Source organism: Trachurus japonicus, chromosome 3, assembly GCF_045865225.1.
Source record: "Trachurus japonicus isolate A0001 chromosome 3, Traja_1.0".
NCBI classification, from domain to species: Eukaryota; Metazoa; Chordata; class Actinopteri; order Carangiformes; family Carangidae; genus Trachurus; species Trachurus japonicus.
The window spans coordinates 11,813,384-11,957,562 of record NC_140909.1 but is presented as its reverse complement, the minus strand read 5'-3'; the positions used below and the strand labels follow the sequence as shown (position 1 = coordinate 11,957,562).

General features: G+C 41.0%; 7 protein-coding genes across 13 annotated transcripts in view; 5 read left to right on the top strand and 2 right to left on the bottom strand.

Moving 5' to 3' along the window:
• The first annotated feature begins 821 nt into the window (after positions 1 to 821).
• myzap (myocardial zonula adherens protein) lies at positions 822 to 11,752 on the top strand. 4 transcript variants are annotated; one of them, XM_085761852.1, is made up of 14 exons: positions 822 to 911; positions 1,729 to 1,809; positions 6,163 to 6,255; positions 7,287 to 7,451; positions 7,566 to 7,658; positions 7,768 to 7,881; positions 7,987 to 8,139; positions 8,690 to 8,815; positions 9,075 to 9,203; positions 9,293 to 9,387; positions 9,568 to 9,673; positions 9,987 to 10,070; positions 10,366 to 10,427; positions 10,525 to 11,752. In XM_085761852.1, exons 1-14 carry the CDS (start codon positions 834 to 836, stop codon positions 11,129 to 11,131), a joined length of 1,986 nt encoding a protein of 661 aa, XP_085617978.1. In that variant the 5' UTR covers positions 822 to 833; the 3' UTR covers positions 11,132 to 11,752. The 4 variants fall into 4 exon arrangements, with proteins under 4 accessions (XP_085617978.1, XP_085617962.1, XP_085617971.1 ...); XM_085761836.1 differs by having other exon boundaries at positions 10,321 to 10,427; XM_085761845.1 differs by having other exon boundaries at positions 7,975 to 8,139.
• Positions 11,753 to 13,560: 1,808 nt separating this feature from the next.
• polr2m (RNA polymerase II subunit M) lies at positions 13,561 to 17,917 on the top strand. The gene is made up of 4 exons (XM_085761817.1): positions 13,561 to 13,905; positions 14,992 to 15,588; positions 15,703 to 15,925; positions 17,197 to 17,917. Exons 1-4 carry the CDS (start codon positions 13,796 to 13,798, stop codon positions 17,338 to 17,340), a joined length of 1,074 nt encoding a protein of 357 aa, XP_085617943.1. The 5' UTR covers positions 13,561 to 13,795; the 3' UTR covers positions 17,341 to 17,917.
• Positions 17,918 to 48,918: 31,001 nt separating this feature from the next.
• On the bottom strand, positions 48,919 to 71,153 carry aldh1a2 (aldehyde dehydrogenase 1 family, member A2). Its single transcript, XM_085761771.1, has 13 exons — positions 70,950 to 71,153; positions 62,606 to 62,710; positions 61,899 to 62,039; positions 61,346 to 61,475; positions 59,541 to 59,602; positions 58,689 to 58,817; positions 57,164 to 57,277; positions 53,484 to 53,586; positions 52,658 to 52,842; positions 52,338 to 52,502; positions 51,569 to 51,726; positions 50,153 to 50,227; positions 48,919 to 49,893 (listed from the first exon to the last, which is right to left on the bottom strand). Exons 1-13 carry the CDS (start codon positions 71,064 to 71,066, stop codon positions 49,821 to 49,823), a joined length of 1,557 nt encoding a protein of 518 aa, XP_085617897.1. The 5' UTR covers positions 71,067 to 71,153; the 3' UTR covers positions 48,919 to 49,820.
• A 2,757-nt stretch (positions 71,154 to 73,910) lies between these two features.
• aqp9b (aquaporin 9b) lies at positions 73,911 to 84,005 on the top strand. Its single transcript, XM_085761805.1, has 6 exons — positions 73,911 to 74,177; positions 74,999 to 75,125; positions 78,329 to 78,466; positions 78,681 to 78,799; positions 79,757 to 79,974; positions 82,948 to 84,005. The coding sequence occupies exons 1-6, from the start codon at positions 74,076 to 74,078 to the stop codon at positions 83,108 to 83,110; spliced, it is 867 nt and encodes a 288-aa protein (XP_085617931.1). The 5' UTR covers positions 73,911 to 74,075; the 3' UTR covers positions 83,111 to 84,005.
• Positions 84,006 to 87,078: 3,073 nt separating this feature from the next.
• On the top strand, positions 87,079 to 94,321 carry lipca (lipase, hepatic a). 2 transcript variants are annotated; one of them, XM_085761793.1, is made up of 9 exons: positions 87,079 to 87,348; positions 89,075 to 89,253; positions 89,555 to 89,734; positions 89,857 to 89,974; positions 90,159 to 90,392; positions 91,460 to 91,702; positions 92,360 to 92,474; positions 92,918 to 93,136; positions 93,662 to 94,321. In XM_085761793.1, the coding sequence occupies exons 1-9, from the start codon at positions 87,267 to 87,269 to the stop codon at positions 93,774 to 93,776; spliced, it is 1,485 nt and encodes a 494-aa protein (XP_085617919.1). In that variant the 5' UTR covers positions 87,079 to 87,266; the 3' UTR covers positions 93,777 to 94,321. The 2 variants fall into 2 exon arrangements, with proteins under 2 accessions (XP_085617919.1, XP_085617910.1); XM_085761784.1 differs by having other exon boundaries at positions 89,069 to 89,253.
• Positions 94,322 to 94,453: 132 nt separating this feature from the next.
• Positions 94,454 to 120,045, bottom strand: adam10a (ADAM metallopeptidase domain 10a). The gene is made up of 16 exons (XM_085761758.1): positions 119,869 to 120,045; positions 114,644 to 114,794; positions 108,117 to 108,235; positions 107,088 to 107,246; positions 104,307 to 104,407; positions 103,353 to 103,511; positions 102,966 to 103,058; positions 102,623 to 102,806; positions 99,431 to 99,594; positions 99,145 to 99,328; positions 98,903 to 99,053; positions 98,217 to 98,397; positions 98,001 to 98,112; positions 97,638 to 97,858; positions 97,373 to 97,499; positions 94,454 to 97,254 (listed from the first exon to the last, which is right to left on the bottom strand). Exons 1-16 carry the CDS (start codon positions 119,918 to 119,920, stop codon positions 97,151 to 97,153), a joined length of 2,262 nt encoding a protein of 753 aa, XP_085617884.1. The 5' UTR covers positions 119,921 to 120,045; the 3' UTR covers positions 94,454 to 97,150.
• A 2,071-nt stretch (positions 120,046 to 122,116) lies between these two features.
• mindy2 (MINDY lysine 48 deubiquitinase 2) overlaps positions 122,117 to 144,179 on the top strand; it is a 22,320-nt gene continuing 257 nt past the window's right edge. The window contains exons 1-9 of one of the 3 annotated variants that reach the window (XM_085761724.1): positions 122,117 to 123,148; positions 123,584 to 123,641; positions 125,909 to 125,973; positions 132,455 to 132,613; positions 134,166 to 134,268; positions 135,715 to 135,857; positions 136,835 to 137,008; positions 138,111 to 138,299; positions 139,963 to 144,179. The exon at positions 139,963 to 144,179 is cut by the window's right edge and continues 257 nt beyond it. In XM_085761724.1, the coding sequence (XP_085617850.1) occupies positions 122,225 to 123,148; positions 123,584 to 123,641; positions 125,909 to 125,973; positions 132,455 to 132,613; positions 134,166 to 134,268; positions 135,715 to 135,857; positions 136,835 to 137,008; positions 138,111 to 138,299; positions 139,963 to 140,148 (2,001 nt within the window). In that variant the 5' untranslated portion in view covers positions 122,117 to 122,224 and the 3' untranslated portion in view covers positions 140,149 to 144,179. Of the gene's footprint in view, positions 123,149 to 123,583; positions 123,642 to 125,908; positions 125,974 to 132,454; positions 132,614 to 134,165; positions 134,269 to 135,714; positions 135,858 to 136,834; positions 137,027 to 138,110; positions 138,300 to 139,959 lie in introns of those variants that run through there. The other 2 variants (XM_085761715.1, XM_085761733.1) reach the window with 2 other exon arrangements.

Below are 144,179 nucleotides of genomic sequence, written 5' to 3'. Positions count from 1 at the left end.
CACAGTAAAAATGCTGCAATCAAAATTTTAGTTTCTATAAAAATCATCAAAGATCTCAGTTTTATAATGTTATATTATTGGATTGTTATTGTTAATCTCTTACATAGGTACATACTGTAAACATTGCATTTAATCAAAGTAAAGCTCATTTTAATACGTCTTTGATAAGGGTTATAGTTTACTTTAAGTAATAATATCACGTACAGCCATAACAGGAACTATCAAACTCCTTCACTAGGAGTGAATGGCGGCGGCGGCTCCACCTATCAGCCCCTCCCGTTGATAACAATTGCTCCACCTGTCCTGGCCCCAGTCGGAGGACCCGCCCTGTGAGAGGCAGGTGAAATGTGGCCCGACAGGTCTGATGGGAATACAGAGAAACAGAGTCACTGTCAGACGGACAAGGAGGCTGGGAGGCTGGGAGGGAGAGAGGGAGGCTGCTGAGTGACTGACAGCTCTGTCAGGCCCATGGATTAAATGAAGAGTCTGACTGGAAGAAGGACAATGACATAGTTGTGTTTGTGAGTGTGGAGCTGCTGGATTGCACCTGGTCATTTACCTGACAGACAGAGAGACAGACAGACAGACAGGGCAGCTTGGGGGCCCCTTCGTGGACTCGCAGCATTCACCACCACCACTGGGCTCGACACAGAGAGAGAGAGTGGAATTTCCCTCCTCTTCCCAGGCTGGGGCCGGGGGCAGATGGTCGCTCTGAGACTCTGAGCAGAACTCAGGAAGGAGAGTGAGAGGAAAGGGAGGGAGGGAGGGAGGGAGGGAGAAGGGCTGGAGAGAGGGAGAGGAAGAGAAGCGAGAAGTGGACAAGAAGAGGAGACATGCTTCGCTACGGTGCAGGACGAGCTGTTTCCACCACCACCACCACAACAGAGGACTCTCCAGAGTCTTTAAGTGAGGTAAGAAGTCCCAGAGAAGTCAGGACAGTAAATGCTCCCTCCGGCTCTCCCCCCTGTCTCTCCTCCTTCTCCTCCTCAGTGTTTTGCAAACAGCCCAGTGTTTTTTCCTCCCTTCTGTTTGTCCCTGCTGCTTTGATTCTTGTCTGTACAGTCAGAAAAAAACCCTTTTCTTAATCCAACCTAACATTTTTTTTAATTCCCCAATCCTCTTAAAAGTTCATGTTTGTTGTGGGATGTGTTCACTTACATGAGCACGTAATGGGAGCTGGGTGTGCAGCAGACTGGACATGTCATGTTTATTTGAACAGCCCTCTGATAAAACAGGCCTTTGTACTACACCAGCTTTTAAAGTTTTTCCCATTGTTTGTAAATGAGGAGACACTACAGTAAACGATACTGTGGGAACACATTACTGCTGTATGTTATGTTTTTTTAAAATGAGAAATGAATTTAGATAAAATCTTTAAAGATCTTAAACTGAAAAAAAAAAAAAAAACCTTCATGTTTGTTACACAACCAAATGAAGGAGGTCGTGTATAGTGTAAATATTACAGTGGATGTGTCAGATGTGTTCAGAGCATTTACATGAAATTTGTTTGCAGTTCTGTTGCCATTGTCTATAAATAAACCCATGGTGGTGAACTGTTAGAGGTCCGTGACATTTGTAACCACTCAGTGTCTTAGTTGCGATGATGTAATGCGGTTAACACTCATTCCATATTACAGTATCACTATCTCACTGTGGCAAGAAACACAGAAGTGAACGTGCTTGTATAACATTGCCCTTATTTGCCCATTTGTTTGTTGTTGTTGTCAGAGGAGGATCAGACGCCTCAGGTTAACTCTACACGCTGGAGACAATGGAAACAACAAGGCCAAGACAGACAACTCAGACACGGTAAGTCATGCATCTCGCTCTCATTGAAATTTTACAGTTAATCAAACTGCATCCTGCCTATAAATCTTTCTTGACAACCATATTTAGATAGGTAAACAAGGAATGAATAGAGCTAAACCCTGCGCAGCCTCTTGGTAAACTGGACTGTGGCTCCCCCACTAACAGATAATTGTGACGTGGAATAATGAAACTGTAGCATCAATTCATCATAATACATAAGAAGAAAGATGAAGGAGCCTCTGAGATTTATGGTTTTTTTTATCATCTGGTCCAGTTACACAATCATGACAGGAGGGTGTGTGCATGTGATAATGCGCACACAGCTGCTTCACATTTTCTTCAAAGCTGCAGCTCCGACTCTATATTGTAAATCTATTCCATATAGAACATATTTAAGATGCTTTTGCAGAACAGCATGCATGCTCTCGGTCTCAGAGGCAGCTGACACAGTGTTAGCTGGAACAATATTAACGCAAACAGTATTAACTAGACAAACACAGCTCATTAAATTGGCTTTCGCTCATTAGAGTGCAGAATTACACTCAGGCGATACAGTACGTGTGTGTTGATGAACGAACGTTGTGACAATATGAATCGTTATTGTGAGTCTACGCTGCAGGCTGGATGGGTGTTTGCTGTAGGTGGCTCATCCCTGGCTTTTGTTTGTGGTAAGGATCAGGGCGTCTGATGCCAGAGTTTGGCAGCGAGAGTGTGAGAACGGAGCGTGATGATGCTTTACCGACTCTTGGCCCCTCTAACTGTGCAGGAACCTGACAGAAGTGTGGTGGCATGTTTTCTATGAACCTTGGCCTGTTGTAGGGAGTGTGGTGTTCGTCAAGTTGCCACACCTCCACACACTCCACTGATACCACAATCTCTGAATGTGCTTCACTTTGGGAGGAGGGCGTGACTACTACTATAGAAACTGATGACAAAGGACAGTCTAGTCAAGAGTGAATACATAGTGTGGAGTAGTAACACACATATGCTTGGTGGTGAGGTTTGTGTTTGGAGAAGATGTAAGTTTGCACCTTACTGTACAACTGTGTCGCCAGTTTGTCTGAGGGCCGACACCAGCAGCTCCAACAGCAGAGGAAAAGTTTCTACTTGAAAGAAAACAATAAGAGGAAATAAAAACAGTAAATAAAAATAGTGGGCCTACATTAACCTTGGAGGAATAAGAACACTTATTACACAAATAAGCATCATTGCTCTCTTGCCAAGAGTTACATGATAGGATTAAAGACTCTGTCACGCTACTGTCAGCTACTTAGCGTAGTTTAGCACAAACACACAGCCACAGGCCAATTTTGCCCTGACCAGAAGCAACGAAACTGACCTCTCTGTGAACTTCACTTTTTAACACACATTGCTCGTCATGGCTATAACAAAATAAATTGATAAATTATTTTAAAAACACATTGGTGAGCCGCGATGGTGGTTTCCCGGTTTCAAGTCTTTGTGTGGCTACAAATTACTGCAAAGATTGGTCATAATCTCACAAAAAAGGTTTTCTGTTACAGTAGATTATTTCTATAAGATCTATATCATGTGAAAATATACATTAAATAATGCAAGCACAACGTATTCACTATAGTAGGCCTGACAAGCTGGTGTATACAGTATAATTTGCATGTGGAGCTGTGGCACGCAGTGGAAAAAGCCTGTTCAGGAGAATTTGAAGAGGAAGATTAGGGTTCAGGAGGTTAAGAGCTCACTTCTGTGTCCTCCTCATCTAGACTCATTATGTATTCAGCTCTGAGTGCTGTCCAGGTGCTGCTGTAATTGCAAAGAGGTTCAGTTCAAATACTTGTACAGTGTTTTAAACAGGTTCGTTTTGATAGTCCAGTTTTTTGTTGTTGAATTTCTCTGCCCTATGAGCATCCATGTCCTTGCATGTTTTTACAGCCCTGCTCAACCTTTGGTCTCAGATTAAATTTTTATTGAAGATCAGATGTAGGTCACTTAGATTTTGTTTGATTTTATATTGAAAAAGGAATAAAACGTGTAAAATGGAAGACATGTAGTTAATCATGATGGATGAAAATAAACTCTTTAAAGTTGCTCCTCACCATAAAAATCAGAAAGGAGGTGGTGGAGGGAGTGCAACCTGACACATCATTGACACAATCCAGCCGGTGACTATGACCTAGATGAGATGAAATACATCCGCACAATGAATCACAGAGGACTAAAGGACACATGACAGCTACATATAAATGTTTCTACACCTACAGCATTGAATTTCATCTTTACAATAGCACAAAGTGAAGATAATTCAACCCAGTGAGCTACATGAGAGGCTCTTTGTGCTGGGACTTCAAATACAACTACCATGTCCGTGTTGGGAATAAGGAGCTAATCCATTCAATCGAACCCATCACAAAACAGTCATATGGCAGAGCAGTCACTTCATGTGATGCAAACAAATGACAGAGAGGTGTTTGACATGGCGCATGATTCAGGTCAGTTTCCCTCAAGGCAACAAAACAAAAGAACCCATGTAAGCAGCAGTTTGAGCAAGGAAAATGTAAACACTGGCCTCTATATATTACTATTGTGCTGCTGCTGTGTCAATACATTACAGTAACATGGCTGCTCTTCCCTCCCATCTGCTGGAATTCACATTTCACAACGGTCTGTTCTCTGTAGATGAAGTTGTTGAGAAATGTGAAGCTCAGACACAAGGAAACACTGGTGTCTTTGTTCTGGTTTCTCCTCAGTCTTATAGTATCTCTGAGATGTGGGGGCTGACTTTCTGTTTGTCTGTCTGTCAGTCAGTCTTACACACCAACTATTAAAGTAACAAAACATTAGACATAAGACTTTTTATTGATCCCACTGGGAAATTCACTTGCAACAGTAGAATAGAAGTACAGGGCAAGTAAAGAAAGTAAGGAATTCAAATATAAAGACATCACTATGTAAAACAAAAATAAAGACAATTTGAATAGAGATAAAACTACAATTTGCTTTATTAGAAATATTGCAGTGTGGGTGGGCATGAATACAAGTGAATGTACAGCAGGTATGAAACTAAGCAAGGTAAAAATATACAAGAATAAATTGTGCAGAAGAAAAACGGGTCTTTCATCGTTTGAGAAACACATTATCACTGCATGTCATATTTATAGTATAGCCTACATGTATGTTTGACAGATGAAATCGTGTTCGAGAAAACCGTAAAGATTATTTCTGCATTTCTACCAGTCATGTAGGACCCTATTTCAAAATCTAGTTTTAGTTTCAACCTGGTAGCTTATTTATTTTGCTGTTATGCTTAAAGGTATCCCTTTAAGTTCAATATTTTTGGCAAATTCGCCTGTTGCCATAATCCCTATAGTCATAGGGGTAGCTAAGCAGCTTTGATTATCGGTGCGTGTTGTTTTGAGATCTGCGGGGCAGAGACGTGAGCTGCTCAGGTGAATGGTACTGGTCCTTTGTCCCTCAAAACTCATCAAATACACAATCCAACAACTCCAGAATGCTCTTGTGGAGAAGTTGTGACCTGCACATTCACCACGCTATGAAATAATAATGTATTATGTAACATTACAACACATGAAGCAAATACTCAGAACTATTTTATTGAGTAGATGGAGTAGCTGCACTAAAAGTGTGCTTTTGAAATGACTCGACCCAACAGCCATGTCTGGAATGTCGTTCCGGCGGCTATGCATTTGCATCGAAAACAACTGTCTGGTAATGTTACATTGTTAGTTCATATATAGGGTTTTTTTTGTTGGATTTATACATGCAGGAGAGGCTTGGACTGGTTGTAACAGTTTAAACATTTCTGTCTGTATCTTGAGCTCTTTTATGTGTGAATGAATCATCCACCTATCATCAAAACAGGCAGGTATCATCTCTGAATACAGACCATTATAATGCAATTTGCTTCAGTGAATGAGACATTTTGATCTGTAGTAATGGCAAACTTATTGCCCAGAGATTTGTCCTTAATGTTTTTAAAAAATGCTTTTCTCATTTGAGAATTGAGCCAAAGTGAATGAGAAAAAGTTTGACTCTCTATGCAGTACAAATACATGATATTTGTTAGACAGACATTTCATAATGTAGAATGACTGGAGAAAAACAACTGTGTTTGCTTATGTTGAGGGTCTTTGTTGTGTGGGGCCACAAACAGTCAAGTTTCTTGTGCTGCAACCGAAACTTTGCTAATTAGTATAGGTATCACTGAAGGGGTGTTTGCACTAAATAACAATACTTACATAATCTGAACCCTTTGAACTTTGAAGTGTCAACACAGTCAAATGCGGTGAATGATTCATGACAGCAATCTTACGTAAATATTTGTTGTTCTTGTGTTTTTTTTCACGTTTTTTTTTGCAGGCGGAGAAAGAAAAAGATGTCAACGGGGTGTGGAAGAAGAAAAATGGGCTTGTCCAAAGAGAGAGGCCAGCTGGCAGGGAGTCACCTCAGCAGGTAGACAGACACATCCACCACATGAATAATTGGCATGACACTGAGGCGCATGTGTGTCACTGGCATCCCTCTGTAAAACACGTCTCTGTGCGTGCACTCGCCGGCTGTCATTAATAATGTCTTCATGGATATTCAGCAGGAACAGATGCTTTCGAAGGTGACTGTAACAATTCCTGTGTATTTGTTCAAATGGGAAGGAGACAGACACATTTGAGACAAAGGAGACATACAGTATGTTCTGAGTTTAGGAGATTTCTGTAAATATCTAGAATTACTGTGATTAAAACTGAAAAGATTAGACAATTACAGTAAGATTGAGATTACGACAATGATTGGTTAGAAATAACTGATTAATATATGGTTCCTTGGTGTTCTTTGTTTAGATATAGATCGAGCGATCTGAATGAATCGATTTGAAATTGTGATGGGCGTTCATTATTATATTTTGACATTTTATAGTGTGTAAAAACTGTATAATCATGTCATGTGTCTAATGTAGTGAGCATTACTTGTGGCCTTACAACTCTTTGCTTTTTGCAGTGTCTCTGAAATATTTATAGAGACTGAATCCCTAAGCTGCAGTTGAGAAATTAATCTGTGTCCATGACAACAACTGTCATTTGTTATTTAGTTATTGTATTGTTTACCGTGCTGCACTGCTCCCGTGCTGGCGTGCATCCGTTTTCAGTGATGGCCTGGCTGTTAGAGATACAATAGACAGAAACGGCAGCAGCTCATGTACTGGGTTGCAGAAACACGACACCTTGAATACACCCTGGCCTGCACTTTTTTTCTAGCCCCTGTCTCCCAACCTCCTGTTTCCAGTGCTCAGCAGCAGTAGTGCTGGAAATACCTGATCAAATATACATATGCAAGCATGTGCATCCACACACAAACATGTGATCCACCTGCAAGTGTGCATGTCTGCACACAAGCATGCACATAACTACACAAATACAATGACGGTCTTAGTTAGCCTCAGTTGGAGGGTGGCTACAGAAACCTGACCGGTGTGATCCTGTCTCCCTCAGCACCTCGGAGACATGACCAATGGGGTGCCAGAGTCCTCGCTGCAGCATCATGGGCCCAAAGTGTACGCTGTAGTGCAGAGGACGGGCTCGGACAGACGGCAGGAGGTGATGGCACGAGAGTGGACGGTCAATCACCTTCACGATGAGATGAGGTACATCAGGGAGGTGAGTGGAGATATAACACAACAAGCAGCCAAGTGTTTAGGTGAACACATCTCCATACGGCTGTTTTTGTTGCTGTGTTGACCATATCTGTATGTTGTACGTGTGTGTATCCAGGTGAGAGATTCTCTGGAGAAGGTGAGGGAGCGAATGTACGGGCAGTTTGGAGGAATGCAGCAATCAATGCAGAAGCTTTCACAGGATCTCAGGGTAATGAATTATGTAACACAGTGAGACAAACTCACAACTCCTTCATCAACCTCCAGTCTATGAAGCTGTGAATAAAACTGAAAAAGTAGTGGACCGTTTGTTTCTACAGACTTCCAACTCACACCGGAGGAGTCTGGAATCAGAGGTGAGGATCCGCACGGCGGCCATGGACAAGTTTGATGAGATGAACAGCTCCCTTATAACTGCCAACATCGGCCTGCAGGTAACAAATCAATGTAACTGAACCTGTGAAGACGCTGTGTACACCGGGCACATGTCTACATCACAGAAAATGTTGGCTTGATAAGAAAAAAAGCTTCCTTTGCAGAAATCCCTTCTGGAGAACTGTCAGAACAGAATGAACACGAGAGACGGGACGAAGAGTTGGCAGAGGACCTGTGAGAAAACCCAAGAAAAACTCAAAGACAAAGAGAAGGAGCTGGCCGCTGCACAGGCTGAAAACCAGAGTTTGAGACTCCAGGTCAGACCGAGTTCACCCTCATTATTTCACGTGAACCCACATGTGCATCTGCACGCCTCAAAACATTACTGTGGGAAAACCTGCTCATTGAGATACTCAGACATTCTGGTCATCCAGGCGGTGTGACGAGCGCTCAAATGACCTGTTGCAAAACGGTCTGATGAGTCTCTCACAACAGAACAAGATAACGTGTTTAGTGTATAGTGTTTATGACTCCCTCCCTTATATCTCACCACTTTTCAGTTTCTGTTGCAGGTTATAGTAAAATCACAGAGTCATAAAAGCTCTGAGAAGTCACCTTGTGCTCTAGTCTGTGATGACTGAACAATACAGCGACTTTTCAATAGAGAGCGAATAACTACAGTTTCAAAGAATAAAAACATGAGAACATAAAACAGCATGCCTTGATCCCCCGGATCTAAAAGCAGATGATCCCATTGCAGCATAGTAGCACATCAGCTGCCTCCTCATCTCCTATTCTTGTGTCAGTACAGAATAATCAGATGAGCATAGTCTTAATTTGTGCTGTGCTGCGCTGTGAATTATCCAGGTGGAGTCTTCGCAGGAGGCCAACGCTCAGGCGCTGCAGGAGCTCTCAGCAAAGCTACAGAGGGAATATGAAGAAAAGCTGCAGGAGGAACAACGGAAACACAGGGAGGAGATTGAAAACCTACAGGTCTGCATTCTTTACTGCTTATGTATTTACTCTCGTAACAGCACATCACACCGTTTTAGTGCCAATAGAAACCACAACTTGCTGAATGTAACATAAGAGCAAGATGGATGAGCTATGATTACTCAAGATAGTTCAGATACTTTTGATTTATTTTGGCACATCTAACAAAGATAAAGGATGTGAAAAGAAAAAAAAAGATAAATAATAAACCTCTTGACAACTAATTCATCTGAACTGAAATGTATTTCTGTTCACCCAGGCCCAAATTGATGACTACATCAGACGACTGGAGGAAGCAGAAAATAACATCCGGATAGCAGAGGCCAAGATTGCTGAGAGGGACCAGAGGATCATTGAGGTAGAGCGACTACTGGACTGTATGGGAAAGGTAAGACACGACGATAAATGACTATTCAAGTCAAACTATTCAATGTGTTTAACTTTTAAAATTCTTAATGATTGAACGGATCTTCACAGGAAAAAGGTGAATTCCAAAAGAAGCTGCAGGAGTGTGAACAGCGTCTCCGCTTGATGGAGCTGATGGATAAAACTGATACAACTGTGGCCAAAAGGTACAAATCATATTAAAGTCCAGAGAAACAAAATCAGAGGAGGAAGTTTGCTCATGATATTCAGAGGATGCATCAAAACGAGTGTCAAGTGTCTAGGGAGCTTCACTCAATAGATACCATGTTGTACTGTAACTGCTATGTTTGCAAATCAATCAGTGTGTGTGTGCTGGTCGTGTTTAGGTCCAAAGAGCTGGAACGTGAAGCGCTGGATCTCCGAGAGAGAATCAAACACTTGAACGACATGGTGTTCTGCCAGCAGAGAAAAGTCAAAGGGATGATCGAGGAGGTGAGCATGGTTTACTTATGTCATCTGTGTGTGCGAAACTGCTCGGCCACAGGCATTCAGGTCTGAGGCTCTACTTTGTGTTTTGATAATGGGTGTGGATGCATAGGCTACGTCATGCCGAAGAGGTTTATTTACCAGAGCTCCAGAGCATGCACGAATTCAGTGCACACAAAGGGTATTTAACTTAATCCTGATCCAGGAGCCATAAGGGGAGGTGCATTTTCTTTTTGCCAAGTGCAGTGTTTCTGTTCTAGAATCTGGAATAACGCAATCTCTCATTTCCATTGATTGTTGTCTTCTTGAATCTGTGAAGGTTGAAACACTGCGAGCTCAAGTCGCTCAGAAGGACATGTTCATCTCTGAGCTTCTGGACAGGATTGCAATAGTGGAGTGTGAGGTAAGACAAACGTTTCACTGAATGTACAGTATACCGTCCTTTTTAAATTTTGGTGTGGTGTGGTAATCTCCTGCATGACCACAGATGATTGCCTTGGCTGCTGAGCACTGGATCTCCTGAGCTTTCAGCAGTGCCTGTGTGGTTTTTCTTGTGTCACTGCATCTATCAAGTCACTTTCACGCGTAAAGTGACTGCAGTCCTTTGCATGTTTCTGACCTGACAGTGTTGTTTCCTCTTTTCCTTTTCCCAGAATAATGAATTAGAAGACAAGCTGAAGTATTTTGTGTCTACACAGAATAGGGAGCGAGATTCTCTGGAAACCAGAGAGGTAGGAGTAGGCTGTGATCTGCTCCCCAGGTAAGAAACAGGGCCGGAGAAACATATTTAGTAGCATCAGGTTATATTTGGTGCTTTATTTAGAGGTGGTTTCTCATTCTGATGTGTGCATCTGCAGACATGAGGCACAGAGGCTTGATGTTCAGAGCGAACCCAGTCATCTTCATCGCATTCAACTCCCGCCATCCATTCAGCCCCCATCACCATCACCATCACCATCCCCTACTGAGCGGCTATCACCCATTGAATCTCTGTCACCAACAGAACCTTCATCTCCCACTCAACCCTCATCTCCCTCACATGTCTTATCTTACTTACAACCTTCAAGCCCCTCATCACCCATTCAGCATCCATGCTTCTACCTGACAACGCCCACCCAACCAAGGACATACAGGTCTCAAGACCCTCCACCCAGCAGGCTGGAATCTAGTTTACTGAGGTACACTCCTGTTGAATACAGCCGTTTCCTGGACTCCCAACCTTTGGTGCAGAGTGGTGGGACATCCTCCTACACCTACCAGACTGAACGGGAACCTTCTTTGAGCCCGGTCAGGTCCAGGAGAGATGTGGTGGACACAGAAACGAACGCAAACACACTCTCAAGTCCGGGGGAATCGCCTTTGGCCCCATCCTCTTCTCAACCGAGACGAAGAGCACCTCAAGTTTATTCGCCGTTCCTGAAACTTATGGAAATGACTGCAAAGATAAACATTGACGAATCTTAAAGTAACATATCTACCAATGGACATCTGAGGAAATACTTATTTGTGACAAGGGTTACAGTACATGATCATCTCAATACCAAGAGAGAACAGTCAGGTAGCTTAGCTTGGTTTAGCCTCTTAGCATCAATTCTGCAAACAGGAAGAAACAGCTTCCCTGCAGGCTTTGTCCATTTTGTGGCAACAAAATCTAAGCAATGAAGTCTAAAACCCACAACTGTACAGGGTTAAAGCAGCAGTTGCCAAGCAACTATTAAAAACTCTGTTTACAGCCAAGAAGTAATCCAGGACAAAACCAGCATTATCAGTTTTTATACATAATCTTTTGTATTGAAGACACAATAAGAATAACTATTAGTAAGTGTATTTCAATACTTTTGGACAGAGCAGAACAGGACAGTCTTTTCCTGCTTGTCTTTATGCTAAGATAAACCTTGTAGCCTATAGCTGAGCTTTGTAGCACCAGTATGTCCTGACTCCATAGTTAATGTTTTCCTGCAGGTAAAACTACCTGCAACCTTACAGTACTGAACAGATACGAGAGTGCTATTGATTCTCTCTTTTAACCCTTGGAAATATAGCTTATGAGTGCAGGCTAATCCTTATATATTCCTTTAAAACACAGTCATCTGTGGTATTATTTTCACTGCTGACTGTGTTTTTAAATTAAACGTGTGACACAGATCTCATATTTTAGACAGTCAGAAGTCAGACAGTCTTTCTTGTGTAGAATATAAATCTGGACTCGTCGATGTCAAAAAGTCATACTGTATGTAGGTTTTTCTATCCTATTCTGATTCTATGTTTGCACATTACTGTTAGTTACTGTATAATGAAATATTGTAGGGTGTAAGTAATATGAAGGTCTGTAAAATATTTTGTAAATAATATACTGAAGAATTTATTTGTTTTGTTTACAGTCAATGAAGCCTATGTATGTTGCTCATGGAGCTATGAGCATTCAGTCTGATGTGAAGGTTGATAAAGCATTTGTGTTAAACATTTTATATTGGGCTCTGTACAAATTATATGAATATTATTTTGTTATTGTCACATTATGTACAAAATATTTATATCATGCTTTGTGCCTTTGTGAGCCTACCATCTGATACTGGTGGTGGGAATGAATCTCTTTGAATTGGCAACAGGGTAGTATGATAATACAGTATAAAGTCAATTTCTGTGTTAATGATAAATTTGTTAATTTACTTTGAAGATATTAACCTTAATGAGGTGACTGCCATTCCTGAGCCACAGGCACAAGTATTATCCAGCTGTTGTCTGCACTGCCACAACTGTGATTTGAAAATGCTTCATGATGTGCCTTTTCCTTAAAGTTACATATCAAACTGAAACTAATGGAAAGAAACCAGCAGAGTGTTTGGCTAATAAAGACTTTACTGTGCAAGTATGCTTACTGCATCATTGGACACAACACACCTACATACAGCTTGATGCATTTACTTGATACCTTTGCTCAATGATGGGGATTATTCTAAATTAAATTGTCATAGAAAAAAATAGATTTTTTAGAACTGGTTTGTACAGCTTCCGTGTTATATGTGTAATTTCCACACATTTCCATGTTCCAATGTTATAGCCTACATAAGCACGGAACTAGCCTACATGTTCAGAAAATATGCAAAAGATGTCACTACACTACTTTATTTTGCGGACACATCCTATGATTAATATTCAGATCATGCTTATTCAGAACTGCGGTTCATTGCATTTTACAGGAAATGATGCACACAGGTTTCACTATGCAAATCCGTAGTTTGCCGATTAAACTTTGTTTCCCTCAACAAAACTAGATTGTAAACAAACCCCAAAGCCATGTAGTAAATTTAGTCAGTCCTAGCCTATTGTATATTCTGTTTTGAGTGTATTATTAGGTTCTATAGCCTACCTATTTCTTCTGGTTCTTGAATTGTGGTGGACACTATGCACATGTGAAACAATTGCAGGTCATAGTGTTTTTCCGGTGTAGGTCAAAATGCACATGACATTCCCATTCTACTAAAATCTTGTTCCAGCTGTGCAGCCGCAGCCAATCAGTTAAACCCACTTTGAACTCTGAGAGGGGACATTAAGGACACAGCTGTAACCTCCTGGTTGAAGTTTGGGTCATTGTCTGTCTGTTGCACTGGCTGATAAATGAGTTGGCATGGTCGCTGGGAAACATCCGGACTGGACATGCAGCTGTGGAAAATCTGAGACGTTGAAGCCTGTTCACACTGGCTGCATTGATTAGAGAGAGAGAGAGAGAGGACAGAAATATGTCACTGTCAACAGGGAAGTGTCATAATCAGCTGCTGGTAACTACGTTTGCCCCGAAGAGGGCAGCAAAACACCTTGACTGGCTGTTTGACAGGAGGAAGCGGTGCAGTACCCCGGTCGGTGCAGTAGGTGGCAGCAGAGCGCCACCTCTCCATGTCACTTCCGGTTACGAAGAAGAGCCACACTTTGAAATGTTGAAGAAGTAAACCTGCCGCTCTAAAGAGGTTTAAAGCTCTTTAACCACCAAAGAGACGGAGATTTGGCCATGTTTTGACTCGGGTAAAGTTCACCCAGAGTTTTTATGTTGTGTATCAAAGTGAAACGTCAGCTGCTGCCGTTAGAGAGCGGCTGTAGCTAGGTTACCGTAGCTGTGAGCAGCTAACAGCGATGTCCGCGTCGTGGACAGAGAGCCAGGGACAGGTGGGAGACCTGAGACACCAGAGCAAAGATCAGCTCCAAGAGCTGCTGCTGCGACAGGAGAAGATCCTCTCCAACACGTAAGTCCACTTCGTATATAAATGCCTCAGTTTGAGCCATAGACTGTGTGGTTTGGACCTGTCGTGTTTCCCTGTCGCACATGAGAGTCAGACTCTGTGACAGTGACGGATGGTTCATGACAGTGACAGAGGAGAAACACTGTCACTTCTGGTTTGTTGTGATAAGACTTTTAGTCTTCAATAATATGGAGTTCATCATCTCATACTGTAGTAGGTTTGTTATCTTCATGGTGCAGAGTGACAGCAGCAGACTGCAGCAGAACAACATTGTGCCATGACTTGTTAAAATATCAGGCTACATGCTAAAATGTGGTTCTAGATATTTGTGTAAGTTAAACATCCTTTAATTTATGATTATATAGTTCACATATACAGTATGTGTACTGTACTGTGCACAGCCTTTGCCATCTATACAGACCAAATAGATAAAAGTATAAATAAAGACGAGTGTTGACTTTACTTTCATTTAAAACGTTATGGTTTTATTGCCATTGATCCTGTTTTAAAACTTGTTTTTTGATTTGTGAATGTCCAAACATTACATAGATCTTACTTGAATTAAATGATAATCCAGTCTTGGAAACTACACTAATATTGAACCTGTTGAATTTGCACTAGTGCCTCTTGATTTTATAGACTTTCAACTAGAGGGGTGTATAATTGTGAAAGCACCTTCCACATCCACATTATTCAGATTTCATACATTTACTGAACTGAACATCAGAGCATCTTATTTACACTGTAGATAGATAGTTATAGATTGCCGTTGTCTGTTGTCAGTCATTGACTACGACTTATAAGTATAACATTTTCACAACATCTTCTTCAGTACTGTAGATGTCAGCACCCAAACATGACTAACATGTCACTCATGATTCATTTTGCAATTGAAAGAACAGACTCTTCTGTGGTCAAAATAATTCTCTCTCTAATCTATTATGGTTATATAGTGTTATTCAAATGGTAATAGAATATACACAAGTGTGTGTATGTGCAAAAGAAAAAGCTTGTTCACTGTCTGTAGTCTTGTATGCTTTAATTGTAGTTTGAATCTACCATAAAATGATGGGTTTGTACTGTTTGCAGGAGGTTATTGCGGTCTCTTCCTGACAAGGGGAAAAGGATATCAGAGTTTGCAGAGAAAGTGCGACTTGCCATTGAGCAACACAATGAAGAGGAGAGGAGACAGAGCTTGTTGTCTGCTGCCAGGACCGAGTTACAGTCCAAATACCAGCAGGCGTTCACTATGCAAAGCCGTGCTCTCCCCAACACACAACAAGCCTCACACCACAACACGCAAAGTGCTGCTGCAGGCGACATGGTCCATGAGAGAGGGACTTCACCTATCTCAGCTCATGTGCAGGAAAACACCACTTTGGACGAGCAACAGGACCAGTTTGTCTCCATAGCGGCTGCCGGTGAAACCATGGAGACAGCTGCTGCTGGGGCCTCTCTGAACTCTGATGAGACAAAAGAGGGTGACCTTGTGGAGGCCTTGGAAAGGGTCAGACTGTCTGAAACCAGTGCTGGTTTCAGTAGCGAGTCCAAAGACCCATTAAACAGCACGGCAAGAGACAATTACTTTCTCAGAGAGCACACACCAAAAAAGCCTCACTTTCTAACTGTCCTGGAAAAAACTGAGAACCCCTCGGCTCCCAGGAAGCAGAAATTCAAACCAAACCAGTGAGTCATGATGACATTTGTAAACATTTATTGCAAAAATTACTTGGATGATAATGTGCATTTCATTCAGTCACATTGTAAGTCACATATTCCTCCCTCCACTGTCTTTTCCAGGCTGCCCCACAGGAGCAACGTTTCTCCCTCAGGATCCTCGTCACCCAGCCAGCCGTCTGAAGGCTCATCGCCGCTCTCCGCGCAGGCCAGGAGGGAGCGGGACAGAAAACACCTGGATGACATCACCTCAGCCAAACTCCCTCTCCTCCACCACAGCCCGGCCCAGCTCCTGTCTCTGGAAGAGTCAGCCGTGCTCATGACGGAACAAACCAAGAAGCAGCAGGTTAGTGCAGCCAACACACTCTTATACTGTACATGCAGTGTATACTCTGAACTGTAGGCAGACTGATGAGGTTAGAAATTTCCACTTGACAAAAGTAAATGTCGTTGACCCGGACTTTGCCATCCAATCCAATCCATTTAATTGATAAAGCACAATTTTAAATAAACACAAAGGTTTCCAAAGTGCTGTACAGTGAAATAAAAACCATAAAACATAATAAAAAGACAAAATACTAAAGATAAAAGATACAATAAAACATAATAAATACATAAATAGACTCTCTCCACCCCAGATAAATAATCTGTACACATAAAATCAACAACCTATGTAGTGTCAAAAGCCAAAGAATGAGCAGAAACATGTGAGGTAATAAATGTATATTATTGCACATGTTTGATTGGTCACCGCAGCACCTTGCTGTATGATCCTGCATTGCAGTCCAACAACAGGCAAAGAGATTCAACTATTTTGGCAGATGACTGCATTTTTTTTTTTAGCTCGAACACCTTGTGTCGGCAAACACGAATTGACCTGATTCAGCTGAATGAGAGCTCTGTCTTTTTACGCACTGCTGCAGGAGCTCTGAACACAGTCTTATATAATAATAAATGCCATTTATATATTTGTAATGAATAAATAAACAAACTGAACAATAAACAATGATAATTAATAAGTCTTTACTTGTAAGTCTTCTTTATTTATCTTGGTCCCTCCCTACTTTAAAAGAAAATACATACGTATTATGTCCAGATTCGTGTCATTCCAATCACAATGTGCCATGTAGCAGATATAAATAGAAAACTCTTTGCATTACAATTGCATCAGTGTAATCACTGTATTGTAAAGAGCACATTAATGTATTTGGCAGTAGAGAGTTTGGTGTTCATATTGCACCTGGATTCAAACAAGCTGAATCCATCCAATGTCAACATGACATTTTCTCATCTAGTGAATGTTGTGATGATATAATAATGAATCTGTGTGAATAATGAAGTGTGATTATACGCCAGGTCCACTCCATAAGCTCTAGAGGGCAGCAGCGAGGTGGTGTGGGCACCGTGTATCACTTCACATCCAAAGTACTGACGACAGAGCCAAATGTCAAACAGTGTGCTGTTGTCAATTTACAGAGGCCTGTTAAGCTTAGTATCAGTCCTACTTTTGTCGAGGGTTTAATAGCTATGGCTGTGCTGCTTTATAATAATGTGCTTGTTTACTGTTTACCAGCCTATTCATGTCAACTTTTTTCTCTGTGTTGTGTTTAATTTCAGGAGTTGCAGGCCAAGCTGGCAGCCCAGAAACTGTCTGAGGGATTGAAGACCTCTATGGGGAGCTACACTCCTGACGGTGGCCCCATGGCTGCCTACAGAGAGGTTCACGACGAAGGAGCCCAGCTCTCCTCAGAGGAGGACTGATGCTTGAAGGCCAGAGCTGGGGAAACCAGTGAGACCTTGGCCCTGAGGGAAACGGGCTTTGGACCTCGCAATCAGGACCCATCACACAGGATTTTCACTCCGAGGACAGGGATTCTTAGCAGAGGAAAAAGGTCTTTGCATGGTGTGAAGGCATAGTTGGTATCCCAGACTCAGGACGTTGAATGGCAGGTTGAGACACTAGCTTGCTTAATTGTCATTCAGTTCATATTGGGATCAGCTGTCTCAGTGTCCCGCAGTAATAATAATAATATCTGTGGTCCTGAATGCTAAATTTGAAACGCACTAGAGGTAAATAGTTCTCCTCTAGTACGCTGAAACTCATGGTGTTGTTACTCTCTGAGCCCTGAGAGTATTATACATTGAAATTTCTATTTCAGTGTGTTGACAAGAACATGCACTTAAAGCTCATCGACAGGTGGAGCAGACTGTTTTGACACAAAAGTGGCTGTTTGAAGCTTTGTCTAGATACCAGACACGAGCCTGCAGGTAGTTGTGTCAGATTTTAATTTTTGCTGAATGTGTAACAGGATTGAATAAACACCTCTGATTGCCCAAATGGTAACGTTTGTGTGAAGTCAGTGACAAATCGAATTTCCGACACAGACATAGTGAACTACCGCATCTGAAAGAAATTGCAGCATCAGGAACATTATTTCATCCTGCATTCATTCATTTGATTAAATCTTGACACCAATTAATCTGCCATCTGAAGGTTAGCTTTAATACGAGATCCCGTGTTACAAAGTGATAATGTGCATGAAACACACTGTATATTGTTCTCTGCTGAGATGGAGCATGAGTGTCCAAGAAATAAAAAACCTCAGTGCACCATACAATAGTATTTCACTGTGTAGCTTTCCACATGCGGAAACTGTCCCTCAAACATGATCCGCTTTCTATAAACCTTTTTTTTTTTTTTTTTTTTACAGACCTAAGTTTATAAACCTATAAATCGCTACTTTCTATAACCTCATATTTATAAGGTAAAATGTGGTTTGTTAACATTTTGACGTCTTTTTCTGTAGATCCTCATAAAACAAGACCCGGTTTCCCCTGTGCAAATTGAGTTCCACTATTTTCCGATTAATAAATAGCTGCAACATATACACTATCAACTTATTTTAGTTCTTTTATGTGCAAAAATAACTCTGTAAAGTGATATCAATTTCAGTTTGAAGCTATGGTCAACTGCAGGCTTCGAGTTTCTAAAATCCAGTTAGATGTTATCAAGCAGGGATCTGTGACACACTTGATAAGATTAATGCAGAGGTAGTGAAATATTGAAGCTTGATGGTTGAGACATCTGGAATGCATTTGGATCGTGTTGTTGCTGGGAATGGCAGGCGATGATGGGGCGGCAGCGGGCTAATGCAACATGGCAAATGCCATTTCTCAGCTTCGCTAATATGTGGTAGATAAGAAGTGCCAGCTACATTCAGCATCTTTCCAAACTGCCTTTCCCATCATCGCTCTCACAGCTGTCACAGAGGACCCGCGGCAGGCCATCGCAATCTAAATAACCTGATTCAGGGAGTTTAACGGAGGAAAGAAATAAGCCACTGAGGCACGTTTCTGGGGAAATGAGGGTGAGTTCATGTGGGTCAGATTCTGGTGGTAGATGCCCCTTGATAACCTTAAGTAATTGTTACTGAGGCATTGGTGGGAGACATTTTTGAAAGAAAAAACCCGTCTGATTGCTGTGTATTTAGACACTATATCTGATGGGCTCCAGAGTGGCCCTGTGGTGACGTCCAACAACAAATACATGAGCGGGCTCCGCAGAGGATCCTCATTGTGCTGGGATTAATTACAGCCTACCTTGCTTACATACATTCAGAGACTGTTACCAATTATGGGGCACATTTTTGCTGCAGCTTTTGGTATCTGGCGTCAAACCTGACTCTGAGCGTATGTCGATGTTGTTGAGGTGGAACCGAGCACACGGTCTCTACAGTCAAAGCTTTTTTTTTTTTTCTAAATGTTGTCCATTGATGATGAAGTCGTTTATACTTCAACTTGAATCCCGGACCCCTTGTCTCAGATTAATAAGCTCCTCATGAAGTAGTCTGCAAGTGATTTGCTCCAACTCTTGAGTCCGAAATCACACGTCTCCTGGGAGTAAAAATAATTTGCTGTTTGGGAGGGGAAACTGGAATGTGATTTCAAAACTGCCTCTTCAAAGACCAGTCAGCTCAGCCTTAAATTAGATATACAGTATGATGTATAGACTGGCGTTAAACACGAGTTAGGCCCTCGGCAGAATGATTGGATTATATCTGCCAGGTTACAAAGTCTGAGGTCATGCTTTTTCCATTCTCTGATGTTTTTGTCATATTTTTTAGGGCACACGAGGAGATGAAATAATGCAGCACACAGCAGTTTTCTGCAGATAAGGTTACAGCCTATCTCCTCATCCCAATTAGAACCAGCTCTCCCTCCTCTCGCTGCACTGGGAGTGAATTTAAGGAAAACTGTTTTTTTATGCCAGGAGCACGGCTCTAGGAATGGCACTGTTGGTCTGTTGGTCAGTCAACCCAACGCTATTTGATAGATAGCCAATGAAATGTTGTACAGAGATTCGTAGGACTCCTAATGACTGCAGGTGTCCTCTTCTTATCTCTGTGGTAGTTAACTCGTAGTTTTGTTAAATCTTTGCTCACTTTATGTCTTCACACTGGAAACACCTTGAGGGAATTTCTACAAATTCTACAAATTTCTACAAATTCTACAAATTTCTACAAATTTAGTTAAAATGGAGGCTCAGACCCAAAGATTAACTGTATGTATTTTGGTGGCCATATGACTTCACAAAACACATTTCTGTTCTCTTAAAGGGATAGTTCAACATTTTGGCAAATTGACATAATTGCCATAATCCCTATAGTTTTAGGAGTAGGTTTGTTACCTTTAATTGTCGGTGCAAGCTATTTTTAGAACGGCGGAGCAGAACCGTGAGTTGCTCAGAGCTACGCTATGGAGGCTAATGGGATTTCTTGGTTTCCCTCATCAAATACACAATCCAACAACTCCAAAACGCTCTGGTGGACAAGTTGTGACCTGCACATTCACCACACTATGAGATAATAATCGAGTGTTATGAGACAGAGTTGTTTTTGAGGTAAATTCATGCGAAAACGCTGATGCACGTTGCCGTCAGGGGCAGTTTTTTTATATTTGGGACAAATATTTAATTGGAGTCAATGATGAATTATAGAGTTTGGTTATCATTGGTCAAAGGTCAAATGATGAAGTCATTGTGACTTCATAATGTTCTACAAAAATCCCTCTGGCCATTTTTCAAAGCTGTAACTCAGGAGGAGATTGTGACCATATTTCCTGCAACTTGGCTGGTTGGTGGAGGGAAACTGCTGCGAGGTCATAGTTCCCGTTTAGAAATGTATTTTGCTGATGAATGGCATCAAATACATGGCATTTTATGAATGACACCAAATATATGTTTAATCTTAACATGTGGAGGTCACAGGGAGTTGGAGAGAGACAGTGCTGCTCATTGGTGTTTGTCTTGAGTGCGACTGTTGAACAAATGTTGGATATGAAAACAGAATGAGCTATTAATGACAAACAATTGTGGACATGTGTGACTGATTTCTGTGTGTGTGTGTGTGTGTGTGTGTGTGTGTGTGTGTGTGTGTGTGTGTGTGTGTGTGTGTGTGTGTGTGTGCAATGGGGAAAGTGAATGCTTTCCTGACATGACTGAGGTGCTGAGGTCTCCAGTTATCTCACTATGAAATGTGTGTGTGAGAGGAAGCCTGCACATAGTTCATGTCACGACTGTTGACTGCCTGAGGAAGTTTGATATGTGGCTGTTGCATTCAAGAGAGTCCTGAAAAAATACTGGTGTGTGAATCCGACGTCCGTTGAAAGAAAAAAGAAAGAAAGAAAGAAAAAGACAGAGGTGTTTGGAACTGAGTACTGGTTGTAAAATATAGCTATGGAAAATTTATTACATTTTTACATTCTTAAGATTGTTTTCTTTTTTCTTTAAACATTCACCAGACATGGCTAGTTTATTGCATATGAACCTGGTCCGAGCGCAGGATTTCCAGTGACTGCTTGTCTTTCACCGACATCTCACTTATAAAAATCAGATCACGAGCTCTTCACACAGACCTCGATGCACGTGCACATCGGTGTGGATTCTTACTATAATTTTGTCAGATTTGTTTGCAACACATCTTTCTACAGAAATGTGCTGAATGTAAATGCATCTCCAGCAGAAAAGATGTACTCTCTCTCTCTCTATATATATATATATACTCCCCCACACAAGACGGTGAACCAGCTGCACAGGGATACCCATTATCTCCATGCTCTGTTTGTTTCATGATTTTTACCAGCTAATACTCCATAATGGTAATTACTGACAATTACTACAGTTATAGTATAGGCAGTATGTCCCCTTATAGAGAGTGAATCTTCAAAAATGGCTGTCATCAGTGTAGCACGAAGTTCAGCACATTAGTAAATACTCAAACTTCCCACGCATATGTGATTTCTTAAAAAAATTAATTAAATGACTACTATAAACTAGAATAAGGTGATAGCTTTCCCGTCGTCCTGGTCCCTTCTAGTTCTTCTGTTTCCTACGTAGACCAGGGTCCATTAGAGAAAGTGTGTGTGAGAGTAGAGTGTCTGTCAGCCTTATCCAGTGTGTTTTTGTTTGTACACATGGTAAACTGTTCTAGTGTGGACATCTCTGTAGCTCTGCCTAATTTCACACTTTCAAATGTCGTTTGGAGTAAAGGTCCATTTCTCTGTCCCTGATAAGATCAGCCCATGTCTTCATCCTTCTCAAAAGTCTTCATTATTTCCATCCACTTTTAATGAATTGGATTTAATGGGTGTAATCAATAAGGAAATGTAGCTTTAGCTTTATTTTGTTGTGTTGCAGAAAAAGAACATGTGCTTTTAATAGTCAGTACTGCTCCATAAAATGCACATGCACTGTTATTATATTTTAAACACTGCAGTTTTCATTATGAAACAGACTTAAGTGCTTATTTTTCCACCAACACATTATTAGTGCTTTATGCCAGAGGTTAATTGACTACCAGGTTTAATGTAAGCGCAGTAAACCAGCCCACAAAGTTTCTGAGAGATAAGAATGTCACAACACAAGCGTTATGTGTTTCCTTTTGCTTGGAACAATGTTTACAGTTCAAAAGCCATAAAACTGACCACAAATGGAAAAGGCATGGTATAGCTGTAATGAGTTATCCTTGTGTAGTCACATCTTGTGTTTATTTTAAGGCTCTGCAGGTAGTACCCGTAGTCCCACACTGGATGGCAGTAGTGCATGTTTGTTCCTTGTCCCAGGAGCTCAAACTTTTATTCTCATGCTGTAGTTTACACGATGGATCTTTAAAACACCGGCATAAGACGCATCATCAATTCCCTTCCTTTTCTGCTGTGGCTGTTTTTGATCTGTCAATGGGCATTTTCATTCATAGTCCATTCAAATCTTATAAACGTATAGTAACTAGAGGATTGTTATGGATGGTTCACCATCTTCAAGGGGAATCAGCAGGATCAACAGCTGTCAGCAGTTATTTGAGACAAAGAGCTAAAGTTACTGTTTGAGTCCAGATAGCGACGCTCTATGTTTCAAAGGTGTGGTGCATGCATGTCCCAGGTGAGTCAGTCCGCAGCCTCGCACCTGGCTCCTCAGCCCCAGATAACAGGAGCTTTGAGTCCAGACCTACATCTCTCACTACGGCGGGAGATTGTACAAATATGATCTGGATACATCTGTGCCTGAAAGAACTCCCACAATCTCTGCTTGGAAAAGCTTTGCATAACAATCCTGAGGCACTAGAAAGAAAGGGCGGAGAGACAGAGACAGAGAGAAAGAGAGAGAGAGGAAAAGGAAGGGGTGGGTGGGGGGGTAAAATGGGTTGAGGCCCGTGATGCATGGTGTGGGCCAAGAAGCTGCCAGCATCCCAGCCGCTCCATGTCTGGCCTGGCACAGCATTAAGCAGGCTGTTTTGGGGCCTGTCAAAAGCTCATCACGGCAAGGAAGCCGTCTCTGTGGGGATGCTGCAGGGGTGCCAGGGCACGGCAGGGGGGAGAAACCAGAGACCCTGCCCGGCAGCTTGGGTATAATGAGGAGGAAAATTCTTATTCTTGTATTCCCATTAATATAACAACAACAATGCACTTTTGTACAACCCCCCTCACCCCACCCCAACCCACTGCACCACACCGCACCCCCCTCACTTTTTTCTTTACACTTCACTTTTTTGTTTTCTCATCTTGTTTTGAGGCTTCAGTCATTTTTCCCACTTTGTGACAGAAGAAGCTCTTGCACCGAACCAGGTCATACGACTGACACATCCGCTGATTGTGAGTGAGGTTCTTTTAATGTTAATGTTAGAGCCGTCTGTCACCATTATCTGACACTGATTTCCAGCGTACATGGAAAACACTGCTGGTTTTCTCAATGGATTTTATTCTATAACCACCTGGTTGAGGGATCATAACATCGCTGGTGACAGTCGCTGCGTTGAGTTATAATTTCTTGGCCAAAGTTGTTTGTGACGTTAATCTGAAGCGTCATATTGTTTTGTTTTTTAATTACTGCTTGAGAGAAATTGAGGACACCCCAACAATCACCAGAGTTATAAATCCAGCTCCCTGGAGTCCTGCCAACTCACTAAAACTCTCATGAAGCATAACCTTTATAGTGTCAAAGACGCGTTGATGCCAAATGCCCTTTTTGTGTTGCAGGTGTGAAACAGTGTGTAGGTGTTGGAAATCACGTCCATCGAGTTGAAAGGACAGTTTAATCTCATCTTATCTCCGTGGCCAAGCAGAGCCCCGCATGCAGCTCCGGTGAGTTGTTGATGTCATACAGTTTTTCTGGTTAATTCCTCTTTGTTTGTAAAATGATGTTCATAAAATCTGTATTGGTTGGTTTAGTTTGGCCCCAGATCTTGTGTCTTACAACAATAGTAAAACTGTGCAGTGAAAAAAAAAGAGAAAAAAGAAAGAAAAAAAGCAGAAATCCTCTACAGTCCAACAATTATGGGGCCTCTATATGGAGTAGTTGGCTCGTTTATATGCTGTAATGTTGTGACCATTCCAGGCCCCGAGGCCAGGTGTTTTTGATTGCAGTACAGCATGTTGGTGTGCAGACTGTGCTGCTCGGCCCTGGCCCCACAGGATGGTGGTTGGATACGAGTATGATAAACCAGAGGAGACCAAGTGGGAGTGGGAGGCCCAGACTGTTTTTTCTTATTTATTTTTTTATTTATTAATGTTTTGTTTTCTCTAAGAGAAGCTGTCAGACACACAGACAGACACACAGATGGACAGACGGATGGACACACACACAGACAAACACACAGACAGACAGCTACACCCTCTTATTAGACGACTTCCTTCGCATCGTAAATACATTCCAGCTGAGATGTAACTTCTCAGCGTGCAAAGTGTTTTTGATAAACAACCACAGACGAGGACAGTGGTGGATTTTATAGCACAGACAGGATTCTGATACAAAAACACAACAAGACTGTGACGTCACTTACAAAACAAAAATCTGCTAAGCTTTTTCCTGGATATTCTAGACATTTAGATGTTGAGGGGGGAGAGATTCATACCTACACCATGGACATTCCCGTCACAGTACATGTCCAACATTCTTGTCTCCCTGTTGTTGTTTCCTGTAGACATCTCAGATGTCACTGCAGTAGTTGTGACTCCAGAGTGGTGGTAGACAACATGTGATATTTATACAAAAGTAAAAAGTTCCAGTGTATGGTAAAGAGTTAGTTTTAGCTGTGTGCTGACAGCGTGATAACAGCCCCCTCTGGTGGCAGCATTTCTACCACTGGTGGTTGCAACCCTCTATTTAATTCTAGTACGTAGTATTTTAATAGTGTAGAGTAAAAACATTGGTCTTATCTCTGTACTTTCTCTCTTTTCACATTCCCAGATTCCAAGATATTATATTAACAGTTAACTTGCCAAGTTTTGCACGTTACACAAACAGTAAGGCAAACACACAGGCTCCTAGTTTTTTATCTCGTCTAAACATCTGGTTTCAGACATGAAGCCAAACGTGAGCATCTGAAATATTTGGCTCAACCTGCCACTGCATTGACTAACTATGAATGCGGTTTCACAGTAAATATGTGGCCAGAAAACCGAAACAATATAAAACAATGAGCTAAAAGAGAAAATGCTCAGTTGAGCTTTAGAGTGGGTTGGGTGGTCTTCAACAAGTAGCTCCTCCTATTATAAAATCCTACAATATAACTTTTTGTTCTTGTTCGGTAGGACAGAGGGAATTTAAGTTTGTTGTTGTTGTTGTTTTTAAAGATATATAATATTTTACTATTCGTTATGGTGTAATACCTACATGTATACTATATAGACAAAATTACATTCTTCCAAATTTCATTTGAATGCAGTAGGATGTACTTGAAGTTTGTGTTTCTTTGTCCTACAGAACAACTTAAATTCAAAGTGAGACAAACTTTTATAGTGACACATCCAAAGTAATGATCTCTAAAATGAAATAATAATTTCATAACACATGTCCAACTAAAACTCAAAACAACCAGACCCCATTTAATAACAACAATAACATGTATGTGTGAGTAGGTAATTCATTTCTACTGAGGGTAGAGTATCGTTTAGCCAAATTCATAAAGGCTGTTTGTCTTCCTGTGGCTCTTTCTTCTCTGTCAGCACAAAACATAACAACATTACAAAGAGAGCCATGACCAATGAAGAATGCATCACACTTTGGCAAACATTTACAGGCAGCAGATGGTCCTGGTTGATTTGTGTATACATCCCTGTCTCAGTCCCTACAGGTGCCACGGCACCAGCTAATAAAAAGCAGAGTGTGGAGGAGTGGTGGATGCAGGAAGAGGCGGAGGAGAGAACATGTTTTACACACTGCATGATGAGCCTCTCCAGACAGGTGCTGCTGGTCAGACTGTAACATCCATGCTCTCACTCGAGCTATTTTTACAGTTTGCTAATGCTTTGGACAGACTTGATTTGGAAAACATGTTCCACTACACACAATATTTATAGATAATCTTTATACTCAGCTTTCACAATGCTCAGATATGATGATGTGTTTTACAAACATCACCCTAATGTGTCACAGACTTCATGTTTCTGATCAAAAGGGACTTTTTTCCAACACAAAGATTCCCTCCACACCCATAACACCACAGTCGACCAGCGCTCTGCCTCAGTCCTTTTAGTGCATTCACACAAGTAGAGTGAGGAAATCGTCCGATGATTAGGGATGAGTCATGATGTAATCTGGTGACTGGGAATTATGCAAACAATTTGGTATAGAGATTTAAACATGCATTATATTTTGTGTGATTTATTACAGCTGGTACATTTGTACAGTCTAGTTCAGTTTAATACCACAGCTCTGCTGCTGCACTGTCTGAAGTAAAGCAACTCTACTTATACCTTTTTTGAAGGCATAGTCTGTTGTAGTGTACAGGTGAACCTAATGGTGAAGTCATAGTTTGTATTTGTACAAATCTAGCGCAAATTTAGTGCTTTGGTGACTCTTTAATGGCTTATTCAAATGGCAGCTGTAAATACCAGGTCATGATGAACTGCCTTAAAAAAAAAACTCTGTTAAAGAGGCTTTGAAATGACAGCATAGTAATTTTAAAGGCCTTTTTTTCTCCTTTTTTTTTTTTTTTTAACTAGTTGCATCTTACAACAGGTGCTCCGCTGTACCAGTGGAAACTGAACATGCAGGTCCAGAGGGTGATGACTGTCAGACTGTCTGACACACGCTGGGAAAGGGCAGTGCCTGTAACATGACTCATCTGTGTAGTCATCTTTGTAATTTTGATGTCACTGCTTCAAAGTTAAATCCCCCTTTTCATGTGGTTTTTCCATTATTCTTTTCATCCCTTCTACGTTGCTCACTGAGCTGCACGGTTTTAACTGTCCTGGGAGTCGTTTATCCAAACTGGAGGATTTAAGTCTTTTAACATAATGTGAAATATGTTTACCATAAAACAGTTTGAAGACTCTATATACTTATAAATCTTATCTCAATTCTAATAACAGGACTATATCAATAAGATATAAATATTGTATATATGTGTTTTTGTTTGTGTTTTTCATGTGTTACTGCTCACAGTGCTGTGGCTGAAGGTGGGTGGAGCTATAATGAGAGTTAATGATGTCACTGGACTCTATGAACTAATCGGGAAGATGAAGGTGTAATTTATCATTCCCTAACACAAACAATAATCTAACTGGACAGGTAGGGGCTGTACTGGAAAATCACCCCCTATAAATTCTGTTCTCTTGAGAAACGACAACATCATTTGTTTGAGAAAGTGCACGAAATTCACATCCATTTACTTTTAAAATGACAGTGAAGCTCTCTGACTGGAGGGATTACGGGAGCTGGAGGAAGACAGTTGTGGTGGATGGATCGACAAAACAGTCTTTTTTCTTGTTTTAGTTTTTTTTTTTTTTTAACATAACCACGATTGTCCCCGAACCTTAAACACATGTTTATTATTGTAACCATGGCAAAGTGGGTTCCCTAACCTCAGCAACTTAGTCATTTTAAAACAAACCACATTGTTTCTCTAAGTCAAACCGAATCCTAACCAGCGTTTTGTCACAATATCAACAGGGTGTTGTCTCTGAATAGAAGATCCTTCTGTGTTATTATTCTACAGGGTAAGGACCAACAATGCGTTCTGGCTTTGTTGTCCTTATATTCAATATCATAATTCATTCCTGCCACTTTACAGAGCCAAACTTGATAAATAGTCCAGTGTCCAACAGGGCTCTCTGTAGATTGGCCAATGACAAACAACTTTTCCACAACTCATAGTTGCTTCAATCTGAGCCATAGGGTCAGTGCGGGTTTAACAGTTTTGAACTTGATCATAATTACTTAAATAGGTCAAATTGATTGTCTTAACTAAAAAGACAGACAATATACACTTACTTAACATATTTAAAGAACACTTTGTACAGTTGGTGCGTTTTGAAAGGAATATGTATTCAAGGCAAAGTCAGACCAACCCTATCTAATCCCAGTCCGTATCCAGTTCCCGTTTGGCCTTGCACGAGCCATGCTCATCATGGGCGCATATAAAACCTTACGGTGGTTTTGGACTCAAGGTGCAAGGTAATTGCAATTATGATTTTGTTGCCCAAGTGTGATAACACCTAGGGCGGGCACTCGGTTTAAAGTAAACACTAATTTTTACGTCAAGCATGCATGTGAAGTGTGGCTGGTACTGTACGTGCTTGGAACAGCTCTGCACTAAACACAAGTGGTCCAACAAACTGCACTCAGCTGCCTGATCTGCACAGTCTCACTTTGTTGGCACACCTGTACACTATAACCTAGACTCCCTCCATAAATGATTGTGTTTCCTCCCACTGTGGTGTAGGATATGAGGATTTGAAGAAAATGTTCCGTCAAGTGTGATTGATTGGGAGTGATTTTGTTTTCACTAGATTTTCTTTGGAGATCTCACAACATAATCAAATTTAACAGTGTGTTTTGACACTTAAATGGCATTACAGTGTATGACATTAATTGTTTCTCACAATATGTTGAGTTACCAAACACAGGTGTTGTTCATAACATTAATGATGGCTCGGCTCCATTTAGCCGCTCCGGTGCCAGGGTCCTGCTATTGTGCATGCTGGCTCACTGTCATGGCTTACTGGGGCACCTCAATGGAACAGGGCCCTTATTAATGTTATTAGTTACACCTGACAAGTCAGACTGTCTGCTGTGAGAAAGATCTATATTAATGGCTGTGATCGTTTCCAGTTTGAGCCGCATGTTCACCAGAACCTGGACGAACCTGATGTTTCCATGGAGACAACTTCCTCCTGATCGAGACCGTCCTCCTGTAAAAATGGAGCTTAATACTGTGCAAACAGCTTTTTTTATTTTCTATTTTTGGGGGCTCATGGATAGTTTGATGAAACCCAGGACTTTACTGACTCAGTAAACCTGTGTTTATTTCCTGTTTGAAAACAATAGTCACAGATAAACAACCATAATAGTGGTTTATGTTATTGTGACCATGATGACAAACCTCCTCTAACCGTAACAAAGCACAATTTTTAAACTCAATCACTGATTTTTCCCAAACCTAACCATGTTTTTTTCGTACCTAAATCTGCTATGGCGATGAATATTCAGTATGTCTGGCTCTATGGGACTGTTTTGTTCTTCTTTACTGTTTTGAATCACTCTCACCACTCCCATGGCGTGTTTTTTCCCTCAACTTTTTCAGTTTCAGCTCGAAACAAACAAACACCCATTAAAAGAGTATGGACAAAGTTTGCAGACACTATAAAGACCTAAAGTTGATCTCTAAAAAGCATAAAATTTTACAGGCCAACTTTAGTGTTTATATTTTACATCTCTTTCCCTTCCAGATTAATCAGACAAACCTGCAGATCTGTTTACAGTCATGTGACTGTTTGCCTGTCTCATCTATTTTTAAGAACTTTGTCACATTGAGACCTAAACCATTGCTTTTTGAGTACAATGTTTTCATAATTGACAGAACTGATGGCTAGAGCCATGGAAGTAAAACCCGAACTATAAATTATAAAACAATAGTTTTAATTTTGATGGATTCTCGATGATGACTTGGACAACCCCTCCTGCAACACTTTCCATTGTGGAGAAATGACTTGTATTTATTGGTTCCAGAAACACTGGCACAGAAAATGACTGGTTGACACGCTCAAAGAAAAAATAGTTACATGCTAGTTACTGACAAGGAGACGTATGAGCTAGACACCCATGGGTGTCTGGGTGCTGTTTTTCTTTTTTGTTGTTGTTCATTAGCCTAAAGGATTGCATACGTCAAAGCAGTTATGGTAAAGCTCTGGTCTCTGGAGGTTGGCCTTTCATCCAACTCAGCGCTGGTCCTACAAGACCATCCCACTAAACAGAAAATAAATAGTAATAAAGGACCTCGCAAAAGGAGAGAAGCAGCTGTGGCTGTGTCTGTGGCCCAAAGTCCTTTGAGAGTATTCTTTAATCCTGACACCTGCAAGCCATTTCATCATGATTTACAGTGGGGAAAATACAGGCTGGGGGCAGGGAGGCCACCAGAGGAACTGTTTTCACAACAAATGATGAGGAACACACTGTTGTTTCTTGCAGGCAAGGCATTTGTAGTGTGTTGTTCACTAGCGTAGGGATGGCTTAATCTGACAATGAAAGCATTGACAGGAAGTAGGCTTCTCAAGAGACTGTTTCAATGTTTTATTGTATTTATGTACTATGTAGTTACTGTCTCGTGTTTGAGAGGCAGAAGAGAAGACTGAATTAATGAGTGTGTGGTGTGTGTGTTCATGTGTGTGTGTGAGCGAGAGAGAGAGAGGGAGAGGGGGAGAGAGAGAGAGAGAGAGAGAGACCAACCTAAGATAAATGATAAATAGGCTGGAGGTTTTGGGACAGGATATGGGGCTCACATGAACGATCATTAGCTGGATCTCTGCAGACCAGAGCAGCAGTGTTTGGTGGCTGAGAGTCGCCCAGCTGCTCACCCATAATGTCCTCATATTATGTTGTTGTTTGGATCCATTCACTTTCCAAAGTCATGACCTTTGTATGTGTGTCACATGCTGAAATACCAACACGCTGATGCGTTCTAATGTGCAATGTATCAGCAGGAATTATCTGTAACGCTGTTCACATGTGGTGTAAGGATTTAGCTGACTTGTCCCAACTAAGCACATTTTGAGGTTGTCGTAAATATGATGACAAAATCACTGTTCAGTTTATCCCTTCAATGGATTATTTCATGCAAATATTTTCTCCAAAGTTTCATTGTCCCGGCCCATTAAATATGAATAAGGCAAACAAAAACACACAAAGAGACTGAATTAAGAGCTTTCCTCTCGCAGCAGAGTGCCCTTTAACAGTATTCACCCAACTGTAACATCCACTCCTCTCAGTCCGCCCAGAAAAACACACAATGTGCCGAATCTTTTCTTTTCCACTCGGCCCACTCACACCAGAGAGGTGTGGAGGAAAGAATGAGCTGAAAGTGAGATCCTCAGGTCCTGCGGCATCACCTGTCGACTGCACAGCTCTACATGCTAGCCCCTTCAAACACATCTGCTCCAAAACCACTTCTTCTGAGGTTCTTAAAAACATACCACTCAACGTTTTTAACAAATTGCACTTTGCCCATGATTTGACATTTTAAGCCTCACTTCATTCATCAAGACGTCTCAGAGGTGTAAGTTTCCTATAAAGTGAGTGACTCGGCTGAGGTTCGGTTTACCTCCAGGAAGCTAACAGATCAAACCTGATCAAAACCAAAACTGCCTGTGTAGTTGAATACCAGAAGGTGAGGAAAACTTTGCATTTTTTGTTCTTCTATTGTTTCAACTTTAAAGAACGGCACAACATTACACTACAATTCTTGAAAAAAAGAATACTTAATATGATTTTACCGCAAATTGACTTGCTTTCAGGTAACATGGTAGTAATTTTCAGTGATAACTAAGGATGCAGTTCCCTCTCTGTGTTATCTAAATTAAGCCTGAAGAAGCTTGTAGCACATTACAGAACATATATGCATCTATGGTATGAATGTCAGTCAGAAAGAGGAAATTATATTGCTGTATGCAGATGATGTGCTTCTGTGCATATCACTCTGTGAAACACACATCAGATTGAATACTGAAACCTGTACCTACATGTCAACTAAAGCCCTTTATTGGTTAAACACTAGGCCACACAAGGGACCTCAATATTGGCTACAGCTGATTGAAACACTTTTGTGCAACTTAAGTCACCACAGCTTCGATACCACAAAGGATAAAGGCTATTTCCCTGCTGTAGATAATAAATACACATGATCCATAGTTGTAGGTATTTGGCTGCCAACTAAACCCCTAAGAAAGGATGTAAACCTTACCATGTGGTGTATATCTTTGATGTCATTATTATATTTCACAAACCATGAAATAAGGGAGATGTGTTTTTATTGATGTGAAATTTGTGTAGACTATGCAAAGCTTTAGTGATATCAATATGTTTGATTTCTATGACTTTATAATCCTTATTTTATTCCTTCTTGTGTTTTTTTGACAGACATGATTAATTACATCCAGTTTTTGAACCAACTCACGACACATTCAAGCAACAAGGTGAGTGGGGAACTGTAGAAACACTTGCAAAACGTGACTACACAGCTTCCCCACAGTTATATTGTTTAGGTGATCACTATTTGTTAAAGCATTCATGATGGGAGCAAAGGAAGAAGTCAGGTCATGTGGTAGAATGAGCGGAGAAGACTGTGGGGAGAGATGGGTCAATAAAACCTTAAAGGGAATAGTTCAACAGAGCTACGCTACGGAGGCTCATGGGATTTCTTGGTTTCCCTCATCAAACTCATCAAATACGCAATCCAACAACTCCAAAACGCTCTGGTGTTGCAAGTTGTGACTTGCACATTCACCACGCTATGAGATAATAACAGAACGTTACGAGACAGAGTTGTTTTAGAGGTTTTTGTGTTGTTAGCACAAAAAAGTAGAAAAAAAGAGAAGACAATAAGTGGTTTTGTATTGTCAGCAGTGAGAGGAGATTTGGTTTATCGAGAGACATTAAGTCCAGGATGTTCTTGAAATTAACCATTTGTTTGAGCACGTCTAAAGTTCCCTGATATCTCTGTTCAGTATGGCTGAAAGGAAGCTGGGTAAAAAAAAAAAAACCTCGGAGGCTTTGAAACCCACCCAGCTCTGACATCAGTAAGGTGTGGGGGAAGGAGGTCTCAGCCGCCATTGGATCATCCAACTAGTACTTCATCTGAAGCACACTGTTGCCTTGACACACTGTAGGTATGAAATGACACTGATAGTCTCCACAGGGTGAACTTCTGAACCGTCTTGTGTCAGTGAAACTGTATAGGCACAATGGCTATTACCCAACATGGGGTTTCTTTAAGGCATTCCAACACAATATCCTATCCTATCTCCGTTTCCCACTTTGACCTCTGGATTACAGGTGAGGAGCCAACCTGTCATATACTACATCCTTGAAAAACCCTGTATCAGATGTTGTCTTTTGTCTTTGGCAAGAAAAACCTTCTCCCTTTCTCAGAGAGAGATGAAGTCTGCCAAAAAACTTCATGCACCTCCCTCCTCCTCCTCCCGCGTTGGCCCTTGTTTCTCCTTTATAACCATTAAAATCTCCAAATTTTGTGTTTTATAAATCTTTAGATTTAGTGTGTAGAAGTGTTCAACAACAATTAAAAAAACATTGATATATGTATATTTGTAAGGATTTACATTAACCAAAAAACAAAACAAAGACAAAAACATAAACCAAGAAAAAAGTGTATAAGATTTTAAATAATTATGCTGTGTCAACCTCTTCATTATTATTACAGTAATAGTATGGCGGCAAACAAATGCTCATCTGATATCAGAAAGCCAAATGAGGCACAGGGGACTGGCAACAGTTATGAGTGTTATGTGTATACTTTCCCTCGGCTGCAATAATGGGAGAAAAGCTTTTCAACACAACACTGGAGCTCAGACGGAGAGTTGGACAATCAACATGCCCTGCAGATCGTTTGTTTCCACCATGCTTATCTTTCCATGATATAATGTGCTGTTGCATAAATCACAAAGTGGGCTGGTATCAATAAGCCCCCCAAAACGGCTCTCTATAACACAAAACATGTTCAGGACATTGGATATTTATCTTCTGACCTGCAGATCTTTATCTTGCAAATTACAAATGAGCCTGATGGCGGTGAAGGTTATTTAATATCCATCAGCTGACACATAAATCAACCAGAAACAACCACAAAGGACCACAACATGCACTGGAATCACCACAAAAAATACTCAATTGCAAAAGTGTGCAACAGAGCACCACACATTTTATGTAGCACATGACAGATTTAGCTTACATCACTGTGGTCATGTCTTGTTTTCTGAGACAATTTGTCATTATAAATCTGTTGTAATATACTTAATTTATTCCTCGGACATAAATTTTACTATTGTGTTGTAAAATTTCAAAGTATTCTTTGTTGTTGCTTGGCTAAGAGTCATAATGAATTTATGATTAACAAAAACCGCAAAAGCAAAATTTGTTGCAAAACAGTTTTTGGCATTTACAATCCAGTCTTGTTTTATGTCTTTTTCTGGTGCTCTCAGCAAAATGTCTTATCTCATAAGCACACATTCGTCAAAATATTTTTTTTTGTGCGTGTTTGTGTTAATCATCATATTTTTGGACACTTTTTGAAATATTATATTGTCAAAAAAGATTGGATTAAATGTTGAATCTCTACTTTCTTCTTAATTTTGTGCTTAGTATATATTTTTTTTAATCAGTTAAAAGGCTAAAATTCAAAATTCACCTTCCAGCACCACTGAACTCACCTCGGGCTCTTTTCTTCTCACACTTTTTTCCCCCCACTCTTGTTTCCCCTTTCTCTTTGCTGCTCTCCCTTCACAGAGATGACACTGTCATATTTCGAAACATCTCTCTCTCGGTTGGCGCTGCTGTGCTTCCCTCTGTCTCTCTGTTTCTCTTTTGTTAAGGACCACACAGAGGGATGACATGTTGGAGGCACATCCAGGCTGGGTGGCCCGGCTGCAGGAAAGATGTGGGTGACAGGATCAGCCTTCAACAGACTATGGGAGTAATGCGTGTAGACAGTGTAAAACCAGTCTTTTGGAGACCTGTAGAAAGAGCAACACTGGCAATTCTGAATAAATGCACTTTGAAAAAAAAGGAGGAGAATGAAAAGTTCTTTGGGAGCCTTGTTTTAGCTGCAGCCTCATGCACTGGACTCCCATGCACTACTAATGTCTTTAAACATCCTGGGCAATAGAAGTAACTCTGTTAACTTTCAGTTTCCCTGAGTTCATTAAAAGAAATATCAGAGGAATTTAGTATTGAAAGATTTCAGTGATAAACTTAAAATAAAAAAAACATTAAAAACATGTTTTTACAGAAATAAATCTTGATAAAATTATTGCCCCACTTTTACTTTTCAGGATGGTCTATCATTTCCAAACTGAAATGTACCCTTTACTACACCCCGCTTGTCTTTTTAAACAATGTTTTGAACAGAAACGCCCTGCAAAGTTATTGTGCAGTTTTCTCTTCAAGACATGACTCTTAAAGTCTGTTCATGTTTTCATTTAAATGCTCATATAAGTTGCCGTTAAAGCACTTTGTGACTCACTAGTGGACTCGTCAACACTGAGGGCCGAGGTGTTCCCTGCCAGAGTTATTAAAACTCTTAAGTCCCTGCAGAAAATGGAGAAGATCACCCCCTTTCCTGATAATCGGCTTGTAGCATTTAGCACATACTTAACAAAACAAATGGCCTGAGTGCGTGTGTGTGTGTGTGTGTGTGTGTGTGTGTGTGTGAGTGAGAGAGAGAGGGAGAAAGAGAGAGAGAGAAGTCTACTGATGCTGGACTTTGTCAAGGCTGAGAGGCTGCAGAGAAAATAGATCAGAAGTGTCATCACTAACAGGCCCCTGGTTCCCAGTGTTTCGACAGCTTCTACATTCTTGCTCCGAGTGAATAATGGCGCGACTGGTGATTGTTTATTTTGTTTCTCTATCTTGTCTTAGCAACCCCCTTTTAATGAGAATGTGCAGTTTCACGTTAAGCTGCGCTCGACCTTCCTTTCCTGCTAACTACTTAGTTTTGAGGCAGATAAACAGAAAATAGCCTTTGGTTATTCTTAGATCCACAGATGTGGTTATGTGAGAAGCTGCAGGAATCTCATACGATATAAAAACAAAAACACTTCATTAAAAGTCACTTCATCTCATCTTAATGCTTGACTTTGTTCAGTTTTTTTTAAAAACATGTTTTAACGTTTTGCTGAACAACTGCAGAGATAATGTGAGTCATGAATATCCCAAGTGTAAACAAATCAATATGAAACCTCTACACCCACAGGCCTAGCGTCTGACATATATTATCAACAGACAAAACACTTACAGATTATAACAACATGTCAGAGGAGGTGGATGGAAATAAAAGGTGGATGGTCTTGTGAATGGAAAAAGAGGTGCAACAGCTTCATCATTTCAAACAATACAGAGAAGAAAAAAAAAGCCTACGCGCTAAAGTTTCTTAAATAATCCTCAGAGCAGGGACCAGTTAGCTGGGACATGTAAGAGCCTATTACACATAACAGTGAATGTGGTTTCATATGTCAACATAGAATAAAGCATGTTAACTCACTCTATAGCAGGGGAGGAGAAATAAAGAAACATTCAAACAAATCTGCTGTCAGTAGACAGATAAAGACACAATCAGTAGTGTGTGTGCGTGCATGTGTGTTTGTGTGTGTGTATGTGTGTGAGTTCCCCCCGGGCATCAGTAGGTGGTCAGGTGGTCCTCTGTGCTCTCCAATCAAGCGTCTCACCACCCCACCAACCGCCCCAACGCCATTGTGCGACGCAGAAGCTGCATGACTGATGTAACAAAAGAGGAGACATTGATCTTCCAAGACAAGCTCTGCTCTCAGCGCACTGTGTTGTGTGGTGAAGGAAATGAGCTGATCCTCCTGAGCAGACCGCAACTAAGCTTTGCCTTTAAAAAAAAAAGAAGAAAAAAAAAAAAGAAAAAACATAGTAGTGCCTAATCCACAGCTCCAGGAGGATGGAAAACTAGGGAACAAAATAATTTGTGTAAGAGGCCTTGTAAGATCCAAGTAGACTGAGGGAATAATCTTTGATAAAGGCTAAAAGGGAAATCCCAAGCTTTTACAAACTGAAGTAAATTCAGGAAAACAAATCTCAGAGGCTAAATTTTATGTTTTGTTAGATTATTTTACTCGGCGTGAACACATAGTTCTCCAACCCCATCCGGCACGCAGCACTGACAGGTGTGGCATTTCTAGTGTACCCCTGAGCATGGTACTTCAGCTCACTTATCACAGCTTAATTCAATTGCTCTAATAAAACAATCCAGCTGCATAAACATGTGACAAAATGTGTGAAATCTAAAACAGAGAGCATCTTTAATGCTCCCTGGATGACGCTGTCTGCTACGGGGGCCAATAAATCATTTCACTCTGTAATTTAATGATTTAAGAGCTCACTATTTGTCACAATGTCAAGTGGCATCATGCTGGGCCAAGGTGTCGTTTTCTTAAGTGTCCATTACTGTGAAAGTCCACTCTCCCAAATGGCAGAATGGGAGGCCCCATTTGGGGTGGCCGGTGGAAGCTGTGACAGCATGAATCTGCCCCGAAGGCCTGGGGCTTTTACACCTGTGTGTGACACAGGGGATGTTCAGCAGTGAGTGGGTGAGTCAGCCAGCTGTGCTCTCTTGTGGTAGCTCCGGGGATAGCCTGGAAAATGTCAAATGCAAAATCCCTTCCCTGTAAGCCACTGAAGTCACTGTGTCTGTTCATGATGATAAAAACACACTTTACAGCGTCGTATTAAACACAAAATGTTGTGACTGACTTAGCTGCATTGTGTTTGTTTGTTTGTTTCTTATTATTTAACTGCAGATGCACATGAAACCTTGCCTTTATTGAGATGCTGCAGTGCAACAATGAAGACTAAAGCCGGTATTTTCTCAGGGGTGGGGCTCATTGCTTGTTTCAATTGTGCTCGATGTAATTGCTCAGTGAATAGCCATCTCTCAGGGGTGGCCGGCCTGTCATTCAGCACAGGTCTGCACAGCGTCCTCTCCCGCTCTGAGACCGGTTCAACACGTACAGTGGCTTTGCTCTGTCTCCCAGGACGGCTCGACCAGCAGCTTCATCAAGGCTGATTGCCGGAGACATTCCTCTCACACAGACATAGTCACCTGATGTGAAGCAGACCTGAGTCCATGTACACTTAACTGAGGCAGAGGGAAACAAGAGGAGTCTCTCCCTGCTGCAGAAAGTGGAGGGTCCAATTTGGCAAAAGGCCACGGTGAAAGAGCCTGACAACGAGACTTCGTCAGCTGATAACCACACACACCGTAAAGGTATACAGCCACACTGACCCTTGGTGTCACACCAGTCTGACGAGCCTCTGTTGAGTTTTGTCCTGCAGCTTCGTCACTGTGACGTGCAACAAGAAGCTCTGCTATCCAGACACAAACCTCTTTTTTTTGTTACAATTAAAATTCTTCTTTTTTTTCCCTCTTCATATACAAAAAAAGATTTGACCCCTGAGACAAGTCTTGTTGTTTACACAGCACCTAAAGTTGCTGTAGTGTTATTTATACAGAAATCATTTCATCAGAGGAAAAAAAAATCTTTATTTATGACCCTGACAATGACACAAGAATAGGTTCAAGCCCTTCTCCATCTGTTTGCAATCCCAGTGTAATGCTATCATCACCTGTTTCCATGGTCCCGGTCACATCTGGCTTGCATTACAAAAAAAAAAAAAAAAAAAAAAATCACACAAGGTGCATTTTTTCTTCCCTCTTTGTGTGTGCTTTACTTTAGTATTTGGCTCATATTTCTGAAATAGGCTGCAACAACAAATTGAGATCTGAGACAAGGAGGAAAAAAAACACTAATATCGAGCAACAATTTGCTTTAAATTTCAGAATCAGACTCCCTGGGGGTCCGGTCATATGAAACACGGGAGTTTAAGCACGGTGAGGTTTATTGCAATGTAAAGCAAGTTCACTAAGATAACAGAGGGTTCGGTTCTCAAACTTGGCAAGAAATGACTCCAATTTGTTTGCAGTTAAGTCCATCTACTTGTAAATAAAGTGGAATCTCTTCAATGTGCATCTAATTTGAAGGTCCCACTATATTTATTTAGGGGGCAGAATGCTGAATTATTAACATCCTGCAGTCGTCTGATGTGATGTTGAGTTGATATATAAGTCTGTGTGTTTATATTTCAGCTCTAATATCATGCACATGTTTGATGGTCTTACATAGTTGCATGTCTGTGGTTTAAGAGGGGATAACATTTGCCATATGACACCATAATAGTAAGGACACACACCATAGGACAGTCTACTGTAAGACAGATCTTGCCCAAGGAAGTGTATTGCTCTGCCTCATAACAGTCTGGAATTTGTGTATCCTCGCTGTCTCTCCCATGGACACCAGCTGTGCAGCTGGTGCTCGCTGGAAACTGCAGTTAGCCCGTACTCAGGAGGGATTTTTAACACAATTCTCCCATGTGCATTCAAGGAAGCAGTAATGTCATGCAATCGGGGCCATGTTATCATTGTGTGGATCCTGGAGAGTGATGTCAGAGGAAAAAGGAAACTAGCTAACTCCCAAACCAAAAGAGCAAAGGTTAGAGGCAGGTTGGCAGAGACCCAGACTGGCTTAAAGACTTTCCTTATTCTCTTTCCCTTTTGCTTCCCCTTAAAAGCATAGTTGCTTCATCCAAACGGCGTGCATGAACAGGATGCCGCCTGCTTTAGGATATCTGCTTATGAGCTGTGATTTATCATAATGGTGTAATAGTTGTCATTTTGGGGTTAAAGATAACAGCTTTATAAATGGAACATCCTGTGAGATGGCTCTGCATCGATGAAATCTGCTGTTGTAAATGGATGAAACTGAGAGAAGTGGTTGGACGGACAAACTAATTCATTCGCTACATTAACGCGAGCTTTCCATCATCTGTAATGAAAAATCAACACCGCCTAATCTATTACATGAAAGGTCGTTTTGCGTCCCTCCGTGGTTCACATTGTATCTCTCTGGTGGACGGTGGGATCAAAGACGACTTTTTTTTCATAATTCAATCCGTGCAGCATTTTAAGCATCTGCGTCAGTTTGCTATGATTAAATTTGTCAAATGTCACCATATAAAAAATGAACGCAGGCTGTGACACACAGTGGTACAGCTCAGGCCAGCAAATCTTTGATCGCTGGAAAAAGAAGTTCACATTTTTAACCTCACATTTTTTCAGTTTCGTAGGATCATCACTCAGTATAATGACTCAGCACCGCTCTTCAATCACCATTTATCTTGGAGTAAGACAAGACAGGCAATTATTATGGGAGTTTGAAGCAACAGATTCATGAGAAGAGGAACTCAGTGTTTCAAAATTTCTTGCAAAATCAGCCCAAGAGCAGAATCAGCAGACTCACTTTCACATCTTATATCATGTGCTTGGCTATATATGGAAACATAGTAGATATAGGATATGCATACATTTGTTCAAGTGGAAAATGATAAATAGACGGTGTTGAAGTTTAGCAGAGCACCTGGTTCGTTCATAGGAAGTGCACCTGTATTACATTGGATGCACACTCAGTACCGAGACTGGATTATTGATGGCTCCAGACGGCCCCGCGGCCCCAGGTTGGCTGCGCATCAGTTGGTTCGGGAAATTTGATTGCATGCAAATCTGTTTGGAAAATACAATATCATCTAAAGAGATAAGATCCTTCCAGCAGTAATACTCTGGCAGCAGGTTAATGCTTGGATCCTGGCAACCTACAGGCACAATATACTGTTATCTGGCCACGTCTGTATCTGAGTCTCGTCCCATACGAGGCCACGCTAACAAGTTGTGATTTGTGAGTGCGTAGCCTACATGGTGTGCAGATCTACAGAACGTGCTGTTGCAGAGACGGTGGAGAGGAAGAAGTGATAGGAGCAGGTAGAAGCTTGATTACAGATTTTAATTACCGGTATTTCCTTAAAGGGATAGTTCAACATTTTGGCAAATTGGCCCATTGCCATAATCCCCATAGTCATAGTAGCAGTACGTTACCTTTAATTGTCAGCGCAAGCTATTTTTAGAATGGCAGAGCAGAGCCACGAGCTGCTCAGAGCTACGCTGCGGAGGCTAATGGGATTTCTTGGTTTCGCTCATCAAACATCATCGCATCAGCTGTTCGGCATGAATTTACCTCTAAAACAACTCTGTCTCGTAACGTTGCGTTATTATCTCATAGCGTGGTGAATGTGCAGGTCACAACTTGTCCAACAGAGCATTTTGGAGTTGTTGGATTGTGTATTTGATGAGTTTGATGAGGGAAACCAAGAAATCCCATGAGCCTCTGTAGCGTGGCTCTGAGCAGCTTGCGGCTCTGCTCCGCCGTTCTAAAAATAGCTTGCACCGACAATTAAAGGTAACGAACGTACTCCTAAAACTATAGCAATTGGCAATGGGCCAATTTGCCAAAATGTTGAACTATCCCTTTAAACTTCTCTGCCACTATATCATACACTTAAGCGTGTGTCCGCTGTCCTGGCGTTTCCAGGCATTTGCCTACCATGGAACATCAATTGGAGTCACTTCCCATATGAATATTACCTGATGAAAGTCATGAATAAAGTGAGTGCAGGTGGTCTACAGAGAGCAAGATACCCAAGTTTGAAGATGAAATGCCTGATCGTAACAGGGTCATATTAATGATCAAGAGCTATTTTCTTCATGTGCAATTCTTATCTATTTTCGCTACATCTATTCTGGATTTAGAGGCATCGACCCACCTGTTTGCAAACTGCAGCTCATAAGATTGTTACTGATCTTCACTATACCATAAGCAGATAATGGCGATGATGGATGTCTGATATGCAGCCAACTGGACAACCCTTATTTGGTTTTGATGGTTCGCAGCTTGCCCTTGTTGGACTGTCCTGTCTGCAGGAAGGGGAGAGAGGACGTAAAAGAAAATAACTTTATTCTGCTCCTGTGTTGAACAGACAATATCTCAAAACAGAAAATTTACTTGGTCTTTATGTGGATTTAAGAGACTTTATAGTAAGAATAAATGTTTTCGTTGTCCATCTGTCCTGGAAACCACAAGCAAAACAAGAACAGAAACAAAGCTAAAACTAAAAACTACCAGCAGCCAAACACTGGACTGTAATAAGAAACACTGGAGGCCCGTCCACCCTCCCTCTCTCTGGGAACAGAGTTAAATGGACCAAATGGTGCTTTTCAAACCAACATCAGCTGAACTTCCAAATGGTTTCTGTTATTCTGTTTGTTAAACCATTCCTGGTTCTATAATACACCCCAGTAGCGCTATATTATGAATAGAAACAAATAGTTCTGTGTAGTACAGTAAAAGCTCCCCTGGAGATCAGCTCCTGCATGCTGCCTGTTGCAACGTCCAAACATGTAAACAACACTAATTTGTTGTAAACACTGTGAAGTTTCTGTAGGAGTTTTGTGTTTGTATACTTTGGTTTGTAGAGTTATTCTTTAGGTTTAGAAGAAAGATTTGTTTCTTTTCACTTTCACAATTAAACAAAGCCCTCTCTGGGCTGTTTGAAAACCGACATAAACATTTTTTTTTAAAAATGCGCCTATTCAATAATTATGGGTTAAAGTAATTCTGTAATCTGTTACTAACAGACCAGAGAGTGGGTAACAGTACTGAGGCCATCTGATCATATAATTTATTTTAAAATGATGATAGACTATGAAAATGTACTTTGGAAAATAAGTTTTACACAGGAATGTGCATATTTTTACGACGATAATAAGAAGTCTATGAAACAGTCCTGTAGCCCTGGGATCCAGTGTCAGAGCCACATGATGTTAGTCACAAACTGCCACATGTAGTTTGGTTCCTTTTCAAAGCTGGTGAAAACATTTGAGGTCTCTTCATCGGTTTTATGACATTCAAGTCTGAGGTAAAACTGATCAGCCAGGACCATTATCTATTGGGGAAAAAAAGAAGTTCATCAATGACACAAGAGTCTTTTGGATTGTAAACCTTGATGTACTTCTGGTAAATTAAGTTACTCAACCAACTTTCTCAACTTTCTACTGAGGCATCGTGTCTTACATGTGGATGGACAGATTATGAAACAATGGATCTATGGGAACAACCCCACACCTCAGACTGACACATTTATCTCTGTGGCGGTCTCTGGTATCTTTTCCTACTCACTGTGAAACATTTTGGGCTGTTTTGTGTAGTTTTTTTTTATCATTTTGTGGCTCACTGTTGTTTATTCACTTATAGCCGATTAATTGACTTTCTAACAAGAAATGTTAACAGTCCCTACAAGGGCACCCTGAGTCCCCTGGGCCTGCTCTTTTCTATGCATCTATGACAGTATGATGCATACATGTTTCCTGCTCTTTCCTCCTTAATTTTCTCACGCTCTTTGTGTGTGTCATGGGTGTGTAACATCTTTCCTTAAAATGTGCTGCGTGATCAAAAAAAAAAAAAAAAGCACTTGGAGTGAACTTTGCTTCTAGGTCGCATCTTTCATGCAACACTGGTGAACCTCTTATTGCATTTACTTTCCCTGTAACTACAGATAGGAACTCATGCAGGCTGAAGCATTACATAGGAAAAAAGAAAAAAGATGAGTGGGTGGTACTGTAGTTCATACATCCATCTTTGCGTCACACTCAGTCGTATAGACAGATGGAAACTATTTAAACATCATTAGTGACTATGAGCGTTAAAATCACTTCTACTGACATCACTCTGGATGCATGCACGTGGTTATTTTTGGATTTTCTTTTTGAACAAATTGACACCCCTCCCAACTTTCAGAAGTAGTTCACCATGATATAAATAAAGTATATGACATATTTTCTATTTTTTCCTCTTGCACTGATTCATTTACCAATGGAGGAAGAAGCTGTAATATTTGCAGTCCCAAGCCTACACAATTCGGTGTCTCCGCCTTGAGGAGGGAAGTACTGAAACCTCCCGTTGGGTCAGTCTGATCGGCGTCATCCTCTACCTCTCCTGCCCCCTTTGTATTAAATAAAGCACTACTCAAGCTCGGCCATAGACATGTCAAGCACAAATTTTATGATGACATTCAAAGCCGCAATGTCACCATCTCATTTAAGTCCTTAAGATACAAATGAGTCATTTCATTAGTCCCAGAATGAATTTGGCACACCATGGAAAACCAATAGATCAGCTCAGTAATTCTGTTCTTAAGGAAGTTATGTCCGAGCGGTTGAATCTCAGAAACTGTGCTGCAAAATTGAATCTTTGAGGCTATTGAGCAGATGGAGAGATTATCATGCAAATGGCCCTCATAGATCATCTTTCTGAGCATAGGGTAATGGCTGGTGAATGATACTTATCAAGCTCCATAAGTGCTCCTTCCAATAAATACATACTCCAGGTCATTTGTACTGGGATTCAAGTGTTGATGGATATGGGATTACCACTTAACCTTGGAGTAATTCCAAGACACCTCTTAAATCATCTAATACATTATCTATCCCATAACGGCTTGACCAATCTTTAAGGATATCACTTCTTAATGCAAAATATGTTTTATGTGATGAATTAAACTGGAGGTTTTAGAGACCTATTAATCACTCTCTGTAGATGAACTCGTGACAGGGCATTGCTATCCTTTTATTTTCAAAAGGGCGTTACTGTGCAGAAGTCGTCTTATTACAATGCTCTTATGATTCTTTGTTGTGTGTTATAGTGCTGCAGACAGGACCCATTGACTAAAGGAGAAAACTTCATGTTGTCTGGCTGCAGCACAGTGAAATTAACAACACAAAATCGCCCTCTCAAACCTATTTAATCTTCTTCGGGTTGAGCAAGTTTGAAACTGCCTCCTAGCAAAGCAGGACACTGATATATGAAAGTTGATTATGATCATGTGCTTCTCGTTGGAGGCTGGCTTTCATTTCCAAACCAACACTTGACCCTGACCCTGCCTGTCACAGTTATATTTGAAGGGTTTCTTTCCAAGGCGCTGTAAAATCAAAAAGGAAGTTTGGTCTGGCTCGTGATTCCTCAGAAACTGTTTTTATATGAGAACATCTGAAACCGTATTCTTACTTAATAGTTTCTCAGATTTGACTTGATGTATGTGTTTTAAGTGTATAATGTATCTTAATACAATACTTATATGCTCAGATGGTCTTTGTAATCGTTCATGGGCTACTGAGGTCATTTCCTTGTGTGAATCTGGTGTAAGAACAGGGAGATAAAACCCACAGTTCTCATGTTGTACAAAGTTATAGCCCCTCTCTATGAGACATTGGAGTATGATCGGCTAAATGCAAACACTAACTTGTTAACAATGTTCATCGGGGTTGCCAACAAGTCAGCATGCAACCATTTGATAATTTAAACTAAACACAAACTGCAATTAAGAATGATGGGATTTTTATTCATTTATTTTTATTTTAATGTTTATTTAAAAGGGACGATACATACAACATTGCCACAAAAAATGGGAAAATGTGATGCATATAAGATGTCTAGCTTCAGCTAATTTGCAGTCTTTGTCCCTGGTCAGGCTTTAGAATAGGATAAAATATACTGAATACAATGCAATATGCAATGATTTTGTTATGTTCTTGAACACAAAACAAAGTGTTAGACAAATATAAATTTGTAGAAAGACCTGTTGACGGCATGATATGAAGAGTGAAGACTCATCAAAGCTGTTGCAGTTTATCCTCTGAGAATCATGAATATAAGAAACAGATTTTATAGCAATCATTTATGTAAAAAAATACAAATGTGAATCTCTTGGTGTCTCTGGAGAAAAAGCCAGTTGCTCATCACAGTCAATAGGAAACATCTTCTGGGGACTCTGACTCTCTGTAAACATTTTTCTTGCCAATCCAGATGTTAAGCTATTTCAGTCTGGACCAAAGTGCTGAACCGACTGAATGACCCACAGACCAGAAATACCATGCATATTTTCAAGCTGCTCGCAGGGCCAAAAAGACTGTAACTTTGGACGTTGCTTTTATTGTCTTGTTTAGCTTTGGCTGAACTTGTAATATGGGTTTGCACATCACAGAGACTGAGAATTTTTCTCCCCAGTTTTTCCGCTGGATTTACACTGGGAAGGGATCAATTCATGTCCAGGGTGGACGAGAAACCACCAACTGTTTCAGGACATTAAAGTAACAACTTAAGAAGCATGGACATAGAAAAATCTGAATCTCTCCTTTGAAACTCTCAGTTTTTGTAGTTAAAAGGTTTATTGTTACTCTTTAGCTGCTTCCTCACATTAGGTTTAAATCCTTTTGGATATGGCACTTCTCTGTTTCTACTCTTTCCAATATCAAATCCCAGTCTATAAGCACACAACAAGCTTCTGGGGTTCCCCTTTTTTACAAGATCATGTCTTGCTGTATATTATGAATTGAAATTGTATTTAGATTTTAAAATGATTTGTAAATAAATAAACAAAACAAATATTTCAAACTCTGAAGTCCTCAAGTATACACACAAAGTTTATGTTATGTTAATTTTTTTTTGGTAGCCGCGTCATCTTGTGCATCACACGGAGGAGAGAGACATGGAGGAGTCTCTGGTCTCTCACCAGATATGTTCACTCACCAAGTCCTGACTCACACTACACTGGAATGAGAGGCATGTAACAGAGACGCTTGCACAACATTTAGTGAGAAGAATCAGACCTCTCCTGCAAGCACACACACACACACACACACAGAGGGGGGTGTATTGCTACACTGAAACAGAAGTCACTAAATTGTAATTTAAAAGAAAAAAAAAACAGCAAATACATTTTAAAGTTGACAAATAACAAGGACCAGACAATGTCACACACGATTGTCCAGAGCCAGAGAGACGTCTCAGCTTGGTTTGTTAACTCATGTGAAAAAATATTATGAAAGAACAGATAACAGGAAAAACAGTGCTATCTTGCTGGAATATTAACTGAAGCTATAAACATGGCTTGTGAAGGATAAGAGTCCATCTGGACAAAGGGTGAATGTCCCTGTCAGTGTGTGGTCTGTTTCCAAGCTGATGTCCTTAACTGCGGGGTTATGCTGCTTGTACACACTAAGAAAATGAGGCTTTCTAAAGGGTTCTCGCTGAGGCAATGGCGGACCAGACTTTTTATTGAGAAATCACAAGCATGATTCATTAAGGATTTCAGACACACTTTTTCTGCCTGCTACTGAAATATTTATCGAAGGAAGCTCCCTTAAACTCTTCCTTACCATCATTTGTCTTCCTCATATTATTTCACCTATTCATAATCAGTCAAACGTGCAGTGTTGCAGCCTCGTTGATGGTTTTATCTGTCGAAAAAATGTGAAAGAATTGCTGTAGCTGAAAGTTGTGGTATGTTTTAATAAAGATGGAAAACTCATATTTGAAAGTTGTGATCTTCCATGTGCATGAACCCAAAACCCAGTGTGGTTGTATTTCATTAGTTCTCCTGCTAGAAGACGCATGAAGATGCATGGTTGTGCTTTTTACTTAAGAGAGTGTGTGTCCATAGTCTGCGCTTGACGTTCCCTGTTGTGTTAACAGAGTGCCGCAATAAGGAGATCACTTTTTCATCCTCTCTCTTTGAAAAGGCTGTAGATACCAACTGGGAAGGGAATTGTGGGAAAATGTACCCTGATAATTTAAAAGCTGATTGCCAAAGACTCTGGTGCAATTTCCTCACATCTGTTCAGCTCCAAAGAAAAAAAAAAAGAGCAGCAACACCCCCAGACTCATATTAATGTTGATTTAGCCCCTCTCAGGTGTCCTCATGTCTCTTTGAATATGTCAGAGAATAATGCAACTGTGTGTGATTATTGCTCAAAACCACATGATCGCTTGAACTTTTTAACCTTGTTTATCTTTTTTTTGTCAATAAAACTTTGTGTGTTTCATTGTATTATCCAAACTCACATTTTAAACAAATCCTTACATTGATATTAATTATACATCTTAATACATTTACTTACATGCACTGTCTTTAATTCATCCACTCTTTTCTTATTTTTTGTTGGTTGACTTTCCTCAGTGGCTCTTAAAAAAATCTTAATCAGGCATCAGGACAGTTAAGTAACAAGACTTCAGGTCACACATACAAATGTTAGAAGTTGTTATTAAGCAACTTCTGACCTCATCGTGACCTGGATTGTGACCACTATAGAGGAAGCTCTGTATAACTGTAGTAAAGAGGGGATGTAGTAAAATGTATGAACTACAAACGACTCTTCTCTCCAGGGCCGTGCGCCCTCTCCCACTGGTGCGTTGTGTTGGACGCCAGATACATATGATGTAACATCAATCCATGTGAACTTGTGATGTGTTTGTCTTGCTTCACTGATAAAATAAATAAATAAATAACCTTTGACCTTGGAAGCTGCTCATCCCGCCCTCCTCTGACGGTCATGAACCTCTCATCTTGATGAGTTGTCAGTGGGAAGTTCGCAGACGCTGATGAGCAGAAACATGAATCAACACGGAAAATGAATATGTGTCTGAAATGATCTTATCTGTTACGTTTGTGATTGATTTCCTGAATTTATTTTGTTTCATCACAGTTTCCACCTCCATATAATTGTAATTATGTATCTCTAGTGAAGCTAACATCATGAACAACAACAGGACCTTGAAACTAAAGCAGCTTTTTTACTTGTGAGACTTTAACATGAGGTCATCCTGAGTCTACCTGCACAAAAAAAAAGAGAATTTATGAATGTTTTTGTACGAGAATGTGTTTCAATACAATAATCTCTTAGGATCTGTTACTACATGTTCCTACATGACTTTTTTATAACAAGTAATCAAACTATTGAGGTGTTTGATCCACATTTACAGTTCAGCCTGAATGTAAGTATTGAGTCCTAACGATGAAGTGAACACTCAGACAAAAACATGTTTTCCAGGAAAAAGTTTTTACTGAAAAAAACTATGGTCATTTTATAATTTTATAGCATATGATTGTATAAACATAAACATAGATGGACATCAATGAAAATCAGTTACATAATGTTTAAAATACATCTACTCCTCTTTTAGCAGGTGAGAGTAAAATGCTTTTAAGAGGTTAAAATCTTTCACGTTTACATCAGTCAAAGGTTGACATACAGTGTTAAGTCATATGAGCTAAAATATAAACAAAGACAATTAGAAATCAATTTTTTAATTCTGAATTAACATTTCATCCATTCATATCTGAGGCTGACGACATCAGTGGTCTTGAATGAGCTGACATGCTTGAATAAATTCTACCAAGACAATGACACATGAGGTGTTTTGATGAACATGAACCGCACAGTACAAAGAAAAACTGCCTCCCAACACATGACAAGTTGCTAGTAAAGGGTTGATTGCAAGTGCGGCGACTGAGTCTCTGAGCATCCAGCATCGGGGGGAGTGAGGATCGGGGGTGTAGCGGCTGGGGAGAGGGGGTTGTTACTGGGGTTCGCAGTCAGAGGAGCCTCCCCCATCGTCTCTGTGAGTGCTTTAGTGTAGTTAGTGGAGGAGGTGGTTCAGTGGTCGTCGGTTAGACTACTAGAGACAGTCCACGAGATTCAAGGAGAGAGTGCCGGACAGGGATCAGCGGACTGTCCGTGACGAGCAAAGGCGGAGCTGGTGGAGGGGACTGAGAGGGCAGCGAGTGGTCACAGCCTGTAGTTACCATGCAGATAACTATAGTTTGGGGGGTGGTTAATGTGGTTTGCCAACTGTGGGATGGACCGACAAGAGGCTGAGGCTGGGGGTCAGTGATGATGAGGAAGACGCTACCTCCTCCTCCTGCGTGAGAAAGTGTGGCTGCCTTAAGAGTTCTTGGCCACCATCTTCATCGTGATGGTCTTCACTTCTGAGTACTCCTTCAAGCCGCTTTCTCCCCTGAAAACAGACGACAGGAAATAGTGACGACGCTGCTCATATTTTGTTTTAAACTATCATATTCTGACAGCAACATTGAAATATAGTGGAGACACTGGTCAGGGGCCCTGGGGGGGATTGTTGCAATATCCTGTTAGATAAGGATTTATGTCATGTTAGGCAATTTGGGAAAGTAGGTTTTCAAAACAAAAAGTCAGGATTAGTAATACTGTGGTTAATTTGTGTATATTCAGTGGGCAGTCAACCAAGTCATACTCACAATTCACGCCCATTGCCAGACATTTTATATCCTCCAAATGGACACTGTGTGCTCAGAGCGTTGAAGCAGTTTATCCTGCGAAAACACACAAAACATTGATCACCTCCGTGACAATTTGTCCAAAGCAGTAGCATCTAGAAAAAACTGAGTTAATAACACATTTCCATATTTTCAGCTACTTTTTGAAACCCTTCTGGATTGTCAATATCAAACAGATGGTGATTTGATTTTTCTAACTGCAGCTGCCTGGGAATAAAACAGAGACCAAAAGAAGAAATACAAATGTTTGAGATGAGTAAAAAAAAACAAGGTGAAGACAGTTTGTGTTTTTTAGAATTGAGAAAGTCGCCGGGAGACGTGTGACTGAGCGTCCAAAAATCCCCTCATGGTTCGGCTTTAACAGTCCGTGACCCAGATTATGAATTAGACCCTATTTTAAAAGCTGGAGGAGCTCTGACTGATCAGTGTTTGGGAAAATGAACTTGAAAAGTAAAGTAAATGTAAGTCTCTGCATCCACTAAGAGCAAATCTTGAATTATGTATATCCTATTCTAAAAGCTTTTGATGGAAAGCTGATGAGTGTCATGGGAACAAAGTTATGACAAAATATTAAATGAAAAACTGAAACAAGTTCCTCACGACATCACCAAAATCAACAGACAGTAAAAAAAAAAAAGACGTATCTATGAGATCAGGGGGGAAACTGGAGCCACAGCTGGTTGTCTGTGGTCAATCCCACATGACTTACTACATTAGGAGAAACGGTGATTGTGGCCGGCATTAGTGGTGAGGAAATGTTGCTTGGAATAGGCAGGATTAGTTGAAGAAGAAAAGAGGAAGAGGAAGAAAGTTTTCTGTTGAAAAAGGAAAAAAGAAAAAAAAAGTTCCCCAACAGAGGAGGAAGAGTGGGAGGAGGAGGAGGAGGAGGATGGAGACGGGGTGGCATGAAGGATGAGGGTAGAAGAGAAATGTTTTCTGAGCTAGCGGAGGATTGCAGTCAAGTATGACAAGTTGTGAAAATTTCTTGGCAGATCCCGTATGTTAGCTATACTTCTACCCTGCTCATAACCATCTGCAGCTAATTACAACGAGAAACAAAACAATCTTAGGTGAAATCAAGAAGTAACATTTTATGACCATTTCATTTATTCTGATTATAAAATTAGGGTGTCAGTTTACATTTACAGTTTATGTTTTACGCTGTTGTCTTGCACTGGCACATTACTTCTGATATTTTTACATCTTGAATGTCTGAGTTGATGGAAAAAAAAGGGAAGGAAAACATTTCTTTGTGGCTTGTGTAATGATAGTAACGTGGCATTTTGCCAGTTTATGGTTTCTAGATGCCTGAATAACTTCCCACATGAAAAATATTCCTGATTGCAGCTACGGGGAGAGACGGCGGATGAAGCTTACCAGACAGTGCCGGCTTGCATGGCTGTGGAGATGGTCATGGCTTTGTTGATGTCGTTGGTGAAAACGGCCGCAACCAGACCATAATCTGTGTTGTTGGCTCTTTCTATCACTTCCTCGATAGTTTTGAACTTCATGAGCTGCTGGACCGGTCCAAAAATCTGTAAACAGGGGATACAATACACAGGTTCATTAGTAACGCCACATGTTCTCATTTACTTGTCTCATATCTGTTATAGTTACACATTAGTGGTCATAAACAAAGAGGTGTGAAAGGTTACGGATACAGTTCAGTACAGTCACAAGTTTACTTTATAAACTTATATTTCCACTATGTATATCAGAGCCAATTACTCTACTTTTTTTGTAAGCGACATATTTAGTAACTAATGACTTTGCAGGTCAGACAGAATACAAGATAAACACATGAATCATCAGGCATGTTTATAGATTTATTAACCCAGTAGAACATAAAGTGGTTGAAATTCACTCTCCTTCACCCAGCTACAACATGAAATTCTGTTTACATGGCATCAATAATAAGATTATATATAATATTTATAACACATGATCTGCATAATAAGTAATTTTACTTTTATTACTTTAGTACTTAGACTTAAGTAAAGTCAAGGCACTGACATGAATGCAGTGATTTTAGTGTGTGTGGTATTACTACTTTCTTTTAAAGAACTTCCTCCACTACTGCTTCACCCACAGATATACTGTATGTGCATTAGTTGTGCTTGTGAAAGCTTCCTCTTTATCACCGTACCTCCTCTCTGGCGATGCGCATGTCATCCCCCACATTAGAGAAAACAGTGGGTTCGATGTAGAACCCTTTCAAGCCCAAAGCTTTGCCGCCACACTCCAGCTTGGCTCCTTCGCTGATGCCGCTCTGGATAAACTCCAGCACACGATTCTGCTGCTCCCGACTGATCTGTGGAGGTGGAGGACAGAAAAGGATGCAGAAAGAGGAGAAAGAAGGACATTAAGTATGTGAGATAAAATGATATAAGGACAAAGAAACCACTGCTTGAAAGTTAAAATCAAACTAAAGCTTGATGAGGTGACCGGTGCGTTGTGCTCACTCACCTGTGGACCCTGCTCAGTAGTGGGATCGAAGGGGCTGCCGACTATCCTCCTCTTGGCTCTCTCCACGCTCCTCCGGACAAACTCGTCATATATGGGCTCCTCCACATAGATGCGAGAGCCCGCTGTGCAGCACTGGCCTGCGTTGAAAAACACACCCTGGTGGGCCTGTTCTACAGCCAAATCCACTGGGGGAAAAAAACAAAAAAATTGGGATTATTGCAGATAAAATGACTTAATTATTTAAAAAAAACTGCCTCAAGATTTTGATTCTTGAAAGTGAACTTATGTAGAAGCTAATGTTAACATAAGCTACATACATATAAAAACTTTATCTTGTTAAAAAAAAAAAAAAAAGAAGCTTTGTATGCAGGATATTGTTACAAAATTTGCCCCAATATTTATTGGAGGTATCCTGTGCAAATCTGATACCTGACACCTGAGAGACAGGACCCTGCTGTTGTCCATGAAGGGTTAACACACCCCTGTGATTTATGGGTCTCGGCTGAAGCACCCGACTGAGTCAGGGTCCATTCTCCTGATTTACAGGCCTTGGGGAGCCCCTCTCACGGCTGCTGAAAGCATTTGAAAGCCTCAGCACCCCCAGTTTGGTGAGCCATATAGACTTTATATGAAAGCCATCCATCCACAGGTTTTCATAGCACTACAAAACCTTTGAGCATTTTAGGATACTCAGCCCATGTGTGTTTATCCACAGACCGAAGGGCCTGAGAATGGGGATGTATAACTAAACAAAACAGGGATAGTGGTGGTGGAGCAGCTGGTGAGGGTGACAGGCAAAAAAACAGAGCGATGAATAAAAACTTACAATCAGCATCTGCAAATATGATGTTGGGATTCTTTCCTCCCAGCTCCAGCGTCACTCTCTTCAGGTTACTCTTCCCAGCTGCTTCTTGGATCAGCTTGCCGACCTAGCGGAGGAAACAGATCTGAGGTTTACTCACAGTGATGCAGGCCTGCAGCCAGATCAGTAAATCAGCTGGAGCCATTAAACAGCTTAAAAGAGGTTGGTTAGCTCCAAACAGGGAATGCACCGGTAGGCCAGCTGAAACATGAGTTCTGCAAACACACAGAATGAATATCTATTTCAGGTTTTGGAAACAGCAACAGGAAAATAAAATTATGTTTTAGCTGGGAACAGCATCTGATGTCTAATGGAGGGCAGGAAGGAGCAACCACAAGGTGTGTGGGTGGTGTCCTGTGATCTGACTGACAGACAGACAGAGAGGGAGAGGGAGAGGGGGCTGCCGGTCCGTCGGCATGGAGGACGATAAAGTCAAAGCTTCAGCCTCTCATCTACAAATCATGTGTTTCGTTCCGCAGACGTCTTCAAATACCTGTTCTACAGTTTCAGATTTTATGATGATGATTCTCTTCTTTTGAAAGATGTATTTTGTTATCCTGATGACAATGATGACATGATGACAAATGATCATTTTAAATGTATGTGTGTTATGTTAACTGACGATATAACTCGAGCAAGTTTCATGAGTCTGTGGAAACCAATAGATGATTGAAGCAGTTCACAAAATACACACATTATGATGTTAAGTAGACATAAATTGAAATAGTTAGATTTAAATTTATTTCAAAATGAAGAGCTAAGAGACAGACGAGATGTGATCAGTATTTGAAGTCATGGTTGTAGGAATCATGTGGCCATTATATTAAAAGACAAGAACATATTAATACATTATACTTTATATTGAGCTGCTGTCTCAAATCAAATCGACCACTAATCAAGAGCTTGGTGGTTTCATTCCCAGCTGCATTTTAAAATGACTCTGCGGCAACATACTGAGCCCAAACTGTCCCCAATGTATCAACAGTGAGTAAGAGTGTGTGTGTGTGTGGTAGAAAAGGAAATTCATGTGTGGGAGTGAGTGAGTGTGGCTTGAAGTGTAAAAAGTGTTTGATAAGACTAGAAAAGTGGCGTGTGAGTGGAGTCCACCTACTTATTACTAACACTTTCCTGCATTTGTGGAAGTTTCAAGAGTCAATATTATGACAATGAGAGATTTCGGTCACACATTGTGATAGTTTTGTTAAAACCGCACAGGAAATAAACAACATTATTTCCCCCGCTGGAAATTTCTGGAAACATGATTTTGGGACAGAGTGAAATTAATCAGCTGCTTTATCTGATATTTTTGCAGTGTCTTGAGATCTTGACTCAAGAGATAACAAGTCTGAGAAACCCCATACACACACCTCCCTCACAACCCTACACCCTAAACAAGCATTCATCTTCCTGTTACTCATACAGCCTGTTTTATTTTCCGAGAGAACTGACAGGATAAAGTGGAAAAATACCCTCTCGGTGCCTTAACAAGGGGGGGAGAGAAAAAAATCCCATTGAAGCACATGGAAAAGACTCATCTTCAAGTTACCAAGATATAATAGAAAACAACAGAAGAGAGCAGAATCAACTGACTGCTGTGCTGTGGCTTGTACCGAAGCTGTATAAAAACAACACAGCACTTGGCTTGGCTTCATTGTTTCTGATGTGTTTTTGTCTGTCTTTGATCAGAAACACAAAGCGGCTGGCTAAAGGGGGAGTTAGCGTGTGTTTATTCAGGGGTAAAGGAAACACGCTGGGCTGCCAGACTCCTCCATGCGGAGTCACAGTCACATGTGAATGAGTACGAAGATGAGCTGTTGGTCCTTTAAAATCCACCTGTAGCTACGCCGCCACCACCTTCCAGCCTGCGAGGAGATGCGGCGGTGGTGGTGGTGGTGGTGGTGGCTACTATCCCCCACCACTAGCTACTACAGCGCAGTGACTCACTGTCTGGGCATCAGCAGGCTCTTACAGCACTGGCTGATTCGCTCAGTAATTGACTCCAGATCACATGAAACAACAGGAAAACTAGTAAAAAAAAAAAAAATGAAAGAAAGAAAGAAAAAGAAAGAAAAAGAAAAAAAAACTGGGCCACTCACAAAGGAAGTGTTCAATCAGGACGAGATGATAAAACAAAGAAGATGTTTGTGTTAGAAGGTGCACACACTGATTGGGTGTGTCTGTGTGGGCTTGTTGTACTATAGTTGTGGGCTCCAAAAACAAGCAGACCACTATACTTGTGGGGACCGACAGTTTTGTGGGGACCAAAATGCTGGAGTCGAGTTTAACTAGGTTGATGTCTTAGTTTTTAAGAGTTAGGGTTGGACAATAGGTTGTGATAGTTAAGGTTTGGATAAGAAGCTGGGGAATATGTTGTGTAAATGACAGGTCCCAACAACGATATGTGTGTTTGAGCAATAGCGACAACTGGAAAATGTTTGTGTTACATTAAAGAGACATTCATGGTTCAGATTTGTACAAGGACTTGGTCAATATTTTAGTCTAATAGCTTCCACGTTTTCTTATGTTTGTCAGGTCTTGTTGCCATGTTTAATGTTTTCATTTTAAAGTCTCAACAAAAGGCTGAAACCTTTAAGATGAAGTGGTTGTAATCAACGAACAAGACTAAGATTACAATCAAACCAAGACCAGCATCAGAAAGCTTGTGGTTCAGCTGTAGCTGCTGAGTTCATTATTATATTAATTGATGTGTGTAACATATTAATGCCATTGAATCCGTTAACTCAAGACATTTCACTGGAGTAAGTCGATAAAGATTCCTCGACCAGCTCAGGTATCATGGCTCAAAATCCTCTTCATTCACATAATGTCCTGTCCTTTTTTTCTCCTCTCCATCTTTTCTATTTTTGCTTTCACTGCTGAGTCTGTTTGGCTCCTTATCAAGGCCAGTTGTCCATGATGTCTTTACCTGTGTGGGGTTATTGGAGGTCACACACACACACACACTGTTCCTCCAACATGCCACCAGGGTCAAAACAGACATCTCCATAAACCACAGAGGCCGATCCAAATATAATATAAATCTGGCTCATTTACCGAAGATACATGTGAAATACAGTCTTGTCACATCAAAACATAAATTCTCCACTGGAATTGCTGTAAATGGTTTTACCAGAGAGGTTAGTTTGCAGTTAGATATAACAGATGTTTATAAATGATCTGCAAAAAAGGAATCTGCTGTCACTCTGGCTGTTACCTCCGGCCGGAGGAATGCATTTGGACCGCAACACCCCCGAGCGCTCAACACCTAACATGGTATACGTCCTTGATGATTTAGCTTTCCATTAACTGCCTCCCTGTTCTGCAAACTACAATGGTTTATCCTTTGTGTGTGTGAGAGGCAGTGTTTTCAGAGAGATGTCTTTGTATACTCTTGACAGCGCAAATATGTGCATGTGTGCGAGATAAAATCAGAGCCCCTCGACATGAGGAGTAATGACAGGGCACACAGCTTATGTAAGAGCCCATTTGTTTGTCATTTAGACTTCAATACAGGAACACAGCGTCCCCTAATTACGCAGCCTCCTCTTATGCTCTGCACATGTTGGTCACTGTGTCACTTGTGTTTGCTGACAAGAGCGAGTGGTACCGAGTGGTTTTTATCTTCACTTAGAGCACAAAAGTACCTCAGTCGATCCTGTGAAGGCCACTTTGTCAATGCCCATGTGCGAAGCAATCGCAGCTCCTGCCGTTGGCCCGAATCCTGGCAAAATATTGATGACTCCCGGTGGAAACCCGGCCTGTCAAAACAATATGAGAGGAAACAAGCTTTAGCGGAGATGACAGCAGAGCCAAGCAAAACCACAGGCAGTGTGGGGGAATCCGGACCCAACCCAACCTCCCTACCAGCAGAGAGTGGAGAACATCAAAAAGAAGAAGGCAACAGACAGATAGTCTCCAAAAAGGGGAGAGGCCAGAGAGGACAGGGAGGATGTGGACACTGAAATCTGCACTTGTATTAACTTTTCTCATATCATATTTATGTTGACTGTCGACCTACACTGAGAAGTCTGTGATGATTTATGTTATGTGCTTTGTGCATCAGTACTCTGTGGTAAAGTGTCAGCAAATTGATTTCTATAGCTATTTCTAAGATGTGAAAAATATGGATTGAAATATTTCAAAGCCACCTTTTCTTAAAGCACATCAACACTGAAATGCACATCTGTTCACACATCATTAAGTGCTAATGATGGCTGTCTTCAGCTCTATGGTCCATTAAGTCTGTTGCTGATTTAAACTGCAATGTGCAGCTTCATATAAGCTGATATTAGTCTAATGTTGGCAGCATAAGAAAAACAGGAACAACGTCCCTTACTTCATCTTGGGAGTGTGACTCCAAGCTATTAGCTCGTTCAAAGCGCTAACCTTTAGCTCCTTTTGCTGTTGCGTTAGGTATGTGCAGTAATTTGTTACCAAGTGAAACCAGACAAAAACAGTGCGTGGCTCCAATAATATGAGCTGAATTGATTATTATTACTGCTGATATTTTATGTTGATCTAAGTGCCAGCTATGGTGCAATGACATCCACTTTGCCAACAGTCTGTTGACATGTCTGTACTTCCTTTTATCACATAGGCGATTCAGTGGAGTCACAATTTCCTGATATCTCAAATTCAGAATTACGATTCAGACGCTGACTGGAAAGAGTTTCTGTGGCTTTTAATGACCTTTAAACGGGGAAGTGCAGTAGCTGAACTGACAGTGATGCTCGGTGATTCAGTGCACAAAAACAAAACGGTTATGACCTCTGCTGTTTTTATCTACTAATGAGAAATTTCAGCACCTCAACTGATATAATCAAAACTATGTACAAGTTATAAACTCTAGTGTTGTTGGCTGGAGTTCATCTAAATGTGGAAACAAGGATTATGGACTCTGAGAAGATGCACCAGATAGACAAGTGACGCTTTATCAAACATCTGTTTTTTGTCACTTTGAGGTTACATTAACATTGCACTATCCAAAGGAAGTGTTGGCCAAATTCGTAGTGAACACTGTGTTCTTGGCTGAAACTGAGACTTGTAAGTGATTCTGATTCAGTTATTGGACTATTAATGTTGCTCAGCTCAAATAAAATAAAAAAAATGTTGACAAAATGCCTTGCGAGCAGATTTGTGGCGGTTGGCAAAAGCGATTGTGTCGTTTACCTCCTTGATGAGAGCGGCCATGTAGAGACAGGTGAGAGGCGTCTGCTCAGCAGGTTTCAGGACAACAGTGTTTCCACATGCGAGCGCCGGGCCCAGCTTCCATGCTGTCATCATCAGAGGGAAGTTCCACTGTGCAGGACACACACACACACACACACACACACACACACACACACACACACACACACACATGCCGGAAAAAGACATCATGCATCTGACTGACACACTGGGTGGTCACAAGTCAAGCTCAATAAGTCATCGCTCTTAAGTCACTTACTCTCATTTTCACTCTGTCTAAACATAGTCAAGTGAGAAAATGTTCTCGGCACTTGTACAGTATTTTCTCTTCCCACAGTATTCTGAGAAAGCTGGGAAATTGCAACACATGTGCAATAGACCCATATCACTGTACAACACACAGGCCTGTGTTATTTCTGCTTTACACAGGAGCCCATGGGGCTCAACACAGAACCGCACGCTTTCTGCACTCTTGCACAATCAACAGTGTCTCTTTCTCCTTGATCTTTTCCTCCTTTCTCACCATTCTCCTTTCCTCAAACCCACTACGTTAAATCCCCCCAGCTCAGTCCTCTGCCTCTCACTTCTCGTTCCCTATTACTCAAACTCACTGGCACAGTCATTTTGGGGGCTTACCAGCAGATTTACCCGAATAAACAGTGACTGTCAGGGAATTACTGGAAACTACAGCATGTAATGACAACAAACAGCCAAAACTAACAACGTACGATATCTCGGCAATTCACTGTTATCTGCTTCCTTCCTTTTTTTTTCTTTTTCTTGCGTCCATTTATTTCCATCACACATGTCACATGTATGAAGGGTAATACTCACAGGGATAATTTGTCCACAAACTCCAATGGGCTCATATCTGGTAAATGTCAGATACTCTCCATCTGTGGGGGAACACACACACACACACACACACACACACACACACACGCACACACGCACACACATACACACAATGCTTTAAAAAAAAAAATGTCTTAAACACATGAAAAATGTCACCACCTGATACCCCCGGTGTTGTTGACTTGACATCTTAATTTGCAAGTGAATCCACGCGCTACATTCCTCGTTTCTTTACCCTGGTGAGAGATTACATTTCGTTTCGAGCCTCCAACAGCACAGGCATGTGTGTAACTGTTTTAGGTCATAGAGATGGGTGTTATGCTGGAAAGGTTTTCTCATTCCTCTTGCATTACTTGAATAAAGAGGAGGTACTTATTGAGGGTGTGCCATGCTTGTTCATCATCCACAAAAACAATTGATACTGAGAAATGTGTGTATAAATTTGTTACAACAGTCGCCAGCTGGTGAAACACTGCTTTATGTTGCTTTTGGACTTGAATGATCAATGTGGAAGACGAGCCAGATGAGCATGAAGTATGACAATGGGCCCACAGCTACATAAGTGGATAAAGTTCAGGTTAATACATAGCATGTCAACCTTTTTCCTTCAGTCCAAAGTGGATGTGGGATCTTTCAAAACTGTTATTGTTTGCAGGATGAAACTATAACCCTGTCAGACATGAGACCTTCAAGAGGAACTCAAGTATCTGCGAGGTTTGTTTGGAAGTATGACGTCTGCAGATGACTTATATTTCAATTTGGATCATGCAATGTAAACTACACCAAAATGTGTAGCCAAAGCTCCACATGAAGACACTCCCCATTCATTACTCACTGTGATACTATGATATACTCATTTAACACCGTGGCTGTATCATAATGGGAGAGATGAATAGATGCCAGGGGGGTTGGTGATGATAGATGTGCTGCACCTCATCCTGACAGGTGAACAAATATGATGTACTGACTGTCTTACCTCATACAGGCGACAGGAATATCCCTGCTTATTTTCTCCTAGCGTCTTACAAGAGGAATAACGCTAAAAACCAGAGCCCTGGGATAAGGCTCAGCATGGTTGGCTTGGCAGCAGTGTGCAAGAGAAGCTTTTTAGAGGGACCATACAGTGGTATGAGGAGGTTTCCCATGTCCTCTTATCCCTCTTATTCCTTTTCCACCCCCAAATTCAGCCGCCTTAGAGCCGTGATGATCAATGTTAGTGTTTTGGATTGATTTACAGTTGAATATCTTATGCAACTGGAGTATACTGTAGGTATGGTTTTTATACAAAACAATTTATCTCTTTCAACTAAATACGCCTTCAGTGCAATCTTAAAGCGGCTATGATCAATATCTTCAGATCTAAAAAGAGCAACTCATAGTGCTCTATTGATAATTATCTGACTCTGCAGGGTCCCTTTTTTTTTTCTTTTTTAAATAATGCTAGTTATTGTATTACATCTTGTGACTATTGCTCTTACCAGAAACAAAACGTCACACAAATGATAATTTGACAGCTTCTTTCGTTATGGAGGCTTTTTATGATTCTATGTTTACTGTCCTAATAAAAGGAGTTGTACAAATATGACATTATTATTAACTTGTAAATAAATGAACAGAAAGATAAATAGATGTAGACAAATAGATAAATGGTTTAAATAAATAATTAACTTTTGATTTGATACCCAGCTGTAATAATAATAAAAAAAATCTATGGCTTCTTAATGGATAAACAACCCCCCTGTTTCTCATCATCTGTTTCCCTGAGACGGCGTACCCAACCTTACCCATTGGGATGGAAGTGCCGTGGATCTTGTCTGCGTATCCAGCGAAGTATCTCAGCGTCTTTATGGTTCCTTGGAGGTCCACAAACAGGGTGGGCAGGAAGGGCTTCCCACTATTCAGTGACTCAATAGTCTGAAAAGAGACGGGGGGAAGATGTTTGAGAAATATGTGATATAACCTTGTGATCCTCACATAATTCCACGCTGCTCCAGCCTTAACACTCTCTCATGGGTGAAATGTGACACTGAGATAACACTAAACTTCAAATATAGCCCCTAAGTTACAGTTACACGCTCTCTTTAAGGAAAAGCATGTTTTTTTGTGTTTTCAAACCTGGTGGTAACTCAAAATGTTTTGCAGAAGGTGTAAAAATGTATAATTACTGCAAAAACGAAGATAAATGCAAACTATTTCATGCAGTTAGGGTGCTGTTATAAAAACATATCAACAGGGTAAAAAAAATCACTTGGACTATGTCCATGGAATAAAAAAGTTTCAACTAAAGTTTACACTATGTAATTCAGAATTATTTAATCCCATATTCAGTAAACTTACTGCTAGATAGACACTGTCTCTCTCCACCAGGTCGGCCAGTTTGGACAGCAGACGGCCTCTCTCAGACGCGTCCATCCTCCGCCACACGGAGCCCAGAGAAAAAGCGAGACGAGCCGCCTGCACTGCTTTATCCACATCAGCCTGGGAGATAATAAGGAAATTATTAATTATTGAACCTCATCCAGTAGACAGGTGTGTTTTTACACTCCCTCACACCAGTAGCATACATTAATATTTTCTGATATTCCTTTTTTCTTTTTTTTTCTGAACAAAGTTACAGTTACTAGAAATGTGCAAGAACAAGTGCCAGTTCACCAAAAAACAATAAGAGCCCCATCTCATACTGTGCTTCAGTTTATCTTAATTCTTTAGAAACAGTTTACTTGTGTATAAAAAACTAAAAACAAGATTTAAATTGAGTAAAACTGAAACTAGATTTGCAAACTATGAAGGGGTGTAGGAGGAAAATACTGCACTCCTTCCTCTGCTGCATTGATTTAATGGCTTCAGATAGATTTTGAATCCAAAACATACAAAAAAGAACCACTGTTGCTCTGAGGCGACCAACTACAACATCAAACTGCCATATATTACCGTATAAATAATAATCATCCGATAACACAATAATAAATATAAAGTAAAGTAATACTTTTTGAGTATGGATCGTTTATAATTGTGTCATTGTTACCTATGATGTGTGTATTTACCTTCTCTGCTTCCTGGACCTCACAGATCTGCTCTCCAGTGGCTGGGTTGTAGGCGGGGAAGACCTTCCCACTAACAGAGTCCTGCCACTCATTGTTGATGAAGATCTGCAGCAGAAGATGGCAAGCTTTAGTATTCAGTAATAAATAACCAGCTTTAAAGAGATTACAGGTCATGAATCTAGTTTCTTTACACGAATGAAACGCACAAATGGATTATTAAACCCTAACATATGCAAAGATTTGCAAACATGCTGAGCTCGAGCGGGGAGATAGAGTAATGACTACCTTATTTTATTTTTAAATATTGATGTTATGTTAAGTAATCATTTCATTACACCATGTTGGCCGCGGTAACATGCCTGCTGCAGCTGAGGCTGTGAAACACTAACAGCCCCAGCACTTCCAGGCTCTTGTGTAAGGGATATGGGAGAATCTCTGGAAATCTGGACAGAGATTCCTGCCTGTCCAGCATTGCTCTCTGGGGAGTGCTCCACCATCCAGACAAAGGGGGTGGGTGGATGTAGGGGGTTGGTGGTGGGGGGGTGGGGGCAGATAAATCCCTATCAGACACCAGACCCCCACCCCTACCCCCACCACCACCACCACCCTCCCCATGCACACAGACACACGTTTCACAACATCACTGCTCGTTTACGAGATCATAAAACACGTGCCGCGCTTGGTTTCTGTGATGCGTTAAAGCAAGTCTTCCGTTAAACAACCGCCTGGGATTCCAAACAGGACACATTCAACATCTATTGAGACCGAAAGAAAAACAAATATTTACACAATCACAAACTGAGAATTATGTCAGCGGAGGACAAACAGAAATCCTTCATACCAGGCCGATGAAAAGAGGAACAAAATCCATGGTGTGATTTGAAATTTGTAACTATATCTTACGCAAGTTAAGTAAGTAAAAAAAAAAAAAAAGTTCCTTTCTTACTGACATGTTTAGATCCATTAGGCAGACTACTCACACACTGTTTTTAATGGCTGTCAGTCTGTCTGATAAATAGAGTGCAAGGAGAACATCTGCTGGCACAAATCCCTCTGTGTATACATATGCTCTTACCGTCCTTCTACTTTAGAGGAGCTCAGATGCACTGAGAGCAAACCTGAGAGCAGGGTTCAAGTATCCCACTGGCCTAAGCCTCCCTAAACTCTCCAACATGTTTACCTCCATAAACGCTGAGCTTTAAGTACTATTTAATTGGCTGTAAACTGTTAGCCGTGTTTACTTTTGAGCTGGTATAAAATGCCAGGGAGTCTAAAAAACTGTTGGGAGTCACAGCAAACACATGACTCCGCCTGCCTTCGCCTCCTCCTCCTCCTCCTCCTCCTCCTCCTCATTCCCACGGCTCCCAAGCTCATAATGTGGACTCTGCATATGAATAACTCACATGCAAGACGTTTAAGGTGTTCAGTATCTGTGTGTACCACCCAGCAGAACCATACGTTAGCAGACTCATTCCTTTGTAGTGGTCACACACCTAAACACACACACACACACGTAGAGACAGACACAGGCCAGAGTGGCTTCTCTCTGCACCAGCCCGGTATTCTCAGGCGCCTTCCATCAGAGGCCACCTTTAATCTGCCGCTCATTAAGAGCACTTCATAAAATTGTCAGTAACGATAAGGAGCAGAGGGCCAGCTACAAAAACAGAAAGTCCTGTAGAGCACTGAATTAGCTTTTAAATTTATAGGGGCCACTGAAGTGGGGCGCCCTAAATCAGAGGAGCCCCCTGACAGCCTCAACAGTCCAAGCAAGAATGCAGACCATGGGTAGCTTTATGCATGGCGTAACCCCTCTCACAAGACGCTGCTAAAGGAGAACGGATGAAGCACGAGAACAGTGGAGCAGGCCGCCACCTAAATCACGGCCAGAAAAGGACAACTGTCAGCCGCCGTTTGGCTCGGCCCTCTCTCTGGGCTCGGACTGGTGTTAGACTTTTGTCTCGTTCCATTGAGAGACTTGATTAAGATGACAGGCCCGAGCTGTAAATCAACTCTCAAGGTTTCTTAAAATTGCTTTTTAGGATCATTTGGACGAGGGGCAAAGAACACAGGAATGAAAAAACAAGTGCAAGAGTGCACATTTTCAAATGACAAATAGTGTTTTCTTTCCCATTCCCAGTGGGGTTCTTACTATCACTTCACATGACGGTTTCATGTTTTTAAAAAATCTGCACCACCAAGTGTTTGCTCGGAAATAACTTGAGGATGGTGACAACAACTTTTTGCGATGAAGCCAGTTTAAACATTTTGCACAATGCTAGGTTCACTTTTAAAAAGCATTAAAACTGACAACACGCTCTAATATGTGATGCCTGACATGTATAACGAGGAGGCCTGATGTGGATGAGAGCAAAGCAGTGAGCGTATAGGTCAGGACTTTGTGCGTGGGCCACAGGGCAGCTGCAAACATTTAGCAACTCCCATACTTTTCTTTTCAAAAGCTGTCAATCACATCATCCACAGACAAGCCCGGCCATGGGGATAATGAAACGATGACACATGGAGTAAACAAACACAGTTTTAAGTTTGTTTGTCGGATGCAAGTCGCTGCCCTTTTTGCTAATTTAGTCAAAAACTAAAAAAAAAACTCTAAATGAAAACAATTAGTTCACCTTGTCGCGGAAGGATGTTAAAGTTAAAACAAACAAAAAAAGATTTGTGTGTGTGTGTGTGTGAGAATTCATTTTTTTAGCAGTGAACTGTAATGGGAAGTAAGAAAGGCCAAAATAGTTTCTGCAGCCAACAAAACATCTGTTTGGCTCTTTGCTTCTTCTCACAGCTCAGATGCTAAAGGCTGAAGGAATATGTAATGCTCCTAGGTTCTTGTCTGTGTTTTTTTGTGTTTTTGTGTTTTTTTATAAAGCAGGGAGAATAAGAGGAGGGGGGGTTGATGAGAGGTGGAGTGGGTAAGTGTGTGTGTGTGAGGGTTTAAATATATATATATATTTATATGTGAGTGTGTTTATCCGCAAGGCGCCAAGATTCCACAGCCACACGAATCCTAGCCGGGCACCTGCAACGCTCGTCTGCGCAGGAAGTTTCATATCCTCCTCTATCACAGGACCTCGATTTCCTTTCTGTTCCTGGATGGCTTTCAAAAAGTCTTATAATTACTACTGTTACAAGTGAGTGGAGAGCATGTGAAAGTGGAGACCAGCTGGTGTTTTTTTCTCCTACTCCTCTCCACATGTCTGACACCGTGGAGCCCTCATGTTTTTCACTCACACACCCACAGACAATGCCACCCAGCGCTCCCGGGTTTTGGCGAGGGCGACCTGGCTGTCACTGACTGGCAAACGTCTTTGTCTGGTCGGTGTGTGTGTGTGTGTGTGTGTGTGTGTGTGTGTGTGTGTGTGTGTGTGTGTGTGTGTGTGTGTGTGTGTGTGCAGGCAAGTGGTTAAAAGTCGCTCATCCCGACCAAAGAGTTATGTGAGAAACATTAATTTGACATAAGGCTGTAATTACAAATATTTTCTTATTCAATTTTTCAGTTGATTCAGAAATTTAATACACTTCCCCGCAGTAGCAGACTGTGCACATCACTGCAGCACCACACACTTCACATTTAAATCCTTCTTATAGGTGCATATGATGATAATTTCCTAATATATTTTGGAAAACTCTAAGAAGGAAATTAGATTTTACAGCTGAAAGCAATTCAAGAAAGTTTCTGGTCAGTTTCTTATCCTATAAATACATATATATTCAGCCAATAGTTACATTATTAATTCATCCAGTTAGCTAAATCAGTTTCCATTTCCAAATATCTGAGAGGGGAAAATTGCCATAACACAACAGGCGTAAATGTATCGCCTTTCAGACTTGATCTAAATATTTTCCCCTAGACAAAACATGTTATAATTTTTTCTACAAGCTTAGTGAAAAATAGAGGAAAACACAGAGGCGACGTACACGCAGTCTAATTTTCATGCATCAACAATAAAGCTGACCTCTCCTCTCACTACTGGTGTTTTTCTTCCTCTAAACATCTGAGGTTCAATGAGTTTCCTGTGTATTCAACCATTCTTTAAATCTCAGGTCAGGGAGAGGTTCAAAGAAACATTTTTCACGTAGTTTTCACTGAAAGGATCAGAGGACAAAAAGACAGAAAGTCGTTTTTTAAGAGAGATGTGACGTTTTCCTACAGACGAATAAACATCTAGAAGAAGACTTGTGTCTCTGCTGTGTCTGATGCTGCAGAGCGAGAGAGCCTCCGCCAGCAGATTTATGAAGCCAAGTGTTTTTCATAATGACACCATAAGGATTTACACGTTCCTTGTCAAGAGGGCTGCAGAGTGAAGGTATGGGAAGTTAACAGGGTAACCTCGCTGTCACTGCTCTTCCTTAAACAGTGATTAAGAGACAGGGGACACGATGTTGACGTGTCTACTAAGATGATAATTTACACTCGCTGCACAAGTAGGCATTTCACACCAATGGACATATTAATGGCAGTGCACACTTACCCTGTCACAATCAAAGAGATGTGTTTTAGAGAGTATATAGCCGTGTGTGTGTGTGTGTGTGTGTGTGTGTGCGCGAGAGAGAGTGAGAAACAGGGGATTGTGTAAGCAAAGACATAGAAGGGGGTGGAGGGGGTTCTCGCTGCGCTCGTTGTGATAAATCATTTAGTTGCACAGTATCCCCTAACTTTGGCTCTGTTTGATCTTGATCGCAGTAAGATGGTGGTTTTGAAGTGAAAAACTCCAGAGCTGCAGGTCAGGCTCTGGCGAGGCAGGGCCACTAACCCACACAGTGAGACAGGGTCATAATTTACACCCCAGTGGACAGCACCTAGCATTGGGGAGCCCCAAGCCTCCATCTGTACTATCTCAATCAGTGACAGACTGATGGAGCCTCTTATTCATCCAAAGTGAGTAGATGTCTCTCTGCATGGAGAGGAGCTCTACAAACACACACAGGTTTCTGCACAGGTTCCCATGTAGAAAGTGAATTAACGCCACTGTGAGCAAAGCAACAAAGAAAACTTACAACGGCTGATTAGATTAAAAGATGTGTAACTCTTAATTAACAAGGCCACTCATCCTGATCCTAGTTAGCACTGTACACTGTTTTCTATCTCATTCCCATCTTAGTGCCACAAACACAGCAAAAAAAACATATAAGTCTTTTTAAAATGCAGATTTTTTTTTCTTATAAACTAACTAGGCTCATTTGTTGAAGCTTGATAAAGGACAAGAACATGTTCACTCGCATAATTACCACACACACACATACACAAAATAAAACCCTTTATAGAGTGCTCTTTCAAAGCAAAAACAACAAGGCCCTGCGTCTATTTCCACTCTTGTTAATTTTGTCCCACTGAGTGGCTGGTTTAACGCCGAACAGTGTGAAAAACCACAGAGGTCGAAGGTATCACCCACTAAAAAAGCGTCAGGAAAAGTTCCTCCTTAATTATTCATAAAAGAGAGTCTCTCCTCTCCACTTCACGCCACAATAAATAGCTATCATGGCAGTCTTATTTATGGCTTCCTCCGTGGTCCTATCAACCTTTAAACTATTTCTATCTTGTAACCCAGCTGCTGCATGGAGCCTTCGAGTGATAGAAACGTGGGGGTAGGACGGGAGAAAGCTTTCCTGCTTGTGGTTTTAGCGACTAGAGAAAGTGTGTGTGAAAACTACAAACTCTAACTATTAGCAGAGCTCCGCTTTAATACAGATGCACACGAGAAGGAGGATCGCTTTTGATGATACAATCACACAATGTGCCTTTGAGGGTGAACAGTTCATGACTCGGTGAAAAGGACAAGGGGCAAACCTCGACTGCAATAACACTTTTTATCACATGCTTCCCTGTTACAGAAGCAAACCTGTTAAGTAATGATAGTCTATCAGTCGTATCTCTGTTGCGCAGATGTAATCTGTGCATTGTAAAACAAAGAAAACTCCCAAGGAGTGAATTACTGATGTTTCTCAAATTGTTTTTCAAATTTTAATGCAAGTAATTAAAAAATATTAACATTGTAGGTTATACTGCAGGAAAAAAAAAAGTTTGCATATTATCATTAAAACTACATCTAAGGAAAAATCTGCCTGCAGCTCCATCCACACACCCAACAGGCCAGAGAGCAGTGTTGGCTGTTTCCCCTGCAGTCAGTGGGGTGGAGAACAGGAACAGGGTGTGAGGAGAGCCCACGCCAGGGGTGCCCATAAATCAGGGCCCTTCTGCCCCCTATGTCCACCAAACCAACAGGGACTGGATGATCCAAATTCCTGGGGGTTAATTCACCAAGTCGCTCCCTAAATTTCCTCCTGTACACCATTGTGTCCACCCGTTTAACTAACCCTCTGCTCTGCGAGAGAATGGAAAGCTTGCAACACGACAGAGCCCATGCAACACGTAGCGTCCTCTTGTACAGTGCAGCGGCAGCGTTGCCCTTTGCACTTAAAACACTGAGGTATGTGTTAACACGCAGCAGTAATAGCACTGAATGAACTTACACCACACTATCATTAATCTGTCCTCTGTGAGAAGTGCCCTTTAATCTTACAATCATAAAAAAAAACACTTGTTCTGCAGCTAAAAGACCCTTTCAGGACGGATGATGAGACCTCGAGCTAAAAGTGTCCACACACGTTTACTTCAGATAAACTTAATAATAACATTGATTTTCAGAAACACAGCAGTTATTATGAGTTATATTTTCAGTATGTGTGTCACTGGCTCAACGTTAAAAGTGGGTGAAGAATAATAAAATGATATTATTGAGACTGACTGGTTCATTATAGCTTTAAATATCACTGTTTTTTAACTAATGGCAACAAACTGGTGAAGCTCCTCGCTGTAGATTCATTGTAGAGTTAACTCGCAGCATCCTGAGTTATGACCTAGTGTTTTAATTCAAATCTTTCTGAAAGCAGTTTTTTTTTTCTCTCTCTCTGTTATATTCGCAACATGATTTGTTTTATGACTCAAATAAAGTTCTTTGTTTGACTCATGCTCCTTTTGTCCAGCTGTTTCTGCTGCATCCCCCTTTCTTCCACCCACACACTTCTGGCTGCAGAGCGACTCTACAAACTTCTCTGATAACACGTTTTCTTTCTTCTTTGACAAACATGCAATTTAATCCTAAACAATTTATTCAGAGATGCAACTTTGTGATTGTAGTATAATAATGAGACAATGCCTGTGAGTGTGTGAGTGTGTTCTCACACTGCTTCTCAAATTGCTGTGATCACTGATGTCATTAAAGGAAAATACTTTCAGACCAAGTAGAGAGGCTGTTAGTTGTATTTAGTTCAGCTTTTTCCACTGATGCCTAATATGACTGTGAGCGACCTTAATTACAGAAAATTAAGAAACACTAAGTGAGAAATTATAATAATTAAAGGAAAAAAGGTTTGGATTCAATCTAGCTATATTTCAATTTTACATGTATCCATTCAATTAATTTCTTTATGTCTCTTAATTAAGAGGCTGTAATTGAAAAATACTTTTATTAGGGCTAATTGACTTCCTGCAGTAACCTGAAGATGTTGGCTCTGTTAAATTATTATTTCAGGTGCAATGTTGAATAAATATAAACAATATAGTAACAGTTATAAAAATCCTCCACATGCCCCAGAGTTATATAAATATTTGCAGCTTTACTCAGTTTATTGCTAAAACACACTCAAGCTGTGACACGCCCTTTATTAATACGTTATTGCCTCTATAAAATAAAATAAAAATGCGATTTTGCAGCATGTACAGTCATAACTGGCACAACATACATAAAAATCCAAATTAGGTTTTATCATAAGCTCAAGTCTGCGTTAGAGATGTAACGTTAGGCCTTAAACTCAACTGGTTTAAAAAATCAGATTAGTTTTTTTTTTTTTTTGGAAGTTGACACCAAGATAACATAACAATTCAGTTATTTAGTAGCCTACTTTATAAAACACTATACATTATTATTTTATATTTGATCTGCTTCAGCTATGAAATAAGTTGTTATGGATCATTTAATGCTGATCTACACTGAGCACGTGGACGCGGAAAAAAAAACTGATCGGGACTTTTAAAACGTGCGCTCGTCCGCTATCAGGTCTGAGGTGGAAGTTACGACGCTTTTGTTCGTGGAAGTTTTCTCAGCTCCAGCTCCTGAGTGAGCTGTGCTGTTGCTCTGATAACCGAGAGCTCAGCTGCTGACACACACACACACAGAGAGAGTAGGGGGAGAAAAAAAAGTTGAGCTCCGGCTGCTGCACTTCTCTAAAACTCTGGTTAAAGGTACAGGAGACATCTGCGAGGAACAAGCCGAGTGTAAGTGAGCCCTAGTCGGTCGGCTGAGTGAGGGGTGTGTGGAGAGGAACAGACCTTGGTGTACTTGATCTCCGGGTTGGGCACCGGTGAGGGCATCAGCTGGAGGGATGCCATGAGAGCAGCGGGGTCGCTCTTCACCTCTCCTGGGATCTCGATCTTACTGGAAGTCATCACGGCCGTCTCTCTCTCTCTCTCTCTCCTGCTCGTCTGCCTAGCTGCTGCTGCGCCTCTCTGGGTTTTTTCTCCAGATTTGTGATTAGGACTTTGGGTTTCTTCCTGGGTTTATAGCCAGGTGTCAGCCGCGGTTCATTTTCATTGGGCAAAGAGAAGGGCTGTCCTTTTGAAAATTAAATTCGCGCATTTACATAAACGACCTCAGCCATGCGTGTTAAGGAGGAGAAACACGTCCACCCCACCCACCTCGCACTCCCGATGCACTCCGGCTCCCACTCCCCAGCAGCTGACTGACTGCTCTCTAATTCAAACTTTACCAAACTTCACTTCAGAGAAGCACCAAGCAGAACATGCTGCTTGGTGTCATGTCATTCACGAAATCACTGGTACATAATCCGAACATACTGCCTTATAATAATTCAACATGTTCACACATTTGGCTTCCACATTTCCCCATTTGGCTCTGGCTTCTAAATCACACAGGATCTGTTTTGCGCAAGTGTTTTATAAGTGGCCACATGGGTGAAACAGACCAGCACAGCTCCACAGGGCGCACAACGAAGCCCACGAATCGTTATACAAGGTCAATTTAGTAACTTTTGGATCTTATCTTGCATGATCTTCCTCTGCAGATGGAGTTTGCCCCACTGTTTGTAAATGTTCAGATGCACCTTTTTTTCTGCGCACTTTAAGGACTTTGGCTCGACAGCTTAGATTAAAAGTTAATTCTTCACCTTGAAAACAGCAGCTCACAGAAGAGACGCAGCTGCTCTTTATTGAAAATATAAACTGAGATTCCTGGCCCATCATTAACCATTTCCTAAGTCACATAAAGGTGTCAAACTGCTGTCCTGGGCTCACTATCACCCCATGGGCTCTTATTTACCTTACACAACCTCCCCGCGGTCTAAGATGTTATGTAAATGTGGAGAGCAGTGATTGCTGCTACTTGCTGTGGTGTTGTTGGCAGAGATTTGTCCTGCAGGTGATAATTCCTCCCAGCGCCTGCTTTAAAACCTCCCAATAAACATCCATTAATTAGCCCCGAGAGAGCCCGTCTCAGGAAACTATGGGGGGAATTAAAGCAAATCCACTGCATGTTATTAGCACACCCGCAACAAAATGCACATCCTCACGCATTCATGGAAGTCCCACCTCCAGGTAAGTCAGAAGTGTGGTTGTGATAATGTGGATTCAGTACAAAGAGAAATGGATCTCACGTCTGGGGTCAGTTTAGTTTAGATGTAAACTATATAATCAAAGCTGAATCTCCTCCAGCAGCGTCTTGAAATGTTAGATTTGACGGTGTGGGCCTGTTGACAGGACAAAGGAGTGCGGAGACAGATGTATAGGCCCATCATTTGCAAATCCCGGGAGGATGTTTTCTCTCCATCAGCACATCAGCCTTTCTTCACAGCATGGGCGACACTCTCCAAAGTGTCTGTTTCACATCAAAGCGGACGGGCCTGAAACGGTGACATTGATTAATGCATTCAAAACATCCCATCCTCGGCCTGTCGCCTCACCGTTTCACAACGCTCAGTGAACGGAAGATAAGACGAACCGGGGCAGAGACGGTGGAGGTGGAGGAGGAGGAGGAGGAGGAGAGGCCAACTGCAACTGCAGCAGGAGGAGGAGGAGGAGGCCTCAAATGCATTCATGGAGCTCCCTCTGTTGGAGGAACGGGGGCCTGGGACAGGACACACACACACATACACAGACACTAAATAAATAAATAAATGAATAAAACCCCTTATAGAGGAGAAAATGACTGCGTAAAGTTTAAACTTTGTTACCAGAAAAAAAAAGCTAGATGTTTTCCCCAACACTTTTTTCCATAGACAGCTGATGAGGACAGATGGATGCAAAAGTATTATTCATTTATTTTAGCATAAACCTTTTTTTTTTTAAACTTTTGTTTTATATTGTCAATAATTTTATTATCAACAAAGATATAAAAATAAATAACGTTTTTCAAAAGTTGCCTTTTTGTGGTCTTACAATGAATTTCTCGTTCTAGTCTAACAGTAAAACGTCTCCTCATAAGGTTTTAGAAACATGTAGCCTAATGATAGATAGATAGATAGATAGATAGATAGATAGATAGATAGATAGATAGATAGATAGATAGATAGATAGATAGATAGATAGATAGATAGATAGATTCTTTTTCAAGTAAAATCATAATCTAACTTGAACAAATTGTGTTGACAAAATGGAAAAACAAAAGTCTGTGCTGTATTGAACTGGTTATCTAAATGAAGTTTTGTATTTAAATAGATTGTCTTAAAAAAAAAAAAACCTGAAAACTTTTCAGAAAAATAAGCTAAAGGTTTTTTTCTCTTATTGTTTTGTTCTTGTTTTAAAGTGCTACCTAGATAAATATATTTTATATCATGCCTACTTCATCTGAAGCTCTGATATAAACTAAAGAACCTCTGTGCCATATTTTCACTGGCAGGAGCTCAACTAATATAACGTGATCACTATCAACATCATGTGATTGTGAGTCACAGCTGAGTTGTGATTGTGAAGTTGAGCCTTTCAACAGTGAGTTTATTGATTAGCATCTGATAGCCTATAAGCCGTGTGTGTCCGTCAATTCAGTCATCTTAATTCTAATCGATTGTCCATATTAAGACAGAAACTTTCAGAAATTGCATTTTTAAAGCCACAAATTATACTTCATATATGTTATCCATGCAAAGATGGATGAAAACAAACATTTCAGATAGATATATAGTAAAATGTGAATGGCAGTGCAACAATGTGAAGCCCACATCAGTACTAAAAAAAAAGTAGACCCCTTGTGGTTAGAGAGGGAAATAGAAGCAGAAAGCTTAACGTGGCTGACAGCCTGCTGAGGGCTGCACGGTCCGACCGCACCGACTGGGAGGCGGCAACCTGCACCGACTACTACACACACTACTCTGTAGTTGTTAGCTGTTTGTTCTGGCCGGAGGAAGACATCAAGAAGACAACCGGGAAGAAGAAGAAAAAAAAACCATGGAGAGCGACAGCAAGAGGAAGATGAAGGAGAGATTTGGCCTGAGGCGGGACATCTTTAAGGAGTTCCTGGCGGAATTTCTGGGGATATTTGTCCTGATAGTGAGTACCTCCCTCTGCACCTGTCATCCAGCTTAAACAGCCGCTTTAAAGCTGTGAACCAATATGCTAATAAGGTGTCAAAGTGGGTCTCCGGGGGCTCTGAGTGCTGTCTCTCATATGTCTCTGTTAACACACAGTAGAGTCTGGAAGGAACAGAGTCTCTCTCTTTGATGTGTGCTCAGATGTGATTTGTGTTTGTGGAAATCATAACAAGATGTGACTGATGCGGGACTGTTTTCTCTCACTCACAGCTCATCCAGAAGTGTACTGTACTGTAACACAATATTTAATCCATTATAAACACAGTGAGTCATTTCCTGTCACTTTTAAAGTCCTGGGGGAAATTATAAGTGCTATAGTAAATGATCAATTCACTTTGCACTTCAGAACAATATCCTTCAAGAAGAAAAGGAGGAGGAGGAGGAGGAGGAGGAATAATGTGTTGTATAGTCTGGACTGTCCTCGCCTCCACCTGTCTCACCTGAGCTCCACCTGTCACTCCTGCGTCCACTGCAGATGCTACACAGAGCAGTGGAGGAGTGATGCATGCAGCCTCCCCAGCAGCCCTTTTTATTTTTGGATGACTGCTCTCATCCCAACACGTTTTTTTTCCTCCTCTAAATTGCTTCTGCCTTTTACCTAATAAGTGGGGGATTAATTATTTTCTCCAAAGCTCCAAAGTTGGACAAATTGTCCGTGGCAGTCGGAGGCTGTTGGTGGACAAGAGGGCTAGTGTTAATGGCGGGTATAATTGGAATAATTAAAAACAATGAGTCTTTCTACCTCCACCCTTTGTGTTTTTGTTCTCGTCTGTGTCCCAGCTCTTTGGATGTGGTTCAGTGGCCCAGACGGTGCTGAGCAGAGGGACTCTCGGGGAGCCCCTCACCATCCACGTTGGTTTCACTCTGGGAGTGATGATGGCCGTCTACATGGCAGGGGGAGTGTCAGGTAAAAGTCGCCCACGCTTCATATGGAAACATGCACAGCTCACGGTCATAACAATACAGAAACATTCACTTCTCAATTCATTGTCAAATAATTGATCCTACAGGGCTGCATCTGACAAATGTCTCTTTTTTTGTTTTAAAAATTGACGTTTAATCAGCATTAATCAATTAATCGTTTGGTCCATGTGTCAGAAAATGTTAGAAAATGACAGCTCCAGTTTCCTTAAGCATGAGGTGATCACTTCAAATTGCTTATTTTGTGAGATCTACAGTCTAAAACCCAAAGATATTCAATTTATAGAAAGCAAAGTTAAACATTTGTAGGGGCTAGATAAAACATTGAGTAGTTAATTAATTTACCATCAATTTATCAACAGATAAATAGACTAATGATTGTTCTTGTAATTGTTGTTCTCTTTGGTTTGGCTCTCTGGGGAAGAAACTTCAGAGTTATTTAATATTTCCTGCAGCAGGTAACAAAGGTCACCACTCAGTGTTTGTGTGCAGCGGAGATCTGAGATAATCTTTTGGTGGTGAACGCGTGGCTCATCTCTTTGACAGTTTTCCCATTCATTCATTCATTCATTCAGGTTGCTCTGGTTTACTATTATTGCCACATTCAGCAAGTACATCCAATAAAAACTCAGTGCATCTTCATTTCGGATCACTGACATCATTGCATTAGTTTACTGATCTAGATAAAGTGGCCTATGAAGGGTGTAGAGTAGACCTCCACTTGCAGTGTTACATAATGGGGAGCAACAGACCCATAGTAACTGAGTAACTGTGCTGATGGGAATAAATGTTGTTTTTATCAAAGAAAAAAACAAAAAACAATTTCGTGCTGTTGTGCACCTTTACTCTTGAATGGACTGATTTCAGTGTAAGAGTGGTGGTGTGAGTGTACCGGAGATGTTTTGTCCAATAGTGTCCAAATGGGACTTTACCAGGTGCATTCCTTGAGGATTATAGCAAGAAGAGCCTGCTGAAATTTGGCAGCAACGACAGGGATAGGAAGGAATAGTTAAATGTCACGGTGCTTCTCGAGGGCTTTCTGAGCCACAAATAGTGAATGTCCATTAAAGAGCAATTTGGGGATTCTGTATGTCAAGGGCTGCATTGTACAGGCGGCATGTATAGTCATTTTCATCATTTTTTTGGGGTAGGAAAGAAAGTGTAATCTAAAGGCGGAAAGAGGAGATCATATGAATGTTGTGGTGTCTGATGCCATGATAACCTCTGTACGTAATAGACGTATTGGAAACAAGGGGAAACAGCTGTTTAAATGGGAGAAATTCAGTTTCTGCCATCACAAGAGCTCTTTCATTTATACTTTATATCTAGTATGTTTAATGTTTAATAAAAGAATAAAGAATAGTCATAGTTTTTAGTAATTTATGAGGACTTTATATCATGCAGCCTGGTGAGACTCCCATAATAGTCCGACACACAACCTTGTGCAAAATGGCAAATTTGTGTTTTTACACTTTGGATTTTGTACAGATTAAACAAAAAAAACATTAAAACATCTTAGTGATTTAAGAGTTGTTGGTAGATTGATTTTTTTTATTTTTTTTTACATCCCGACAGAGCCAGCCAGGCTTTTTCCTCTGTTTCCAGTCTTTAAGTTAATTTTATAACCATATATTTAACATATAAACATGAAAAGGCAGAGAGAAAATAAACCCTAATTGATAACTTAATCAATCCCACTGTATGCATTTCACTACATTATAATATTGAGGAAATATACTGTATGTATATTGAATAATGTATAAGGAATTACATACAGTTTGTGTTTTTGAATGAGTCATTTAGGAAATGGGAAGCGGCAGACGTTTAAAGAAGCTTTGCGTGTTTTGTTGTTGTTTGGTGTGGTTGTGGTTGTGGCGATCACTCTGACTCACGTTACAGTGTTAGTTGTGCTACACGTTTAATGAGAGGGGCCGTAAAGCTTCAGAGGAATAGTAGAAAAGCCTGAGGACACGGAGGTTAATATATGGAGAGCTTTTGCTGCATGACTGGGCCATTCAGCCCCGGGGTCCACAGCTCAGTGGGAAGCTTCTGTCCAACGACATCTCTGAAGATGATCATAGGTATTGGACTAATGAGCTTTACTGGGGCATGGGTCTCTGGAGAGGAGGGGGGGTCAGGTGTGACAAGCCTGGCTTTCTAGGCTTCCCTGGCAGGACGGCCCCATAGGAGAAGAAAACACAATTGTTTTCACTTTGTAGTCTCAGATTTTAGATGACAGAGTACCGTAAGTGTGACACATCATGGTCACTCTAATGACCTGCAGTCTACGTGTGCCTTAAGCAGATTCAGGCAGATTATGTCACATGCAATTCAGACAGGCAGGTCTGGCTGGTTGTCGTGGTCAGTGTTTGTGAACAGGATGGGGAGATTAACAATGGGCGCATGGCTGATACCCCCAGTGGTGTTACCACAGCGAGGTCAAAGCCAAGATCCCAGAGTGTTAAATAAATGACCCCACACTGCCATCACAGCCCAGTAACAACTGGGCTGTGGTGAACTGGAATGTGTTCAAACATTTAGAGACAATGTGTAGACTATAGGAAAACAGGACGACTCTGACAGCCACACAAACCCAGTGCCCTTTGTTTTGGAAATGTCCTGAAAGTTTTGAATGAATGAGTGAGCAGCAGAGGGTTTAAACCGAAGCACTGAACGATCAGACAGCTCGTCACCGACTGTTTTAATCCACTTACTTTGTCTCCTAAAAAGACGACAAAAAAGACTTCACATGCTTGGCTAATTAGTCGATTGTTCAATTAATCAATTAGAGGAAGAAGAAAAATAATCAGCAACTGTTTTGATCATCAGTTATTATTTAAAGGGGAAATCCATCGATTTCACACGTCAGCGGTTTCAATGAATACCACAGCTATCTCTGGTTGTGCTGCATCAGTATTGATTGTTTTTGCTCGTCAGTCATGGTTCACTGTTTGAAATCAATTTTAATTTGCTGACTGCAGCTTCTTGAGTGTGAGGATTTTCCACTCTTTATACTATTATACTAACATTTTCCAGTATTTTACCCAGAGAATAAAAGATAATTTGTGAAGATTGATATAGATGGCACATTAACGGATAATGAAACTAATCATATCAGCCATAATCACTCTATTACAGTATGCAAATGTTGCTCTCTTTTGCTTATTTGTTTTGTTGCATTGCATCCAGGGGCCCACGTGAACCCTGCAGTCTCTCTGGCCATGGTCATCCTGGGGAAGCTACCGCTGAAGAAGTTTCCTGTGTACGTCGTGGCACAATTCCTGGGCGCCTTTGCTGGCTCCTGTGCCGTCTATGGGCTGTACTATGGTATGTGATCAATACATCATGCGTAGATGGCATCTTTACCAAAGAACTGTTAAAGAAAGTGGGATTACAGAACCAGAAGATTGGAGTGAAGCTAATTTAATGATCCTGCCTCATGAGTTCTGCTTTATATGTCTGAATTATTAACAAAAAAGAGTTTGTTAGTTGTAATGACAACAATCATTCGCTCACTTTGATTGTGTTTTCATTTCCGCAGATGCTTTGATGGAATACACCGATGGAGAATTTGCTGTGACTGGTGCCAATGCCACCGCCAACATATTCGCTTCTTATCCTGCGAAACATCTCTCAGTCCTGAATGGCTTTGTTGATCAGGTGGGGGATGAAGACTAAATGATAAATAATATTCCCTGATATTAGCATAATGTATACTACATGCACATGGATATTAATACTTCATATAGTCAACACAGATTGAAATTAAAGCAGATTTTAAATGTTATATTAGTAATAAGCCTTGAGGGACTTTTAAAATTTTTCTGATGTGGATGATGTTATTACTAAAACACAGAGACACATGTGAGTGTATCTTTTGTGCAGTCATGGGCATGAATGTAGACATAAATTGAGTTGTTTACTGATGTATGAACAATTCTGCTCTGATGCTGAGAATAGCTACCATCTGGTCTGGATGAGTGTGAGGCGTGATGCACATCTTAGTTTGTGTATTTGTGAAGGCAGTTAGGATGTTAAAGTCTATTTTGTCTATCATATAAATGTCCATATAAATTACATTCGCATTCATAAGAGTTTGTTTTATGGGTTAAAAAAACTTAGTATTGTGTTACTTAGCTGATTATTCAAAGTCCTGAGCAAAACTGATCAGAAACATGAAAAGTTTAATTTAATTTATGTTCAGTCGACATCAATGAATTACACAGTAGAAGCATCTTCTAATGTTGTGTTTTGATAATAGATAATGAGCAATGGGAGTTTTAGGAACCCAAATTAGAACCAGTAAATTGTAATAAAATTAGCATAAGTAAATAATATGTGAAAATATAATACATATAAAACTTTAATAAACTTAATTAGGAGCGTTTTTTAAATATATATACAGCTATATGAAACTATATAGTGATGCTGCTTTATGCGGACTGAAACCAGGGGAAAGGGGAAGCCCCATAATAAGCTTAGAGGCAGGTCAGAGGTCACCATAGTAGATGAGGTAACTGGAAAACATCCTCTCAGCAACAACAACAACAAACAAAAGAAAGAAATCACACATCACCGTTACACATGAACTAACTTCCTGATGCTCTTGTTCTGAAGGTAATTGCGACTGGCGCTCTGATCCTGTGCATCCTGGCCATCACTGACCGGAAGAACATCGGCGCTCCGAAGGGAATGGAGCCGCTGTGCATCGGCCTCATCATCCTGGCCATCGGCGTCTCCATGGGTCTGAACTGCGGCTATCCCATCAACCCGGCTCGGGACCTTGGCCCACGGTTTTTCACGGCCGTCGCCGGGTGGGGCATGGACGTCTTCAGGTAATGTAGAAACAACAAAGTATCAGTCTTTAATGTTCAGGGATTATATCTTATAACAAACAGGAGAAATGTTTTCTGAGAGAAGCAGGAGCCCATTATGTATCTCGCCTCAGACACAGTGAAAGTGTGATGTAAGAAACTCCCAAGTTTAACCAAGTGGTTGCTCTTTCCTGCCCCGCACGAAGAGCAGCATTTGTAGCTCCATCTCTGCTCTCTACACAATCTGAATGAATATTTCAAAGACCATGCATGTTTTCTCTGCATTTCGAAAAAGGGCTGTGGGATTCAAGTGAACTGGGAGAGATTCCCCGCACATGAATATGAAATATTCAGCACATCTTCACTGAAATGGCACAATTGGTTTTCTCACTCTCTCTGTCTTCATTTTATTTTATCCCCATTCATAACAGCAATTCATATTTAGTTATTTTTATTATTATTATTATTATTATTTTGTATATGTTTTACCATCTAACATTCTTGGTTGAAGCACTTTGTTGATATTTGGCCACCAGCGGCGGTGCTATGGAGCCATGCTTTGTTTGAATCACATACTGCACAAGCGGTGGGATGAAGATTTGACTGTAATTTTTATGTCCACATAGGTGACGACAGATATATGTGTATATTTCTGCTGATGGTTTCACTCTGTCCCACTGTATGACAGTTGTGGCCATAACATACCAAATAAATGCAGGGACGAACATGGATATAGACAGTGAAACTTACCAAATATTCAAAGAAATACAAATGTAAATGTAATGTTTTGTGGTTTACTTGCATGTAGAGCCACTGCACACCTTTAACACTTGTAAATGTGACTGTTCACTTCTGTTCCAGAAAAGGGCTCCTTGTATTCACACGTGATAGTAAAAGGCAACTTTAACGGTGCTGTTAAAAGGAGCAAAGCAAAAAACAACCCAGATATCTTTACAGCACCATCCTTGAGCTTATCCTGGGGAAACCCCTGACACTCTCAGGACACACAGGAGACACTGTCTCTTGTGCACAGTCCAGCCTGGTCCTGCTCCAACCACTTCAGTTGTCTTGTTAATGAAGAGAAAGTGCAGCCGCAGCTGAATAAAACCCAAAATAAGATCAGCCAGCACCAGGAACCACTCTAATATCAGTGCTTTGTCCGTGTAAAATACTGTCTGCACGCTGCAAACAGAAGAGAGGACAAGGTGCACCCCTGCCTCACATCGACTCTGGACTTTGCCAAGAGTGCAAACAAAGCTGTCACTCCACATGTATATAAACTCAGTGGCATTTTGTGTGGCCTACACCCACAGGACACCTCCGGAAACATCTCCCAAATCTAAAAACATGTACCAGCTGGACAAACAAACCTGTATGCCCCCGTTGATCATTTGTGTAAGGTTAACATTTTTGGTCAATTATTTTGTGTCCTTGACATAATCCCTATTGTTCTTCCTGAAACTGAGTAGCTTATTATCCAGCATCTTGATTCAAGCTTTTTAATTCCCACTCAGGCAGAAGCTGTGATCCCTGGAAGAGACTCAGACGCTTTGTTGAACACTGTTGACTCAGTCGGTGCGACGGCCTCTTGTGCCAGTTCAGAGCCTCTTTTCCTCAAAATCCCTGTGATATTGAAGCAGTGTATCAGCCGTGGCACCCTAAAATGTCCAGAGCTTCTTCTATAGCCATTCAGGAGCTGATCTCATCCACTCCCTGGCTCCTTTCCACTGAGGAGATTTCTAACTCACCACTGAGCGCTGCCAACGCTGTAGGCTCAGAGCTACAGGTCCTTCCAGGCCACATTTAGTTTCTCAGTGTTTTCTCCCGCTTTTCACAACCTTCCCAGATCAAGTCGGTGTTTTCATGGCTGTGAGTGGTGTCCTGTGTGTTGTGCTGAGATGACAAATGGTTTACCAGAGCATCTTTAAACACTTTCTTTTACTCACACACATGTATGGTGAGATTGTTTAAAATGCATTAAGAGAGAACGTGTGGTTGTTAAGTTGAGAGCAAAACACTTCTTGGATAGAAAAGATCTGTTGGATTAAAAGGTTGTTCAGTACAACCAAGGATTTTTAAAAGCAGAATTCTTGACTTCACATCTTCACAATAACATAACATGAAGCAGTCTACAGCTTCACTGTGGGACAGATACACTTTCCCATGCTCATACTACAGCTTTAACCATCACCAGATGGCTTGTATGACCTTTACAAATATAGAGCAAGATTGCTTTAATGTACATATAAGCCCTCGGTGCTATCAGTTTCATGCCATCCATGTGTGCTTCATGCGCTAAATCAGACATAATCTTTTACAGATATGATGTAAACAGGGCAGTGTAATGTAAAAAAGGCTGAGGACTGAGTGTGAAGGGTGGCACTTGGCTCCATACAATGTTCATGTTGCGTCAATGTGACCCACCGTCTCCTGGCCTGATCATCTTAGCTGTGGCAATAGATTAAAGTCTATAATCCAGCCGCCTCCCTCCTGTAGTCTATTTCCTGAATGCGTTCAGGAGGAAAAGATGACCCGTTCAGACGTTTGTTTACTTTCAGGCCCAGTGTATTAGTTCTGTGAAACGACGCCCTTTCACCTGCAGTGAAGTCTCTCCAAACAGCCACATTGACCAGAAGGACTCTAATCTAACCCGTGCTAAGTAAAACGGTCTGTCTGAGGTCAGCCACAGCCAGAATGAGGACAGTAGGTGTGACACACAGAGCTCCTTAAGACTGTAATCCGGGGTAATTGCACATAATTCGCCTCAGGTATAAACATTGCAAACTGAGATATCTGACTTTTTTTTGTCAGTGGTTTGGGTTAAGGTGAAAGTTCACGTCATTACATGTCATAGGTATGATTGCAAAGCCGATAGTGGACCTGATTAAGGCAAAAGTTAAAGATTTTAAAGGTTTTATTCATGCAGCAACTACACAGTTAAACTGTATTTTGTCTTAATTATTTCTGTGTGTGTGTGTCCTTTCCTTACTGCAGAGCTGGAGGCTGCTGGTGGTGGATCCCTGTGGCCGGGCCCATGGTGGGCGGAGCAGTTGGAGCGGGCATTTACTTCCTCTTCATTGAGTTGCACCACCCTGAGCCTGAAAAACAGGAGGAGAACAACATCCAAGACAAATACGAAATCGTAACTATGAGTTAAAATGTAGAGCAAAAGCCACAGAGCAAAATAACCAAGCTGCTGATTTATCTCTCTCTCTCTCTCTCAGATGGCAAAAATTAAAAATGTTCTTCTTGATGAAGCCGTTTTATACATTTCTACAATAACTTTGCGGTTACTGGTTTAATAACTCTCTCATCCAACTTTACAGTTTCATAGTCTTTTGTAAAATATAGATGTATGAAGTCTTTTTGTCTCTTTTTGTATGAAGTCTTGTCTATTTAAATAAGTTCCAGGGGCTCCTTCATTTATTAGAATATTAAACTTGCTTATAAAATATATTATAATCAGACATTGGACGTTTTCTTAAATCCATCATATGATAAACTTATATGGAAAGTTTCTGCTTTAATTGTGCAGTATTCTTTATATTCTCCTTTGTCTTTACCAGGATCAACCCTTTTCATTAGAAATATTTGCCAAGTTTCTGTACAGCATTTGTATTATTTTTATTTCCGTCTATATTACAAACATGGGCATTATATTATTACATTATACTGTGCGTAGCACTTAGGAAGAACTGGTTTCATGTGGAAGTGTAGTAATTTATACTATTTTTTAATGTGTTACAGTAATATGTGCTTTTTGAGTGTTTCATTTGTTCTGTTTCTGTTCAACCATTGCATGTGTGTAAAAGAAAAAACGTGTTTGATATGCTTTATCTTGCTGACAGCATTGTAGCTTTATACCACGTTTATATAGAAAATCCAGCCTTAAAAGATTACTCTGGTGTTGCTTACTTTTTTCAGTTATGTCATAATCCTGTGACACGCAAACTTGTGTCCTATAGCTGGATTACAGATTTACTTCTTACTAAGACCCTTTGATATCATAAAGCCATAATTTAACATAAGACATTTCAGTGTCTGCTTTCTGTAGGGGGAAAAAAAAAATTGTTTCCAGCAGAAACTTTTTCAAAACTCACTGAACTCCTTGATGAATTGCGTTGGAGGCAGTGTGCACACTTTGTATCAGGGTCAATACAAACACCGACTGTAACTGTTTACATTAAAATCTCTTCCGAGCTGAGGTCGAATGTGTAATCGAACACCAATGTGTGGGTTCGGCACTGAAAAACTAAAGACATTATTACAGGTATTAACGAGACACAAACAGCACCGCTCGGAAAAGTAAACTGAAGTTGTAAAAACACTGGATTTTCCTTTATTCATTTTGTTTGTGTCATTCATGATGTTTGTATCCTGTGAGCACAGATATGCGACTTTGCAAAGACAATCTACTGTCAACAGACGTCACTGTAGAGCACTATGACTTGTAATTGAGCCTGTAACAATGGATAAAATACTGTCAGATAAAAAGATGCACATAGATCCACTGTATGCTTATGTTAATGTGCAGAGCTGTTGACGGTTACACAGGCATTTATACATGAATTCATTATGAGATTATATCGTATTGTATTGTATCGAATGTCATTTTACAGCAACACAGTGTTTGTGAAATGTACAAGGCACTTGTTTGGCAACATGACAATCACATAGATTAAGAGTTCTATTCTTTTTCATTTGTCTGTTTTACTTTTATAAAACAGAAAAAATATATATGAATATATATGAAAATGTCCATCACACTTCAAACCCTGTATGTGGCCTACGTTTGAATCAGAGAAACCACAGTGTGCATGTTTAAGAAGCTGTTTCAGGTGTTTGTGTCACTGAACCTTTAGCTCCCTGTCTCACGTTAGTGCTTCTGTCCTGAGTGGCAGCCTGTCACTGAATAAAGTTTGTTACAATGATTTAACTGTTTACGCTTGTTCTATACATGACTGACTATACTGACTATAGATGTGACTATATTTAATGGATATTATTTTGTAATATCAATATCACAATGCTTTCTCAGAGGCATCTGTGGTTTATTTTCATTTGGAAAAGATTTTTAAAGAGTGAAAAATAAATATATTGCAAAACTCTCTTGGAAAAATTCCCTGATAATTTTTTAATATCAGGAAATATTTTCCAAGTGATATACCAGCCAGAAAATTAAAATCACTTTCTGTGAAGATAAATGCATTTTCCAGGGAGATTTTTATTGTCCAATCGGTTCAGACATTTGCTTTTTATTTGAATTAAAAATTTTGCCAGATATAAATCTGTATTCTGTAATATTTTAACGATTCATGTGGCTATAAAATTAATGATGTTGATTTCTTGCTCTCGGACAGACATTTGTTGGAACTGATGATCGGCCAACACACACACACACACACACACACACACACACACACACACACACACACACACACACACACACACACACACACACACACACACACACACACACACACACACACACACACACACACACACACACACACACACAGTTATAGACCAGGTGCAAATATTAATCCTACAAATAAAAATCTTAAAGCTTTCAATCATAACTCTGCTCCAGAGGAATCAGTCATCCAAGTAATTACACACAGCCGTGAATCATCAATGGGAGTAGCAAGTATGGCAGTAATACATAAAAATTTAAACAGAAGACAACTGGAAAAGCTTACATAACTTCATGGAGAATGGATGAAGAGATGAAGAGTGTACGTCTTACAGTTCAGTGCTTTCAGTGCTCTTCCCCCACACTGTGTTCTCTCTTTGACTTCAATAATAACAGCTTTTGATGGACCACAGCAGCTACCGTACCAAAGACTTTGGTTCATTTCAGAAAATACTCCCTCTGCTTTTAATCTGAAAAGGAATTGTGCATTTTATTTTATTTTATTCTTTTAATTATCATAGTATTGTATTTTCTTTTTCTTGGACTGGATACGCTGCTGTATTTGTGGATATGTTTTCATAACAGCGATCAATTGGCTGCAAAAATGCAGTGTCCAGACACATAGACACAGAAGCAGACACGCAGACACACACACTCACACACTCAATACTTGGAAAAGCAAAGGTTCAATGTGTTTGCTGCAGATGTGACATCACACATTAGACAAACGGTGATTTTAACTCCTGTGCTGCTGGACTGAAATGAGCCTTTACATAGTATCATGTGTTTACAGGCTGTTCATGCTTAATGTAGCAAATAAGAGGTGGACACTCACTGAAGCTTGAAATATCTATAGGAACTATGTGTCTGTGCATGTTTGTATATGTGTGAATATTGGCCTGATTTTGGCCTTAGCCGACAGTTCCCTGCTGTAATATTCATATTCTATAAATGCATCCACTAATAAATAGTGCAGTAATTCACCAGTGGCCGTTTAAATATTTCTGTCATTTCATAATCTGAACCTCTTTTTTTCAGGATTGCCCAAGAGTTAAAAAGAAAAGGACCAGACTTCAGACTATCAGTGTTTAAGGCTCTCCGTGACCACTGTCTGACCATTAACCTTGTTTGTTTACTGTGCTTACTCACAGCATTTACCCTCTGCAAACTTATCCTTGAAAATATTCCAGTGAGATGGTGACAGTACATACCTGAGAGAAATCATTGATTTCACTGAACGTCATATCTGAATACAATCTGGTTGCTTCTGCTCATGAAGTGCTATTTTTCTTATGTAACTGTCCAAACACAATGCAGGTAAATTCACCACTTACTCTTAGAGGGATTTACTCATCAGTGTTTGATCCAGTGATTACATTTTAGCCCGAAACTGATTCTTCTGCAGGTTTGTTGGACTTTTCATCCATTGATCCATTTACAAAGGCAGTTCAAGCTGTGCTGTACTATTTTGGGTTCATTTAAACTGCATAAGGAAGGTACACACAGATGTGGTGTCATTTCAACCTGTCAGCACATTGTACCACATCCCCTCCCTGCTCATACCTCCGCTCTTTCACAATGTGTTCGATCTACACAGTCCAGGTTCCCAGCCAATCAGGATAAGACTAAATCCTCCTGATCCATAAACCATTACTCCTGGTGTCCCCTCTCTCTCTTTCTTTACCGTACAGGATGATGTGTTTCCCTCTCCCACTCTGTTCAAGCCTCGGGACAGTGATGAGGCCTGTTTGAAAGAGCTTCTACACCTGCAGACAAAAGGATTTCACCTTCAGACTCTACATTACCTGCAACCCCCTCCCTTACACTAAAGATTTTAAGCGTGTGCTCCTCACCTCCGACTGAAGTGTTGGTTCAAAGGAAGTAGAGTCTGTGAGACGCCATGTCTGTGGTCAAACTCCTGTGCTGTTTGCTGATAACATGGCACCTCAGTGAGGGGAAGAGAATCAAAGGAAGCAGAGCAGGTGAGTGTTTTAAAAAAAAAAAAAAAAAAAAAAAATCCCAAAAGACATGTGTTGCATATTTAACAGATTTCAAGAATGAATGAATAAATATGGATGCATGAATGAAATCTACAAATCAGCAAGTGATTCAGAAAACAGCTGCCTCACTGACAGTCTGGGACTGGATTAGCAGGCTGATTTGTTTCAGACCGGTAAAAAAAAAAAAAAAAAACTTCCCATGTGAGATGTGATTGATTGTTAACATTATATCCAAGGCCATGTCATATTAGTAATTTATAAATTAATTAACTAATACAAAGCTCCTGATTTGAAGCTGGGCACCAAGCTGCAGATCAAAAATTTATTCTCAAGCTCCATGTACCACATTTCCTGTAAATCTCCACTGTCCTGTCAAGTAAAGGCCCAAAAATAACTTTCTATTCTAATTCTACCACATTTCTTTTTATGAAAACTTTCAATTCACTTGTTCTATCTTATTTGAATGTTCAGATTAAGTTTCTTGATATGAAATATATTATGAATGTTAATTTATAATCCACCGAACAACATAACGCTCAGAATTAAGATAGTGTCTCCAAATTTCTTAAAATTTCATCATTGTTAAAAAACAACAACTAATTAGTTGTACTGTGATGTATATTTTATTCTATTAAAGGCCCTATTATAAACCAATTCAGGTTTTTCAGAAATCTGCTGAACTGTTTAAATTTGTTATAGATGTTTTTTTGTTTGTTTTTTTAACTTTGAAAGTGTCACTGAAATTTTCATGACATTTTAATAATGCAGTTTTCTAGTGTAAAGAAAGTAAAGTAAAATATTCAACTACATCTAGAAACATTCTGGAGAACACGCTCGCTGCACATAACATTCAATTTATTTTTTTCACATTAAGACTGAATTGCACTAACGTCAGTGCATGATTTGTAAAATACACCTAGCACTCTGTCAGTACAAATTTCTGGATTAGAGTGTGTTTGCACTCCGACTTTTGCTCAGACTGTTTCTAATTACTCTCCATGTTCGTGGATAAACAGTCATAACAGGGAGGAGACACACCAAAGAAAATGTGGGATTGAATTAGCAGAGGGACTGATGTTGATTGATGAATGAATAATTACTTTCACTGTTGAGATGTTTTCATCATAGGCCTCAAGTGAGCAACCAGAGCTCATCTGATGGCGACTGTGTCACAGGCGCCTGGGGTTCTGGCATTATTAACATTAAAAACTTAGAATAATAAAGACGCTGGATTGAAATCAATTACAAACTATAAAGGAAATGTAATGACCGATTTTCTTGGAGGAGGATCTATGAAGTTTGCGAGTGGGATTTCTGGGGTTTCTGGGCTGTGGTTTCCAACATGTTGAGGGAGGAGGAGTTTAGATAAGAAATTATGAGAAGAGTCTGGCAGAGTTTCACATGATGGGACATTCTGTGAATTGTGCATCTGCCAAAAAAAGGTCTGCATGACCTGAAAACACAGAGAAATACCTCTGAAAGGGCATTAGTCCAAATTGGCCTCGATAGAAAGGGATTTGTTCCTGTTTACCTTCAGATAATTGTATCAAAGCATGAATTTAAACATTTCCTCGGCTCTCCGGTGGACAGAATAAAGTGACTTTACATGTATTATTTGTAATTATTCACCTCAAAATAAACACGTCCAGTACCTCAGTATGTTCTGGCAGGGATATAACTTCTCTGCTGTTTGATTTTGGAGGTGCAGTGGACACAGAGCAGAAGAGAGTCCTGACAGAGAGAAATCAGTATGTCAGCAGCTCAGTCTTCGGGCTGTTTTTAGAAGGTGAGGACACCTGCACACTGGACCCTCTGCAGCTGCACACTCTCACCTCCTGTGGCTTCAACAGCAGTAATCCCCTCATCATCATCACTCACGGGTGGTCGGTAAGGTCAACTCCCGCTTTTCTCACGCTTCACTGACTTGAACCACTGCATACAAAACATGGAACTTAACTACGGGGAAAAGAAACATGTTCAAAAGCCCGTAACACACTGAGTTGAGGGACAATCTGCACATGAAACAGAGATAAATTCAACTACATATTAAAAACATGGACTTTTTTGGGTTTATTTAGTTTCTTTCCACTTTTAAATCTGGATAAGGTTTAGATCATTGTAAATAGGAGTAATACTGTGCACATATTCTTTGATAAAAACACATTTCTAATGGGCTTCTCTTCCGAAGGTGGATGGTTTGATGGAGAACTGGGTGCTCAGGTTAGCCTCAACCCTAAAGGCACATCTGATTGACGTCAACGTGGTCATCACCGACTGGCTGTCCCTGGCTCATGAACACTACCCAATAGCAGCGCAGAGCACACGCACTGTGGGAAAAGACATCGCTCACCTGCTGCAGTCACTTCAGGTCAGGAGACATCTTTCCACTGAAGGCCACTTTAAGTAAATCACAACATAGAAACAATATAAAGCTGTACCTTTATGTTGCAAGCTGCCACAATCACCTACATGTCATAAATCCCCTAACAGGAGGAGTACCAATACCCAGTTAGAAAAGCTCATTTGATTGGCTACAGCCTCGGCGCTCACATCTCTGGCTTTGCTGGAAGCTATCTACAAGGTCGGGAGAAGATTGGAAGAATTACTGGTGAGTTTTTCCACATTGAGAGTTGTATCAGCTTTGCTATCTTACATCAGGTACACGTTTTAGATCCCCTGTCCAAAATAAACATCATTTGCAAAGCTAAAGTTTGGATAATGAACTTATTTATTTATCCTGTATTCTAAAACAAACCTGCTCTTGATTGCATATTGTGTGTGTTTTTTTCCAGGCCTTGATCCAGCGGGGCCGCTGTTTGAAGGCATGTCTCCCACAGACAGACTGTCTCCTGACGATGCTGAATTTGTGGATGCCATCCACACCTTCACCCACGAGCGCATGGGCCTCAGCGTGGGCATCAAACAAGCTGTGGCACATTATGACTTTTACCCCAACGGAGGAGACTTCCAGCCCGGATGTGACCTGCACAACATTTACGAGCACATAGCTCAGTACGGCCTCCTTGGTACGATCTGGACACACGCTGTAACACCTTAGAAAACTGATACATGATACTAACCTTTGGAGAATGGGAATTAGATCAAGAAAAAGGTTTATCCTCCGATAACCCCGACCATGCTCAAGAAAAGAATCATGGTAATACATTCACTAGGGTTGAATGGTGGAAAAGTCAGAGCCAAATCATGAGCATTTGTACTAAAGCAGAGCAGCGTATGGAGAAAGGATCCATCCTCTGGGGAGAATGAATTTACTCAGTTAATTTCATGACTAAATCCCAAGACACTGGACTTCAACATTACTTGTATAAAGAGATTTGGGCCTGATACTGGTGTAAGAAAGGTCCACAAGTACCAATATAGTCAGAGTTCAACCATGCTTCCTTTAGCGGAGGCCATCTACCAGCAGAGGAAAACAATCTTTCATCCCATTCATCTCATGCATTTTGAGTTTTGTGGTCTGCAAGGATGAAGAGAGAGGGGAGCTGTACATCAGAGCAGCATCTTCTGCTGCTTTAACTGCTCATTGGTTTGCCTCTTCCTCTGCTCTATCATAATATTTTTTTTTCTTAATTGGTCTGGCCACCTCAAGACAGTGGTTTAGAAGACATATCTTGGGCCCCGGTTCATCTTTTGCTTGCTGACAGTTCCTCCAGCTCTGTGTTCAAGCAGATGCGTTTAATTCCCTCCAGTCGAACACAAGTGGCTCTGGGATTTATGGTGCTTCTCAATCCAAAACACATCCGCATAATATGACATTGAGATCCACATTAAAGCATCTGTCATCCTCAGGAGTTAATTAGCAACATGTGCCTTCCTCTGCTCCGTCCATCCCTCTGAGCTGAGCTGCCTCCAGGCTACTGGAGTCGACTCAGAGAAAAGACCCTCAGAGCAGCTTCAGGCGTAATGACACTTTTCCCAGACAGGACAGATTGATGTCAGGATTTGGTGATAATTAACTCATTCCACAAATAATAGGGAGGCATTTTGATTCAGGTTCTCCCCAGCCAATCAATCTTTGTTTAAAAGCTCACGTTTTAATTTTCACCATGTTTTCCCCTCTTCTCTCTCAAAGGCTTCGAGCAGACGGTGAAATGTGCTCATGAGCGATCCGTCCATCTCTTCATCGACTCTCTGCTGAATAAAGACATGCAGAGCATGGCCTACAGGTGTGGTGACAACAGCGCCTTCGACAAAGGCATGTGTCTGGACTGTCGCAAGAACCGCTGCAACACGCTGGGCTACTACATCAAGAAGGTTCGCGGTAGCAGGAGCAAGAGGCTCTTCCTGAAAACACGCTCTCGGATGCCTTACAAACGTATGTGGTTATTCCCAACATCTGAACACTAACATGTACTGTATATCTCCAATTACTCTATCATCAGTTTATTGACCACCTGTTCTTCATGTCTTCCTTGGACATTCAATAGGCCTAATTCTACTGATATATAGGCTAGACTGGCCCTGATCAATATAGATAACATATCTTAGCAATATCAAACACATATTTTTATCATTTAGATGATGCTCTATACAACAAATCAAGACCAAAACTGGGACTCTTTTTCTATATTTACCATGTAGCCAGAGCCTGATATGGATTATTATTCAGTGTGATAGAGCTCCATTGTTTTCAAAAAGTATGTTTAAATTAATCCACCTGATACTTTCCTCAATAATCATAAAAACTCACAGCTAGAGCAGCAAATGTGTATTATTCTGCTGCGAAAATAGTTTGCAAAAAGTGCATAGTTTGTTTGAGTGATGTTCAAATGTCAAGCCTTAAGGTAATTAATAAGGATTTAAACTGAATATCTGTGATATAAAAAAACCGCAGAGAGGGAAAGAAAATGTGTTGGTTCTCACTGGGCACTCTGTGTTACTAAACATTAAAAACTGAATGGGATTCAGCTTCTCACATTATCACCACTACTTCTTCTTCCTCTTCCTCTGTTTCTGGTTTTGCTCTCTGAAGTCTATCATTACCAGTTCAGGATCCAGTTTGTCAACCAGATGGAGCGGATCGAGCCCTCTCTCACCATCTCTCTCACTGGAACAAAGGAGGAGAGTGGAAACCTCCACATTTCCTTGTGAGTACTGTACCACCACCACCGCCGCCCATCAGGCTTACATTACATCACATCTCTGCTCGGCGTGCACAGCCTTTGACACATGCAATATGCAGCTGGGCTCTCAACTCTATAAAAGAAAGAAGGCAAGTTAAGAAGAGCAGCTGACACACATGGAAACAACTCGGAGCCCCCTGCATGAAAGAGAACTATAAATGTGGATGATGGAGTAAATAATTTACTAAAGACACTACTCCCTGACAAGTGTGCATCAAAGAGCCTCAGGCAAACCAGTGTGAGCAGAGGAGATCTCATGTGCTCTTCTGCTGGTCTCAGTTGTAGACAATCACAACAGCTTTGCTTTGCCAATGAAAGAGCATAGCAGCCTGTTACAGGATGTAATGTAACCTGCTCTAAAAACTCAACCCTGTCTTACTTGTTTTGTGAATTACACTTCCCACTAGCCCTGAAAAGATCATCGCCAATAAGACGTACACCTTCCTGTTCACCCTGGACCAAGACCTGGGGGATCTGATGATGCTCAAGCTGCACTGGGAGCGACCTGCCCTGTGGAAGAACGTGTGGAACCAGGTGCAGACCATCATCCCCTGGGGCGGCCAGAGAACAAATCCACTGCTGACTGTGGGCAAGATCAGCGTCAAAGCAGGCGAGACGCAGGACAGGTACTCCACCACAACACAAGCAGCAACATTTTAAAGCTTTATACTGTTTAATTCAGTTAAATTCAGTTAAATTCAGTAGTTTCTCTTTTTTAAAATGCAGACCAAGTCTTCCACAACATAGTCATCTCTTTGGCCTATTAGCAGGCTGCAGTTTCTCATACTACAAACACCACATATAAGCAACATTAACATGAATTTCGCCCCTACACCTTTGAGATTCTTCACATAAAATGGAATAGTTAAATAGTTAAGTAAAAACAAAGAGTAAACACCCTGACACTCAAGTTCAAAGAAGAGTATTACTTTGGAGTGTATTTAGACTGGTTATATACAGTATCTTGCTATAAAACTGCTATGAGACACAATAATGTCTCCTATATCTTCACCAACGCAGACTTCTAATGCCACCTAGTGGTCTGTTTCCCCAACCACAGCGCTCACTCTCTGCTGTACTCCACTGTTAAACTCTGTGAAACTTGCACTACGTCAACATCACTGTCCAACAACACTGTCCCCGTTTCCTAGGACATCCTTTTGTGCCATGACGGACGAAGGACAACATGTCGAGGTGTCGCAAGATAAAATGTTTGTGCGCTGTGAGGAAGACTCACCAAGGCAGCGAAGGAAAAGACCCAACTAGTGGACTGGGGTCGTCTCTTTAATCTGCTCAAAGGACAGAAGACGTCTGATAAACGGTCTGGATGAAAATCTGTTTTCTCCTGAAAGTGAGGTTGTGCAGGTTTAGGCAGCACATTAGAAATCCTTAACTGTCTGACAGATGTGGCACTAAACAATGGTGTTAACAGTATAATGGGAGAATTGAAAACTGAAGTGAACTGTGTTTACAATTTACAGAAATATTTAAGATTGATTATGTAATAAAAATTATCAATAAGTATTGTTTGTGATCTCAAGCCCAGATTTACAATGCTGGCGACTTCCAAATATAAACAGTGACGAGTTTAAAATATTATCCACACAGTAATCACAGAGTCAGAAGTTCAACAACATTTTGATGATGTTATTTACAAAGACTGTAAATGTATTTTTTAAGTGTGTGCACTGTGTAAACATGATAAATCTCATTTAAAGACCAACATTAGTTTTGCCAATAAGAAATACAAATTCACTTGTTAATCACACTCAAACCAGAGCAATAAATATACTCTATTCTTTTCTATTCTACCTTGTGATGTGTTTTTTCCTACTCCTGTTGGAAGGTGGATTCATGTCTCAGAAACTTCCTGTACTTTAACAGTTATTAATGTGAATGACACTTCCTTTCGCTATTATGACCAAACAGGAAAAACAAACATCTGATCAATTCTTGTTTATTAATGTATTTCAAGTAGTTCAATAGAAATTATATTTTTGCACAGAACCTTTGCAAATTTAGTAAAATTTCCAAAGTAAGCAGAGTCGGAAACAGAACAAAAAAAAAGTAAACAAAACAAAAACAAAAAAAACACACACACAGAGGAAACATTAAAATCAGACAGCAGTACTGAATCTGTCATTTTGGATTCTCAGTTCACGACTTACACGTCAGTGCACATTTTCTCAACATCACAGAAAAATGAAAGAAAGTACATTTTCCCAGAGAGTATCAATGCAAAACACTCACCACTGTCCACATCATACTACAGCAACAACAAGCATAACAAAGATTCAGCAAAGCTGCACAAACACGCACACACACACACGCGCACACACACAAAGAAAAAGCTTTTAAATTTGCAATGAAAGAAAAGAGAAAGCTCTACCAGTAGCACCGAAAAGACAAACAAAATCAGCAACACAAGCAACAGAGGATTGTTCAGTAGCAAACACACAAATTACTAGTTTGGTTGAGGGGAACACAACATAAGCTCTGCATGTTCCCGTTTAGGAGAAAAGGATGAAGGCATTTCACTGTCAGGGAGGAAAGCTGTTTGCTGTTGAGCGCTGTTACACTCTGCATAGAATCTATCTGATCGACATCCTCGCACTTCACACAGAAAAACACTGCAGAGCCGCGGCTGTGCTCGATACAACTCTTCTTCAAGGGCAAAAAAGAAAAAAAAATCATCTATCTGCTCCATCTTTGCACCACCAAGTTGTTCCCTCTCAAAAGAACTTCAATAAACTGTACACATACATTTCTATATTTGACAGTAACTCTTGATAGTCTGCTCTCTCATGCTTCTGTCAGCGAAGTTGACCTTGGTTTCATCAGGCAGAAGACAAGTGAGAAAGTCAAACTAACCCGAAGCAGAGCTGGACAGGGATATATCATTAATAGAAAGACAATCTGGAAACAAATTTGTGTCATATAAGAAAGAAATATAAGAAAACTTGTGTTTAGTTATACAATATTCTGTGCGTTTGTCAATCACACCCTGACATTTCACATGAGTATCATACACTGCCATGCCCTAAAGTCCCATCATCACTGGACTGCAAACGCTGCCAACTCATGCATCGCTCTAGCCAATGTAAAGATCACTGACTATATTCCACTAATTTCAGTCACGCTGTTCTGAGTAGGCACATATTTAATGCAACAACATAAACCAACATGATGAAACAAGGATGACAAAGTTCCTTGAGAAAATCCTAATCAGTAGGAAAAGAAAGGACGAAACAGAAGAGAAGAAGAGCGGTGGATGGCTGAGACATAGTGATTGTTCGCTCTGGTAAATGTCTGTTAACAACAACAGCAGCAACGCAACAATAAAATAAGGATCTTTAGTTCCCTCCCCACCCCCGGTTGATTCAATCTTCCAAATATACAAATAACCTGAACTGCAAATAAAAATCTATAAAAAGCAAAAATCCACAATCACATTACAACCAGACGGGTTCATTCATCTGGCTACAGAGGCCGAGAGGATCTAACTGCTTTTCAGTGGTTTTAACAGGCTGTAATCATTTCCTCTAACAACTGCACAAGTGTGTGAAAATCCAAAAAGGTGTGATACAATCAGGTTTATAGAAAGCTATTATCTCACCATTTATTTCAGCCCCAGACTATAGACCATTATGTAAACGTAGCTGCAAAATAATACCACAATAGGAAATATATATAGATATATATATGTCCAAAAAAAACAAAACAATTTCTCCTCCAAAGCCCTCCATCTAATAATAGATGATACTATAATCTGATTAGGATAATTTATCTACATTCTCTTCATACAATCTGCACTCGGCGTCCCACAGCAGCTAACGCGAACTCTTCTCTACACACATCAGCCAGGAGGGACTTTACCCTGAAATATACATGCAGCCATTTTTTTTACCCCCACCTAATACACTTGTTTGCTGTTGTTTTAGTAATCCTGAGAAAGTGAACAGTAAATCATCTTCATCGTAAAGAAAATCAATTTAATTTGAAACAGAAAAGAAAGCATCTGAAGCATCTGTACAACTACACACTAAAAAGCTTCAGCTTCAGAAATAAAAAGCTTCAGGTTTGATGTTTTTTTTATTTAAAATGATCTAATTAAATTGGCAAAAACAAGAGTTTTCTCCCAAGACAAAGTCTGTGTTTGTTTTTGATTGGCAGCAAAAACCCATGTGAACTGCAGTCCTGCTATTGTGCTGGTGATGGCAGCACTAGGAGGAAGAACAGGAAATAAAAAGGTTGCACAGATGAAGGACAGAGGAGGGCAACTCAAATACAAGGCTGCTTCTCTCTCCTCTACTCTTTGAATAGAAAAAAAAGCTATCAAAGAAAGAAAACAGATTAAGACCACATACCAGAGATCAGTGAATTTCTCCTCCTGTCCCTCCTTGGAAAAGTTATTTATTTCCTATAAAAGCTGTGTGAACCGCTGCTAAACTGGCTCTTAGAGCAGAGGTGCTGAGTGAGTTTGTTAGGCCTGGGACAACGTCCAGGCTTTGTCCAGTGAAATTGTTTCAGTTGCAAGTTCTTTGAATTTTGCAATATGTGGTATTAAAGGTAACTCTTTGGAGTGAAGTGCTCCCATTGTAGGCACTAGGAAGAACCAAGGCAAAGAGCAGAGCAGAGTCTCAGCGTCTCATCTGTCCCATCTGATAGTTCTCTCTGTACTGACGCTGCTGACGCTGGCCCTGCGCCTGCTGGTGTCCCTGCTGTCTTCTCCGTTTCAGTGTACCTACGGGACATCAACACCGCAGTTAGGGTCAAAATTGGGGACAACACATACTAAAATATTTCACTCAATGTACCTATTAAACCAAATGCATGTATTAAGCATATATGACATCCTGTACCTGGCAGGGGCTTTGGTGGGGGCAGTTTGGGGTTGCTGCTGGGGGTGTGGACGCTGCAGATCTTGATGAAGCCCGCCATTAGCATAATAAGAGCGATGCCCATCAGCAGCACTGCCCACCAGTGATCCTGGATAACACATGACAGATTAAATGATATCCCACTAAAGCACTATACAAACATCTTATGTTACGTACATGTTTTTTATGTCACTGTGGTCACCAGACAGGAGAGAGTTACTGCTTTCACTGTACAGCTCACACTCACCACTATCCACTCTGCAATATTCTCATAGAGCTCTGCGTTGAAGATGGCTTTCTTTAGCCTTGCCAGAGGGCCATCGGCGTCCACCAGGCGACACCTCATGAACACATCGCAGTAGCCCTTAAAGTCGTTGCAAGGTGAGCCGGGCTGCAGTGTCGTCACCTTCTTGTTGAAGAATTTGGCCCATCCCTCTGAACCGGTGCTGCTGCAGGTGCTGGGGTTCACTGAGGGGAGGACGAGAGGGGATGATCTTTAATATACTGTCAGTTCTTTATCTTAAATAGTACAGTCACTAATGTATTTTCCAGATGAATTTTACTCCTGTGACTCAGAATATTGATTCATGACTTTCAGGCAGCCACTTACTTTTTTCCATGCAGCACACATGGCAGAGCTCAGCTGCCTCATCCTTGCCCTCTTCGCTGGCACAGGTGCAAACCTCAAGACCATACTTTGAACAAATGGAACCAGAGCACACCTGGTCCAAAGAAGCAGAGAGTGGGAAATAACATTTCAAAAACACAATCTTAAAAGCTGCAAATAGATACTGATCAGAAAGTTGGGAAACTAAAACTAACGTACCCCGTTGATGCAGACTTGTGTTTCTGAATGGCAGGAGGTGAAGTTTTCCTTTGGTGCTGAGGTAGGACACTGAGCAGTGGCTCCATTGCATGTGCCCTCAAAGGCACACTCTGACTCAGGTCTGCACACGTCTGTGCCCTTGAAAGTGCACTGTGCTGAGCAACATGGGCCTTGAGTGGGACTGTGGAAAAAAAATAGACAAATATACAATCAAACAATCAATAACGCTACAGTTTTAACAGCACTTATTTGTGCTTATTAGAAGTTGTTTATTATTATTCGTAGGATAAAACCCCCTTGAGTTGTCACAACTCATTTTCGAGGGGGTCCTACACACATCATATCAAGATATAACACAACTCAGCACAATACAATAAAAGGAAACAAAACAATACAATAAAAGACAAGTTGCAACCAAAGTTTGAACGGATGTTCAATAAGATATGGTGACAGAGTCAACAAAAGCATGAACAAGTTGTTTCAAGATTGGAAGACAGGGTTAGATTAGAGCAGTTTAGAGATGGAGAAGATCTAATACACACAGGAAAGTGATTCCAATCATTTGGTCCTTTAAAATAAATGCTTTTCTACCGGTTGATTTACTAGTATGTGGAACTGAAAAATAGGGATGAGTAATTCTTTCACAAACCACAGGACCGTACAAAGAACTGCTAATCACATCTGACCTGCAGATTTTGCCTGGTTTGAGTTTGCACTTCTTGCCCTGCTCTTCATTGGCACTGTAGCAGCAGGTGTCCTGACACTGGTCACTGTAGCCGCAGTCGCACTCTTCTCCAGGTTCCACTAATGCATTGCCGCAGATAGGCTGACCAGACTCTGTACACACAGACCAGACACAATAGCATTAGAACAGAATCTCTCCATTTCACACAAACAGAAACAAATAACTTTATAAAAGAGAAATTACCAACAAAGCAGTCGTCTCTCTTCTTCAGCAGAACCGCACTTATATTGCGGATGCTGCAGATGGAGAACTTGTTATTGTTTTGCTTGTCCCCAGATGTGGCTCTGGCGTACATGATGTAGTTGCCCTTTTCTTTCATGTCCTGTACCTTTGACTCTCCTGGGGTGCATTCGCTGCCAGAGTCATGCTGGGCAAAGTCAAGGAGAGATGGGAGAGAGAGACTTGAGACAGAGCTACACACAATATGCTGCATGGCTCGACAGGAAGTGGTTAAAGTCATAGTACTTACAGGAGAGCCAAAGTTGTGCCCAACCTCATGAGCAAAGGTGATGTGTGAGACTTTGGGAGGGACATGGGAGGCGTAGTTCTGCACAGTGATGATACCAGTGTTCAGAGACTTCTTCTTTCCATCAGAATACAATTTGTTCTTCTCACAGATGCCCCCAGAGCTTCCTGTGACAAAAAATATGAAAATATTATCAAACAAGGCAAGTTATTTTTTATTATAACAAGAAGTAAATTCACAGTCGCAGATTTTTTGCTGTGTTGTAAGATGTCAACACGTAGGCGGCTTGAGCATTTGAAACCTGCTGCCAGATGCCGTATCAGGGTAAACATGAACACGATTATGCACAATATACAACACATCACAACTGCACACAGGGCAGGGAGACAGAGCGACCTGCCGGTGCCGGTAGCTGCTCCTGACGAGGACAACAGCAGGTGTCACTGTTCCACGGTTCACAGAGAACAAAGTTAATGAACTCCTACACACAAGATAAAAATCACCGAATCACAAACTACAACTACTAAGTTCAATTGATGGAACGAGTTATCACTCAAGTCTCTGTGGTGTCAGTTAACTTAAACCACAGTGTTCTTCATGCATGAGGATTTGAAGTGAATGTATGTTTTTACAGAGCTATAAAACCTGTCCTGTTAGACAGAACACCGGTCAGTGTCAACGACTCCGATGCTGCAGAATATTTTGTTTGAAATCGTCTAACCACTTGTTACTTTTTCTACACTATGAATTATTTGAAATCACAAGGCTGAGAACAAAATAAGATTCAAATAATCCACTTGCTCACAGTCAACAATACACATTCCTGCAGTGTTGCTGCTTTTCCCATGATCCATACACACAGTGATTAGCAACTTCAGAGGCAGCTTTCTAGCCACAAAGCAGCACGAGATCGAGGCACTTAAAACAATAAACAATGCATCAATTATGTGCAACTGTGAATGAGCATGACCATGCATTTTTATGTTTGTATGTGTGTTTGTTCTTTCACAGTTGTACATGTTCTGTTTATGTAGCTGGCCAAATCAAATAAGACACGCATTAGTTGTGCTTCACTAGTATCCCTGATGGCTTTTTGTTCTTGACTCTCTTTGTTCAAATATTCACCCCACAGCTCGCTGCAACCCATCTCTTACCCTCGATCGATTCTTCCAGCTTACAGCTTTTCTAATTTGCCAGTATTGATTGTGTGAGTTTGTGGCTGTATTCTTCAGGCTGAGATGGTGGCGGCTGGATGTAGGCAGAGGAACGGGAAGGAGAGCCCATCACAGCCATAATTCATACATGCTGTGTTTGTGAGAGTCACTTTATATAAGATTCTCAGGAATCATTATAAACAGATTCCGGGCATATACTGTATGACCAAATATCAAAGTCATAATAACACAACTATGTCGTTCACAACAAATTTACCTCCTCAAATACATTAGAGGGATATTTCAACATTTTGGCAAATTCACCCATTGCCATAATTCTTATAGTCTCAGCAGTAGGTTCATTACCTTTAATTGTCAGTGCAAGTGCGATGGAGGCATATGGTATTTCTCGGTTTCACTCATCAAACTCATCAAATACACAATCCAACAACTCCAAAACGCTCTCATGGACAAGTTGGGACCTGCACATTCACCACGCTATGAGATAATAATGTAACATTACGAGACAGTTATGTTCGTAAATACATAACCGGAACTACATTCCTAACACGGCTGCTCGGCAGAGTGATTTCAAAAGCGCAAGTAGTTCCAAGTATTTGCTTCATGTGTCGTAATGTTAGATGATTATACGTTATTATCTCATAGCGTGGTGAATGTGCAGGTCACAACTTGTCCACGAGAGCATTTTGAAGTTGTTGGATTGTGTATTTGATGAGTTTGATGGAGGAAACCCGGAAATACCATATGCCGCTGTTGCGTCGTGAATATCTGCCCCTCCGATCGAAAAACAGCTTGCACCGACAATTAAAGGTAACAAACCTACTGCTGTGACTATAGGGATTATGGCAATGGGCAAATTTGCCAAAATGTTGAAATACCCCTTTAATACTACTAAACAGTTTGCATGCTCTATACTCTAGGACGCACACTACTGATAATGAAGCATCCTCTGTGCCCCATTTCCACCTTGATTTGTTTTATGACCAACTGTCAACATGAGATATGTGCAGAAGTTTGCCACTTCCATGCACTCCAGCTGATTATTGCAGCAGCACAAGGCTATTAAAGCTCTCTTTTTACTCTTACATAGATGCCATAGATGTTTGTGGTGTGATACATATCACCCCTGGAACCTCTGTCTGAAAGCTTATATTTAGGTTCATACCATGGATAACACCAAACAACAAAAATAACAATATTACTTTGTGAATTTTTAAAGCAAGGCCATGATCTCTCGAGAAAAAACTAGAGATCCTGATGAACAACACAAAGAAAAATTGCTGACATAACCTAACAACTTTAAAACGTTTACCGTTAGCTGTGCTTTCAATTATTTAGGAATGTGTGTGTGTGTGTGTGTGTGGTACCACATTGGTAATGCAATGACAAGAGATGGTGTAAGGCTTATCAGGGTCTGCTGGGGTTAACAGAGACACAGTCCTATCTGAGATTTGTTCATTATTTAAAGGAACATCAATAACGCGATAACAGAGGAAGGTTTGACCTACTGACATTTCAGCCTGTGTTCATTCTGTTCGTTCATTCTGCTCACCACAACAATACTGCTGAGGATGCTGAGATCAGGGATTTCAGTGAAAAACTGATCTAAACTGAGCAGCAAAAGTTGAAGACACCTCACGATTGCATGCCTCCACCAACCGGTCAATTTACAGGACATTCGGCTACAACCTCCCCCACCCGAGTTACATCACAGAAAAATAGCCAGAAGTGTTTTTGTTGAATATAAGGTCACTGTAAAGGTCACCGTGAAGTTGAACCTCCAATCAAAGTAAAATGTCATCACCTCATTATTTTATCCTATCAGACATCCGTGTTAAATTGTGATAATTAGCATGTAAATTCATGAGTCGTGTATTTTGTCATACATGTCTTCACACTCTGGGGGACAACCTGAAGGAAGTCCCTGTGCTACAAAGCAGCCAAACTGGTTTATAAATGCCACATAGGATCACCTCTAGGGCTGTGTGCATGTGTGTGCATGTGTGTGTGTTGCACAGACCTGAAGGGGCTCCAACCCAAGCCAAGCCAAGAACACCATCATCAAAGTCCCTGTCGGTGAAGACGTACGCCAGGCAGTACTCATCGTGGTTCTGCTCAGAGTTGAGCTCTAGAAACTTCTCCACTCCGATGTTGGCAAAGCGGAAAGGATTGCTTCTGTCCTTCTCATCAATAGTGGTATTTATCTGAAAGGGCCAGGAGGGAATAATCAGATGGAGTAGTGGATTGAGCTTCAAGAATCTAAAAGGTCTTTGGTGACAAGTATTCACACTGAGGAAAACACATCTACACCAGAAATGTGGTGGTGAACAGACACCGCTCCACTCGAAATATTCGCAGCTCACCCTGATCCTTTTCACCATGAAGCTGATGGTTCGGATGCCCAAGAAGTCTGTGGCCTGGTAAATGGAGTCGATGGCTCTTACATGACTTGAGATCTGAGGAGAAAGCAAAGAGGTAAAGATTACTTGGAATGTGAGAAACGACAATTCATGGTAGCTCTTGCTTCTGTTATTTCCAATTCACTGAAGATATTAACATTAACAACATTGCTGACTAATAACTACTGACAGTTAAAAAAAAAATCAGCTCAGTATTTTCTGAGCGATTCTTTGAGGGAGAAAACAGAGCCTGGGCAGATAAATAATTGAGCAACTGGTAATAATTAAAGTAGAGCAGAAGGAGGCGAAAGAGCCTCTAAACTCAAGTCATGTTACTGTGAGGCTGCATACCTGGGCAATGACCGCTTCTCTTGAGCCGTAGTATTTGAAGAACAGGTGGTCCGTCTGGATGAATAGCTGGCAGGTGTTTTTCTCTTTCCCAGCCGCCCTCTTCCTCCTCAGAATGACAGGACCATGGGAGCCGTCCTCATCCACCACACTGCTTACACCCTGTACAAAAACACCCAACAATGGTCAAGACCACACAGGAAAAAGTTGGAGTGAAGGTGAAGTAGTCAAACACTGAGTGGAGTAAAAAAGAAGGTTAATCCTATCCCTGGATGAATACAGCGAGTCATTTTCTCTTACGATAGATGGCTCTTATTATGCGAGGCATTACAGTGTGGTTAAATAGTGTCTGATGAATTTTCAGCGTGGAGAAGAAAAGACTTTCTGCTCTGATGACTCTGCACAGACAGAAAAGGGTTTTGTATTGTATTACGCTTTACACAACAACAATCTACTGCCATATTTAAACAGGCTGGGCGAGGCCTCAACATCTCTAACAATCTCTAATAAACTGCTGCATCTATTCTAACTAGAAATACCACCTTAAGTTGTATGCCTGTGCCAACCTGCTCAATTGCAGGAATTATGGTCACAGCCATCCCTTCCTGAGTCTAAGTACTTAATAACGCTAATTATCAGAAGAGTTTTTTTTAGATTATGATGCAATAATCATCCATCTTTGACCTTTTGAGTGTGAACTATCATTGCTTCATCATTTATCTTGTTAATTTGTGTGGCATTATGTGATAATTAAACATATATCTGGTTTACAAGAGGGAACAGACATCACTGGCTGTCACCACCACAGTGGTATGAAGACACACACATGCCCATACTGTTATTGTAAGGAAGTTTGGATATGACATCAGGTCTTTCTAATCTCATAAGCCTTGTTCATCATCAGTGTCTTTAATTACGAGCTGCGAGGAGGGGGAGGGTTTTTTTGTTGGCACTTACTTTAGCCGGCTCTTCTGTTGCTGATGTCTGTAACTTCCTCATCCTCTCAAACACTGAGTGGTCAGCACAGCCGCCCTCTGAGCCATACTTATGGGGATAATCTGTCAGATACGGAGAGAGATAAGGGAGTGATCGTGAACGGCTTACACTGCATCATGGATCTCTTTAGGGTCATGTTTGTGGTGGGCTGAAGGAGGTGAATCAGGGTGGGTCCAGTGGCAGGAGAAGCTGGATGAGCAATAGGATTTCTAGGAAGAAAATGACTAACCAGCAAATCAAGTGTTTTTCATCTTCCCTCTCCTCCTTTCTCACAGTATTTTCAATCACAATCTCCATTACTTTCATATCTAGACAGAGCACTGCGTACAGAAGGACTCCATTCTTGTTTTCACATTAATATTACATAAATCAGCAACATTTGAATCTGTCTGTCTCCCACTACAGTACAGTCTGTGTGCTTCGGCAGCAGCCTTTGTAGTATCACAAAAACAAAAAGGGATTAGCCAGTTACAATCCACAATCTCAGTTCAGCACTGGCCACACCCACACAGCAACGCCACATCAAATAATGTGTGACTCACCGTTTCCCAACATCATTGAAAAAGCAGTTTCAGGGACAGAAGGAATCAATGAACAGACAGGTGGCGATGAATCAACAATATTTGGGCTTATTAATTTAAGAAAACAGAGTTTTATATCCCTAATTGTGTAAGGCAACCAGCCGATGCAACCTGCTGCTACATATTTATTAAGAAAAGTAAGATTTACCAGCAGCCAAAATGCCTAATCACCTGAACAATAATGACTAAGTGTCATTTAGTATTAGGGATGGGCATTTCGACTAATTTTCTAACCGAGTAACCTAACCTGGTGTTACCCGGGTAACCGATTACTGTAATAAAAAATAAAATGACGTCATGTCTGACGGACAGAGCGCAGCCGGTGCATAAATGCGCTCTGTCCGTCAGACAGTCCGCATTACTGACACACAGCGTCGTCACGCACAATGTCAGGTGGATAATAAGAGTAGAGATGGAGTTTAAGATGCACATACGGGGCAGATGTGCATCTTTATGCCGGGGAATAAATGCGCTGCATGCGCTCTGAGCGCTGAGTGCAGCGCTGAGTGCAGCGCATTTATGCCGCGGCTGCTACGGAGGAGAAAACTTTTTTTTTCTTTTCTTTTTTAAATCATTAGCGGTGCTTATTTATTAGTCCACACTACACATGTTGGTGCCTTCGGTCCTCTCTGCCTCGCATCGTTTCAGGAAATAACAGGGAAGGTTTCAGAGTGTTTGTAAAGTGAAAGTATATTTTCTACCAGACTTGAGACCTGTCGTCTCCCTCCCGACGGCGTACGTCGCCGAGGGAGGGAGGGAGAATTATTGTAAAAGGTTTGAAAGTCCAAGGCTCGATCCAAAAACGCTTTTACACAGCAGAAAATCACGTTGCTTGATCCGAAACTGTTTAACACTACAAAAAGCCGAACCAGGGCATGATAATGTAGTCTGATCCGACACTAGATTGCGCTCTGACGTGCCGTTTTTTTTAATCCTCGGGTACCCGAGTAATAAATTCATAACCGAGTAGCAGATTGCTACTCGAGTACTCGAGTACCCGGGTAACCGTGCACATCCCTATTTAGTATTGTGTCTTTATAAGCCTGATAAGAGTCAGCACTGCAGCCAAAGAGCCAAATCACTTGAACAATAATGACCAAGTGTTTTAAATAAATTTAAAAGGGCTGATGAACAAAATGAGTTTAAAAATTTAGCAAGGCCTGCAAATCAATGTGTCCTTATGATGTTAGTTTCGATCGATGGATGACTTGCCTCTGAGCAACTTGTATTTGCAAAACCCGTGATCCCATTGAGAGCAGTGCAGGGCATCAGGCCGAATGTCTCTCAGCCACTGATGGTTCATTCATTAAAGAGAACAGGCCGATGCTGCTTACTAAACTGACGGGAGGACACACACTGAAACAACGCATTCAACCTCTGACAATGTGTTTCCAATCTTTACAGAGAAAGCCAGCTTTGTCTCCTAGTGAATGCCATCTGATTCAACAGCTGATCAAAAGGCTCTTACAATTTGGACAGAAGTAGAAAAAAAAAGTTCAAAGAAAACCCAGGAAGCTCACACTGTCCACAAAACTATTACATTTGATATCTTAAAACTCATTTAAATGTATGAAAAAGCAGCAGTTCACAGTAGTGGGTGTAGTGTTAGATGAAACTTTGCCATGTTCCTCTCCCTTTATTTCTCACATTTCTCCTCCAACACCCAGCAGAACAAACTGCAGTGAATATTAGGATCCAGATCCAGGGTGGGGTTCATATCAGACCCACTGCCTGTGAACTAAATGCATTTGTTTGAAATAGTGAGTCTCAAGTCTCTGGTTTGAGTTTTCACTTGTGCCATGTTGGCTTGCTGAGAACTTCTCTGTTGGTTGTAGTCTGACCTTTAGCAATGGCTATGAGTCACGCCTCTGCTGTGTCGTGCAGCAATCCTGTCGTCAGTATAAATACTGACCATCTTGTCTGTGACCCACGACCCAGAGCCAAATCCTGCTGCTGACAGTCTGTTAGATGTAACCTCTTCTCCAATCTTGTCATGCTAGTCTAACCACCAGCTCTTTACCTCAAAACATTTCTCACACCAACACATGAGCCCTATTACTCATAATGCAACAAGCAGCATTTCCTCCCAAAATGATATTTTCTAAGTATTCAGTTTCTGTTTTAATAGCTTTCAACATAAAAGCTGATTCATTTTACTTACTGATGTCATCCTCATGATAGATGACGGAGTGGTAGGGCACATCCTTGTCCTGTAGATACCTCTCTGAGGGTTCAACATAGTATGTTCCTTGGTGTGTCTTGATGAAGCCCTCAAAGCGTCCATTGACCACAGAGCCATGGGTCAGTGTGCCCTTTTCACCTGAAAGACACAACAGAGAGGATGAGCTCATTTTTTCAGCTAAAGGCCAAAGTAACCTTGTTCTATGCTGACTTTACAAAGAAACACATCCGGTCTGAATATCCAAGCAGCTTAAAGACTGATGTGATCTGTTCAATAAGCTTCTTCAGGCACAGAAACGATTTAGACGAAAAACACTGAATGCAAGCGCTCAATCCAAACATTCTCTGATATTACAATAAAGACAATTTCTTGCAGCAAAATTAATAAGAAGTGTAGCTTCCAAAATTTCTGGAAATCTATAAAATGTAAACAATGCAGCATGACAAACAATCAAGCACACACAAGATATCATAAAATCGATGTTGAAAAAACTAAACGCTGAATATAAATCACGTTTAATTAGTTTAAGGGCTTCGTATGGGTCTCCACTCCACAGCTATGCTTTTTTCAGCTTGGAAATCTGTGAGAAGAGATTAAGGAAATTTATTATCAAGGCCCCACCCTTGATAAAAAAAGAAACATAAATCCGTCTCTAGTCTTGCTGTTTCATCCACCCCCACACACACACACACACTTTTCACAACAAGGAAAACATGGTTGTTTTTTTCTCTCGTCCATTTGAACTCTGCAGGACACAGGCAGCAGGAAGACATGCCGGAAGGGAGGGCAGTGAGCAGAAAGAAGAACAGGGAGAAAGGTTTTTCTCTCTCTCTCGCTCTCTCTCTGAGTTGCAGAGATGATGTAGGGCATAATGTATGAATGATTGAATGTGAGGTGGTGGCACTGACAGTCAACGTAATTGAAAAATGAACCCCATAATTGGATTAAACATGTTTCCCGTTTTGAAAATGCACCTCTTTCCAGGATGTGCTCTGCATTGCAACTTACCAAAGAGCTCTCCACTATAAATATGTGACGTATCAGTCGGCGTCTCTTCTCCCGACACTTCAATTATGAGATCTGGAGAAAACAGAGTTGTATCCCTCTTCATCCGCAAGTTAAAATGTCTAAAAGAGAAGAAAATGAGAAAATGTGTTGTTAGCAAAATATCATCAAGGTTGTAGCTACTTTGATACGCTGATGTAGGCAACATGATACAAACTCCCACTGACAGATCGACGCTTAAACTCTAAACCATGACGCTGTTAATATCGCACACTCAACACAGAGCTTCGGTGTAAAGAACAGCACGGAGGAGGCTTGGCAGGAAAAGCAGCATTTACACATTTTCAGTGCTGTTGTGCTGCTTGGTGCTCGGTGCTGCTGTGCTCGGTGAGTCAGAAGAATTATGTCATGAGGAAAACCACATGAATACTTGCGCACACCCATAGAACATTTTTTTTGTAATCCTTGCTTTCACTTTAACAAGATGCCTAAGACAAAAATGCATCACATGAGCTGCACATGAGCCACTTGCACCCGAGAAACCCATGCAGTGATGCAGTGGGTACTTCAGAGGAGAACTCCCCCAACATGATCACATGGCTTGGTCTCAAGGTGGGAAGGCTCTGCCAGATGACTCAAATGCTCACATTATTATCTTACTGAATTGTAGCCCTCTTGTTTTCTAAGATAAGACAGTTTCAGGCAGGGATTAGCATGTGTAATAAGCATATATCAAGTCTAGTCTGTGCCCCTGAGTTCTAATCATTTGGGTTAAGCTCCAAAGGCACGAGATCATCCAGTGCCCTGAACACAACATCAATTCATTTGTTGTGGCTATGTTTTTCAAAATACCTCAGCCTGTAACTGAGGTTTTGGTCTCCAAGCTCAAAATGAGTCAATCTGATGGCATCAGTGAGGTTATTTTCTCAGACTTTGGAAAACATGTGTCACACCCACGGAGGATTTAATACAAATGTTTTTTAAAGGGGGTGAGTAGTTGACTTAAATGTGTGTGAAATCTGAAAAATGCCATTTTAAACCATCTGTTGTTGTTTTGGACAGACCCAGAAAAAATTGACAGATGTTTCTCCCCTATGAAACTCAGGCACACTTCAAATTATTAACTAATCTGATGTGATGTATGGGCAGGTGTGTCCTGGAGGATGAAAAAACACTGAGGATGAACAGGGAGAATTACACTACTTCAAAACATTAGAAGAGCAAAACAATGAGAAACATGAGCACAGGAGAGACACAGGTAAGTGTGGGGTGGGGGAATAGAGTTTGTGCTTGGAAAAAGTTTTGGGAGGATGAGATAAGCAAATGACGTTGTGAAGGTCAAACACAGACCAGGATTTCCTTCTCCAGGATGACTCCTTGTCCTGCACCAGCCCTCTGTTTTCCACACACACAGAATCAAGTGGATGGGCCATTTCAAATCAAGCCATGGGAAAGAAAAAGAAGAAGGAAAGGGGGTTGAACCAAGGGGCAGTTGTCGGTCTGAGAAGTGAAGCTCACTTCCGCGTTCAAAAAACTGCAATCCTCTCGGCTGCCACTGGGGGCTGGTGTCAGAAAGCAGCATTCTCCATAGACCCCCATGTTAAAATCGCCGATTTTACATCCTCAATAAACATGATCAAAGCCTGGTGTCATCACGTTTATTGGTCTCAACCGATATTTTCTCCCCCCGCACACACTCTGAGAGGGGTGAACTTTTTTGAACTCTACCGTTTTACTATTATTAGGTTAAAATTCTCGCATAAATTAGGGCGTGGAAAAGTTGAGTGACAAGTCCGGAGACAGCTACCGGCAGTTAGCTCCTTTGCTAAAGCTTTGGTTGGTTGCTTCGAGGCCAGTGGGCGGGTTCTCGGCCGGTTGACCCGTTGAGTTACCGCCTCTCCTCCAAATATGTAAGGTAGACGCCCACCAAAATCCAACATGGCGCTGTTCAGGCCGCCATATTTGAAAACCAATGGGTGACGTCACGGATGCTACGTCCATGTTTTTTACAGTCTATGGGTTGAACACAAAAATGAACGGTGAACTGTGGAGAAGAGACTATGGTCACTTAATTTTCTTCTGCTTATTATTCACTCTAGTACACTCACTACAGCTCATACTGGCCTATTCCCACGGCCTCTACAATAACCAGTATGATCCTATGACTTCATCTATGCCTCATGAAAAGCTCAGTCAACCCATGATGCCATGCTGGTCTCTGCTGAATATGAATCCATAAATGGATATTCCAGTTACCCTTCAGCGTCTGTATTGTCAATGATTTGCAGAGCATTTTGATAGCACCCATGATTGATTTTGCACTGTCCTCAAAGGTATTTCAATACATATTTTGGACAGAGAATGATTTCAGACTGGGAAAGACACACATTTACAGTATTTGATTTAAAACGTTATGGTGCAACTTTGTCATGTTTAACCACCAGCTTCCTTGTCCACAACATGTGCATATAACTGAAAACCATAGATACACCAACATATCCCCAATCCTTCAAACATCATCTTGCTTGCATCTAAAAAATAAGAATCACGAAATAAATAAAGAAAAACACTGTATCATGTCCCAGACAAAAATAAAGTTGCTGACAAACTTTCAACAACAACAGACAGGAGGAGAGAAGTCTGGGGATCAAGTCTGTACTACTCATCTCAGCGAAGCAGCTGACTATTAAATTATTCAGACATATCTCAAATGCTGAACATAGTAACTCAAGCATCTGACAGTCATACACTTTGCTGGGTAAGCAGGCTAGCTCAAAGAAAGACAGCGATATCAAGTTGTGTCCACAGTAATGGTATGACTACAAAGGAGGCAATATATCCTACATTATATGTATAAAATATTTAATGTTTTATATCACAGAAAAACATCCAGATGTCAAGGACAATGATGTTACAAAAAAACATTATGGCCATGATTCAAGAATTCAGAATTTAATTATAACTAAATGTAAACACAAATGCCTCATGATGGGACAGGAAAAGGGAAATGATTAATTGATAACATTTTATTCAAAAGGTCAATGGTCAACATTACTGTGACTTTGCAAGCCATTACTCACAGCTGGAACTCAGAGACAGGAGGTTAGACTGTGAGCATGCTTCACATTCGGTCAGATACTGAACCGTCTGGAGGAGACACTAATCTTGGTATTGACCTTGAAAGACTGTTGTGATTGTACAGATGCTCTAGTCTGTCCTGTCAGTTTAAAAACATGAGTGAAGCATCCATGGTTTAGAATGAGTCGCTTATCTGCAGCAACAACTGCACTGTCTATTCTTCACTTCACTATCAACACATACGTAAAAGAAATCTGACTCTGTTTCTTGTTTCTGTCAGTCGTTTTACACACTAATACAGTAGACATCTAGCAGGACAGAGAAAACAAGTTGCATTAGTGTTATTTATTCAAATACATACATAAAAAAATTTAATGAAATAACTTACAACCTTTTATAAAATCCCCTCACAGTCTTCACTATCATGACCCTGGACAGACATGGATATAAATTGCGATCTGGCTGGTTGGCAGGGCTGTAAATCATAAGGCCATAATTCTTGTTCCTGTTTAATTATGAAGCACTAGAAGCTCCACATGCTCCAGACAAGAAGATAGAAATCACACATTCATAAGCGGCTAATGTATGTTTGGTATTAGGAGTTTTTACAGACAACATAGATCGCTATCGAGCCCAGATACAACATACTGTAAACAGACTTTATCTCAAGGGAGGGCATATTTGCTTGTGAACAAGGATGAGCCCTAAAGATTTATCCAGAAGTGTCTGGAAAGCCTGACACTAAAATGAACTGTGAATTGTGTCACTTCCACCAGCAGTGGATTAAGCCAATGGCTGACTACTTTTTTGGCACCTCTTTCCGTAAAGAAGCCCTCCACAGAGACAACTGCCTGCCCTGCCTCGTTCTGTCACCTGATCCAGCCACAAATATGTGAGTGGGCATACACAAGTAAGCTTTTCTCTTGTTACAACAAACCTCCACAGTAACACACAGCCCTGCTCTCACAGAACAGACTGTGTTTGCACAGACTGCACACACACATGTAAACATGATGGATTCAGTGGAAGATAAACAGAATAAAACACAAGCTTTATGACCACTGGCTTCTGTTTCTCTTAAAACTAATTATTGAAAACACAGTTGCTAATGTACAGTATAATCTCAGTAACAACACAAAAAAGGCAAACGCCTTGGGACAACAAAGGTAAATGAATGAAATCACGTAAGCAGCACAGTTAGCTTGTATGAAGGAATATACTGAGTCCACCCATGATGCTGCAGACAACTGGATCGTTTACAACTAGGAGCTAATAATGTGAAGCTAAACATCCTTAGTCTACAACAACATAAACTCATATTAATGAAAATTCACAGAAGACAAAAGTAGCAGTCATGCTACATTACAGCCACAGGGACTGTTACGTTAATAAGTAACTAGCAAAAGTGAGGCAGCATTTCCTTAAACAATGTTTTAACTGTTCCTAGATCTCGCACTGTGCACAATTTATCTTTTAAATGAACTGGACTTATTCTACACTGCCTTACCCGTGTCCCTGCATCTTATTATCTGTGCATTGCTGCTACTTTCTTACTCTGCTTGGGCATCGTTTAGAGTTTATTGACAGCAAACATGCTGCAGGTCCATCTCCGATTCAACCTGTCCACACACTGAGAATGGCCATGCTCTATGACTCTGTGATTACCTCACATTTCCAGGCAGGGCCAGCTGTTTCTCAAAGGCCAGCAATGGCAGGAAAAAGCAAGAAAGCACAGGAAAGGGATCTGTTGGACAGATAACTCGCAACAGACACGCTTTGTGAAGAGGAAAACAAGGGGAGCTGGCTGAGAAAACAGTATTTCTGAGGTAAATTATTGTTGCACTCTTCAATTTGGCAAAAAAAGAAAAAGGAAGTGGGGAAATCATAGAGGTTTCCCGTGAACTGGACTGTAAACATAAATAAGTGTTTGTGTTTGTGTGTGTGTGTGTGTGTGTGTGTGTAAATTGAAGGTAGCACAAAGGAAACTTCTATTGTTTCTGAGTTACGGCAAGCCAGCTTGTCAACATTTTCTATGTCATGTGTTGAAGCACTGTGCAGCCCTAAGCTGGGGTCTAGTGAGGGAAAGACAAGTATGACTCAGTGTTTCCCTGGAGTTCATATCATATTTTGAACTCTGCCTTTCATTCCTTGAAGCATTTACAGTGCTATGAATAAAAAGTCTTCTTCCCCTTTACATGGTAAAAATGAAACTGCAAATCAGCTGTTGCATTCAATGTCATCGTTTTAATGAATAGAATCATACGATGACTGTTACACAGCATCTGCAAAATGCACAGGTGTGGAAGAGCAATGTGACAGAATAGGAAGTTTACACACTGCCTGCATTTATTTACTTGGTTCGGCATTGCAAGTAATTTATGTGCAATTGTTTTTTCTCACACACGCTCTGCTGCAGCCAGCTGTCGTTATTACCAAGTGACAAGAACTCAGCTGATCCAAATCTGAAAATATTTCAACTGGGCTTGGAGTCGTCTGTTTCCAAAACATGCGTGGCACCGCTGTGCTCAGACAACCTGGCCTCTGACTAGAGACAGATCATTTAAAAATGACATGTCGTGACAAACTGTTGAGAAGAGACAGGAAGAGCTCAGAAAGAGCACATGGGGACACCTTTACACGTCTGTGGTTAAATCAGCTTTCACACTTCTTGTGTAATGCAAAGACAATGATATATACTTTCTCAGAATTGGTGATTTTGTGCTGAGGTTTTATGTACAATAATATTCAACATATGTACAACATGCAAGACCATGCTCAAAACTCACCTTTTTAAATTTGCTTTTAATATATAATTTTGTGTGTTTTATATTGTTTTATTGCTGTTTTTAAATTGTATTTCACTGACTTCGCTCTATTTTATGATTTTTTAAGTGTAAAGTGTCTTTGAGCATTTGTAAAAGTGCTTACAAATAAAATGTATTATTATTATTTTATTAATTTTGCCTTTCAAACTGTTCTTTTATAACCAGATGGTTCAATGAGGAAATAGCACAACTGAGCCATAAATTCCTCCAATGCCTTATCGAATGGCATTGGAGGAACTCAATAACCATTCATTCAGTTTCATTGCCTGCTAATCATTAATGTAAAAGGAATATAATGTAATCTTGTGTTGATGGCATAGTAACTATAGTAAACACAACAAGCCCAGCCCACCATAGGTCAAGGTAAAAACAAACATGACAAGATAATCCTCCATTAAATTATTGGAAAATAATTAACAGAATAAAGATTCAGAATAAGCAGGTGCTTTATTTCTGTTTTCTGTAAAACTACTGCAGGATTCTGTGTTAACAACCAGAGTGCATGGAGAAGGACAAAGTGTGAAACAAAAAATGTGGGTGGCGTGGCACACTGTGAAGTTACATTGGAGGACAGAAAGAGAACGATAAGTGGATAAGTGGATTTTGTGTGTTTGCACTCAAACTCACCTTCCATGCGCATGGAAGTCCAGGTGCACAGTCCTGTCGTGCGGAGAGAGAGCTCTCTTGGCTCTCTGGTGACTGTTGTGCAAGGCTTCTGTGTCATATGACAAACCCTCATAATGGCGAATATATTTGTTCAAGCGGTTCTCAAACTGACCTGAAAGACAAATAAGTTGCTCATCAATATTTGGCAGAAAGGCAGAAAAGCCACATTTTGTGTTGGTATTTTAATGATTCTTACATAGAATATGACAGACACAATGGATCGATATTACAAAGAAAGTGGTATCTTAATGGTAAAACAATGAATGAATCACTTCATGTCTTAATCGATGGAGTGAGTTGTGTCACACCTATAGACCTAAATAAATATCCACAAATGCAACAGTCATTTTAATGAGTCAAAGTGTTAAAAAATGTGTTACTAATAACATTAATGATGGCTCTGATTCATAATGTATTCAAACATGGACAAGAACAGTACCAGCATCCTAAGGTGCAATCTAAACATCATATATTTCATTAACCACTGAGATATCAGAGTGTCCTCATGGTGATGTCTTACGGAGCAAGGTCGAGAAACAAGTGATGACTCTCCTCGACCGTGGCCAGCTATAGTACAACCTGTCACTCACTAGATATGCTTAACAGGCTTACTCAGCTTTCTGGGGTGACCCCACAGAGGTAATCCTGCCGGCTTTTTATACTGACCATTTTCTTTGTTCTTTTCACAAAGACAAAGAAAGCGGTCCGTTTAAAGCACAAGTGAGGAGCATGTGATGACCATCAGGTGACTGAGGTTCTGTTTCAGTAGTACTGTATGTCATTGTGTGAGCTCACTGGCTGAGTTCGCTGCAGGCTGTTCAAATGCTAATCTACATTCCAAGACAAGGCAGAACGGTGCTAGCAAAATATCAGTCTGCAGTTTTGGGTTATAAAAAGAAAAATGGCTAGTCAACCAACAAAATGAGCCTTTGGTTCTCTAACAAGGACTCAACTTCAAAAGCTAGGACTAGCACTGAGCTCTAAGCTCTAGTAGTGAGAGACCATACAGAGACTCCCACAGGCCAAAGAGGGATAATATGGGTGCTTCCCTGAATTCTTACACTGCACTCTTCATCACTGTAGGGCTCCATGTGGTGGGAGTCATGACTCCTCAGAAGGGAGAGGCTGTACCAGGCTAGTAGCAACTTGTCCGTGAATGTACGGAGAAAATATTCCAACAATCGGCTTCTTGAGCCTTTCTTTGTCAATGAGAATAATGACAGCAAAATAAAACTGGACAAACAACGAGCTTGGCAAAAACACAGAAGTTGTTTCGCGGTTTAGTAGAGCAGGTAGGAAGTGAGGGAGTAATTAATCATCGAATAGGTTGATTTTGTACAAAAGCAAACACTGGCAGCTCAGACTGCCCTGATATGCCGTCTCACTTCTCAGTGGACCGTGGCAACTCCATTAATATACATAATTTGACAGCACAAGGCTAAATTATAAACAGCTGGTTATTTGCATAATAACTTGGCACCACATCTGACATTTTTAGGATGCTATAATATTTCAGCTCACATTAAAAAAATAAAGAAACAAATATATCATATAAAAGAAAGTAGCCACAGTTTAATTTGCTGCTCACTTTAAGTGCCTTTAAACATATGTATGTGTGTGCGTGAGCACTTTGTTTGGAAATTTAAATATCATATTCTGGTTTCAGATACCTGAATAAGCCTTGGTCTCAGTTTTTAGAAATGTCAATATCCTTGAATGTGCCAAAACACCCTACAGAGTCATCTCTTCTACAAGAGCAGTATGTGGGGCAATACCACCGGCTGTGAAGTGATGGAGACTTAATCAGATGACACACCTTGACAATCAGACACCTGGAGTGATAGAATCATCAATGAGCTATGCAAACTAGTTCATACTCTTCCCGTGGAAATGTCACACCCTGAATATGATCAAAACTACAACATAAAATATGCTTATAAAGACAGGTAGCTACACACGCAAACCAACAACAACAAAAAAAACATTTATTTGCCCACAGCTATTATAGACATAAAAAAAAACAGCTGTCACACAGTTGACTGACACATCCGTTAATACAGAGGCAGATTTAAGACAACAACAAAACCTGAATTATTGATAAGATGACTGCGAGGTTAACGAGGCCAGTTAAGTCTAAACTCTGGGAAGCAACGACAGCATCCAGGTGGCTGAGAGGTTGAGATGCTGACCATGAACCACAAAGTCCACCACTGGGCTCTGATGACCACTTTACGTTATTAACTCAAACTGAGAAACAAACTATATTATGAACTCATGGAGACCCTGGATCTTTCATACTCTACCTCTCAACTATATGGTTCAGTTGGTGTTATATTTCTCACCGGATTGAGAGGCAGCATTTACGCAGAGTGGCCACCACTGCAGGCCCTGGACCTCAAATAAACCTTATCATTGACAGCAACACATCAATCCTCCTTTGTTTGGTCCTAGATTACCTCATCAAAGGGTAGTAGCTGAAATTCCTGGGTAGACAGCAAAACTGAGAAAAATCTGGCAGTCAATTTCGCCATAAAGGCATTGTCATCATGATTTCAGAGCAATCTGTTTCAGCCAGGAGTGCCCCAGTGAAGCGTGAAGTGCAATTCTTGACAGAGAGGAAATCGCTGACAGGAACAGAGGAGGTGGTAACAGCATGGATCACAACTGATCTGAGCCTTGAGGGGTATTACCATACATGCTGGGTGATAGCAGGCTAACAAACAAGTCATGCATCAGAAACCCCGCAGCTCACCGCAACCTAAATGTCTCTTCTATCTTACAGCATCGGAAAATAACACGTACAATAAGGGGTTGGCTGTGACCTGTAAACAGACCAAGTAACAGCAGTCATTGATAACCTTTCACAGAAACACCAACTTCCTCAGACATACTTTCCAGTCTAAGCACACACATATTTCTCTAATAGTCTTGTCATCTTAATCACATTTTTAGAGCAGCGTTTAGTTTCATGGAAGGAGTAAAAAGCCTTTGAAGCCATTTTGGCTGAGATCAGGACATCTATTGTCCCAGCTGTCCTATCTCTTGAGAGACTAGAAACAATTTCTCTCTGTTTTCATGCACTCAGCCCTGTGGGTGCGTCTGACACACTTCAAATCAAAGATGTACCGTAAAAGTAGAGTAAAGGAAGGCTTACTCAAAGTTCACAAAGTACGGCAGTAGAACTTGCTCAGGTTGCTGATCTGTTTCAATCAAGGCTTGTACAAGGAAGGGTTTAAACACTCCATGTTACTTTGTGGATGAACACACAAAAGGGTAAGCAACAGGAAACTGGGGTAAAAAGAAAAAAAATATTTTGACTTTTTTATGAAAAGCAGTCAAATTTACATGCACCAGTGATCACCAAGGATCATAAAGAGGAGCATAGTGGTAACTGAAGAAGATTAGTTATGTAGTAGTGCAGTAGAACTAGTATAGTTATTTCCACAATACTGCAGTTGTTTCAAGGTTTATAAGAGGATGTGGGAGCATAATGAATTGCTGCCTTTAATTACTATCTTTTATTCAAGCCATTTCCTTGTATTTGCCCAAATCTGTTTCTGGATACAGTTTACATCAGCCCCATAGTAGATGACTCCACTATTAGACCATAACAATTCCTCAGCAATAAGCATTATATTCTCAACATCTGACAAGACAGCCACTAGCTATATTCAAGTTGAACTGATTTACTTGCATATTCATAATTACACAACAATGAACCTGTGCTCGGCTTTATGACTCATATTGACCTACTGAGGCCCGGAAACTATGATAAACTTCAAGGGATCCTACGATCTGAACTTCGACAACAATTACTGCAATAAACGCATTTTATTACTCATCCCTCGTAGAAAGTAGGAAACAGTTGACCAGCAGCTAGAAATTGGGCGCGTTTCGCATAACATAAATGTACAGCAGCAACTTCCAGTAAGGGTGTGTTACAGCTGAGCTCAGCGGAGTTGCTATATTTTTTACAGTATTTTTAGCTTACATAGCCTACTGCAGATAGATAGAGTAGCTGTCAAACGTCACAGCAGCGGATCATATCCTGTATCTGCATAGGAACCAGCCTTATCCACACTCACTGTCTTTTCCGGGGCGAACAGACGTAACTAGTGTTGTAGTCAAGACCAAGACCAGCAAAACTAGGACAGGAGGCATGAGGAGGTCGAGACCCAGCCCGAGAACGAGACCAAACCAATGCAAGACCATTTTCAAGACCATTACTGTATTCAGTGCCAGTATTCATAATAATCAATTGGCTGGATATTAAAAATTATTCCTCAGCTCAAAAGAAAAGATCATTTTATATAAAATCTATACCATATTTTAATAGAAACAAAGTTTAGACTGAACAGAGCAACACAGTACACAACCTGCTAAATGCCTTTCCCACTTTCGATACTAGTGCAACCAAGTTACACGAGCCTATACTTTTGTAGAACAATTTTAATTATCTGAAAGTTATTGAATTATATCTAATAAATCAAAGTGAGCGAGTGACAGAGAGAGAGACATTTGTGGTTAACAAAAAAAGGGGGGGCACACTGACTGCAGCTGTGGTCTTGACAAGTGGTGTGGCCTGCATTGTTTGTAGTGGGTAGGTGGCTACACTGTATCACTAGTTAGATAGTTTTGTTGTAGGGGGAAAATAAATACTAAAATATTAACTATTAACGCCATTTTAGTGGATATACCTGAGTATCATAGAGACTACTACACCACTGGTCTTGAGAAAAAAGCCCGAGTCTAGCTCGACAGAGACCGAGACAAGACCTCGGAAATGGTGTTAAAAGGTAACACACACAGGTGAACCGAGTCTGTTGGCTTCATCCTCGCGCGGCTGTCTGTGACGTTTTGTTTGAAGACGGTTAGCGTCGTTACGTTAGTTCAACAGTCAGTTAACTGTCATTAAAACACACACACACATACGGGCGGTTCACCTGTGTCTCCCAAGGGGGAAGATAAATAATGTTAACCGACGTCCCCCGGCCTGTCTACCCCAGCCTGTGTGTAACTTACACATCGTTAACCCGTAAACACCAGAGTTATGTCATTAGCCACCTAGCTAGCAAGTTACAGGCAGCCAACAACAGGAGTAGCTACAACTGCCTGATCCGATAAGCGCCAAGCTCCGCTGACGGTCACTCAACACTTTCTTCTCCGTCGCTGTGTGTCAAACTTACCTGTAATATCTTGTAGGAGGCAAAAAATTAAAATTAAACTGGCAAATATCATATCGAAAAAAATCCCCCAGCAGCCGTGTAACGTAAGTAAGCCCAGTAAAGTCAGCAAAGAGCGACCGAGGCAGGCGGCGGGTAACGCTGATTGCCTCTTGTTTCGTTTTCGTTCACTTAAAGGTGCAGCCGAGCCGACCGTCGTCCTTCCTTCCTTCCTCGTTAGCTGGCTCCCATCACAAACACCGACTCCCCCCGCCTGTCTCAGCAGCAGCGACGTCAGACAGATCAGAGAGAGAGAGACAGGCCGACAGACAGACAGATTGGCCCTCCTCCCTTCCGCTGTAGCTTGCCAACAGAGACCAAGGACACACCCATTATCACAAGTGTACTATTGTGGTTGTAGGTGGTGGTCGAGAGTGAAAAGAAAAATAATAATAGCCATATAGGCTACCACCTCTAGACTAGACCAGCCGTTCATATTCACACACTAACAGGTGTTGTCCTTTCGGTGGGGGAACTTTTCTGCAATCAGTCTGCAAACATGTACCAAAACTGCGTTCAATCAATCAATCAATCTACAAGTTGTTTACTTCCTTAGATCAGGACTTCCGCATTTAAAAGAATGAACGATTCAAGGTAAAGACATCAAGATAACTACAAGTCATCCTGCGTGAGGCTTTTTTTTTTAAATTTACATTTGCAAATAGCCTAAAAGAATGCACTCACTACAGAATCTTCAACGATGATTTTTTTTCCCCCAGTAATTTATACTTTATTAACTATAATTGCAACACATCAACGCAAAACTCACCTGTGTTGTTTCATGAAATGATTCACACCTAATCTCATATCTCATATTTAAATTCTTTATTTAAATGCATTTTACTGTTTTTATTGTCTGTAATAAGATGCATTTCTATATAGCCTACATATTTAGCCTATATATAAATGGGGATGTTTTGGCCTTATAGGCACCATTACTAAAGGCAATACCATAAAATGTACCACTGATATCTTGCTGTCAGCAGTTGAGAGACAGCAAAACCACAACAAAACACAACTTAAATGTTGACTTCCTGTCGAATTTCCTGCATAGCCACACAAAGTTACGTATGCAGCTACTCTTTGACGCCAGCAGATAAAATTAAACTTTTCAGATTTTAGTCACAGACAGTTAATACACATCACTAACATTGATCCTGTTCATATATGTAGTTGAGACTCACCAATCTGAAGCAAAATCTGCATTTCATATTTAAAATAGATATAACAGATCACAATTACCATACTCACTTACAGCTCTGATTATTGTTTAGAATGGGTAATACAACAGTGTAACACACATTTTTCTTTCAAGTATTATCCATAGCCTATCACACTGCAATTCAACAATCATTTACAAGATAAATAATGGGGGTGGGGGAGAGACTATTGTATGCTGAAGTTTATGGGCTGTTGTGTTTTTATTCAGTCTGATGCGTGATGTACCTGTTCAACTCGGGCAAGTCGAGGAATTGCTGCCGCCCAGTGACTCTACAGAGTTACTGCATGTGGATTTACAGACCTGTCTAAATAACCCAATTTGCATATGTGGCTTGAAGGTCTGGAGGAACTCAGCCCCTCTTATTTTAGAAACATAAGAAAAGTTTATTGGTCATGAGAAATTGGGTTCAACTCGGGTTCAAATTCACAGCGACCGTCTCATCATTTCCAAAGTCTCGTTTGTCTTGTAAAGCTCCGCGAGATCATACTGCTCTCACTAATGCACGTTCACGCATACGCAAGACTGTCACGGGCACGGGAGGTTCTTTTTCATCGTAGATTCAGGAGTCCTCGTAAAAAGGACAACTTTACCTTGTAGCGGTTTAAAAATGTAGCAATGTAGCCAGTTACAGTTTCGACAACGGTTTCAACCGGTTTCAACTTGTGAAAAGCGTCTAAAACTAATAAAAGTGGGAACTGTCAGTTGGAAACACAACTCTATTGAAGGTAACCGCACAGAATTAGTTTGTATTACAAGAATTAACAATAATATTGAGTTAAATACCAAACCTTTGACGTGTAGTCTTGTTAGTCTCGTCACTAAATCATTTTCTGATATATTTATGTTGTATAATGACATTTAAAGATACCTCGGATGGGTCAAACCGTCTTAATTCTTAACAAAAGTGGATGACAGTACAGAATACGAGCGCACCCAAACGCAGCACCGCCCGGCCGTTGGTTTTCTACCGCCCCCTTGCTCGGCCTGAAGGCAATTCACTCTGGTGACGTCACTTGCAGAGTTGTCATGGCGTCTTTGGGACCGAAGCTGCTGCTGTTGCAATTTAGCTAAAATCTGTCGACAGTCTGTAAAATCGAAATGGAGAAAAATGCAAACCTGCATCGAGACACTGACGGAAGCTCTTTGTGTGCCACGATTGCGGCAGAGATGGGCGACGTTGCGGTTGTCGGCGGAGTGAAAGGAGCAGCCGAGAAATGCAAGAATAGTGAGGCTGCTCTCAGTACTTTGGTTAACGTTAGTTGTAATGACAGCACCACCACAAACGTCGGTGCTCCCAGCGCCGTTAATGACACGTCCAGTGCCGGGAAGTCCGACGTGCCAGAAGCGGCTGAAGTCCTCTCTGTACCCGAGGGTAAGAAGAAGGACGTCGAGGGGAGCGGATCGTGGTTGGGGTCCGGGGATCGGATCAGCAACGGGATGGGGCATGAGTCGGTGCTGGCTGCAGGAGATAGAGAGGGTGGTGCCTCATCATCAAAGTTAGTAAACAACAAAACCGACGGCCCGTCCTCACCTCCAGCCAAGGAGAGCACAGATGTGTCGGGCGAGGTTTCGGTATGTGGAGATAATGAACCGACAAAACTTGCCAAGCCGACTCATCTGTGTCCGGACAATGCAATCACGGCAAGCGTCAAGTCGGGGCTGTCCGGTGATCGCAGCTTATCGGAGGGATTGCCGAGTGGGAGTGACCCCGATCCCAGCCTTGGTGGAGAATCCCGAAGCATAGATTCACTGGAGTCCTTCTCCAACCTGAACTCATGCCCCAGCTCCGACCTCAACAGTGAGGGACTGGAGGACAGAGGGCTAGCCCTGGCCTTGCAGAGCGAGTATGGGGCTGATGGGACAAAGGCTTCCCAGTGTGCTAAGGACCGGGCCGCCGGCCAGTCCATATACCACATCAAGTGGATCAAGTGGAGGGAGGAGAATACGCCGATCATCACTCAGAACGAGAACGGCCCCTGTCCATTACTGGCAATTATGAATGTCCTTCTCCTTGCATGGAAGGTAAATGCTCCGAGATAAGCGAGGATCAATAGAAACTTGATTCTAACTTGATACAGATAGGCGTGTTTCACTAGGTAGCTCTGAGATCTGAGCTCTATTATCAGTTATTTTATGTAATTACCAGGGGACATTTGTGTAATTCAGCATTTAGATTACATTGCTAAGCATCAACATATACGTCAGCTTGTTTCCTCTCTATGCCCTAATAATTCCTGTCAAAAATAATCAGTCAAGACATGTTAACATATGATATGTGGATTAATTCAATCCTGTCAGTGCATGTTGAATGCTGAAGAGAGATGTGAGGTGTTTTATAAACTCAACTCTACAGTAAATGGTTTCTTATCTGGTATGGTTAAGTTTTGTTGCAGTGCTTTGTCTGATAAACAACAGATAAATGAATAAACAACGAGTGTCCATGTGTGTCTGTTGCAGGTTAAGATGCCACCCATGATGGAAATCATCACTGCTGAGCAACTCATGGAGTATCTTGGTGAGTGTTTGTTGCTGTTAAACCTGTTACACAAGACCATGTTGATTCCACATCGTCAATCTAGGGGCAGAAATGCACTGAGCTTTTAAAGCCATGTTATCGTATTAAATCTGGTCCACTTCTGCTCGTTGGCCTAAGATTTACAATGGTAACCCAGCAGCACCTAATATGAAAATGCAAAAAATAACAAATGTCATAAGTATAATAAATAAGCTATAATACGATGTGCCTCAGTGTTTATAGAGCCACAGCACCTTGAATAAGTGTTGCCCACAAGTCCACACTTGTAAACATACTAACCCTTAAAGCCACTGGCGCAGAGTAGTAGAGTTTCAGCAACCCAGTAAACATTCTTGTGTTTCACATTCCCTCAAATGAGAGGATACATGCTTAGAGTGTATATATATAGTTTGTGTTGCACATTTGTACATGCTTATATATATTTAGAGGAAGAGACCAGAGCAGGGGAAAACCCCATGAACGATCCCCTGCTGTTGCAAAGCATACAAGAGACATCTCCTCTCTTTGGCTGCCTCCTTCCCTCCATAACTAAAATTACTCTACAATATCAAAGCAGAGAGGTCTGATTACAGCAGGGGCTCTTCAGAGGTAGAGTCAGTCCTCACAGTCTCATGCCGCCTCTTTCAGGAGAGTCACTATCCACTGGCATTAGAGGACTAAAATGCTCCACATATGTGATCAACTTTTTAATGGTATTCTTTCCTCATTGTGATTGTGGACCGTAATTGTGCCTGTTTGCTGTAAAGGCTCAAATAAAAATCACAATTAAATGGTAAATAATGTTATTGTCATCACTTTGATCATTACCAAAATTGTCCATTTGCATGGCGCATGGGAGCACGAGTTCACCTTGAGTTCAGTTACAGCCCACAGAGCTAATCTTGTGTAATGTCCAGGGGATGCTGGATGACTTCTAAACCCAGAGCTGTTTGTCGTAACACACAGACACAAACGGCAGGGGTGACAATGGGTAATGAAGTTCAAATGTGGTGTTTAAAGTGGGTGGTGGCGGTCACTCGGCGGCTCGGAAATTACAGAGCGTGAGCATCGGGCATGATCCAGAAGCCCAGAGGCTGACGGACGCAGACATTAAGGGAGGAGTTCTCAGTCCAGTGGTGAGCAGAACAGCGAGGGGGTTTCCTCACCATGGACATACTGTAGTAAAACCACTCAGCTGGCCGGCCCTCTGCTGGAAAACATCTTGACTTGCACTACAGTCTTCATATTGAGTGACAGCATAACAGTCAAGTTGGAAGGGTTGTTTTTTTTTTTTTTTTACTACACCCAGCGGCTTGTCTGTAGGTCAGTCCAAACGTCTCATTAAAGTTAACATTTGACATATGTGCCAGAACACGGCTACAGAGTCAACGAAAATAACTTTTCAGTTTAAAAAAACATGCGTGTGCTGCACAGAATCCAGAAAAACTTGCTCATCATAACATTAGCTATATTCTGTGCTTTGATGGGCTCGGTTAAGATTGTAAAGGGCTCACAGCATACACATGAAGGAATCGTCATGCCTTTTTTTCTAGGTCAACCATCACAATTATTTAAAAAAAAAAAGTAATAAGAAAGACCTAATTACAAGAGAAGTGTACTTTTCTCCTTGAGATACTCCATTCATTTTGACTGCTATAGAAAAATACACATGAGAGCATTTATTTAATCTACACGTGAAGCTGTTTTCACTTTATGTGGCTGTTGATGACACAAAGTTCATGGCATTCCACCGAGTAAGTCTCAGGAAAAATATGTGTTGACAGTGCAGCACGCTACTCCCGCCAGGTCCTAATACATAAATGATTGTCTGTGAAACACTCTGGAAAACACATACACCGCAGTTTCAAAAGTCAGGAGTTAGACCGCAATAAAACTTTCACAGCAATAGCAAAGAATGTATTTTCATGGCCCTTTTCTGGCCCTTCAAAGTGTGTGAAACGCTTTTAAATGTTGCAGCGTGTTTTGTAGTGCTGAACAGAGCAGGAGCCAGACATCTGCCAGGCTGTGCTCTCTGCCACAGAGCCGTGTCGACTGAGATCTCAGCTGACACCACAGTGGACATGACTCAAAGGATCCTACATAGTATATTTGGCACAGCCCTTTCTAAAAAAGAGTATTTCTCTACAATTGCTTAAGCCATAGGAGTCCGTAGCAGCAATCAGTGCAGAGCAAATGGTTTTCGCTCTTTTAGTACCGTTGAACTAATCATCAACTGGTGACACATCTCTCTTCCTGTCCGTCTGTAGGAGACTACATTCTGGAAACCAAGCCTAAAGAAATATCGGAGGCTCAGCGGCTAAACTATGAGCAGGTAAGGGCTGCCTAATCTGGAATATTATCATTAAACAGACATGTGTTTATGCTTATGTGTGTGCTGACTGTTAATGGTACTTGAGCAGTGCATGGTTTTTGGATTGAACTTGCTATTTGTCTCCTCTCTCTCTCTGTCTCTTTCTCTACTCTCTCTCTGTGTTGAACCCGTAACTGTAAAAGTTTAACATTAGCTCTCACTGACACACTCAATATTTCTCTGTGGCTGTTATTGATAAATTCCCACCATGGATTAGAAAGTGATATGCCCTCTTCTGTGATGGACCAGTACCACACACACACACACACACAGGATCAGTATTAGCTGCATGCTAAAAAAGCAGGTTGGCACATTTGCATTAAGGCAACAGAGAAGGTCAGCGGATCTTCCGTAATATGGAAATAAGCGTCAGGTTGAGTGTGAATGTGAACCACTGCAGTTTAGCGTCTTTTCCTTTTTTTCCCTCCACACTGCTCTATAGGTTACATAAGACGCGTCTTGCAAGGCCCAGGGAACAACAGGGGTCAGGAGTGTCAGATTATGTTGTTTCACATGGCGGTGAATGCTTAGAGACGCATGGCTGGGTTCAGCTCCCAGCTATTACTGAGGCTGTGTGTGTGTGTTGCTCACCATGAGAGGCACTTGGAGATGGAGCTCCAGCTCCGGCTCCCCTGCTTCCTCCTGTCTCCGCTGCCTGCCTACGGTGTGGGAGGGGCCCTGCCTCTCCTCCTCTTGCATGGCAGAGCACCAGCACATCTGTGAATCATTTGAAGCCACACTTGTCCCTCATTTAGAGAGGAGAAAAAAATTATAATAACGTGCAGTCTCCTCACTGAATGGTTTTCTAAATTTACCTTGAGCCAAAATACAACCTCTTAAATAAATCAGCAGCGTCCTCAGCATGTGGAGTTAGAGTAAGGGAGTGGTTGGTAGTTTGTGCATAGTTATTATGGCGGTCTAATCCTAGACATTGGCCTGGGAGCTGTGTTGCATGTGGGTGTCCTCATGTCCATGTGGTGTGGTTAGACACAGTATGTGGAGACTACCGTGGGCAGCGCTCCGGGTTGCTGGACTCTGGGATTTAAAAGACAGCAAGTCTGTGAGATTTATTTATGTACACATCAAACAAAAGGTTTTCTCCTCTGTGCATCTTAAAGAAATGTGTTTTCACTGCTTATTGGCCTGTTCTGAAATGCAACTGAAGCAGGCCAGACTTTGAAAGGAGCTGTAGGAGTTCATAACAGAAGTAGTTCTATTTATAAATTTAGCTCAAAAAAACATCATCTGTCACAAGAGCATATGAGGCTTTAAATAGCATTTGCACGGCTGCTCTTTAGCTATTGTTAAATATTTACTCGGAGGAGCTGCGGAGAAGTGAAGTGAGAGGCTAGTTTTGCTTTTGTGTAAGTGGACCCAGCTCAACACCGCTTTACACGGCAATTCATCCATGATGAGTGTTCAGCCATTGGAGGAAATGGGTTATCGTGCTAAAGAGGAGTCTGATTTTAATTTGACATTATTCGCAGTAATGGGTAGTGTTCGCCAATGTTTCTTAACCCTTTCTTTGTCCTGAGAGAAGCAAACAAAATCCCAGTGTGGGTTTCAAAACGCATCGTTTGTCTGATCGTTCGCATGATGCACCCTCAACCCCCATGTAGCCTGTTAGATGATGAACCAACGCAAAATTTGTCACACATGTCTGTTTGGTTTACGCCCTGCTAATCAAATTAAAGGCTGTATATTAACATCGATGAAATGTGATTAGAAATTCCTGATGGTGATGTCAGAGACAAAGAAGATGATTTGTGTCCAGGCCACAATCATAAAAGCCCATAAGAAGAAATACAGCTCAGTTTATTAGCTCTGTATGGAGAGCAACGCTTTGAATGAGCGAACATGGCAGAGGCTGTGGCTTCAGTTGTGCATCTTGTGAGGCTGGACACTGATTTAATTCAAGCAGGATCCATCTAATTATAAGATCGGAGATAAAGCTATACACACAGGTTTATCAATGTGTGAGGTACACATGTTCATTTTAATTCAATCCTTCACAAGTTAGGCTACATTTCCGCCCACCATGCACACACAGTAGAGACAGTCTCTGATCGACCTCTGCCGTTACTTTTAAGGCCATGGTTAGTAATGTTGCTAAACTGGGGTTGTATTGAGAAGTGCTCTGTCTTCTTTTTTTTTTTATCTAAATAGTACCAGATAACATTATTAATATTAGAAATATAAAGTTATTTTGATGATGCATCAAACAAAAATGTAGAGCAGCAGCAGCTGCTGTGTTTCAAGTCTGATCCAAAATGTGGGACATTACAGTCTTGTAAACTGTTCATTATTTAAAAGCTCCCTCTGATTGGCCGTTGCATTATGTAATGGTTTACATGTTCTCCGGTGGCTGATATGTTGCTTTAGCTTCATAGATCTGCTTTGTGTATTTTCAGAGATTTTATATGAATTCAGAAAGTCATAAAACATGCACACGTACACCAAATGTCGGACTGTGGCATTGTCTAAAATCTCATTTTCATTGAGTAATGACAGTTTTTTGTGGCACTGTCAACCTTAGTATTCATTTCTTAACCGAAAACTATTGCTCAATTGTGTTGCCTGGCAGAAACATTGGTTTTAAAGTAACACGGGGAAAGCAGCTCCCTCCTACAGCTTTAGAAGCAATACCTCTTTCTCTTTCATACGTTTATTTAGTGTTGGACTTGATTATAGTTGTGTTTCTGGGCTGCACCATGTTTTATTGTGGGAACTGCATTATGTTATCGGGTAAATGGCAAAATAAAAGCCTGTTCTGTGAACTACCAGTCAATCTTCCCAAAAACATTTCAGCTGAAGAGTGAGAGCAAAAACACAGAAAGGCCACAGCAGAGTCCTGTGCTAATGTTACACTGTGAAAATGCACCCAACCCAAGTACAGATGAATCTAAAAGATGCAGTGCTAATCATCTGATCATCTGATCTCTTAGCGCTCATCTGCTGTCAGAGCCCTTTGCCCTAAAGTGAAGAGATGTGGTCCATTACACTGGCCTGCTAATCCTGCCATCACTGCTGCTCATAAACATCCTAATCCGCACGCTCAAATGGGCCAGCTGAAGGCTTTTCACCTCATCTCTGTGCTCCAGAGCTGGAGAAGCTCTCTGCTTTTGGGATGTACAGTATCTAGTCCACGCTGCACTGTCAGTGTTTCCACATTTGGAATCATTATACTCAGTAAATAAATCAAAGAAACATATTCACAATAATGATGCAAGTGAAGCAGTGGAAATACGCATCACAGTATTGATAAGAATAGGTCTATCATATTGATATCGAGATGGAAATTTTATACAAAATCAGTTCTCAGTCATTTGTTAGAATTTTTAATAATTAGTTTTGGATAATTAAATGTCTTGCAATATGGAAATGATGATCATTTTTATTATGTAGTAACACTGAAAGTAAATACTGATATTGAATTATTGTTCTGGTATTTGCAAAAACAAATCTTATGAGTAATTTTCCTTGTATTGCTACAGTCTCTAGTAGTGTATTGCAAAATGCCTGAAATCAAATGGAAATTGCTTGCAACTACACACTTATAATAGTGTTGTTGGGCTCAGCTGCAAGGTTTATCTTGATCTCAGAGTTAAATGGCAGCAGAGGTTCAGAGCCAGCTGGGAAACATGGCTCTGAGGCAGAACACAAGAATTAGTCTGTTTGGTTGGGTTCTCAGGTGTGTGGTGCAAACATGTGGCATATTTAGGACGTATGTACAGTGTATATAATATAAACTTTATGTTGTTCATCCCTACAGTCACTGATTTGAAATAAAGGATTTAAAAAATATATATATGTATATTTTTAGCAGCATTTAAAAACTTTTCTACCATCAGAGATAAACACAGCTCAGTTCTTATGCAAGCACATTAATGTCAAAATGAGCTCAATTGTTCAGCAAAGCAAACAGGAGGTGCAACAGAAGAGGAACTGTGACAAAGCAAATTGTGCTGATTTGTATAACCAATACCTACGGTTAAATATTGACTATGTCTCATTAATTCAAATTACTAAATAAAAAGTATTTTCTCCGGAGCCATTTATAAGACATTTCTCTCCACCATGCACACACAGTAAAAGTATGTGGACAGAAAAACATCAAACCACCAACCTTACAATTAATGGCAAGCTCAACGTTCCCTCGTTCCAAAATAAAGTTCTGATGTTTTTTAATCAGGCTTTAAAGCAAAAAGCAGCGTGGAGTGGTATTTTTCTCAGTTTTGTTCAGGCCTCATGAACACATCCAGTTAAAGCAGATAACAGCGGCACGGCCGTTTCGGCTAATGCTGTGTTCAAGGCAGGCTTTTGAAACCGTAAGTTACAGCTTCAAGTCACAACTACGACTTGGTAGCGTTCCAGGTAACCCGTAGCTCGTGTTTTTACCGTCCTGTTGTCTGTGAAAGTTCCCTATAACGGCCACTCGTAACTTCCGACCCGTGAACTCGTACCAGATCGAACTGGTATGACTTCACAGGAAGGAAAAACACAAAGTACGAGTTTCCTTGAACGCACCATGAGTTAGCAGCCCCCGCCCTTGTCAGGCATCAATTGGTCCTCGTGCTACGTCACCACATTCACGCGCATCCCTTGGCTGCACACACAGCCCTTCATGCCGTTCTCTCCCCTCATTGGATAACACTTGTATCCCACAAGGAAAATTTTCTCCTCGGGTTACAGCAGAGCAGAGTGACGGAGAGACTCGTGTTTAGGCTGAAATACTTCATGTAAGTGATTGCTGACGGAAAATGGGACTATTTAGGACTTATATTAACAAAAACATTCCACTGATATCTGCTTTAAAACCTCACAGGAACCTAGTGATAGATTTATTTTAAGGAAACTTGTTAACACCCATAACAGTTTAGGGAAATCACAATAGCAACGGTCATGTGGGTAAAACATGCAGAAAATGCTGATTTGATGGTAAAAAAAAAACTATTAAGGAACTGACTGGAGAGGGTTTTACAGACCGCTAAAGATGAACAAGAAGAAGTTATAAAATATATTTACAAACATATTCATATTCACAGACGAACAGAAGGTTATTTGAAGCCACCTCAAATATTTTTGCTTAATTAAGCCCAAATGTTGTTTGTGTCCTGTGTCTAAGGGTGTTCTGGGTTTGACTGAGTAAATATATCTAGATGAAATGGTATGTAAACAAATTACATAGTATTCTGCACATCAGGAAGCTCACATTTTACTGTCTGGTAGGATTCTGATGGACTGATAGGGTAATTATGTGGAAAAATTGAAGTTAATGAAAGTGACCCTCCCTTCATCATTGACAAGTTACCAAAGTCATTTAAAGTTGATATATATTCTAACTTGTGTTACCTATTCATTTTAATCTTCTTAACTAATTATAACCTTTAACAGAGCTTGTAGTGAGATCTGAGTGACAGGATGAACCCTCATTGTGCAACTTGATGTTTGAGTGTTGAAAATACGAAAATATAAAATGGGAGCAATTTACAGTATGATATACTGTAGTCCACGTTAACAGATTACAAACTTGAAATGGCCACAGAGCTGAACTCAACCATCTGTCTGAAGTGGCTGTATTCAATTTTGAACATTGCAGAGGCGACCTGGTGAGATAGAGGTTTAGGTCTCAGTGTCTCCCTTTTCAAGTCCAGCCAAGGACCTTGGTTGTGTGTCATTTCTCTCTCTCTCTCTATCTTGCTCTCGCTCTCACTCTCTCTATCTCGCTCTCACTCTCGCTCTCTCGCTCTCACTCTCACTCTCACTCTCTCTGCCATGAAAATCAATGAAAGGTTGTATTTATTGCAGAGCTTTTGTTGGGCTGCATTACATCGTCTTATATCATCTTGTGTTCCTGTTTCTTCGTTCACTTCTCTAATTTTATTAATATTATCAAAGGGAAATATCATGTCTCATGGTGATGAGTCTGAAAGCCGACACAGAAATTTAATATCATATGGTTTCCTGGCAGAGACCTCCAGTTCTGCCTGTGGTTGTAGGTTGATTGATAGTAAACAAAGTAAAACTTAATGAGAGCAGTAAATATGAAAACTTAGCTGCAAAGAAATGATTGTAAAACAGCCAGACTTGACAAAACCAGATAAGGGATTAAGTGTGTAAAAGTTGTGTTTTTTACTTTGTGCAGGCGTAAATGGCAGTTAATGGTTTCTTGTAACGGTAGAAAAAAAGAGAGAAAAAAATCAATTGTTAATAGCCCCAGCTCTGCTGTCTGTGCAGACAACCAAGAATATTGTAACTGATGAAGACAGCTGACAGCAGCAGCTGGACTGGACACAGCTCTTGGTTCTGTATAATGTTTATAATACAGAAACATACATGTCCTCTTTACCATCTAAGATTTGTTTTTGTAAGTTCACATCATGAAATCCTTCTGCTGCATTGTTTTTAACAAGACCGTGTCCTTTTTCTCCTTGTTTCCTAGAACATGAGTGATGCCATGGCCGTGTTGCATAAGCTGCAGACGGGCCTGGATGTGAATGTTAAGTTCACAGGGGTGCGAGTCTTTGAGTACACCCCAGAATGCATTGTGTTTGATCTGCTGGACATCCCCCTTTACCATGGCTGGCTAGTTGACCCCCAGGTGAGATGGACCTTACTTATCATCACTAATGTGATTCTTTACGTGTTTTATTGTGTTCCCTCAACATATGTCTTTGTTTTGTGAATAGTGTAATACTGAAATCAGTGGCTGCTTTCACATCTGAAGTGAAATTGAGTTGAACCAGACAAAGGGAAAAAAATGTTGTCTTTCAGTTCTTGTCTGTGTATTCACGCTGTCATATTGCAAAGACACCAAAACCAGTAAACATGCAGTCTAATGGGCTGACAGGTAACTCACCTGGAAACTGCTGTGGGTCATTGATGGTGTTAAAACAAAGCAGCCCAACCACAGCGTCTTATGACAGCAAAATGACATGAATTCTGTTAATCCTGAATTTTAATGAGAGCAGTCTTATACGTGTTTTTATATTCATCTCATATCACTTGGTCAGAAGGTCAGAAAGTCAGTGGGAGTTAAAAGTACGAGGCACACTGTGCTTGTGTCCTGCTTTGTGTATGTAATGTGTAGTGACCACTCATTCCTGCAGTACTGCAATGAAAACGATGTTATCTTAGTCCAAGTTTTCGCTGCAGTGTACATAATGGATGATATATTACGTCTGGTTTCAGTCTCAGGTGATAATGCTCATAAGACCATTAATAAACTCATCAGTCCAGCACGACTTGCTATTGGATTTCTCCACATGGGTCCATGACGCAGGGTAAAACTGTTCAGTCAATATGTTCATCCATAGCAGTTCATGCTTATAGCTCACACACTCAATATGAAATATAACTAAGGCAACGATGTACCTTCATCAAGACTATGACTTTCAGATGTGAAAGCATCCTCATTTATCTCAAAAAAAATGAGCGAGGCGTAAACATGTGTAGTATTTGGTTTGATTTTAATGACGTATTTATCTTTTTTTCGCATTAAAATAGCAGAGTAGCTATTAAAGTAGCAGCATAAAATGTTCTCATGGTCAATGAGAAAAACACAGCTGGAAACAGGACAGAAATGTGGCATCTTGTAGCATGTGGGATGGATACTGGGGTTTCTGTAAATTACTATGTGGTTGTTTATTTTTCTCCATTTTACACAAATTTGGAGGAATTTGGGTTTTGATAATTAGATCAATAGATAGATATGGATTTTCCTTGATGGCTTCCTCAGTCTAAATCTGTTTTGATAAGTTTAGTTCATTGAATTGAAACTATTGGAGAGCTACTGTACTACTCCACAAGCCACTCCCTCACAGCTCCAGAGGTCTCTTGGGACCAGACTGCCGTCTTTTCAGGTGGTCTGTGTGTTCAGCCCTGTGGCCTGAGTTCAAATGACAGTGTTCACACTTGCACTACAGAAAGCTGTCAGGTGAATGTACCTGTTATGTGTTCAGTTGAACCGTCGCAGAAAGGAGAATCAGGTTTACACAGTGATAACGGTCTCCAGTATAAACCTCTTGTCGCCAGAATCTTTCTCTCTGTTATAAATTTTGTATAAATCTGCTGTGGCTTTTAGTGAAACGGCTCCAAAGCTCGGTGAATGCTCTCTCCCACAGTTTTTTTTATTTTTTTATCTTTGTTTGCAGATGCATGACATTGTCAAGGCAGTGGGCAACTGCAGCTACAACCAGCTGGTGGAGAAGATAATATCCTGCAAACAGTCGGACAACAGCGAGCTGGCAGGTGAAGGTGGGTGCTGCTTTCTCCTCACTCCCTCTGACCGGCCTCACTCCCCTCCCGCCCCCACCTGCACCCTCCACCCCCGTCTGTTCCCTGTCAGCCCTGTGTACTCGCCCTAAGGTGCAGAAAAAGAGAGGAAGTTATGCGTTTCGATAGATGAAAACGTTCAAATTTAGATCTTCAGCGCTACATTTTGATAAACATCCTCTTTCTATTGATTCAACGCTACATGTTGAAGTCAACCATCACCAGCTTCTTTGTGCGGTAGTGGCACAAGTCCAACCGTGCAGAGAAACGGCAGTGTGTGTGCGCAGTGTAACATTGAGTCAGTGGCACCTTCATTACATGAGATATGTTTACTGGACCGTCCAGTGCAAGCGTACTCTTGCACAAAAGCACGGACCGAGCTCAAATAAAACCAGGACACATATGTGGCTGCTCATCAAATGACCTACTTCCACAGCTCCCAGTTTTCTCACCAGCTGTCAGTAACTTCTCAACTAAATATTTGCTCGTTCAACGCTGACTTTCCTGAGCACTTGTCAGCTGGGCTGCTGCCAAGCCCAACAACTCATGGCCTTAGTCGATGATGATATTGATGTGGGAGATTCACTCCTGTTTGTTGTGTTTCTACACTTGCAGCATAGTCTTGGATTTAAGTGGTTTGCTGCCGACGCTGCCCGTCACTGCTTGAGGAGCTGGATTTTGCATCCGCTTTAGATGAGCTGAGATAGCTGAAAGAAAATGAAGCATCTCTGAAATTTGCTGCTGTGGTTAAAAACGCTTCCGTGTCCATTAGTTACTTTCTGTTTCCACCATCGTGGACCGCTTCCCTGTCTCTTTGAATGTGTCTTTGTGTATTCGTTATACATTGGGTGCCGTCCTGTCTTACAGATGTTGCTCGCCATCTGCTACTCAGCCTATATTGAGTTCACTGTATTAACTGTGAGCAGTTCCAGCAGCAGAGAGTCTCAGTGTTCAAATATCAACGACAGACATTACAACAGGGTTTCCAGTAAGCCTTCCAAATACTGACCTCTGCTCATGAATGAGCGGGGATTGATTGTCACGTAGATGACTCATGTGTCTCAGTGTCTATGGTCTAATGATACATGAAATGAATGAAAAGAATTTACAAGTAACAAATGAAAGTTATTTTTCCACCTTCATAATTTAGACGATTGGTTATCTTCAGAATTATGAAATTATATCAAATTTAAAAGTATTTCACTTAACACAATTAAGAGAGACACAGTATAATTAACTTTCAATCAATCAGTTTTAAAGCTGTCTTTAATCTACAGCATCCAGGCAGTAAAATCATTCAACCGAGATACGATAAATAATTCAAGCAACGCTCATGATGTGACCAAGTTTCTGCCTTTGCTAATCAATCACTAATTCACAACCTCCCATGTTTTTTTCTCCGTCTCCCCTTCCTTTGTCTCCTCTCAGGCATCGTAGCAGAGCAGTTTCTGAGCAGCACAGCCACTCAGCTGACGTACCATGGCTTGTGTGAGCTCACATCCACTGTACAGGAGGGAGAGCTCTGTGTCTTTTTCAGGAATAACCACTTCAGCACTATGATCAAATACAAGGTAACTTCACTAAAGACTACAAACAGCGCTGTCACTGTAACTGTCAGTTGTTGTTTGCATTAGTCAAACTGAGATCCATATGTGAAGCTTTCTGTAGACTTTGCATCATGGTTTCATCTCTCCTTCACCTTATTGACAATAAATTACCACGTGTTGATATGTTTCATGTGTGTATATATACAGTACTGTATATTACCCCCAGGTAAACCTGGATTTCTGCTTCTCTCCAGATGATATTACAAAATATCAGCAAACTACCTTTGCAGTCTCAAACAGTCAGCTCTATGTTTTGTCTGTGAGCTAAACAGAATAAAGGCGCTTTAATTAAATGTTTCTCTGCGGGCTATTTAATAAGAAATAGTTCAATTTGATTGAAGCGATAAACATTTTTTATTTTACAGAAAAGCCTTAAAGACAAATGTAATTGTTTGTTGAGATTATTATTTGCAGAAGAAGAAGTTTCTAGTTAAGAGTTTAAACCTCCCAGCCAGTAGATTTGGGACCCCTCCTCTGTTAAAGCTGCTGTGCACTCTCCGATAGAGCTCATTCTTCAAGCTAATGACGGATGCATATTGATGTGTAACACAATATTAGATCAATCACAATGATCCCATTTGCCTGCATCCCATCTGCAACAGCCCTGTCCATGTCCACATCTGGCTCCCCATATCAGTGTAGCTGGGACAGACCTTTCCTGTTGTCCACAGGAGGGGAAGTGAAGTTTGCGTACTCTTATTTTGAATAGCACAGTATCACTGCCAATATAAGCAGAGCTATGTGTGTGTGTGTCACCTTTAACACCAGACAAAGCATCACGGCCCTTGTAATCGCTCACCAGCAGCTCAAAAACACATGCACCTAGTCACACATGTGCAGGCTGTGTGAGCGTCTACTAACAGTACAATGTGTGACATCGTGTTTGTGTGTATAACACTGATAATGGCTGATGTGTATGTGTGTGTGTGGTTATTTCCTAGGGCCAGCTGTACCTTCTGGTTACAGATCAAGGTTTCCTGACGGAGGAGAAGGTCGTCTGGGAGAGTCTGCACAACGTCGACGGAGATGGCAACTTCTGTGATTCAGAGTTCCGGTTGCGGCCTCCCTCTGATCCAGAGACCGTGTACCGAGGCCAGCAGGATCAGATAGACCAGGTCTGAGCACTGATGCAGGCAAGACTAGCGGAACCAGCATATATCTACCACCACGTCTAGAAATGCTTAACCACGATGTGCTTTTCACACCATTTATGTATCAGGAAAGCCGAGACAGATTAATGGACCAGTAGTGGCATAATGCTTCTTGCTGTTCTTGCCTCTAGCATCATGATTTAAACACTCAGGGAAAAAGAAAGACAAAAACAAAAAAACGACACACACTCCATCAAATTCCCGGAAACACCTGAATGGCACCGAGTTATTAATGAAAAAGTTGAAAACAATCCACTGTGCACTGTGGGCTAAAAAAAAATGTGAGGGAAAGTTCTTAAATAATAGATGTGTTATGGCCCCACACTAATCTATGAGATGCATCAGATGGCAGCCTGAACATCACACAAGCACGGCTGCACGGTGCCCCCCCTCACTTCTCCTCCGTGCTTCATTGTACCAGTGTAACAATGCATTGAGTTTATGTCTCCTATGCCTTGTGACTGTAATTCACAGTTGTTTGCTCATTGGTTGGGCAGAAAGGGCCAAACACAGAGCTTGCTGACAAACTGTCTGCCTGTTCCCACACACACATACTAGACCTGAACATGGGGGCTATTACTTTTTATTGCTCTCTCATTGCCCAGACCCCCCTTATCTGCTAGATAGAACTTGGTGAGAAAAATCTATTCAGGCAATTTATGTGCTCAAAATCAATTCAGTTAGATTGGAGAAAACTTGTAATTCCCAGTTGGGAAATTAGGTCTTCACATTGACAAAGGGATATAACATTGAGGAGAATAGAACATGATATAATAGAACGGATAAGTCCAACTAATTATACCACAAAAAATAATACAATGAAGACAACACAACAAATGAATATGGCTCAGTTGATAAGTAAAGAACAGTGGTTGTGGATGGTGGATTGGTCTATAACATGGAGCGTCCCAGCTCAGCCGTTGCATGTTGAGAAACACAGTGTACACACGCAAACGTCACAATGGCAACTTTCTGCATAAATCATCACACATGTCTCTCTCTTTCTCTGTCTCTTTCTCTCTCTCTCTCTCTTTCTCTCTCTGTGCGCGTTCACATGTGTTATCAGGACTATCTGATGGCGCTGTCGCTGCAGCAGGAGCAGCAAAGCCAGGACCTGCAGTGGGAGCAGCTCCCCGAGGGCATCAGTGACCTGGAGCTGGCGAAAAAGCTTCAGGAGGAGGAGGACCGACGAGCCTCGCAGTACTACCAGGAGCAGGAGCAGGAGCAGGCGGCGGCGGCAGCAGCACAGGCACAGGTGGGGAGGGAGGGAGGGAGGGAGGGAGGGAGGGACTGGAGGAGGTACAGGCAGGTGGGAGAGGGAGGAGAAGCAGGTCTTGGAACAAATGCGAGGCAAACGTGACATAGAGGGAAGATGTTTGCTTCTGGAAACAGATGGATGTCTGAGTACGAGAGTCAGAGCTGTAAAGGAGGTAGTGAAGATGAAAAGACACAGTGATGTTCTTTTTTTTTCTTGTAATGCTGCCACCCTTTTACCGTGGGGTCGAGACAGAAGCTTCGTCTGTAGAGTAGAGCAGGAGCTCAGGACAGTCACCACACATACCTGATACACAGTGGCAAGAAAAAGTACCCAGTTCATTGAGCCCTTTGGTATGATTACCTGTATCAATTGATCATAATGTGAACAGACACAATGTGCCCACATGAACCTTATGTTATGTTACTGAATACAGTTTTAAAGGGATAGTTAAACGTTTGGCAAATTTGCCTATGGCCATAATCCCTATAGTCATAGGAGTAGTTTCATTACCTTTAATTATCGGTGCATGTTATTTTGAGATCCGTGGGGCAGAGACGCGAGCTGCTCAGCGAACACAATGTAGATGAACGGTACAAAACTCATCAAATACACAATCCAACAACTCCAAAACGCTCTGGTGGACAAGTTGTGACCTGCACATTCACCACGCTATGAGATAATCATCTGTAACATTACGACACATGAAGCAAATACTCTGAACTACATGCGCTTTTGAAGTCACTCCACCCAGCAGCCGTGTCTGGAATGTAGTTCAGGCTACGGATTTGCCTCGAAAACAACTCTGTCTCGTAATGTTATTATTATCTCATAGCGTGGTGAATGTGCAGGTCACAACTTGTCCATGAGCGCGTTTTGTCGTTGTTGGATTATCTATTTGATGAGTTTGATGAGGGACAGGGGACCTGTACCATTCACCTCCATTGTGTCACTGAGCAGCTCACGTCTCTGCCCCGCGGATCTCAAAACAACATGCACCAGTAATTAAAGGTAATGAACCTACTCCTATGACTATAGGGTTTATGGCAATAGGCGAATTTGCCAAAATGTTGAACTATCTCTTTAAATACAGTGCTGGTGGAATCATTTAATTCTTCCCCTCTCTTGGCACCAGTAACCTCAGGTAAAAAAAATCCACCTACACACCGTTCACAAGGACATTTGGACTTTTTGTTCTTTACAGAGCTGCTTCAGCTCAGCCACATTTTCATGATGCCTGGTGTGAGTGACTGTCTTCACATTGAGCCTGACATTAACCTGTAAAACATCTTTGCGATAAATTTGGCAATTAATTTTCCCCTCGATGATGTCTCAGCCCAGAGGCAGGAAAGCAGCCGGCCCCCATGTGTTTTCATGTTGGTACAAAAGGATTTCAAACTGTTTCCAACCTAAACTGTGAATGTTTGAATGATGTTGTGTGACTACAAGAACAACACAGCAATTGGTGTTTTATTAGTTAAAATAGATTGTGTTTCTACATAATTGTAACTGTGATAAAGATCTGACCACATTTTAAGACGCACTGTAGCATATTTATTTATGTTTTTGGAGGAACGCTTATTCTTCCAGTTCAGATCAATGAGTAGGTTTTTATTTATATTTCTCTTGCTCCTTTGCCCCCCCGGTTGTGTTTGTGCAGCAGGGCCAGCAGGAGCCTGTCGAAGGAGATGAGGCGGACAGAGGAGGCGCAGGAGCAGGTGCAGCAGCAGCCGGAGCTGTGACGGCAGCAGCAGCCGGAGCCACACCCAGCCCGGGAAAACAGTCCTCGAGCGGGGAACGGAAAGCCAAGAAAGAATCGAAGGATAAAGACAAATGTGTTATTTTGTAACATACAGCGTGTCTGGGTGAGTGTGTGTATGTGCGTGCGTTTGTGTGTGTGTGTGTGTGTGTGTGTGTGTGAGTGTGTTTTGTGCATTTGCTTATCTGTGAGCACGGGGACAGCATTTGTTTCTCCATGGACTGGACACACAACGCGGAGCCCCCACTTGATGACAAACAGAAAAACAAAAAAGGGAAGGAGACGATGGAGGGGAGACGCAACAAGACTAACAGAGGATCTGCTGTTCCCAAACCACTGGTGCCTGCTATCCTCTAAACTTAGACATCAGAGGAAGGGACACTACAACAACAACTACCCCTTATCTTTCATAGAGTCAGCCAAACTTTGTTACAAGTTGCACAGTGCACTATATTTGTGATGTGGGGTCAAGTTTATCTGGGGTGGTATATTTTATAGCAAAAGACATAATCTGAAGAAACAAAATGTCACACGTTCTTTTCCAAAAACATCATTCATTTCACTCATTTTTCATTTTTGCAGCTTATAAGCTTTTTTGTACTTATCAATATTTACAGAACATTTTAGACAAACACACCTTTTTTTTGGTTTTAGTTGAGTTTTTTTTTTTTATGTTAGCTGTCGATGCCAAGATTCACATTTTATTTATGTCAGTATAACAGGTAGCTTTTGAGACAGTTTTATGTGTTTTTTTTCTGTAAGATGAAAGGGATTTTCTCATAATATTGCCTGTTGGAAACCAATGTAACACTATTTGTGTCCCCTCTGAATCACTATACCTAAGGGTTACTTCATGCCAGATAGCTGCCAGATACTGTAGCTTCGTAACAATACTCATCACAGCTTGCCCTGCTCAGATTTGCCTTAAGAATGGCAGTGTTGTATTCTGCTCTGTTTGAATGTGACTGTGTGTTTGTCTTCATGTGTATGGTATGTACAGTACACTAGTGCTATGTGGTGTGATGGCGTGTGGTCGTGTACGTGTTAGAAGATGTGACAAGTTTCTAATTGGAAAAGGCCAAATCATCTATGCTGTATTTAGTTGAGCCACACATTTGGGAGATTTCTCTTCTCTTCTCGTCTTTTATTTTGTGATTCTATTTCACAGAAACAAAAACTACATTTGGGACTTAAGAGAGCATTACAGATTTTAACTGACACTTTTTTTTCTGGATCTGATGTTTCTGTGTGAGACGCAGCTAGCTTTTGGCAAATTAGATTTGTACTAGATCGCACCCAGTTTAGAGTGTTTGGTAATTCTGAAAGGCCCTTTTCTTTCTCACAGTCTCTTCTGGCAGCTTCCTGAAGAGATGCTGTGTGTGTGTGTGTATGCGTGCGTGTGTGTGTATGCGTCTGTGTGTGTGCAGGCACTATCTTGTTCTCCTCTGTTAGGTTTTGGATGTAAAAGTTCCACTGCAGGCTGGTTTTGAAAAGAAATACCATAGAATTCAGTCGTTAGTTTGTTATATTCCTCTAAACCAGGAGAAGTTTGTTTGATATATGTGAACATGTGCGTGTTTATTTTCCAAAAACTGGAACCCAAACTCAAAATCGGAGACATCAAACTCACAAGTTGTATTTCAACTCCTGTCACACTCTTGGTTCAATGAGGTGGATATTTTCCTCCTCATTCTCCACAGTTAATCTCCTTCTTAGATATTTGGTGTGTTTAAAGTGTCAAATACAAAAAAAAGAGCTACATTAATCTGTTACATATGGAAAATATGGCCCAGTGAATACTGACTGTTTACAAACTGAGCAGCCCTGGTCGTGGGAACACACTCTGAAGGGTGAAATTCTGTGGTATGACCTTTTTAAGTAATGTGCATTTCACTGCAGCATTGAGTGTGCAAAACACATGATGTACATATTTACCTGCTGCGTTCTTATGATGGATTTAGCTAGCGGTTTGTGCCATTATTGTACCATGGGACTGCCTCCTGAGAAACTTTTCTCTATACATTCCAATTGGATGCCTTGACTCAAGCCTTCGATCACAGACTGAGGGAGACAGTTGTTGCAGGAGGGGCTTTGCAGTGCTCGTGAAGTGGTCTCCATCGATACAATGCAGTGTCAGGACAGGGCAGTTACATGGAGGCAGCGGGCTACCTACTGTGTGGAAACCCTTTCATTATGGGCTTTGTGTGTTGGCTGGAGTTACAGTGTGTTTGGCCCTGATGAGGCTATGTTTTGTACATATATATATGACGCCTTACAACATTTCAGCATATTTTATAGGGCAACAGGCGTATTACCAGAATGAGACAATCCATGCATTTTACACACACACACACACACACATGGACATCAACAATACTCTCAGGCCTTTTATTCAAGGGACATATCCTCGAGTGTCTTTTTCTGCTTTGTAACGACACAGTTCCTTGGCCTGTAGTCACTTTCTCCATCACACCTTTATGTATCTATTTATGTACACTCACAACAAATATTCTGACATTTTGAAGGACTTAACACTATATTATTTAAGGCCCTCATTGTCGAACTTCACACTAGATAAAAAAAAACAATGACTTAAGCTGCTCCTTTTGTGTTAACATGGATTATATGTTACAAAATAAAAAATAAACCCCCCTTGGACAGGGTTGAGGAACGTTATTAACTATGAACACTTCTTCATTGACTCCTTAGCAGTTTTTTTTTCTCATGCAGCTTCACTAAGTAACACATTTAATCATAAGGTGAACGCAGGAAGGCAGAGGGGAGACTTTGTGGCAATATTGTGTTTTTTTTTGTTTGTTTTTTATGTCTGTCTTAAACAAGTTTCACCTCATTTATGTTTATGTTTTCGCCCATTAAGTGAACATGCTGATTACACATTCCAGCAGAAGCTTAAAAAAATGAAACTTCACTTAACATATTTTGAATTGATTTGGAAGATTTTATGTTGGTTTGATGTTTGTCAGAGTGAAAAGAGCGCAGAGCGACACATGCCACACATTTATATCATTATTATTATTATTACTATAATTTCAGATTTACTACTGTGCATTAGCTTGCTCCCCACTCCCCAGTCATTAATACCAGAGTTTGATATTTTTGTTGTAATGTGTTTGTTTCACCCTAGTTCCTATGATGAATCGATCGGAAGGATATTGTGTGTTTAGTGTCTCAAAGTGGTTTCTTGTATGCCTTGTAAAAGTGATGGTGGGGTAAATGCTGTAAACTGAGTATTTTGACAAGGTGGTTGTTGAACATTTAATCGTTGTAATTGGTTTTGCACTGTTACATTGATATGCACTAACAGAAGAGAAACATACCTCATTTTATACAGAACATAAATTGTGAACGAGTGCTATTGTTCTTTGGGTACCTTTTAAAAAAAAACAACTGAATAATGGCCAAAAGATTTCTCTCAAGCGGTTTGCTCTTAAGCCAGGTGAATAATATAAATTTGTTAAAGTATGAAAGGGCTGTTTAAATGTTTGGGTTTGAAATGATAAAAGATAGTGCCACTTCAACAGAACTTGCTGCAATTTGATAGTATATTCAGGTTAGTGGTACACCTATACCAGATACAAGGCTACCAGTGCGAAGGCCAGAGTACCAGCACACAGCTCACAGATGATGAGGAAGTGAATTACAACAAGAGGTCGAAGATGGATGTTATTCCAATTGCTCAATAGAAGCAGGTTTTCTACAAAGCACGGTAGATATATATGTAGACAACACTGGTATCCATTCAAATCAGCAAAAAAAAAATGGTGTAGGTGCACCCCTAATGCAGGTGATTATTTTTCTATCATTTAAACCACACAATGTTCACAAAAACGAGGGCGATGTGCCCTAATGTTAACATACAGAGAAGGAAAAAGGCTGCTTTATAAGGCTTGAGTGTTGTCATCTATGTAGCAGAGGGAAATGTTCATCCTTGTATGAGATAACACATCCAGAGTGCTGAACAATCTCACAGACAATTTCTTTAATGCAGTTATCAGACTCCCGGATTTTTACTTTGCGGCGCATTGTATAGTGAGGACTGAAACGTTAGGCAGAGTTCAATTTTATTATTAACTACCCCGAGAACATCATTTCCACTGTGC

What these genes read in the sequence shown, in the direction of transcription:
- myzap (XM_085761828.1), top strand. Translation starts at nt 834, where the DNA reads ATGCTTCGCTACGGTGCAGGACGAGCTGTTTCCACCACCACCACCACA. An exon ending in CTCCAGAGTCTTTAAGTGAG is followed by an intron (nt 912 to 1,728) that starts GTAAGAAGTCCC and finishes TGTTGTTGTCAG; the next exon opens with AGGAGGATCAGACGCCTCAG. An exon ending in AGATGAGGTACATCAGGGAG is followed by an intron (nt 7,452 to 7,565) that starts GTGAGTGGAGAT and finishes GTGTGTATCCAG; the next exon opens with GTGAGAGATTCTCTGGAGAA.
- polr2m (XM_085761817.1), top strand. Translation starts at nt 13,796, where the DNA reads ATGTCCGCGTCGTGGACAGAGAGCCAGGGACAGGTGGGAGACCTGAGA. An exon ending in GAGAAGATCCTCTCCAACAC is followed by an intron (nt 13,906 to 14,991) that starts GTAAGTCCACTT and finishes TACTGTTTGCAG; the next exon opens with GAGGTTATTGCGGTCTCTTC. An exon ending in AACAAACCAAGAAGCAGCAG is followed by an intron (nt 15,926 to 17,196) that starts GTTAGTGCAGCC and finishes GTTTAATTTCAG; the next exon opens with GAGTTGCAGGCCAAGCTGGC.
- aldh1a2 (XM_085761771.1), bottom strand. Translation starts at nt 71,066, where the DNA reads ATGACTTCCAGTAAGATCGAGATCCCAGGAGAGGTGAAGAGCGACCCC. An exon ending in AGGTCCAGGAAGCAGAGAAG is followed by an intron (nt 62,040 to 62,605) that starts GTAAATACACAC and finishes ATTATCTCCCAG; the next exon opens with GCTGATGTGGATAAAGCAGT. An exon ending in ATGCAAGCCGGCACTGTCTG is followed by an intron (nt 50,228 to 51,568) that starts GTAAGCTTCATC and finishes GTGTTTTCGCAG; the next exon opens with GATAAACTGCTTCAACGCTC.
- aqp9b (XM_085761805.1), top strand. Translation starts at nt 74,076, where the DNA reads ATGGAGAGCGACAGCAAGAGGAAGATGAAGGAGAGATTTGGCCTGAGG. An exon ending in TGGGGATATTTGTCCTGATA is followed by an intron (nt 74,178 to 74,998) that starts GTGAGTACCTCC and finishes TCTGTGTCCCAG; the next exon opens with CTCTTTGGATGTGGTTCAGT. An exon ending in TGAATGGCTTTGTTGATCAG is followed by an intron (nt 78,800 to 79,756) that starts GTGGGGGATGAA and finishes CTTGTTCTGAAG; the next exon opens with GTAATTGCGACTGGCGCTCT.
- lipca (XM_085761784.1), top strand. Translation starts at nt 87,267, where the DNA reads ATGTCTGTGGTCAAACTCCTGTGCTGTTTGCTGATAACATGGCACCTC. An exon ending in GAAGATTGGAAGAATTACTG is followed by an intron (nt 89,975 to 90,158) that starts GTGAGTTTTTCC and finishes GTTTTTTTCCAG; the next exon opens with GCCTTGATCCAGCGGGGCCG. An exon ending in CTCTCGGATGCCTTACAAAC is followed by an intron (nt 91,703 to 92,359) that starts GTATGTGGTTAT and finishes TGCTCTCTGAAG; the next exon opens with TCTATCATTACCAGTTCAGG.
- adam10a (XM_085761758.1), bottom strand. Translation starts at nt 119,920, where the DNA reads ATGATATTTGCCAGTTTAATTTTAATTTTTTGCCTCCTACAAGATATT. An exon ending in TTATAGTGGAGAGCTCTTTG is followed by an intron (nt 107,247 to 108,116) that starts GTAAGTTGCAAT and finishes TGTGTCTTTCAG; the next exon opens with GTGAAAAGGGCACACTGACC. An exon ending in GGCACAACTTTGGCTCTCCT is followed by an intron (nt 99,329 to 99,430) that starts GTAAGTACTATG and finishes GACTTTGCCCAG; the next exon opens with CATGACTCTGGCAGCGAATG.